Raw genomic sequence first — 144,179 nt, 5'->3', positions numbered from 1 at the left:
CATTTCAACACAACAAAGAGGGGAGGTGAGAAGGGTGAACTGTGTTCCCGCTTGATTTATTGTGCACCAGTTTCATTCTGGGTCTAGTGCTTGAATTTAGCAGCACATTAAATTAAATATCTGCCGAACAGATTCTAATTTGATCACCAAGCTGTTTCAATTTCATTAGCCTAGTCCCTAATGGACTTTCACAGCATATTATTCCATCTAGCACAAATCCCATTCATTTGTTCTTTTTTTTTTTTTCCAAATGAGCTCCTCGGCGTGTGGGGACCATGTGGCCCAACATGGTGCAGTGTGAGGTCACACCAAAGCTGCTTTTTCTTTAATGGATGCTGGTGCAGAGCTACAGCAAGTCAATGAAATCAAATCAGAATGTGAGCAAACACAATCAAACTACAGATTTATTCCCAGCACCTTCTTAACAGCTGTTGCAAAACATCACCCCAAGCAGCGTATTAATGCAATCATGGTGACGTGTGTGTGTGTGTGTGTGTGATATGTTTCATGCTGCGTCGTCATGGTGTAATATTCAGCGTTTATGGAGCAGCAGGCTGAACTTTTCCCTTTGACGTCGGACATGATCTGGAATGAAAATAAAATTCTTGCTTTCACACCGTTATGATTAAGCAAGCTTGTAATTATGCTCTTTGCATTATGATGACTTCAGCTGTGTACTAGTAGTATAATGCCCATTAACACAGACGGAGCAACACCGGACACCTTTAATTGGATCTGCTCTCGAGGAATTCTGCTCCTTTTTTTTCTTTTGGCAATCTGTAATAACATGTTGAACATCTGGTTAGATTTTTTATGGGGTTCTATAATTATAGAGAAAGCAAGAAAAAGATATTCGTAGTATTTTCACCAGCTGTGTTAGTAGTGTCAGAACTTGCGATCGAGTGAATTAATAGCTTGAAAGTTTGACTGATCAAATGCATAATTCTTTCATTTTGGCAAAAATGTATTACTTTAATAAAAACCAAAGAGTAAAATGAACGACCCCAACACAGCAATATTGGAATTAGAAGATCAAGAGTTTTATTAATTGCATGAGCAGGTGTATGCAGGGAAACTTAAATGAATCATATACAAATAAATAAATGCATTATATTAATTTTAATATGTTATTATATTATTAAGAAATAATATAACAGACATCATACATGGCAAGTGAGACTTTTTCTCGTCAATATATGACTTATGATCTCATAAATTTATGACTTATTTCTCATAAATGTGCTACTTTTTTCTCTGAACATTGCCCCCCTTTTTCAGCTCCAACGAGCGTATTTTCCCAAATACATACATTAATAAAAGTACTTAGTGACCATCTGTGTTGTGATGTTCTGCTCACATTAAATTTACTATCTTTATATCCTTCAGAGCAATGCATGATGGTATATAATGCTCAGTAAGTGACTGAGATGCATTGTGGGATACTTTGAGTCCACTATATAGGCTGTAATGATTCTCACCTAACATTCAGACGGAACTACAACGTGGGGAACTCTATAGAGTAGTGAGTGAGCCCCCATGTCATAATGTGTGTAGATGGGAAATGTAGTACATCTGTAAGGCAAACTCTACATTCACCAGCCACAGTAGAGCAGTGCAGTGCAATGGGCTGGTGGAGCATGTCAGGACCCACACCCGGCCAGGACCCAGACCAAGCCAGGACCCAGACCCGGCCAGGACCCACACCCGGCCAGGACCCAGACCTGGCCAGGACCCAGACCCGGGACCCAGACCTGCTCAGGACCAACACCCGGCCAGGACCCAGACCTGGCCAGGACCCAGACCCGGTCAGGACCCAGACCCGGTCAGGACCCACACCCGGCCAGGACCCAGACCTGGCCAGGACCCAGACCCGGTCAGGACCCAGACCTGGTCAGAGCTCACCATCCCGATGGACGGCTGGGAGAAGTTGGTAGTTGTACTGAGTTCCAGAAGAATTGGCGGTACAGGATGCGACCAATCAGAGGTTACTTCAGGGACGGTGGCGTCCCCTCAGACAATGCAGCCAGACTCCTGCAGTAAAGTGTGGTGGGGATGATTAGGATCAGCGCTGTGTCAGTACTCGCAGTTCCAAAAGTGTGAAAGTGATAGTGCGGGAGCAGGAGAGGGCTCGGCGGGAACAGTGATGAATGTTTTCACCGGGCCGTCCACCATTAGTGTCAGGGCAAGTTACAGCCACAAGAGCGGACAAACAGGAAATAGAGAAAGAGCGGGTGTAAATAATTGATAAGGCTGACCCTGCGCGATTCATATTCTGCGGCAGAGGATCAAAGAGCGAGGCTCGGAGTTTGACATTGAGCCCGAGCAGGAGTCAAAGCCATTACCTCCCCCCGAACCACGCCGCTGCTTTGTGTTGCCATTACAAATGCACACTCTTCCTCTCCGGTCTGGACTAACATTAGCTGGCACTCCTACGCATAAACCAACCGGCTAATGGAGCCGCTAGCATTACCCTAGCAATTACCTACAGTGGCTCTACCTTAACACGAGGTGGAAGCCATTTTGTTCCTGTCCACTCGATGAAGCCGTCCTCGCTCTCTCAGGTGTGAAGTGGAGCCAGTGTTAGACCTCTGGGTTCTTTTAGGCGTGATCAATATTTCAGAGGCAGCAGGCTTCTGCGTCTTGTATCCTCTCACAACAGCTCTGCAGCCCATTATGTACGTGTGAATGAACTTTTGAGCCAATTAATGATTAATGGAGTTTCACAGTTTCCAGTGAAATGTTGATTTGAATAGTGCATTAAGACGGGTATAGTACAAAGGCAGGGAGCCGGGACCCTGCAGCCTCGGCTCTAATAGGAGAGAGTAAAACCGTGTCTGCGGTGTTTTATTCAGTCCCACTGCAGAGGAAGTCTCTCCAGAATTAGAGCCTTTTTGTGCTTCTTCTCTGTCAGCAGCACGACGGATGCATCGTTGCTCTCAGCGGCTGAATGTATATACATCATGCTTTTTCATGACGTTAAAATATGTATTTCTTTCTTTTTCAATATCCATTTCAGAATTTTGGATCCCTTTAAGATCAGCCGGAGATGAATATAAATTACACAATAAAACCATCTGTTTACACTCACCACATGACCACAGAGATAGTTTGGTTTGGCTGTTTGATTATGGCAAAAATATATTATTGTTGAGATCACAATTATTTAACATGATGACTGAATAACTTTGCAAACATCACACATTTACAGTTGAAAGGGAAATGTTAAATGCATAAACTGGTGCACGAGAGTTAAGAGGCTAGCTCCATGAGTAACATGTAATCACATCAGTGTGCTCCGGAAAAACCTCACTTCATAAACACCAACTATACTTGATAGACCAGAGTTCACATTAAACCCACCAATCTACACATTCTTGCATTTTCTAACATTTACCTTTATGTCCACTTTGTATATTTGCTTTTATATTACTGATGTAATGTGGAACTAGAGACAGTCTCTCTGTAATTAGGGCTTCTCCGAGAGCGTTACATAATTCCAAGACCAATATGGCGGCCCCCTTTGCCGAGCCCCGAGCCTGTCAAGTTGTCAGTACATTCTGTACATGAAGAAATGACTTGCACTAAAGGCCGGCACACACACGAGCCTCTCCTCAACCGCCTCTAACATCCTACCCTTTAGCAAATTTCAGCCTCTAGAGCCTGACGCGCACAAGAACAGACAGCTACAAATCACTGCACCATCTATGAGTTATCTCTGTCAATTACTGACGATGAATGTCTTTGGCACTGTGAAGGCCAGGTGCATCAATCCAGTGCACCTCACACTGTCCTAGCTCTCCTCTCTATTGATTCTACCTCCGCGGCTGTGTGATCTAGTTTTGATGGCCCCTGACCACAAAAGCCAACTTGAGCACTAATATCAGATGAAAGGCTGGATATGTAACCTAAACTCCCACCCTGGGACATGTTCACGCTGCTGATATCAGATCTTCCTGACTCCCAACTCAGACTTCATATAGATCCACTGGAGCCATCCCGCTACAACTACTCTGTGCCCCGACCAGATTTTAATCAAGGTTTGATTGCAATGCAATATCTTTTGTGTGTGTGTGTGTGTGTGTGTGTGTGTGTGTGTGTGTGTGTAGGGGGGGGACTCCCACTTTAATAACATTCTCCAAACTTAAAGTGCTTTCAGTGCACATCTTCTTATAGGAGATATCTGCCACATAACCACACAGTCTATTTCTCCATTTTTTTCTCTGTCCATATCTCTTTTGTCAGCTATTTCTCCCCAGCGAAGCTAAATGTGCTAATTCTACCACCTCACCTCCACAGAATGGCTTTCAGATGTGTATATCCGTCTGGGGCCTGTGGCTTAGTGAAATGACCATTCAGCAAGCTGGGCCGGGTGTATTGTGTGGGCTTGTGCCCCGTGTCTGTCTGCGAGGACCGTCTGATGGCGGTCTGCAGAATCACCCACCACGGCTTTGAGTGATTCTCTCTGCTTCACTCTGCCCGCGGAGCAGCATGTGTTGGAGGCATTGATCGGCCCAGAATTGGATTGTGGCGGGCCTGATTACTGATGTCAGTGTGTGTTGGGTCACGTGGGACCCCCAGAGGTCCTCGTGCCAAGCCAGGAGGAGGAGGGGGGAGGAGGGGGAGGAGGAGGAGGAGAAGGAGGAGAAGAACAAGGGGGAGGAGGAGGAGGAGGACGAGAAGGAGAAGAACAATGAGGGGGAGGAGGAGAAGGAGTAGAAGGAGGAGAGGGGGCGGATGAGAAGGAGGAGAAGGAGGAGAGGACGAGAAGGAGGGGAGTGGGAGGAGGAGGAGAAGGAGGCGGAGGGGAGGAGGAGGAGGGGATGCTTACGTTGCTCACAGGAATGACACGTATCAGTGAACTGGCCACGCCCACACATACTGTACACACTGCTGCACAAACAATCTGCTGGCATGACCTCATTGAGCATCAACAGGCGTCGAGCAGCGTTAGTGGAGGAGTGGGAGCAGGTCACACTGTGAAGGAGCTTCATCATCCATAGATCACCACCGTTCTCTGTGACGTCACACTTACACAGACTCACAGGAAGTGATGGGGCCTCGTGCTTTTAGTCTGTTTGCCATTTTTACAGATTCTGCAGCACAGGGTTACACTCTATGACTTTCTGTGTGTGTGTGTGTGTGTGTGTGTGTGTGTGTGTGTGTGTGTGTGTGTGTGTGTGTGTGTGTGTGTGTGTGTGTGTGTGCGCGCGCAAGTTTGATAGTGATTCTCCGCATCATTTGTTTACGCCTGGAATAGTGGCCATCATCTTTTCCACTAAGAGAACAATAGCCATTTTTCCCCTTTGCTCAGGAGACAATGAAGTGCCTTCCCACCTCACGGACGACAGGCCAATAAAAAACGTAATTGGATCTGTCAATCAAACACAGCTGCAGTGTGTGTGGGGGGGCGGGGGCAGAGGCGCGAGGGGAGCCGGACAACAGGAGCAGTGCAGAAGGAGGAAGGAGGGAGAACAGTGGTCCAGCGTCCCCTCTGCACAGCGCCCGGAGGCACGCAGCAACAGAGCTGTACAATGGTTGTGTTTGCTGTGTGTTTGTACCGGGGCCAGCAGGGCCACAATCCCTCTTTGTTTGTAGGCATTAGTGGGGCGCTGACGTGGCTTTGATGCGACTACACAGGAGGGCCGGGCTGCCAGAGCCTCTGAAGGTCACCGTGGACGTACTCTTGCTGATGTGTGTGTGTGTGTGTGTGTGTGTGTGTGTGTGTGTGTGTGTGTGTGTTGGATGGGCTCAGGTCGGCAGACATCATGTTTTTTTTTCATACCAGGGAAAGGTCCTGTCATTAGTCAGGAGGGCCAGGATGCTTTAGTAGTATTTTTCACGGTACAACACACACACTGAACATCACCATGTCACATTAAATCATCAGCGTATTCTGGTCTAGGTGCTCGGCTTCCATGCAGATTGCTTTTATTTTATTCATTTGTCTGTTGCTCTAAGTTTTAATGACAACTACTTAATTTAAGAGCCCATTTACAACCTCTCTGACAGAGACATTAAGTGCTCCCACTCTGAGCCCCACCTCGGCTTTTAGGAGATGGCTTTCTCATGTCGGCGGTGACGTTCTTCTTCCATTATTATCTGGAGATTGTTACAGAGGTGCTCGGTCCTTGCATTATAGGCTCCAGCACTGCATTTCTGTGTATGAATAGACAAAGAGTGTTTTAACTGTACAAGGGAGCACAGTGCAGGTCACCACAGGAAACTGTTAGGTAGGTTCTGTGTACATGAAGCCAGTTCACTGCATTGTTAGGAAAACTTTCTACTCACTTAAAAACTTTAAGAATGGTGACCTTTTTGCCTGGATGCACGAAACCTTAAATTCAAATGAGAATAAACTCCTGCTGAGAATTGATCCTGATTTAGATAAATAAACGGAGGGCCGTCTGCTGCCTTCCAAGGTTTTCTAGGTGTTCTACTTCAGAGGTGGAAACGTAGGAACAAACCTGATTTAAAAGTTCATATTCGCTCCTTGTTGGTCTCATCTGCATTTCCTTTTCATGAATGCAGTAAAAATGCCTCAAGAGGAAGGTTACAATAACTCTGAAAATAATGTGTTCACGGAGAATACAAACTGAAGTCTGAGGTCATGCCCACACCAATAAAATTACACACTTAATGTATTACTATACACTGTGATAATCCAGCAGTATGATATTATTATATTTAATGTGGAGTATGTTTAAGAATGCTAAGTATAGGCTGGCCTTATTAAGTGCTCTCCAACAGTTTTAAGTAGTGATCTGCAGGTCAGTGTTGGATCATTGAAGACACCAACCAGCTGTGTTGAATTCAGCCTGGCATCATCAGAGCCAGGTTCAGCTGATCACTTACCAACATGTCTGCCCCCTGCAAGTCTTCTTCTGTTTAGTTTCCTGATGAGAAACCGTCCCTCTGCTCCGGGCTTCTAGAGGAGGTCATTACAGACTCCCTGTGGGGGATTCAAACCAATGACACAGAAAACACAGCCCTTCCCTTCGCCACTCACTCCAAAACCTTCCAACAGCCACATGCCCGTGAATGTGCGAGCAGTCACAATCAGACACACTGGCAGCTCCTGAAAACGACTGGGTGGAGGGGGGAGGAGCCAGCCGATGATGGGGAGGGATGGCGAGTTGCACGGTAAAAGGGCTTTAGCATTAGGAGCTAAACAAAACATATGGCATTCATAGAGTTTGTAAGGAGCGCAGCAGAAAAGGCATCTGTCCTGCCAGCTCCGCAGTGACAGGCTGCAGGGAGCATTACTCATCATTACAATCTCTGCTGGCAGCCTATTTTCATCACATTACAGTGGTATAATGAAGCGTGGCGCTGGCGTCCTCAGGTTCTCTTGAGTAGTTCGCCATTAGCACCAGCCGAGGGCATTCATCCAAGTAGCTTTATTGAACTTTTTACAGTCAGTTTATTGTAGAATGAATTCGTAGCTGCACAACAATCGGTGGATTCTTGGCACGGTGGCCGTTCACCGTTTCAAACGTGTCTAGCGTAGCGACAGATGTGACTTCTTGCCAAGTTCTTCTTGGAAGTTCTTGCCAGTTGGTGAAGTAGTGTGTTTAAATGTTTGTATTCAATCAATGACCGCTAACTCCTGCTGCCCTTCTTCTCTCCGTGTCTCTTCCAGGAACAAGGCAAAGTAGGCGTGACGTTCAACATCGGGACAGTGGACATCAGCGTGAAGGAGACAACCACGGCGGTAAACGACGGCAAATACCATTTGGTCCGGTTCACCAGGAATGGGGGTAACGCCACCTTGCAGGTGGACAACTGGCCAATCAATGAACACTTCCCCACAGGTACTGCCCCTCTTATTCCTTTGTCTGATGGATTCATGCAACAGTTAGAGTAGCATTCTAGTTAAAAAAAACAACTGGACACCACCTATTTGTTTCAGCAAAACTAAAAAGCAAGGTTCTTCCTGTCCTTGTGTAAAACATCTGTGAGGCGTGCAGCAGCATTACCGCTCCTCCACACCGTCCCTCCCCCCACACCTGACTCCAGAGAGGAGCACACTGAGCACATCTTTTGTCTTGCGAAGAGGCCTTAACTGTGCAGCATCTGGCTGCTTCATTTCAGGAGTGGGACTGAGAGGCACCCAGAGGCGTTCGGTGGGTGGGCAGCAGAAAGCGAGGGTGGCCTGCTGGTCAGACAAAGCTGCAGCCTTGCCCGTATCTCTCATTCTGCAGGTCAGCAGCCGCAGCACAGCAGCAGAATACAAATAGGGCCATCAGACACGGCTCACTCTGTGTGGAGGCTTAGAGATGTGCCGCTCAGCTAGCTAGGTGAGGGAGTGAGAGAGGAGGGGGGCGATCATCTCCCGCTTCTTCTTAACAGTCCATTAAATTGAGTTGGCTCTCCTGGTCTTTGTTATCTGTGTCGACATCGGCAGTCAGCTAAGGAGAGCCCCCCCCTTTGTTTCCTTAACCCTATTACCCACTCTTCAGTTTGACGCAGTCTAATGCAGCAGACGCTCAGGGACGCAACATGGGCACCAAGTGGCCATTGAAGGCGTGGAGAAGTTGGGATGACAAAGGATGATATAAACTTCCTTGATCTCCGAGGCACACTCGTGCCATCGCAGCGAGACATAAGTGGACAGAAACACATGTGGAACAATATTCACGTAGGAGTCCAGTTATATTACCAGATGTGGAGCTGATGTGGACAGAAATGAATGTGCTAGTTATTTTCCGAGCTCTGAGCTCCCATTCCCCCCCCCCCCCCCCCCCCCCAATAGGAAGGAGTAAAGCCATAGGAGTTGATCCGTTTCACTGCTCAGCCCGATCTCTCAGCAGCCCTACAGCATGCTGCTAGTCGCATGGCGTCACCGAGGACAGAGCAGCAGCGGCAGCGGCGTCTCCTGCCGTGACCCGGCGCTCTGTTTAGGTCTGGTTCAATGCCAGCGCAGGTGATGCTAATCTCTTCTGTCTCTGGCTTTCTTTTGCCATCGGCTGTCTTTCGCTTTTTGTTTATTTTTTCGACCAGATAAAGTCAGACGGGTTTCATAACCACATTAATACTGGAAAATACCGAGACACTCACAAACATGTGGCGTTCAATATGCACGCAAGTGGCATCTCATACTCATGGAAGGAACTAAAGTAACCGTGTGACTGCACCGTTGCAGGTAGTTGGTGTCTCGGCCCTGTATTACACATTTATTGGCCCGTCGTTTCCAGCGTAGCTGAGTTGTAGTTTCAGTTGAAGCCCAACCACGTTGATATCGATCTAAAAGTGGATTCTCCGTTGTTTTGTCAACCTTCCAACTATCTCGCTGCTAAATATCTCATTTAAGCACCGCATAACAGAGAGAGCTTTGACTTTTGGACCGATTCCGTTGAGGTTTGTTCCCTCCTCTGTCCGCCTGCCGTCGTCGTGGAATGAAGTTGAGGTCGGGGATCGAATGGTAATTTCTTTTTCTCTTCTGCAGGTAATTTGCAGGACACTCGGTGATAGCAATTCAAGGATGATTGATCCCCCCTCCCTAAACCTCTCTTCCTTGTAAAGCGTTGTCATCTCATGAGTAATTACATGTTAGGGTGCAGACTCATTGACTGCTTTCTCACACTCACACTAATGCTTTACTTGAAGGCAGCAGCCGCCACAAGGCTTTCAGGCGGTTCAATAAACAGTTACCGGATCTGGGCATGCCCTCTGCCTGCGAGGGAATAGGGGAGAACGAAGGTGTTGCTGGATTGCTTGTCACTCAAAAGTGCAGAGTCTTAGGCATGTAAATTGGCCATCTCAACAGTGTGTTTGCAAAGTTGGGCCACCAAAGTGTAGAGGCAGGAGGAGGCGTCTTCTTAGGAATGGCTTTTTTAGTTGATCATCAGTTGATCAACAATTTGGGCCTTCCATCAAGTATATACTTATACTTCAGTTAAAGGAGAAATCCGGTCATTTTTGACCCCATTGTCGTTGTCCCCAGGGTCATCCCGACTTATTAGAAGCAAAAAACCCGACAAAAATGTACGTTGCCTAGCCCGAGATCTGTACCTGCCTGGCAGCCTTCCAGACTCGCTCCAATGCTAACCCATTGGGGCAACTTTTATCTGCTTTCCTGGGCCTCAGAAAACAATTCCAAGACCTATGCAACACAGGTTGGGTCCGTACGAGACACCATGGCGCTCGTTTAACTCAAATAGTGTGGCAAAACGACATAAATATGTGTGTTTTAGCATGAAGTTACTCACCTCAAATCACCCCGTAGACATTAGCAGTAGATAGCCGAGCGCCTGTCGTCCCTCCCAGTCACCGCAGAAACGAAAACGTTTTCCTCGTAGATTTTGATTTTGTATCCATAAAGAAACGATCGAGCTGTGCAGTCGTCCTGTCCGTAATAAATCCATGAAGCTGTTATGTCCATATGTATGACTATGTTACAACATAGCAACGACTGCTTACAGCTAAACAGTCGCCGGGAGCCAAAACAATGCAAGTAGGTTCCAGCTTGAGAGATCCAGAGAAGTTGCACCAGTGACCCTTCAGGCAACTTAAGCAACAATACTAAGAACACTGATAGGATTGGACTTTGTTTTCGACTAACTGATCTATGCATCATTTTATCTGAGCCTGAATTTATCTACACTTGGTGGCCACTTTATTAGGTAGCCAGTAAAATTGAAAGCAATCAAACGTATCAGCTCTGCCGTAATTTTGCCTTGACATAGATCATATTAATAATACTAATAATAACTTATTATAATAATAAGTGTAGTAAAACATTGTATTGACACATTTCAGAGGAATGTATATCAAGAGCAATTACTTAAAAGAGGATACTAAAAGCAGTATTATGGTTGAAGAAACTGTTTCTGTGTAAGCCGGGTGAAAGCACTAAAGGCTCCTTTGAAGAGAGAGAGAGGCTGAGGTGTAATCAAAGTCCTTGGCCCTGCCGTCAGGCCACGGAGCCCATCACTACACTCGTTATCACTAACCATCGACTCAACATATGAATTATGAATTTGAATGCTTGTGAAACTGAGGACTAAGATTCCTACACTTGCCACACAGGGACATTCTCCTCTTCAACAATATGGCTGCACTGATCCCATACAGCAGCATCTCCTTCAGCCTTCAGCAGCTTACGTGTAGCGATGGCTTTGTCTCTCCAGCAGTCACCTCTCAGATCTCCCTTCTCTCTTTGTCCTCACATTCCTTTCATCCGCCGTTCCCGTTCGCTGCTCGGCGCATCTCTCTTACAATCCTGGACTTTTGTGACAACCCACATTCCTGCAGGGCCTTGTCTTTGTTTAGGGAGAGGGCTCCAGTTTCCTTATTTAACTTTCAATCCTTGTGTCTGTATTGATTTTGGATTACATGATCTGTTTGCCAAAGTTTGAATCAAAGACTTTCTAGAGCGAGCCAGGCAGAAGTTGTTCATCACATGGTGCTGTTATCTCCGATGAATGATCACTGGCCAAACCAGTGTGTGTGTGTGTGTGTGTGTGCGTGTGCATGTGTGTGGGTGTGTTCCATTGTTTGGATTGGCCATAACCTGAATGGCCTTCATTTCCATACACACATGCGCTCCAGTACACTCAGACTGTTATGCATGCACTGATGCACACACACTGTCACGACTCCCACAACCTGAAACGGCACAAAGACGCGCACCAGTTGGAGATATCTGCCCATCTTTGTCTTGCAATTCAGACAAAACAATTCCTGGGGAACGAGATAAATCCCCACGCGTTCCCGGGGCCAAACATGATTAGCCCTATCCCAGACACAATCTCTGTCGCTCTCAGAACTCCAACTAAGCCCAACGTAGAAGCCACCAGTCTAATTTATCCTTTCAACACCACACACTTTAGAAGGCCCTGGTAAATGATGAGTTTACTCCCTGGCTTTGTCTGATGTCTGACAGAGAATGGAAAGGACGATGGAGGGGAAGCAAGCAGGAGAAACAGAAGGACATGGGTGAAGAGAGGAGGAATGCAGCCGCAGAGGGAACACAGAGGCATTTAATGGAGTAGATGACTGGAATGAGTTGACAGAAGGCAGAAAGAGCTGACGTCTAGACAGATAGATGGGCCGAGAAGAGGAGGATGATTGAAAAAGTAGATTAATGATATGGGAATTGTGGCCACAGCTGAAGAGGTCTGAGAAGAGCAGAGGGTTTGTGAGTGACAGAGAGGAAGGAGGGAGCAGAAGATGGCTGGATGGCTAGAAAGAGAGCCAGAGAGACAGACAGGTGGAGATTAAAAGAAGGTGGGTGGTGCAGAGGCTGCAGCGGCTCGCTGGGAGCAGAGCAGTGGAATGATGCTGTTTCAACACGGCTGCAGTGTATCAAATGTACTCATCATCCCCAGCTGCCTGTCACAGCAGCCATTCCCCCGTCCTGATGGGCTCTCAGCTCCGGCCTGCCACGCAGCCCCGTGAGATTAGTCTGGCAAACACGGAGCACAGCGGCGAGCGACCAGCACTGTCGCCGTGCCAGTGTTTGTGTGGAGTGAAGCCGCCACCAAAGGGGAAACATTTAGACTGTGTTTGGGCTGAGAGGAAACATGGGGAAGGCATGTACTGTACGAGATTCTCCAAAATACAGCCCGTATAGGATGAATAATGTATTTTGTATGTCATGTTTGGTAATTCTCCTCAACATTAAACATTCATAACCAAACAAGGACATTTTGGGGTGGAATCACTGATGTATTATGTATTAATAAGTGAATGTTCAGTCTGTTTCATGATGGCTGTGTATATTAGCCGTCTGATTTTAGAAATGAGAAATTACAGATTCATAACAAAACTATTATCGAAAGCAAAGTTTGTATGTGAAACTCAAATTATTATTATTATTTTCATAAACACCAAACACATGAATTTGTACTTTCCTCTTGGTTCTGAATGGTTGATGAACAAATATTTTAGGAGATACGTGTCCACTCTGCTTTGAGGGAAAATAAACAATAACACGAAAACCTTGAAGGCAGAATTTTTTAATAAATTATAAACAATAGTGCTTTTATTGGCAAGGTCATCCATTCTGGAGTCACCTTTAGACATTGAATATGAAATTGACAAACTAGAGAGATTTTTCTCATTAGTTGGACAATTAGCTTGTGGTGTATTCATTACGGGGGGACTGTCACCTCATTAATCACAGGACACTGAAGTCTCTACCTGAGAGGCCATCAGCAGTGCTAGCTCCTCTCAGTGTGGCTGAGATGCTGCAGCTCCTCCCCCTCCCTCTTCTTCCTCACCTTTCCCTCCGTCCTCTGGTTTCCATGCGACCGTCATGCCTCTCTATGGCCGTGGTCCAGAGGGGAGTGTGTTTGGCTGCCACCCGAAACCTGCTCCAGATCAAAGGGATGGGGCGGGAGCCCTGCTGGTAGCTGATTAACCTGCTGGCACACTGCAGACCCAGGCCTTTAGCTCCTCCAGCTCCCTTGCAGCCTTCCCAGCTGGCTGTAAACGGAGCACTTAGCTGTTCTCTGGAAGGCAGAGCGGAACGACGGAAAGATGGAAGTGAGAGAAGGAAGGAGACGTACGAACAGCAGAAATGCCTTCATGGGATTCTGGCGTTTCTGCACAGTTTTAATAAGCAGATGTTCAAAAGAAAAATGTGGAGGTCAATAAGTGAATGAACACAGATGTATGGGGGTACATATAAACACCTGTATGCAGAGAGGTGATTACCACAACATTCTCTTCCCAGATATTTCCTTCAGCAGAAGATCCTGTAGATGTATAGGGTGGCCTCGGTACCATCATGGACAAGAACCAAGCTAGTGGTGCTTCTTGCTCCCACACTTCATAGCATGATTCAAAACACCTCATATTCAAATATTATTCTGGACTTTTCCTAGAGTGGGGAGGAGCATAATATTGTAGCCAGAAATGCTGTGTGTGTGTGTTTGTGTGTCGATGTCGATATATAAATCAAGAATCCAAGCTGCCAGACAAGATACTGTACATTTCCAGAAGGTCTTTTCTCACAATTAGAAAGCCTTGCCCTTTCACTGGTGTTATGAACGATGTGTCACCGGTGCCTTTTTACCTGCCAGTCCCTGCACACCTGGGTACTGAGTGGTGCACTAATTGTACACGGGCTTCGCAGTCTTATGGCGCCTTCCAAAGGGAAGGCCTCTGTGATCGTCACACAAAATATTGCCTCCACAATGGGAACTGGTATAATGCCAGAAATAATACTCAGCACACTTCCTTCCCTGTTAAAGGAGGCCTATTATCCTTAATTCCCATTTACCTGGGACTCGGTCCCCGCGGTCTCAGAAGGGGGACGTGGCAGCTGTGGTGCAGAGCTTTCTACCCAAAAGGCCTCCCACCATGTCAGTAATGATCTCATTTGAATGCATTGTCCTCCTCAAATCTGTGTCACCGTGGGACTTCACTCCCAGTAGGTCTGCAGTACTTCCAATTACCACTTCCTCCTCGGCGGTTGCCGCCCTGCCGGCACCGCCACACAGCCCCGCCCTGCCCACTGAAGCAGCTCCTCTAGGCCCCTCCCAGGTGAAAGCAGGTGGTGTCCAGTGGGAGAATTAGTGAATGTTAATTACCCCAGTTTGGTTGAGAGAAGGCAGTTAATGCATGTCTACAATCTCAACCACTCTTCTCCTATTATAAGATTCATATTATTATAAGAGCTGTTATGTATTTCCTGTGTTTTGACTCTTTCTTGCAGGCTGTTTGTCTTTTGTGTGTTGTGCTGTTAATCCATGGATATTTCTGCTAAATATTAGCGTGGAGTGTGCTATATAAATCTGAATTTTAAACATTTAAATTAAAGCTACTTGGGAAAAAAATCATCATAAAGCTTTTTATAAATATTTCTAAACAAAGATAAAACTCATTATAAACCACTGTATAAATGTGTGATGTCTGTTGCCGTTGCCGACTGTTTCAAGCTGTTTGTTAAACTTTCAAACTTTAAAGGCAACAGCGACATTGAGCGCTATCAAATGGCAAATAAGAAAATCCCGTTCAAATATACCCGGCCAGTAGAAGATTGGCTTCAGGAGAAAGGTAAATCTCTATCCGACTTCTAGAATGTTTCTCTTTTTATTTCCTGTCATCTCATCGGCTTGTTCCCTTTCAACCTCTGAGAATGAATAAGCACCCCTTAAACTCTTTTAAAAACCAGTCAAACAGCATTTTTGTTACTTTTTTGTTCTTTCCTTTGTTTCCTTTTATTTCCCCTTTTTTGTCTTTATCGTTTTTGGAAGTTTTGTTGAATCATGGTGTCCAGTTAAAGGGACTGGGAAGAGCTTTTATAAACAGTGCAACAGTAACATGTTAAGTATCAAGCAATCCTTTGTGCAAAATTGTCTCGGAGGCGGCTTTATTCATGCTGCACCAGCAGGCCCACTGTTGTGAGAGGAGAATTAGCTCCCTTGGCTCAAATCCTCTGCAATGTTTGAGAACAAACTAATCAGTGGGTGAACCCCCCTGAAAACTTTCCAAACAGCAGGTGCTTTTCCCTGCTGTAATTGATCTGATTGTAGTGAGACACATCACACAGGATAAAACCCTCACTTGTTTGGTGACGGGGAGCTAATTGGAGCTTTTTTGGACGGCAAAGTGTCACCGTGAACCTGCGATGATGTTGTTTCTATCACCGAGACGATCAAGTCAACACCTGCTCTATGTTTAAAACAACTGTGGGGATTTAACAGTATACCCCCCCCCCCCCCCCCCCCCCCCCCCTGCTCAACATAATATCATTATAAACTGCATTTAAAGTTCATTGCACATAAACATGTTAACCTGATTATAAAGTCCCTTTAACAAGCGTTAAAACAGACAGGTCTGGAAAAAATCCCATTACTGCCGCATGCATGACTCCACACGTGCTATTTCATTTTGGCTTCTGTGACATGAACGTCCTCTCCCTGCCATTCCACACCCGGTCTATTATTATGCATTATAATTGTGCAAATGCCGCAAGTATAACAAGCTTGCTGTGTGTTCTGTATGCAAATTATACAAATGAGATTTTTAATTATGATCCCTGTATTGCAAAAGTTTGGTGTATTTTCCTTTTCTAATTAATGCATGAGCAGTGTGTTTTGACAATGATATTTAGGCTTCTCCTGATGAAATGCACCATGACACGTAGTCAGTGTGTATTGCTCATACTTATCATAATATGCCAAACCTGCATACATATTTATTAATCATTTGGCTGCATGTTTTGTCCGGAGAATATTAAGTGAAACTGGTTCCAGCTGCTTGTCCTTTCCCACCCGTGTTGTGATGAAGCTGCTGTAGCCACATCGTGTGTAATGAACAGAACGGTGCCGTTGTTGTTGACAAACGATGCCACGGTGACTTTTTCCAGTGCATAAGCATGTTGCACCGCCATCTTACCTTCATCCAGCTCATTTAATGGAGCAGTAAATCAGTAACAGACATGTTCAGTCTCTGTCCATTACTGTCTGAGTCTAATTCCTCTTGTAAGCATGTCCAAATCAAGCTGCGTGTGTGTGTTAGCTCAGAGTGTTGCATCATCAACATATTAATACTGTGTTCCCTCCCACCTGTGTGTCAGGCCGGCAACTGACCATCTTCAACACCCAGGCCACCATCTCCATCGGCGGAAATGACCGCAAGCGACCCTACCAGGGCCAGCTCTCCGGTCTCTACTACAACGGCCTCAAAGTCCTCAACATGGCCGCCGAGGGCCACGCCAACATCAAGGTGAACGGGAGCGTGCGGCTGGTGGGCGACGTGCCGGTCAGCAGGGGCGCGGCACGCACCACCACCTCGGTGCCGCCGGAGATGTCCACCACCTTTATCGAGACCACCACCACACTCTCCACGACAACCACCCGCAAACAGCGCTCCCCACCCACTATCCAGGTGAGTGTGCATGTGTGTGTGTGTGTGTGTGTGTGTGTGTGTGTGTAGCGTTCCCATTCAGAGCTGAGCGTCAATAATGGGAAGAAACAGTATAACCCCGAGCAGCACCCGTACTGGATCTGGATCCAAGTTAGCTTCATGATTCAAGGTCAACTTTACAGCTAAGTGTTGAAGTCATCTTAGTAGCTAACTAGCATTGGTAACGTGGTAGCGACCTGTCAATCACAAGGTAGCCCCGCCCCCTAAAGCATCCCCTGCTTTCTGGTCTGGTGGACTCTAAATGGACCATAATGTACTAAATGAACATCATGCTGGATTGAAGAAGACTTGAAACTAGAGATTAAGACATAAACTCATGTTCACAATGTTTACTGAGATAATACATCAAGAGAGAAGTAGGACCATTTTCTCATTGTCACAGAGAAAAAATCAATATCTTGCTTTATTTCCACTCGTGAATGAAAGCTGTTCTATTTTGAAAATGAATTATTCTCTTCTGTCATGTCATCTGCTCGCACTTCTTTGCTCAGCGGCTCTCCTTGGTCACATGACACAACAGAACAAACAGGAACACACTTCAGGTGTCATTGTCTCCGATGACACCGAGATGGGAACGTCTCATAGCAGAGAAACAAGCTCAGGGCTAACACTAATGCTGCATTATGTCGGGTTATGTTTTTGATGTATTTTATATTGTAGGATTTACACAGAGAGAGTAGAACTGTTTCCCTCATGTTAGCGCTGTGCTGGGTGGAACACGCACGCTTTGTTAGTATCCTGCAAACTTTCATAGCTCTTCATTAAATAAAACAAGTATTAACTTGTAACAACTTGTTTTTGTTCACAATACATTGAGTTCCACATATCAATCCCGTTTTCTTTATGACATTTTTATCTATAATTAATCGTTTTTGTCATATCTTTGCCTCACACCGTCTGACATGGTACGGTCCGTCTGACATGGTACCGGTCCGTCTGACATGGTACGGTCCATCTGACATGGTACCGGTCCGTCTGACATGGTACCGGCTCGCTGACATGGTACTGGTCCGTCTGACATGGTACCGGCTCGCTGACATGGTACTGGTCCGTCTGACATGGTACCGGCTCGCTGACATGGTACGGTCCGTCTGACATGGTACCGGTCCGTCTGACATGGTACGGTCCATCTGACATGGTACTGGTCCGTCTGACATGGTACCGGCTCGCTGACATGGTACTGGTCCGTCTGACATGGTACCGGCTCGCTGACATGGTACTGGTCCGTCTGACATGGTACCGGCTCGCTGACATGGTACCGGTCCGTCTGACATGGTACCGGTCCGTCTGACATGGTACCGGCTCGCTGACATGGTACTGGTCCGTCTGACATGGTACCGGTCCGTCTGACATGGTACTGGTCCGTTTGCCATGGTACTGGTCCGTGGCATAAAAAAGGTTGCGGACCACTGGTCTATACAATCAGAGAAGAGTCGCCCCCTGATGGCCAGTAGAGAGAATGTAAGTTTAAGGCACTTATCAGAACCGGAGATTGCTGCCTGATCCAGCTTCAGATTTATCACATCAATATGTGAGTGGTATCACCATTCCTATCTAACTCTCAACAAGAAAGCAAATAAGTACATTTCTAAAAATGTCAAACTTCTCCCATGAACTCGTTTACCATTCAGAGTGTGCAGAGTGGCATTTCATCGCATTTTACCTGAGAGGAGATGTAGATCATCCTGAGTTGTGTGGAGTCTGCGAGCCAAATGTTTTATTTCTCTGGTAATCAGGTTTGAAAATGTAGAGAAAGAGTGAAATGTAAAAGAAAATTCCTCTTCTCCCTCCTCGACTATTTGATGTGGTTGTGTGACGTGGGTGGATTGGAGCCATGCTGGTTCTTTCACTGCTTGATCAGTCAAGGTCAGAATACCGTATTACTTCTTCTATGGAGGACTGAAGTGCTGCGGTTCATTGAGGTGTACAAAGCTGCTGCCTTTCTCTACATGTCTCTCTTCCTGCCTCTGTCCATCTGTCTGTCACCCCGATCCAGCCTCACTGAGGCCCTATCCAATACGTCCTGAGTCCACGCCAGTGAATGTCACCGCCGTGCCAAGAAAGTAATCATGCCAAGCAGTCCTCTGACACCCAGAGGACAAATTGAGCCATTTGTTGTTCATATTAAAGCAATAACTCTCCCTCTGGGGGTGAAGCCGGGTTGGGTGGCAGGACAGGCAGGGACCACTGTAATCAGCCTCTTCAGTGCAGTGATGATAGGCCATAATGTCGGTGCTGACACTTGTCCGTCTATGGGGGAGGCCAGAGTGACGGCTGTCTGAAGGCCACTAAATCGCCTGTGATTTGGAAAGAACTGAGGAAGGAGGAGCCAGTGTCAAGCCTTCATATGTGGGGATTTGAAGTTCTGGAGCAAAAGCGAGGCGGTTCGTGTCCAGTCTGTGTATGTGGAGCATCAGTAATGTGTGATGATGATGATGACTGAGCTGAAACACGTTACACCGCCGTCTCCGGCACCATCGACAAGGTCACATCAGAGAAGAAAAAGTGTGGCATCGCTGGGAGAATAGCATTTTGTGTCTTAGGCTATTAATATCAAAGAAAGTCAATAATCTTCGGCGTGCTATGAAAGAGCTTTCACACAGAGCACTCTCCCTCTCAAGGTGAAATGATGAAGCTATACCTCTTTTGTCAATACCCAGAATATGGCTGTTTAGATGTCAGATGAACTTTCACTCTGAGAACTTAACAATGAAAATGTCATTTTTTTGCCCTCCTTAACTTTTTTACTTTTGTATTTCTTCTGAGAACCTCGCCCATTCTTCTTCCACCACCTTCTATTGCTCTGTCGGCTTTGATTCACACCGCTGTGTCACAGAATTTCATTTGCCAAGGCCTTTAATTTTACAGTTCCCTAGTTGGCTGTCAAATACGGTGGTGTGAGAGGACCTGTACCAGTCTGGCAGATTTCTCCACCCCTCAGGGTAGTAGAGGGGAGTTGAGGGAGTCCAGCTATCATTAGTGATGTACTGCGGTGCTGAAGGAGAGCTATAGGAATGTGACATGGAGCCGGACTGTGTGCAGCTCTTTTAGGAGGAGGGTGTGTGTGTAGACTGAAATGTGTGAGTTTTTGTTATCTTCTCACACATCTATTTTTGGTCCCCTTCACCAACACTAGCTGTTTCTTTTTCAGCGGTGAGAGAGCGGTGAATCCCTGGACATCTCAGGATCAACAGAGAGTCGGGGGGAAGTGGAGAGAACCGATCTCACGCTTAATTAATGATAGCTCCGCGGGGACGTAGCGACAGACACGTTTCTCTCTCTCTGTCACTGTGTCACTCGGCCACTCTCTAGGTCAGCTGGTCCAGAGACTAAGGCAGACAGGAAATAGATTGGTATGTGTTTAAGGTGTCACTTCAGCTCAAGTCCAAAGACCAGGTTCAACAAGTTATTTTTATTATTTTTAGTTTAGTTTTTTATTGTTAGAACTTTGTTGCTTACTTTAATGGATCAGCAGCTCACATGTATTTTCTCCTCGTTTTCCTTTCCATGTTTTAGATATTCTAAGATCTTTTGCAAGAGGACAAATCAGAAAGTGTTTTGCTGTCTCAGCAAACACACAACTTTGAATCGGTGGGATTTGAACTCCCCTAGAATGTATGTAAAAGTCAGTCAAAAGGGAAGGTCATGACCCTTCCTAGTCTTCAGCTAGTGGACAGCTTTGGAAACGCAGGCTCGCTCATTTCATGTTGGTATGAAATCCACTCAGGTGCACATACATGGAGACACCATGGGACTGGACGACAGGACGTTGACACAAAATCTCCAGTCGTCATGGCAATCTAAAATCAAATTGTGTTAAATCACACTTGCAGACAGAAGAAAAACAATGTAACTGCACACTGCTCAGGCATAATCAAATCTTTCAGTGTTTATATATAATATTCTAAAAATGTTCAGTAAGCAAAGATTCATTAGCAATACAGACACTTTTGTAATCTATTTCTCTTTAAAGACCAATGCCACCTGAGCATCCTGATAGCAATTTCCTGCCACATCATATCTCTTTGGTATTTGAAATTAACCTGCTATCAGATATGTCGTCTGGTTGTTGGCTTTAGCCGGCTGCCCAGCACTCTTCCACTCACACTGTCTAGTCCTGGTAATGCATGCACACACAACAGGAAGATAATGTCACCACGTGAACATTCAGTTCTGCTCTTCATCATGCAAACGTTAAAGCTCGTCATGAACAAATCTCACACTCAGAAAGCTCTTAACTTTACTCCATTCTGTCGTCATACATTGGTTCTTAAACTTGGCAACAAAAGTAAATATGGTAACATATTTGAACATAATGGAATATATATGGAACATAATTTGTCCTGTCATCAACCTGCTTACCTGAAGCTGGCTTTGAGACACCAGCTCTGTCGGCTGTCGGAGCTCCAGTGTTCATAAGTGCTTTGTGCTGAACTTTAAATGGCATGACAGTTATTTTTAAAGTTACATAACACATAATTATAAGCTTTTGTAGCTTGCAGCTTGAGCAGCCGGTACGGAGGCTGGGAGATGATGTGCCATTAAACGCCGCAGTTTTACACATCAAAGTATGTTTACAAGTCATGTAGAGCACTACTACATATGTGGGGGAAACTTATATGATGCCTTCGTTGGCTCCACAGGGATCAGTGCAACATCTGATATGAATCGCCTCAAGTGACAAGTTTGATAAAATAAGTAATAAATCTGAGGTCAGAAAGAAGTGAGCTTCCCAGACTTCTGTAGCTCCTCATCTCTGCTTCAGGCAGTTGTCCCAAAGCGGCATTAACGTCTACGAGCAGAACACACCGGAACCAACAACTGTCGGCTATCCAGGTGAATTGTGAGTAGGGACCATGTTTTGGACGAGGAGGACCAGGGAGTGTGATAAAGAGACGCCACCTCTGGCATCAGTGAATCATTTTGGAGGAGAGGAAATGTGAGAACATGTAGCACCTCTCAGCATTTATTAGTCAGTAGTCATCATTCTTATCCTGCTCGTCCTCTACTGATGATCTTGTCTTCACGTGGTTTCTCTGGTCGGGAACCACTGATTTAAAGGCCATGGGGGTGTGGAATCATGGAGGCGTGGCATCATGGAGGCATAGCATTATGGAGGCGTGGCATCATGGCGACGTAGTGTCATAGCATCATGGAGGCGTAACATGTAGCATCATGGAGGCATGGTTAGCTCTGCCAGCACTTCTGAGGTAGTGTTAGCTGTAATAAACCTGTGTATCTTACAAACTGACGCTACAGTGAATGACCGTTTTGCTCTTCAGTCCTGCTGATTACCGATCCATGTCTAATTCACATTCACTCATACTGGTCACCTTGCACGTTGCGAAGCATTTCCAAACAACACTGAACTTCATTCAAATACTGAAAAATCAGCCTAACCTGAAAGCGGTTCCAAAGCTTGTTAAGCAGCTCGCTAAGCTCTTCAGGACCGCAGAGTTCCAGTTGAACTGAAGAGAATGGATTACACGCTGGCTGGTTTGATGTGGATAGTCACTTTGGGAATAGTCATTTATGCAAGTCTGTCTATCCCGGCAGATTGACGTGTCTCGTTCTCAATTAACTCGTGCTGCTGGCCTGAGATGTTGGGGAACAATTAGTACAGGAGGCTGCAATCTAGCCTACCGTGGGGGGGCAGCTGAGGGAGAGACACTGAAAGCCATTTGCATGGTTGCCGTGTTAAAGAAATTGCTCACGTCCATCATCTTCAACTGGCCTGGTGCTCAGGAGACAGGAAAATGAGAGGTAAATTGTGTGCAGTTTAATTGGGCTTTTTTTCTACTAAGAAACGCTCGGATACACATTCCATGATGAACAGTTTTGCATTGATTCAACACAGATTCTTCTTTGGCGCAGCGACATCTGGGTTTTAGGGGTTATTTTCGAGTGGAGAGTTACAGGGAAGTTCAGAGAGGAATTGCACAGCAAAGGTCATGACCCAGAATCAACACTCGACCGCTGCTAGATACCATGATACCCTCCTATTCCCCCTCGCTGTCTTCCCAACTCACTTCTCCTTCTCAGTCTATCTGAAGTACATCAGGGATGTTGCTTAACACCCGGGGACGTATGATAATCACTGATTTATTCTCTCTTCAAGAGGTAGTGTGGACGGCGCTGTGCAGCACGCTGGGTTTCTCTATGTGGTAGACTGCTCCATGATGTTTGATGAGTGTGTTCACCTGCACTGTGTGTGTGTGTGTGTGTGTGTGCGCACGTGCATGTGATCCTTCCTCTCACTTTTCCACCAGCTGTCAGCGGTCTCTTCTTTCCAGTTAGTTAGTCTCTGTGATCGCCCTCCCTCACCTCCCTCACACCTGCCAGTCACTGTGCAGAGGTCAAACTAGTAGGCAGGCTCTTCCTTTAATCCCCCGTTCCCCTTCCCTCTTCATCTTCCTACCACTCTGTCCGGGTGCACTGGAAGGCAACTTGCTGCGGGTGAGTTGTGGGAGATGAATGCTTGAGGTCTGCTGGTTGCTCACTAGGTCCAATTAGGAGATGGCAGACTGATGGGGACACCGCTGGTGTGTGTGGCTCATTAAAGGCATACACACACACACATTCATGCATGCAGTTGGTCTTAATCTTCACCGAAGTGGAATATCAGAGGATTGTCACTGTGTGATGCAGGACAAACTCATTCCAGCACTGTGGTGTGTGTGTGTGTCCTCACTGTCAACAGAGTGTGTGTGTCTATACATTGTTCATGCAAGAGGATATGAACAAAGAGCTATTTCCATTAGACGTCTCTCAGTGAACATGTTTGTAGATGTTCTTTGTGTGTGTGTGTGTGTGAGAGAGAGAGATAGAGAGAGAGAGAGAACCAGCAGCTAGCTCCAGGGATATTTGAACTGCAGGGGTTTTTGTAATGGATACCCCCCCCCCCCCCCTTAATGCTTTACAATACAGCTGATAGAGATCCTCCGGGAATGCTCGCCTGTGTATGTGTGTGTAAACCTGCTGTCTTGTCAGCCTCCACTGTCACGACGGGGCTCTCATACACCAAGGGGCAAGCAAACAACTCACATGAGTTACACACACACACACACACACACACACACATGCTGTGCAGCAGTTTGTTTCTGAGCTGACCTCTGGGTGGTGTACAGGCTCACTCCATGCTGGGTTGCCTCCAGAGATGGCTGACTGGTTACAATACCATCCACACCAATAACACACTGTTAGCGGTAATGAATGTCAGTTCCATCGATAGACATGCTTTAATGCATTCAACCATCACCAATGACATCGGTCAAGTGAATGTAAATGCCTACTATGTGTCTTTAAACAGAGCGATCTGAAGAAGCCTCCCGGATGTGATTCAAGGCGTTTCATCTCACATGGAGATGGTTCCTCTTCTCCGGACGTCATCCGTCCTGAACACATCCCAGTGGCCTTGCATGGATCATCAAAGTGGAACACTTGCTATTAAATCTGCTGCCAAACCATTTTAAAAACTTGTGAGGTCGCTGTGAGATCCCACACTCTTGTTGGTGTTTAATTAACTTGTTTCCAGCACAACGCTTCTGGGGGGAAAGAACTGTTAGAAAAGTTCAACTTCTATTGCTAGCATTTTTGTTTGTTAAGTTACTTTAAATCAGTCTGAGGAAGTTACGGCTTTCAGTTCAGAGTTGTCCCTCTGTTTTGGCACGTTGTTCCTCTTATTATTACTATTTTTTTCTCCCCTGGTAGTTCTGCTTTAAATGGATCTCCCATCGTTTGGGGAAATGTGCTTATTGTGGTTGCAAGAGGGGATCAATTTAACAATTGCTGCTTCCAGCAACTCAGTCGTGCTGTCCCCGTGAAGTGGCAGGCTTCATACAGGTGTACTCAAACCCAGCTGATGTGGTTGCATTAGCCTGATAGCTAATACACGTTGTCTTTGTGCCGAGGATAAACACCTGATAGATCTTGTATGTTGAACATGAAGTTGGCTATTTCATCCAGATTTCTATAAGACCACATATATATAAGTTATCACATTTTCAAGTTATTAGCATCCACATCAAATGAAGCAGCCTGAGCTGTGTGGTGAGAAAGTTCTGGTGACTAATTCACCACTTCATCTCTGCACTGTGAATGCTGTATGATCCAGCAGCCTGTGATACCAGTGTGTGAATGTTTGCACATGAGAGAGAAAGAGAGTGAGACCTTGTCTTAACGGAGACGTCGTTCACAGATCTATATACGCATCACTTTCTCTGTGTGTCTACGACAGGCGATGGGATTTTATATGTAACAGCCCTTTAATGTTCCACAGCAATAATGTGTTGTGCTTCTTCACTCAGCTGAGCTGTTAGCGAGGCCCAGTCTTCCTCTCCTCTGGGTGGAGAGCTGCTGCCAGCTACAAAGGAGGCTGGTGTTCTTAGCAGATATAAGTGAAGGATAATGGCATGGCTTCATGTACCTGCGTACGTGGTTAGTCATCCCTGTGTGAGCATGTTGTGTAACGGTGGGGGGGCTCCAATGTACTGCATATTTCAAATCATTTCTCTATTGGTTAGCGATTAACAACTTTCATCTTTTCAAAATAGACTAAATGGAATGCTTGATTTGGTTTGTGCTCATTAGGAACTGAACCCAAATGGGGACCCAGCTAATTTAGGAGACGTAAAGCTGCCAGTATCAGCCATTATATAATGCCTACATTGATTTGGCATTACACTCTTGAAGTCATAATAGCCTTTGACTGTGAGAAATACAGAAATATTGAAATGGATTGAAAAGGGAGCTCAAATTGTCGTCCGCAAGGAAACATGCAAGGTTGGATTTCCGATCCATGTTCCAGACTTCACACATTCTGCAGAGTGAGTGAGTCAGCAGCTGTCCCAGCTGGACATATCCTCTTACTTATTAGTGGTCAACTCAGCTTTATTCATGAAGCCCTGAAGTCCCAAACAACAGTACAAACACAAGCCCTCCGAGATGTCAGGCTAATCAGCAGTCCCAATCACAATGTGGCTCATGTATAAAACAAACGGATCCCTTTAGAACTGTTTTCCATGCATTAATACAGAACTCTGAAAGTGGGGTTTGTGTGCAATGTGAAAGTATTAATAATCTAAAGGATTAAGGACAGCTAAGGAAACCGAATGAAGTGTTTCATGAATCCAACTCGGAAGTAATGTGTTCAGATGAATGCAAGCTGTGATCAGATCTGCATGTCCACGACTTCAGAACACAGATCTCAAGAGGACATCAAGAGTAGATCTCATCATTTCACAATGAAGCCGGAGATCTGTGGTGTTCACAGCCAATATTAAACAGAAAAATACATATGAGGATGAAATAATGAAGAGGGAACAGACCAGATCACCGCCATTAACAAAGAGATCATTTGGCAGCACATGTCCAACAGTGAGTGTTGCTGTTTGCCCCGCCCCCTTGTTGAATTAGCAGGTTGCAGACTCTTGTCATCATATGATGTTGGATTCAAACCCAGTAAGAGTTATATGCACTTTGACTGGTTTCATAATAATTAAAAATACCAAAGATTTATTTGTATGTCTTTTATCATGTTTTGTAATTTGCTAGGGGCCGTTTCTTTGTCTTCAATAACGTATTGATTGATTGATTGATTGATTGATTGAGGTTCTAGCCTCTTAATGTGAATCGTTGAATACAAGCTAATTTTGATCATGATGGGTCATGACGATAGTCATTTTCTTGCTGAATATTATTTATGAAATGAAAAGAATCACTACTTAGAAATAAAACGGCATGTGTAAAATGCACATGTAAGCTACTAAAGTATATGTAATATGTTTGGCTTTGTGATACTAAATTGTGTGAGAATGTCTCATGTAATCTGCTTTCTGTTGCTTTATGAATCAGCCAGCAGGAATACTGTTACCTTGACTTGTTCCGACCACGGTGAAAGGAAGCCCAGGGGTCCGTTTCACAAAGCAGGTTTAGTGAAAACCTTGAGTTAGTTAACCCTGAGATGAGGGAAACTCTGGTTTTTCGGTTTCACAAAGCCAGTTCAGCATAAATCTGAGTCAGTTACCCGGGTAACATACTCCGTGAACCTAACCTGCTCGCTAGCAGGTTTGCTTCAACAAACCCTGAGTTTCTCCCTACATGTCTCCGCCTTTTTCCGGAATCTGAACCAACTCTGAAAAAAATGTGCCGTCCTTTCATACCAACCTAATCGATATGGAAATAAAAGTGATTCTAGCAGCTCTGTGTCGGGAGAGCATTTTGATTACCTTTCCTTTCAATCACATTAGATATTATCTAAACAATATTCTCCGACATTTTCAACATTTCATATCGCGGACATAATCTGCAACCAGATTCTTGAAATGTTTAAGTACATTCCTGTGTTGAAATACCTGCTTATATTTACTGTTTATTATGTGAAATATGATTAAATTCATATGCCTTAGTCAACGTATTTGCGCAATAATTTATTCAGTGCGCTACATTGTGAACTGCGGGAGTTGAACCCCTGTCGCCTGCACCGTGGGCGGCGTTGCAAACCATTACACAACAGTGTCGCTGTGAAAGTTAGAGAATAAAGAGTTATGACCTTTAGATCAATAGACTGTTTCATTCAGTTATACACATTAGATCGGGCAGTAATTGTCTGCCACGCTAACTATCTCTACTTTGCTGCAGTTACGTTGCTCCGCTTTCTCAGGATGAGCTTGTTTTCTACATAAACACTCAGTAATATCTAATGACGCTCTCCCCGTTGCCATGGTGAATCGTAGTATCGGAGCTCCATTGATGATGGCTTTATAGAGTCGGCAGGAATGCGCGTAACTCAGAGTTTACATACTCAGAGTCGACTGAACTAATTCAAAAACGCTGTTCCGAAACTGAAAACTCAGAGTTGCCCATCTCAGCGTTGGTCAACTCAGAGTTCAGGGTTAGGTTCAGAGTTTGTTGAACCTGCTTTGTGAAACGGGCCCCTGATGGTCCTGACGCCCTCCTCATCCTCTCTGGTCACGGCTTTCAGCCAGCTCGCCACCACATCCACATCAATTCCTCACTTCCTCTTTGAAGGGAGAACCACAACCCGTAACTCTGAGCTGTAATCTCTCACCATGTGACCAACCGCCTACACTGCTGCAGTCTTTAGGCTGTTCAGTGTGTGTGTGTGTGTGTGTGTGTGTGTGTGTGTGTGTGTGTGTACATACATACATGTGTGAGTCTGTTTGTCACAGGGCTTCCCTGATGACCTTGTACACTGTGGCAGGGGGGTGATTAAGGATCAGGGCCAGAGACCATTTCCTTTTCCATGGGAAGATGAATGACCCTGTTTGGAAGTGGCTGCCTTTGGCCTCGGGGCAATTAGAGTTTGCTGTGAGCCAGCAACCCTCGCTGCTCTGTTTACAAAAGCAGGTCCTTGAGAAAAGAGCGAAATACTCGGCACATAACCCATTCTGCTGAAGCCAACACGCCGCGGTGATTGGGAAGAAATGAAATGCATTTTTTCTTGTTGTTTTTCTCGCCAAGTTTCATTTCATTCCCGTGGACCTGGAGAGACCCGGGAGAATGTGCTGACTAGGCCGCTAAGAAAGGCCCAGCGAGGGTGCTCATTTGAAATATCAATATTTGATCTCAGAAATCATTTTGCATGTGGCTTTAGCCCCTACAAGTTGATTCAGGAGCTCATATCGTTGTAATTTATCCACTGTGTTGGCGGTGGGGTTAACAGCGGGGCTCGTGGCCTCCTTCCACTACTAATGTTTGCTCGTGTCAATATGAATATCACACATCATGATGAGATGTTCTATGAGAATCACCACTGTCTTATTTTTAACATGCTTCTGCGCTGCCATTTCCATCCCCCACCCCTTCATCCATCCCCCTTTCATTTCTCTGATAAAGCATCTTATCTGTCACCGAGTGGGCAGCAGCAGCAAAATTACTTGTGGCAGCCCACTGATAGGGATATGGCCTAGTGCCATTGAGTCCCCTTGTAATACAAGCTTCTCCCTTGTCGGCCCTATCAAAGCCCAGATCGGACATGATAACACGCATATCAGACAGCCGTCAATAGAGAGGCGAAGCTTCCGCCATCGAGCCGATTATCTCATTTTGATACGAGGGCCGGTGGAGTGGAGGAATGGGAGCGAGTGGGATAGCGAGAAAGAGGAGACGGGAGTCGGCCTGACCTCTACTTTCTGTCGCTTCCGGGGCCACTTCTCAACCGGAACAGTTAGTCTGCAGGATGTATCCCCATCTAACATGTGTGAAATATATATATATATATATATATATATATATATATATATATATATATATATATATATAAGGTGACCAAGGAGCACCTCAGGGAAGAAGAAGTTGCTTTGAATTGTGTGTCTTTGATTTGCCCTTGCCTCGGCGTCGTCACTTTGATCTCTGAACATGCAACCACATTGGATATCCATGGCAACTGACTGCCAGGATGAGGCACTCGGGGGAAATTGATTTGTATGTGGTTTATTCCCATCAGTACAAAAAAAAATATGCTCCAGCCATTGGGCAACCTGGCATTATAAATAAATGAAATTGGGTTTGATATTGGGGATGTGGATCTCTAATGTCTCTTTGAGGCTTCGTCTCTCACTGGTTCCTTCTGGGCACGGGAACATGTGAAGGTCATTTGTTATGATAAGACCATGGTGTGTTCAGGAGCATCCTCTCTTATATGACTCACTGTACTGTACATGTGTGATCAGATTGCTCTGGCCTCTCTGGGACACAGTGGCGTTCACACTCATATCCCATGTCATGTCCATCAGCCCGGGGCCGCGGCGGCGTCTTAGCTGTGACGCTGCTTTTACTGACCCAGAAGGAAAATCAGGACAGTGAGTACATCCCGTCTCTCCTCTCCCTTGAGAGAGCACAAGCCACTGCTTTGATGTAACCGATCAAATCACCGTCATTCTCAGCAGAATATATTTGAGTGCGGCTGCAGATGCAGAAGCTGCTCCTCTTAGCGGCCTCTTATCTGAAGAGTGCCAATGTGGAACAGCCTCTGTATCAAAGGCGATAGCCGTGAGCACACAATTAAATGACATGTATTTCCAAGAAGCACCTGGAGAAAAATAAGTATATCACTTATTATTATCCCACAAGTTGAGAGTGCATGATTTTGTTTGAATTTGACAGCAAAGTCTGCGCGTGTTCACTCACATTTAGAGTCTCAAGACACAGGTGAGAGGAGGAGGTGTGAGTGCACTCTTGCAGAAACATCATTTTGAAAGTGATAAGAAGCACATTGGTGAAACATTACAGACCGAAGTCTTTCTTCCTGGTTTCATGCTTTGACTTTTGGAGCTGCTGGATGGTGGATGATGTTTGGCCAGGCAACTTTCAAAGTGTGAACACAACTGTATTAAATAGTGGATTTGATTTGGCCGTGGAAGGATTGTCAGACGCCGGTTCCACTGATCTGCTTGATGTAGCAGAGAATGCAGCCTGCGGTGCCACTGCTGCTACTAATATGGCTAGAAGGGAGCGAGGCTAGATGTGATGTCTTTCATCAGCGATAGCTTGTGAAGAAACATCTTCAAATATTACAAATATTTTTAAATGAAAAGCTGTTTAATCACCACTCAAACCCACAGCCCGCTTCAGCGTCAGCTCATAGAAGACTTGCCTGCGTTGGTCCAGTTGTGTGGGAACCTTTAGCGAAGGTAAAGCCTTTGGTAGGAGACATCCTCCCTTGTGTTTCCTGGCTGAGTGATAGTGACACAAAGAGGTAACTGTTCCACACGGCTACGCCGTCTGCATAGCAATCGCAGCACGTTAACAGAGAGCAGATTCAGTCCCTGTCACAGAGGCTGCGTTCAGGCGCAGCGCTGAGTGTTGGTGACCCGTGTTGTTTCTGCAGCAGAGGCCATCACACAATCAGAGACCTGAGACACACAAACATGTGAATATGCAACAAACTTGACAGCTTGTTGATGAAAACAAAAGCGTGTCAGAGCACGGTGACTGACTGTGACTCACACATCTGAGTCCCACGTCGAGTTGCAGCCCAACTATGGAATATGTATTTCTGCTAAGAACGAGGATGATGGATGTTGTCTCCTGAGGGGCCTTAATGCACGGGCTTACCTGGGCTTCAGCCAGGGGCCTCGACCAATCAGGGGCCTCTTAATAATAATAATTAATAATAATGATGATAAAACCGAGAGGAGAATCAAGTCCCTTAGATCTTTGAAACGCGGGTCCAATGTTGACTCTGGTTTTATCACGGGCACCGTCGCCATCTTTCTTTTTTTCCTTCTTTTCCACCGGTGTTTTCTTTTCCTTGGTTGTTTTGGACCTCCTCGTTTCGGTTTTTAACCAAGGAATTAGAAGCTTGTTGCTACTTCCCTCCGCCTCCCCCCTGTGATAGTGGTACGACCCGAGGGGGGAGGGGCTCAGTGTCTGCACGAACACAGCCCTGCGTGCTGATTGGACAGGATGATCCGGGCGCTGTCCGATCTTTGCAAACCAAACAACAGGCTCTACGTGCACGTAGAGGAGCACTTTTTTTCTAAAACCGGATGATTTATGTTGTTCTATCGGAGCGTAGGGTCGGCTTCAGTGAATATGATCAAAAACATGTTCCCGACTGGGACTTTAAAGAAGAAACAGAGCATCCATACTTTCATTCACATCAAACGTATGTATTCATAACTAATTATAGTGTAGCCCTCTTCTTTTTTTTAACTTTTTTTTCCTAGAAGCAGTTGAGGTGAAAACAGTTTTTAATAAAAGAAGTGTTTGGTTTCCCAACCTTCAGGTTTAGTGTTAATCAATGGTGCAGCCTTATTGTTCACTGTGAGGTCAGGCCTGACTGCTGATAGCAGGCGCTCTGTTAGGTTGCCGTGGTAATTGCCACTCCGCCTGTTAACGGTCCTCTGCGTGGCTGCCGGTTGGTTCACAGCAGTCAGTCCAGAACTCCTGATGAAACACCGGAGGAGCTTCATGGAGACGGAGATCTTTGCAACTTTTATCCATTGTGTTTGTGTCGGTTGAGAAACTAAAGGCTGTGTGTTTGAAGAGGCCTCTCATGAGGAGGCCGTCTGTCTCCATCGATCATCAGTGTGATCCTTTTAGTTGATGTGCTGAAGTGGTCGGAGGTAAATGCTGTTTTTATGAAGTCTGGCTATTGATTGGGCGTGCTGTTTGTTTGTGGTGTGAGGAATGTAAGCATCACTTGAAGGCTGCGTAATCAGGATAATCTGCCATGATGCACATCGCCTGGGAGGGTTTTATGGAGTGAAATCATCACGTTTTACACGCTTTCTCCACACACAGGAAGTATAAGGCATGAGCATGCATATCAAAGCTTCCCACACACACACACCAGCCTGTAAGCCTCTCCACCCAGACTCCGAAAAAATGACGATTTTGTTGAAAATAATTACACCAAAAGAGAAATCACTTTGCTGCCAAAATATATCCCACTCTATGTTATGGAGATTTAGACAGAGAATTGGATTTCCCCAGCTGTGAAATCAGTTTTTGTTGTCCCGCTGGCCACTGCATCAGTTTGCTCTACCCGCTTGTAAACTCCTCCTTTCTCCGCTCCACCAGCTTGCCTTTGCATTTCCAGCAGCCGGCCTCATGCTATACATTATCATCCACGTCTGTGAGCTGTGTGTCACCTCATTGCTTCCGCATTAGGCCAAATGTGGAAAAATGGCACCCTAAGCCCTTCATCAGAAGCACCTTGGTCTATTGTAACAGACATCTTGTGTTTATGAAAATGAATCGGGTGCAGAGAGGATCTACAAATGTCAAACATCGCACTTCAAAAGCCCTCTTCACTTTCTCCAAGTGGAATCAAAGTTGCTCGGATTCAATGGGCTCTTGAACACGTTGAATGGAGCGTGTCCTTCAACCATTTAAATTCAACCTTTACGATGTCAGACCTCTGAATAGATTGAAGTTCCAAGTGATTTTCTTTGCAGGAGTTGTGCTTGCTGAGCATCACCAGCTTCGTCTGCAACGCTGAGAGAGCACACGGATCAGAGAGCGTCTCCATGCGCTGTGAGACCGTTATTAGACTGTTAGCCCGCCGCACACCTTCTATAAGCTGCAGAGCATCAACAATATCCATATCATTAATAGGAATCACAATCACTTCAAGGAAACACGGGTGCAACATAAAGGGCTAGTTGGCTCACTTGGTACTGAAGACAAAAACTGCTTTTTACGACCTTTTTGTAAAAAAAATCATATTTAGCCTGCACAGTTAATAAAGGCACGTGTGTGATTTATTCCTGTCTGCTCACATGTTGTCAACTGCTGCATGGATACTAGCATTTGGGGAGAATAATGGTCTGATTATGAATATTATAGCGAGGGTTTACAGGGGGAATATATACATATATATATATATATATATATATATATATATATATATATATATGAATGAAGGCTCATTTTACAGACTGATGTGACACAAGTAGATGAACTGTCTCCTTACAGTATTTCATGGTTTATTCAACCTATTTTATGAGGATGGAACGGGATGATTTAATATTTCTCTGCACACTTACTGTATAAACGTGTTGCTGCATCAGTCTTATATAACTCATATGTTATATAACTACGTTACTTGAGTTTTAATCCCTGCTTACAGAACCCAGCTTCTTTGTTTCCACGATGTTAGGCTCCATAAATAACAGTAAGTGCTGGCCTCGTCAGGTAGCCATCGCAAAAGAGTCTGTGGCGTTTGAACAGACATGACATTGTGACATGATATGTCAAATGTACATAATGAAGTGTGTGCAGGTCTGAGAAGGGGCTTAACTCAGAGACCCGCAGGGTGGCCATGAGGAGCCACTAGCCGGCTCCGTGAGAGATCATATGCAACAGCACAACCCATTGAATCCAAGTTTTTTAATTTAACACCATATCTGTGTAATAAACGCCATCAATCCAACAATTGGTGCAACAATGTATGAGGCATAATATAACATACAGATAATAATGCATTTTATTTATGGAGGCCTTTCAGGACACTCAAGGTCACGATCATCATAACCCCCTAAGCCCTTTAACATTTGAATAATACATTTTTATTTTTGATTCACGACTAGAAAACACTGCCGAGCTGCACCTCAAATGAATCTTCCGGGTTCCCAGCGTTCAGATCATGTGTATGGCTTCTGTGTGGCATCTCCTGTTGACCTGCTGTCTCCCCTCAACAAGACGGACCGGGTCTGTGTGGGTCTGCCAGGGTTAACGGCACACAGACGAGGCTGTGGGTGCACCTGACCCACCAGACCTGATGTCTGACCCGGTGGAACGGTCCTTCCAAAATATAATCATTAAAACACACATTCATTCACATGAAAGATAGTTCATTCAGCAGAATGTTGAATTGAAGGATGTAGACTGGTGAGTGTGTGTGTGTGTGTGTGTGTGTGTGTGTGTGTGTGTGTGTGTGTGTGTGTGTGTGTGTGTGTGTGCTGAGATGCTGTCGGCAGCAGATGCAGAGAAATGCTGCGTGACCGGAGGAAGGCCGTGGGTTCTGTGTTCTGGGTTCTGGGTTCTGTGTTCTGGGTTCTGGGTTCTGGGTTCTGTGTTCTGTGTTCTGGGTTCTGGGTTCTGGTCTCAGGCTGGAGCAGACTTTGCAGTGGCTCTGCGTCTGTGTCCCTGCCTCCCACATCTGCCTGCTCTCACAATAACAAGCAATAACCAAGACGTTTACGCCTGTAATGTGGCTTCAATAAATAGTCGTGTTTACTAAGGGGCCATATTTTACACCAATTTGCTTGTTTGTTTGTATGACTGTGTGCTCCTCATGCTGGAGTATGCTACATAATGTGCTGCATTATGCACAGCGGCACAAACACACATTATCAAATGTGGTTATACAGACAAATAGCACAGACGTCATCCCGCCGAGCGTTAGGAATATGCTCTGAAAAGCTCCGTTCTCACTGTGTGGTTTGGTCTCCATGTTGAGCGGCGGTGTGTGTGTGTGTGTGTGTGTGCATGAGGTGGAGGTAGGCAGCTTCCTCCGGCCCGCTGAAAGCAGCAGCACGAGCACGGGGGCGCGTTTCATTAGTCTGTCAAACTCAATGATATTTAGAGCCCACACCCTCGGCCAGGACTGGAAAACTCAATCAGCACTCTGATTTCATAACCCTGCTCGGTGACAGGGCGGCTTATTTTATCGCCCCGCTGATTTATTCTAATAAACGCTGGCTGCCCAGCACACCACACCTGAAATACAACCCCCCCCCCCCCTCTCTGTCCTCCATGGGTCGACCCGAAAGAAGCGAAGGGGGTGGCGGGATAAATCAGAATTGTGGGAACTGGAGAGTGCAGATAATCCATCGCCAGACCGGGTGTAGCTAGCAAGTGTGCCTCCCTCATCCTCCCCCCTCGCCCTCCTCCTGCACCCTTTAGCACAAATCAGGAGCCGGGACAGCGTTGATCTGTGGGGGCTCGGTGGGGCAATTGATTGTGGACGACAGAGGAGGAGAGGGGCGATAAACAACGGCAGACAGAGTGCGGAGGGTGAAGGAAAACAATTATCTGCGGAGGTGGAAAGCACATAAAGTGAGGAATGATAAACACTGTGAAATATGATTGACTCCAAGTGATATATGGAAGCCGAAGGACAGGCGGAGAGGGCTGTGTGTGCAGAGATATCCTTGGATGGAAAGGCTGGGTGAGGCCGAACCACTGCCTCTTATGCATGCGTGTGTCAATGTCTCTCTCTCTCTCTCTCCCCGCAGACAACCGATGACATCGTTTCGTCGGCGGAGTGCTCCAGCGACGACGAGGACCTGGAGGAGTGCGACTCCGGACATGCAGGTGGGATGGGTGTGTGGAGTTGTGCTTGCTCTGAACCTGGTCTTTTTCCTCCTTCTCTTTCTTTGATTTGCTACCGAGGAGCCTCTCCTCTCAGCATCATGTCCCATGGGAGCTTCAAGTGTAACTTTGAAAAAGCCGTGAGAAAATATACACTAGTGCGAGGGGTTTCTTAGTGTATATGTAAAGTGGAAAGAGCTCTTTGGAGACGGATGAAAGCAGTAAGAATGAAGCTCCTCTGTCCTTAGCATGCTGTCTGTCGGAGGTTAACTGTAAATAAGTAGACGCATAGTTACTCTAGTCGATAGCTTTCATCTCTACAACAAGTTACACTTAGCTATGGGGCCACTGGTTGCAGACATGACAACGCATTGATACTAATTTTTTTTCTCTCAGCATTCAGTCGAGAGCAAAACTTTCCTCAACAAAGTATGAAATTAGTATCAAGCCCCATGTCGCCCGCACTGATGCTTCAAAATGTATCTGTCCTGTACGGTTGATCTCCTTGCTGTGCGTGTGTGTGCGTCTCTCTTGACAGAGGATACATTTTGAGATTCTTTCGAGAACAAAGATGCTTCCAGCATAGATACTGTGATATGTAGCAGACTAACTGCAACAGAGCCCCTTCCTCCTCCTCCTCCTCCTTCTTCTTCTTCTTCTTCTTTTTCATCTACTTCTGCCTTTTCTTCTTCTTCTCGTTCGTACCTCTGTTCCCTTCGTCGGAGGCTTGCCTTACCTGAAACATTCTAATAGAGAACAGATATCCTCGAATTTCTGTGCACATTGTCTCGATTCCCTCCTCCCTTGACACACACACACACACACACACACACACACACACACATGCAACAACACACACACTTTATCATTAAATCAAAGTGATAGCAAACACACTCAGTGGAGTTGGAAAATGAAACCAGGGCTGGTGGAGTTGTTATTTTTGAGGCAACTTGGGTTTGGAGGACTTTTGAGGAGCGACTCCCTCTCGTACCCGACCAGCTCGGAGGAAACCAGCGCTCTGCGGCGCCTCCGTGTGCAACGTGTCTCCCCTTTTTAATGAAACAACAACTATCCCATCAAAATGTCCTTCAAAATGCCATCACGGCAGACTAATGGACGCCACATTAATCTGCCTGATATGGCTCATTTTAGCACATGTCCACTTTACACTGCTAATAATAATCAAACAATGCATCGCCCTTCCGCTCTGTTATCTCTGCTACGACGGTGTATTGGGGTCACTGTGGGAAAAAAAAGAGAGAGGGAGGCAATATTAGGAGAAAAAAGTCGCAAATTGTTACTTTAAAACGAGCAAATTTGCGACTTCATGAAGTCGCAAATTACGATGCTAACAACCAACATTTATGCTAGCTAACTTCCCATGAATGTCACATCAATTTGACGCCTCGTTAAGGTCCTCAGGGTGATGATGTTGATGGTTAGTGTTGTTTTTTTTAAATGGGCCAAATTTTCATCTTATGTGTGTTTTGGGGTAAATGCTAGCAGTAGCTTTCACTTGTTGTCATAGCAACAACAAACATCTGGTCAAGCAACGTGTTTACTTCCTGTATAACCTCTATAATAAAGTAGCAGATCGGCTCCGTTTTTGTTTTTTTTTCCTACAGTGGCCCTAATACGCCGTCGTACATGAGAGATAATCGGTCTTGTATTTATTTTGTGAGGAGATGCGGTCTCTCTGAGAACTTTGGTAGATATTCTTCTCTTAGGAATCCATCTACTCTGAAGCCTCATCACGCTGCAGTAGCCATTGTTTGCTCGAAATTATGACCACATGTAGGTCCTCTGGCTTTAATGTGTCGACAGTCTTTTACTCCCTGCAGTGTTTAGATCCTTTGTCTCTCAGAATGAGTTCCTCTCGATAGTCAGAGATGATTGGAAGTGGACACCTTCTTTCCAGCCCTGTGTACTGCTACAGTCCTGTACACTCACACTTCAAACCCAAGTATTCTCAAAAGTGGAGGTGAAGTGTAAGAAGTTGAACCCAAGAGAACATGGTACCCTCCCCTCATATAGTGGCAACATGTAGTCAGACACACTCATACATACCGCACATTTCACCATGTTGACACAGAAATTCATATCCTCATTCCTTGCCCCGCTTCCAGTCGTATGAACAGTTGCATGACATGATTGGTTGGTTTCTTTTCTGTTGCCTTTTGTTTTTTCCTCCTGTGATGCACATATGAACATCTCTCTTCTGTATCGATTTGGACCCAGCTGTTGGGTTGCTTCAGATTTGAGCTTTTTCTTTTGGCTTTTGTTTTGGGGGGCGGGGTGGGTTGAGTGGGCCGCTTTGATTTTCTTGTTTTGTTGTGGTTATTTATTTGTTTTCTTTGGTGTCCTCCTCATCATCCGTCGTCCATCCTCCAAGCAAGGATAAAGCCACTCCTCCCGTTTTTGCCTCATCTTGTGCCGCATGAACTTTTGGTGGTTGGAAAATTCAAAGTTCTCCTCCTCATCAAGTTTGTGTTTATTTTTTGTGCCATATGGCTTTCAAAGAAACCCCCCCCCCCCCCCCCCCCCCCCCCTCCCATTTTCGATACAACATAGGGAAATGAACGGCAACAAAATCTTTTCTTGCCATCATCCTTTTTTTGGCCTTGTGCAGGCAACCCCATTCTGTCTCAAGAAAGTTGTGTGTGAAAGAATGATTCCCTGTCTCCCTTCCCGAGCGTTACCCCCCCCCCCCCCCCATCCATCCCAACTCACCCACCTTCTTTCTTTAGCCTTTCTGCATATACATGTCTGTTTGAATGCAGATGGCATAAAAAGACTTTTATTGCCACAAAGTATATCTGTTTTTCTATTCTATCTGTTGCTCCAAGTAGAAGGCATTTGTGGCATGCACACTGTACCGAGCTCTATAGACTAACTTATAACCCCCCCCCCCCCCCCCCCCTCCCCCCGCTTCTGCATGGACATGAATGGCATCCATTTTGTGTACCACTTTTTCTCCACCCATAAGTCTCAGGCAAACCCCATCTGGCTTCGACTACATGTCGGTGTGTGTGTTGGGGGCTACAGCGGCGGCCCTACAGCGGCAGTCCTGCACCGCCGCCGCTGTTCCCCATCGGAGGCGTGTGGTGTCTGTGCCTGCTGTCTGTGTCAGCGCTCCGTCTGTCTCTGCCAGCCTGTCTGTCGCTGTACGTGGTCGTCTTGTGCTTGTGTTGTCTGTGTGTTTCAAGAAAACTGTTAAACCTTCCCTTCTCCCTCAGTCCCACTGAGTTCCACAAGAGGGCCAATCAGGAGCGAGCAGCGAGATGATTAGCAACACGATCGCTTCTACTAAATGCAGTGGAATTCACTGATCACCGGAAATCACTGCTGATGGAAAATATGCAATGCCCAGTTGAGAGAACAGCAAATTAAATGTAGGATTTAATTTCACAGTGATTAACGGAGTTGCGGCTTGTCATTACCGTGTCATCTGAGCAATTTCTGTGATTAATATGTAATTAAAATTGAATAATTGATGGAAATAATTTCCCTAGATCCACAAGTGCAAATGCATATTGTTTGTACAAACAGCGCCGCAAACGTCATATTAGTTAGACCAGAAAAAGATCAATTTAGACTTCTAACGAGCTCAAAGTAACCAACTCTAACTGTCAGAAAACAGACTGTCCGGTGGTGGGTCAGTGGTGTCTCTCCCTCCCAACCCCTCACACCTTTGAGTCACTGCTGCTTGGTTAGCTTTAGGAAAGATCACGGTTTGGGTGAAAAGAAGTTTGTTAGTTCTGTAGCTATACAGCAGTATTTACCAGAGCTAATAATATGTCCAAGGCCTTTTAATAATGAGCCATTAGTAGATATGGCTTGTTGCACCAAATGGCCAAAACATCAGGTTGTCAGGAAGATCATCTGTTGGTTATAATAACAAACTTTTCCAAACACAAAGATGTTGGTAGGATAATACTCCAGTGGACGGGCTGAGCACAGCCATCCATCACTGCAGCCTCCATGCTGCACTAAAATGATGTTTCTACGAAGCATAGGAAGACAGGTAGGATGTCCCAATGTGTTTAAACAAGCCACACTGTCACTCTTCTAGAGGAGACAGCCTCCCACAAATCAAGCTGCACGCTGCGTGACAGTCAAATAGTTAGTACAAAGATGGTGTATTTAGTAAAAGGGCCTAAATGGTCCAGCATGCACATTTACCCTGTTAGCCTTTGATGAAGTGGAGCGCAGATGAAACAGGTCCAATATATTGATAGCCGTCTCTTCATGTCTTTGGCCTTGGTGGGTAAAGTGGAGAGGCTAAATGAATGTTAGACTGGGAGCGTGGATGTTAGATTGAGTGATTTCTTTATTGCCGTAAGAGCCCTGACACGTGCCGGCGTACAGAATGAACCATCACAGGGATGGATCACTGGCTTTTATCGTGGCGTCGGCTATGGCTTTCGTCAAGCCCCATCAGCCTGGCTGTCACATCAACACAGGCCTCGGATCAGTTTAAAGGTTATTCAGCTGACACATGTCCAACAACGTACAGCTGTACGGCAAATGGAGCGTCTGACAGGGGCGAGTCGCCACGCCTCCTGGAGACGCCAATTTAATACGCCCACCGGTGCCCAGTCGTATGATGACTGATTACGAGCTGTCTGGCTTCAGGAGTCTCCTCCTCCAGCCGCTGATAGTTCATGCATCCTCGCCGCTGCTGGAGTCGTACGAGGAACCTTGTTCAGCTATTAGGATGGAAATGAATTGTCCATCTTAGAGGAATGCCACCTCTGTTGGCAGGGTCAGGTACAGGTAAGATCAAAGAAGTAGCTGTCAGGGCAAAGAGCTGAGCTTCATAGGGTATATGTTTGTAGAAAAGCTCAGGCACAGCACGGGCCAGCAGTGTAATCCCTGGCATGTCCCTTTAAGTGTGTCCACACGGAGAATCTGTGTTCTGCTGGCTCTCTGCTAATCAGCTGCTGCCTGTGGGGGGTGGAGGTGAATGAATCTGCTGCAGCAGGTGTGCAGCCACAATGGGATTTCAGGGCCCCAAACCACTGACTCACCCGCAATTTGCAACGTTGAAATCCCATTGATTCAGTTCATCCGTGATTGGTGCTGGTGTACCGGCTTTCAGCTTTTATGGTGTGGCATCGACAAATCCCTGACGCACCGTCGGGATTCATCTCCATTCGGAAGCCTCAGCAAACGCTGGATGGACACGGGGATCAGGGAGACGGGAGGGAGGGGGAGACGGAGTGGAGGAAGTGAAGAGAAAGTGCTGCTCTGTGATTTTTGCATCTGTAGCCTGCGAGCTGCTGAGGTAGTCAGTCAATCAGCCATTTAGGAATAACTATATTTACTTAATTCCTCTCCAAAAGCCAGCACAGGCATGCCACCGAGTCCCTTTTTTTCTTCACGGACGATGAAAAACAGAAAATTGAGTTTTGTTCCCTACTCTACTTTTGGCTTTCAAAAAAATAGGATCCGGTTTTGTCGTTGATGAAAATGCTACTCAGTAGGCACTGGTGCAAAGAAACACGTATTAATCGGAAGTCCTAACTTTCTTTGAGTTAAAAAAGACAGAGAAAGTGGCTGCAGGTCTAGTGGAGTGGAGAATGATTTGCAGCGAGGCAGAGGCTTAGAATAAAGTCCCATCCATCTTGACGAGTACGGAAAACAAACGCAGCAGTCTGGTTCAGCAAACCCATTAGAAAGCGCCGTGTTTGTCTGCTTCAGGAATGCAGCAAGATGTGCAACGCTCGTGCAAGAGCTTACATGGGATTAAAGTGTTTACCAAAAACATCAAGGTCCTCTGCACTGGCTTCACTGGAGACCCTCCACTTGCAGCGCGTTCCCCCTATCCGAGGGTTGTTGATATAGTGCAAAGCTAACAGTAGCTGAAAGCTGTTAACCGACATCAGAGTGAAAGGATGCAAACAAGGCCGAGACAACAAGGGCAGAGTTGTATAAACAAAGGATGAAATCACTTACTCCGGGCTGCATGAGTGTTTATTTAACAAGGCGAGACGTTGGGCTCCGTTAGTGGAATATTATCACAGCCACGCAACGTGAGCAGTGAGCTGAAGAGTCACCCGACGGAGAGGCGCACTGCATATCATGGCGCTGGTTGGACAAGCTGGCAATCCGCATTTAAGACGTCGCTGTTGATCATTCACAGTCAGGACAGTGTGACGGATTTCCTCAATAATCCTTAACTCATAGAGCCTGCTCGGCGTAATGAATGAGGTTTCTATAAGCAGCCTGCAGAGGAGGAAGCCAACCCTGATAAGTGAAGACAAATGTGCCTCTCACATCTCCTTTAAGTCACCCGAGGCACAAATAAACTCCACCCCGGGCCCTCTCGTGGAACTCCCCTCCCAACACGCTGTTTATCTGTCAACAAGGCTGTTGGTTATGCACAGAACGCAAAGCGTCTGCACATTTAATAAAAACCAGCTCATTAATTATCCCTCCACTTGCCCTCCTGATTAATTAGCAGTGGCTGTGGGCCTAAATGCCACATAATGTTGGTTATATATCACCCATGGTGCACCTCTGTCCCCTGTTAACTGCTGATGAATGGGTCCTTTGCCTGAGAAAATATCCCGCAGCCCTTGGTGGCAGTGATCTTTTACTGACCTCTGACCTCTTCTTAAGCCCCTCCCCTTACCTCTCCCATGGCTTGCTGTATTGTTATTGTATATTACTCTCCCTAAATGCAACTTACTTAAGCATGCATTAACCCAACTCCGTCTAGTGGAACTTAAATCCAAAATCAGAGCGTGTCTGATTGACCTCTCTTTCTCTGACGTACATCCAGACTGCACGCCCTGTCCTGTGTTTAAAATACTAACAAGAGAAATGTATGAGTAACTAATAATAAAGTCTTTATTATTAGTTAATGAAGGTGGTGACACTTTGCCTATAAACTGTCCCCCTCCTCTTTGTCTGCCTCAGTGTGTGCTTTCTGGTTGTTCATCTTTGATAGTGTGAGAAATTTAATGCCTCTCTTTCTTGCTTGCTAATCTGTTTTTGTTTTGTTTTTTTTTGTTTTTTTTTGTCTTTTCGTACATATATGTTAGAACACATATATGTGTATCTATGTTTCTATTCTGAAAATGTTCAAATTTTAACTGCTAATTTGCTAAGAATCACTATTGCCAATGTTTTGATGATTTCTTCCCTAATTAGAACAAACTTCCTCTTTTCTCTATGAATGAACCACAGGTATCAAAAGCACACAGCTGTATTGGGATTTTAAATTCATGACCTCATAGAGAAAAAAGAGAAGCCACCTCCAAAGTAGACCCTGTTGAAAAGTGTTCCAAACTGTTTCTATGCTGATCTCTACTATTTTCCTGTTATCTTGAAAGCTAACTCTGATTTCAAATTTGGATTCAATTAACGAATGAGTCAATTAATTTTGTGCATGGCAAAGAAGTTGCAGCTTAGGGTTTGTAAAACTGTCAGTGTTGAGAGTGCTGTTCTCTTTTGTAGATGGGCATGTATATGCTCATTGTTTGTATATCCCCATCCCTTCCTTACAGCCAAAAGCTCTAATGCCGCCCGACCGCTTCGTGCCGCCTTTACATGGACATGGCAACTGATGTACACGTTCACCCCCATCTATGTCATTTCCTTCCTAGTATGTTCATAGGTCCCACCCCGTCTCACACCCCTCCTCCCAAACCCTTTACTTAGAGACTCTAAGATATGTACAGTCATCCATTTGTTCATTACTGAAGTAAAAAATAAAAAAGAGTCGTCTAATCAGGCTGTAGATATTTATGGAGAGACGTATCTATCAAAGCAGGAGTTATAGATATACAGTTTTCTTTTTCTATAAAAATTGAAATGACTAGAACAAAAAAAGATATGCTGAACAGAATGGTGAAGAATATTTTTCATGTCATGATGTGTGGATGTATGTGTTGTTGCCTCCCTGTACCATCCTGTCGAAAAAGAGAAATATATACTAATTAATCAGAAACTGCTAAAAAAGAAACTAACCTAACTTGTCCAGAGGCATTCTTACACAACTTTCTTTTGTAAATTTTTTTTCTTCCTGCCAAAATCATGCGGGCAATTTGTTGATGTAAGTTGACCAAACTGATGGTATGCTTTATTCCTTTGAAAAGTGTTTATTTTTTTCTTTCTCTCTCTTTTTGTAGGCTTTTATGATTTTCCGATCTGACTTTGTTTTTTCTACCTACGTATTACTAATCCCTTTTCTGGATAGCTCTATCTGTGGCTTTACGTTGTGAATGTTTTTTGACGATGTTTGCCCTAACTCTGAACTCTTTTTGCAATGCCTTAATTATTGTTTTGGTTTCCTTCATTTTTCTGTTTCTGTCTTCTTTTCTTTATTGTTCCGAAAAGGTTTGCATCTCTTTATAGTGCCGTTTGTGAGCCTTTGCAATGTACAAACAAGCCACTTTGGCAAGAGGATAAGCAGCTTCAATAAACATCTGAATGTTTCAAACTCCTTGTAGTGGCAGGTTTACCCAGTGAGGCATGTGATAGATGCGTTCCCAGATGGATTTATTAGAATGAGTGCATGTGGGAATGTTTTGAAACATCGTATTTTATGAACAATCAGCCTTCTCTCCTAAATATTACGTTCCCATATAGTGAAACTGGGATGTTAATCACCTTTCGAGGGGAACACATTTTTGTGTTTGTGTTTGATAAATCACAATTACGTTTCTAATCCTGGTCTTCAGAAGTCCAAGCAATGAGAGGGGGTCAGAGGTCAATACAGGACTTTCACCCAGGACACCGCTGGTCGTGTCTCGCGTGAAAGTCAATGTAGACTTGTTGGTAGGGGTGTGAATCTTTGGCTTCACAGCGTTTCGATTCGATTAACGATACAGTAGTTGGCGATTCAATTCAAGGACGATTTTTCTTTTGTAACGATTCGATTTGATTCTGTAAACCACGATTAGATTCAGTAACTTGTAACCAAAATTCTACATCCATTAAATAAACATGCAATAATGCGAGTGAGACTATTCTGTATTCTTCTGAAAGGTGAAAAAATAACATATTTATTCTATAAAAAAAGTAGTCCTGCATAATAGTTTATGCTGAATACAAAAATGTAATTAAATATTGCTCAGTTATTTTGAATAGGCTACATGCTGGCAGGGGAGAGAGTGTCTAAAACATATTAAAACATTAATCATAAGTAAGAATCACGATTCATCCGATTAAATGCATTAATATCAATTATTGGTGAAGCCAAAACGATTCATTCTATTTATTTATTTTAGCAGACTGATTTAGTCGAATCTATAGGACTGACAATGGATTCATTGATTAATCGAATGAATGGTTACACCTCTACTTGTTTTTATTTACGTCTGTAACATGATGTGACAAACGTACTTACTTTAAGCCGTGATGGTTTCACTAAACCTAACCACGTAGCCTTGGTGCCCAAGCATACAGAGGTTTCTAGCGGTTTTGTTTTGCGACATGTTTTCTTTGTTCTTCGGGTGTTTAAAACCACAACTGTAATCCAGGACAAAATATGTTTCCCTCTAAAGGTAACTGAGGATGCAGATTAGTTGTATGGCAACGTAATTTCAGGTTTGGCATAATATTGTAATGTCACTACAAACTGGAGGACACAAGCTGTCACAAGCAAACGGTGAAATGAGCAGCAAACATTCAGGTGTGGTTGAACTGCCCGGCGACTTTGTGCCATTGTGGTAACTGTAGGGGTCAAAAGGCAAGAGGCTAGGGCCACTAGGGGAGCCCACTCATGCTGTGCCCCACATTTCTCATGAGGTGTGAGCGCTGACTTTTCTTCTGTAGATCCATGTTTGACCCTGATAGACCTAAAGTCCCAGGTTTTTTGAGAGGCTCGGGGTAATGTTGTTGGACTTTGGAGCACTTCCAGACCAAAAACCTTGCCTTTCCACTTTTTAGTTCTTTAGTCATCTTTAGTCAGTATTTGTTCAGCCGTGTAGGTCACCAGGTTTATAAAGCATCTCTCTCAGCAGCGATATCAAACATCTCACAACAGTTTCTCATTTCAGACGTAGTTAACTTGCTTGCAGGCCCGCTGGCTTGTACTTGAATAGCAAACAAATGCTAATAGCCTGTGCTTCTTTTTAACCACAGAGCACATCTTTCAGTGTTGACTTTTCTAACGGACTAAAAAGGATTGACTCTTGAACATGAATCAAACAAGCCGAGTCATTCATGTGGAGAAAACATTATCAGAAAGAAAACTAAATATAGGGCCACAATTTGTGTGGCATTACAGATAAGTCAGACTTTTGTTGTACAGCAACTTCTGAATATTCGTTTTATATTAACACTAATATTATAGTGAAACTGTCGTCCATGCAGGATCTGTAGGAGTTAGTATGTGGAGGCAGTCTGATGTGGCTCACCCTTGTGCATCCCTCAAAGCCTTTTGATGCAATGTAAACTTGATTTATGGCTGTTCCTTTCTGTTTGGGTCTTGTTTGGTTTGAGTTTCATTATTTTGCACTGGTACAGTCTTTTACGTTCTTTCTTTCCTTCTTTATCTTCTGTTCATTTCCATCCTTTGTTGAGCTTTGCTTTGTTTGTTCCTTGGTTAGGAATTCTTTTGGTGTTTTTGGCTGCTTCTTGCTTTCTTGCTTGCGAGGACTTTCTGCCTTCTGACTGCTGTTTCTTTCTCTCTGTCACTTTCCAGGAGGGGAGCTAGTCATCCCCGTGCTAGTCGAGGACCCCATAGACATCCCTTCTGTATCCACCCGTTCTCCCTTCATCCCCCTCCCCCCAACCCTCCGCCCCGTCCTCACCATTATTGAGACCACCAAAGAATCCTTGGCCATGGCCACTGAGGCGGGGGTACCTTGCTTGTCGGACCGAGGCAGCGATGATTGTGATGATGGTGATGGTGGTGATGATGGTGATGATGATGATGATGATGATGGCATGGTGATTTCGGGGTTTGGCTCTGGCGAAGCTTTCGACTCTAGCCTGCCCCCGACTGACGATGAAGATTTTTACACGACCTTCTCCCTGGTAACAGATAAGATCTTGACCACATCGGCCTATGAAGGTGGCTACAAAGCCCTCGCACCCAAGTGGGAGGCCACGGACTTGAGGCCTAGCAAAGCCTCTGAGGCAGGTAGGACTACACCCACCTCGCCTCTGCCCGACCTCCGGGGCACGCCGCCGGCGGCCGTCCCCTCGGACACGCCACCCAAGCTGCCCGCCGGGAAAATGAACAACCGCGAGGTTAAACCCCCGCAGCCAGACATAGTCCTGCTGCCCCTGCCCACGATCGATGTGGACGGCACCAAGCCACGGGGCCCCTTCATCACCTCACCCATGCTGCGCACGGTGCCCGCCGCCTTGCCCACTGTGCCCGGCGTGGTGCAGCGGGTGCCCCCGGGGGCCTCAGAGGTGATCCGGGAATCCAGCAGTACCACGGGCATGGTGGTGGGCATCGTGTCAGCCGCCGCCCTCTGCATCCTCATCCTCCTCTACGCCATGTACAAGTACAGGAACAGAGACGAGGGTTCCTACCAGGTGGACGAGACGCGCAACTACATCAGCAACTCAGCGCAAACCAATGGCGCTGTGGTGAAGGATAAGACACCCAGCGGCAGCGCCAAAGGCAGCGCCAGTAGCAAGAGACCGAAAGACAAGGACAAGGAATATTATGTATAGAAATCAAAAGTCATTTCCCAACACATAGAAAAATAAACTGTTTGGAACACAGTTATAAACATTTTGACAGTACCATATTGGCAACTGTGATTTAAAAAGGATAAAATCTCTTGAGAACTCAAGACTTACTGAGTCACTGAAACATTTACAAAAGAACTTTGGCTTATGGAAGCACACTTACTATTGTAAGCATTACAGAGAGACAACGCAGTACAACTTCACCAGGACTTAGCGTGGATCTTTTTAAGGAGTCCCTGCTGGAGACATTTGGCAGTGTGAATAACATCGCTCCAACATCCACACAATCCTGACTGTCAAGAGTGTCTGATCCTGGGAGTTCTAGCGACCTTGTCCATCGTAACCCTGTAAAATACGATCACTGTCATTTCAGCCATTCTGAGCATGCATGTGAGGTGTATGTGACGTGGTGCTGGCATCTGTGTAAGTGAGGGACCTCAAGAAACTATGATTGTTGGGAAAGTTGGAAGTCAAAACATGATTTCGCATTACAAATGGTTTCATTAAATGTAGCTTTCATCGATGCGATACGAGCTAAAGTATACGTGTACTTAAAGCTGTCTTTTTATTTCCACTTTTTTGGGTTTGTTTTTTATTTTTCATTTAGTAAGTTATTTATTTATTCATTGAAGTTAGGTCCTTTTTTTGAAGGATGATGTCCAGTCAGGGTTGACTAGGCCGTCCTCAGTGACCGCGCAGCAGGTTGGGATACAGTAATGTATCTCAATATTTCTCTCTCCCTCCCTCGTGTCTCGGTTAAGGATTGGGCTGCTATGCATGGAAACCAAATTCTAGACGGCGTTCAAGCGTGTAAGAGTGGATCCACCAGGCAAAATGCACAATACATTGTTATTTCTCTTGAATTTCTAATCTCTGATAGCATTTTTCTTTTCTTTCGTTTCATTTTTTTAGTCCAGTTTTCTATACATTTCCTGAGATGTTGTGGCAAAATGTATTATCATAATATGTGTCCAGCGGAGGTTTAATTGTCGCAATCTTAAAAAAAAAAAAATCCAGGCTAAAGACTTATTCCAGTGTGAACAGGTGAGGTTCTATCTGTTGTCACAGACGACTGTGTCAAAAACAGCAAATATGTTTACATATTTAATTACATCTTAGCCGTTGTGCTTTGCAGGTTAATATTGTATAGAGAATTTAAAGTTTCTGTTGTTTTTTGTTGTTTTTTTAATCCTCTTCTTGTATAGACAGACCATTTGATTTGATTTTACTGTTGGAGCAACATGACAAAGAAATTATTTGTATTCTTTTGCCAGGAAGATTTAAAAAAAAAAAAAGGATGTGCACAGGACCATTTGTTCAGGCGGGGAGCAAATGTTGTTAGATTAGACGTCTAGTCTCTCTGGATGGTGTTCCTCTTCAGTCGCATGCATATTTCACCAGAAGCTGTCAATCAATTAGAAAACAACTCCCTCAGATCTTGTATTAGGGACTCCTCCTTATTCTCAAATTACTTTCATCATGCTATTTCTTTTTATTGGCAATTTAAAAGAAAAAAAACAAACAAGAGAATAAAGACAGATTATGATGGATTTGGAGATCTACTGCTAGCACCTTACGGATTTACAGGTGTGTTATTTTTGTTTCCTTTCCTACGTCAATGTTCTTCTCTGCTCAACTTGTCTTTTTTTCTGTTATTGTGTATTTTAATTTCATTTCTCATTTTTATGACATTCTCCTCCAGCAATATGTTTTTATGTCATTATTTATTGCTGAAGTTATTCTCATTTTCATGCAAAATCCGGTGTGTATGTTCACTTTGATTTTTGTGTTGGTACTTGGCTTCTTCAACCTGTCATTTATTATTGTCTTATGCTCCTTTGACTCCAAACAGTTCCCAGAAATAAAAAATGTTGTTCCCAAACGTTCTGGCTGTTAGACTGTGGGTAGCTGTCACTTTCTCATCCATAGTGTGGTGTTCGGCCAGGAGATAGCTACAGATACCATCTATACTGAAGACTGTTCACCAGAACATCATTTCTCATCCGTTTGCTGTGGCTTCAATGATTTCCTTTCATACCAAAAAGGGGTATCATTTCCATTCAAATGGAGTCCAGAACTGCACTACGCTATAATTTACCTATAGATCATTATGCAAATTCATACACTGCTCAGCCATGCAACAACAGAGAAAAAGGACGGGTGGAGAAAACGGTTATTAGAGGCTGCAAGTCTTCACAACAGCAGAGGAATGGATTTGGGTTTCTTTAGAGACAGGCCTTTATGAGAGTGCACAGCCAAATGAGATTCTCCACCACCGTACGGCTGGTTATGAGCTACTCAACGGCAGCAGCACCTGCTTCCCCAGGTCCTTTTTACACTGTCCATATTTTGTGCAAATGGGCCTTTACATAGCTGGTCATTAACTTGCAATAGCCCATTGACGTAGGACATCAGAGCGGCGTGTGTGAGTATATCTAGCTCGCATAATGACTACATGTGAACTCATTTATCCTGCTATAGGCAGAGAACAAGGAGGCCAACAGGGATTTATTCCATTCAGGGACAGATTTTACATTCTGAGGCACACCCACAGTTCAACATTCATGCCTTCACCAAAAATGTATGGAAATGTGTTGTGTATAAGTAAACACAATAAAACGTTGTGTGTAATGTGTAAGAAAACAGCATTGATGTGAGAAAGCGATGATATTCACCCGTACGTCAGCCCACCTGGAACGTCCTGCCTGACAACGGCAGAGAGCAGTGCAGCTGGCAAACACACATTTAAAGTAGCTGTGATCAACATGTTCATACGAAGGGGTCGCCAGTCTTGAGGAACCTACAGAGAATGATCACTCTGCACTTCCCCTCAGATCTACGGAGCAGTTCAGTGTCTCAGTTCATCTCAGCAGACAGTTGTGTCCCAGGAAGCTCTCAGACCTCCTGCTGCACCAACCAGCTGAAGGACACACTGTGACTGGCTGGTGAACATAATGAGATTCAGTTGCTTAACTTTAGGTCAGTTTTGTTTCCACATGTTTCTTGCTTTACCCCCCAAAATCACTTAATGCAGACTTAAAGTTGATGTCCAATAAAGATAAACATGTTGTAGTGACTTTTTGGTATATTCCTTGTTAGGCAGATCATCTCAAACAACACTACCATTGCTATAAAATGCACTGTTCTCTGGATGATCTTCTCAGAACACATTTACTCTCTCAGTTCTCCCAGAACGGACCAAACAGGGCTTGTGTTGTTGTCACATCCTTTAGGTTTATAGGTTTGTTTTGAAATCATGCAGTCATGTCGTATTAGTGGTTGTGTTCATTTAAAAATCATTAGAGGACTATTTAGAGAACTATGTAAAGGACTGTGTAGAGGACTATGTAAAGGACTATGTAGAGGACTATTTAGAGAACTATGTAGAGAACTATGTAAAGGACTATGTAGAGGACTGTGTAGATAAATATATAGAGGACTATGTAGAGGACTATATAGAGGAATATATAGAGAACTATGTAGAGGACTATATGGAGGACTATATAGAGGACTATGTAGATAAATATATAGAGGACTATGTAGAGGACTATATGGAGGACTATGTAAAGGACTATATAGAGTACTATATAGAGAACTATGTAGAGGACTATATGGAGGACTATGTAGAGGCCTATATAGAGGACTATGTAGATAAATATATAGAGGACTATGTAGAGAACTATGTAGAGGACTATATTGAGGACTATGTAGAGGACTACATAGAGGAATATGTAGAGGACTTTATAGAGGACTGTGTAAAGGACTATGTAGAGGACTATGTAGAAGACTATAGAGGACGATGTAGCGGACTATATAGAGGACTATGTAGAGGGCTATGTAGAGGTTTATTTAGAGGACTATTTAGAGAACTATGTAGATGACTATATAGAAGACTATATAGAGCACACTATAGAGGACTACATAGAGGACTATGTAGAGGACTATGTAGAAGACTATAGAAGACGATGTAGGGGACTATATAGAGGACTATGTAGAGGGCTATGTAGAGGAATATATAGAAGACTATGTAGAGGACTATATCGAGGACTATGTAGAGGCCTACATAGAGGAGTATGTAGAGGCCTTTATAGAGGACTATGTAGAAGACTATAGAAGACGATGTAGCGGACTATATAGAGGACTATGTAGAGGGCTATGTAGAGGAATATATAGAAGACTATGTAGAGGACTATATAGAGGAATATATAGAGAACTATGTAGAGGACTATATGGAGGACTATATAGAGGACTATGTAGATAAATATATAGAGGACTATGTAGAGGACTATATGGAGGACTATGTAAAGGACTATATAGAGTACTATATAGAGAACTATGTAGAGGACTATATAGAGGAATATATAGAGAACTATGTAGATGACTATATAGAGAACTATGTAGAGGACTATATGAAGGACTATGTAGAGGACTATATAGACGACTATGTAGAAGACTATGTAGATAAATATATAGAGGACTATGTAGAGGACTATATAGAGGAATATATAGAGAACTATGTAGAGGACTATATGGAGGACTATATAGAGGACTATGTAGATAAATATATAGAGGACTATGTAGAGGACTATATGGAGGACTATGTAAAGGACTATATAGAGTACTATATAGAGAACTATGTAGAGGACTATATGGAGGACTATGTAGAGGCCTATATAGAGGACTATGTAGATAAATATATAGAGGACTATGTAGAGAACTATGTAGAGGACTATATTGAGGACTATGTAGAGGACTACATAGAGGAATATGTAGAGGACTTTATAGAGGACTATGTAGAGGACTGTGTAAAGGACTATGTAGAGGACTATGTAGAAGACTATAGAGGACGATGTAGCGGACTATATAGAGGACTATGTAGAGGGCTATGTAGAGGATTATTTAGAGGACTATTTAGAGAACTATGTAGATGACTATATAGAAGACTATATAGAGCACACTATAGAGGACTACATAGAGGACTATGTAGAGGACTATGTAGAAGACTATAGAAGACGATGTAGGGGACTATATAGAGGACTATGTAGAGGGCTATGTAGAGGAATATATAGAAGACTATGTAGAGGACTATATCGAGGACTATGTAGAGAACTATTTAGATAACTATGTAGATGACTATACAGAAGACTATATAGAGCACACTATAGAGGACTATGTAGAGGACTTTATAGAGGACTATGTAGAGGACTATGTAGAAGACTATAGAAGACGATGTAGCGGACTATATAGATGACTATGTAGAGGACTTCATAGAGGACTATGTAGAGGACTGTGTAAAGGACTATGTAGAGGACTATGTAGAAGACTATAGAGGACGATGTAGTGGACTATATAGAGGACTATGTAGAGGAATATATAGAAGACTGTAGAGGACTATATCGACGACTATGTAGAGGACTATGTAGAAGACTATAGAAGACGATGTAGCGGACTATATAGATGACTATGTAGAGGACTTCATAGAGGACTATGTAGAGGACTGTGTAAAGGACTATGTAGAGGACTATGTAGAAGACTATAGAGGACGATGTAGCGGACTATATAGAGGACTATGTAGAGGAATATATAGAAGACTGTAGAGGACTATATCGACGACTATGTAGAGGACTACATAGAGGAGTATGTAGAGGACTTTATAGAGGACTGTGTAAAGTACTATGTAGGGGACTATGTAGAAGACTATAGAAGACGATGTAGCGGACTATATAGAGGACTATGTAGAGGGCTATGTAGAGGAATATATAGAAGACTATGTAGAGGACTATATCGAGGACTATGTAGAGGACTATCGAGGACTATGTAGATGACTATATAGACACCGATGTCGAGGACTATATAGAGGCTTATGTAAAGGACTGTAGATGACTATATATAGATGACTATGTAAAGGACTATATAGAAGACTATATAGAGAACTATGTAGAGGACTATATAGCAGACTTTATAGATGACTATGTAAAGAACTATATAGAGGACTATGTAGAGGACTATATAGAGAACTATGTAGAGGACTATATAGCGGACTTTTTAGAGGACTATGTAGAGGGCTATGTAGAGGAATATATGAGGACCATTATAGAGGACTATGTAGAAGACTATAGAGGACTATGTGGAGGACTATGTAGAGGACTTCATAGAGGACTATGTAGAGGACTGTGTAAAGGACTATGTAGAGGACTATGTAGAAGACTATAGAGGACGATGTAGCGGACTATATGGAGAACTCTGTAGAGGACTATATAGAGGGCTATGTAGAGGACTATGTAGAGGAATATATATATAAATGACTATGTAAAGGACTATATAGAGAACTATGCAGAGGACTATGTCGAGACATATGTGGAGGGCTATGTAGAGGACTATATTGAGAAATATATAGACTATGTAGAGGAAGATTCAATCCTATCTTATTCCTAGTTTCATGTCACAGCGAAAGTTATTGCAGGACCCTTTAGACATAGAGCAGGACTAGAACACAGTCAAGATTTTCAAAGACAATGAATTTCAGAATCCCAGCATCACCAGGAGCAAGTGTTACAGCAGGACAGTGCCAGAGCAGACATTTAGGCAGAAATCTGGAGCAGACCAGACCTGGTGTTGGTAGTAATATTAACAATAGTAATAACTAGAAAATTCGATGAGATTCTTCGAGATTTCAAACGAGACGGAGTTGTTTTAGAGGCAAATACAGAGACTGCTTGCTGACTGAGCTGTCAGAGTAGTCCGTTTTGAGTATTGTGATGTACTTCAAAAACTGTCCACCAATCAGTGCACACCACTCGTGTCTCCATTTTAAAGTTTAAATGGAGTTTCTAGGTGAAAGTATGACTGAGCAGAAGACGTTTGACTAAAAAAACTACATTTCCCACTGACTGCTCCTTCCTGTCCACCAATCAGAGCCCACCACTCGTATCTCCATTTTAAAGTTTAAATGGAGTTTCTAGGTGAAAGTATGCCTGAGCAGCAAGCTACGATTTCTGCTTTTTTTTTTTTTCGCTCGTCCCAGTCAAGTCAATGGGAAAATTTACGTCGCGAAAAATTCGTGTTCGGCTAAGAAAAGTAATGGCACGCCGATCCCGATCGAACCACATGTTTTGATATATAATTTGTCCTACAACTCTTAAAGCTGTAGGAGTTTTAGGCAATCGAAATTCGGAGGCAAAATAATAATAAGTAGGAAAAAATCACCCGGTGCAATCACCCGGTGCAATCGCCCCGAGCACTGGTCCCCTCAGCTAGCTGTAGGGGCCAGTGCTCGGTGCGATTGCACCGTGGCCCTAATAATGGATTGGATTTGTATGGCGCTTTTCTAGACCCAAAAGCGCTCTGACAGGGTTCCAGGTTCCATTCATTCACACACAGTCATACCGGTGGTGGTAATCTACGATAGTAGCCACAGCTGCCCTGGGGCAGACTGATGGAAGCGTGGCTGCCATTCTGTGCCTACGGCCCCTCCGACCACCACCTCAAACATACAGCAGTCATACACATTCACACAAGGCAAGCTGGGTGAAGTGTCTTGCCCAAGGACACAACGACCATGACACAGTGACAAGGGCGGGGATCGAACCGCCGACCTTCCGAAATTTGACCAACCCGCTCTCACACCTGAGCCACAGTTGCCCCATGATGTAGTCCATGATGATCACAGCAGCAGGTGGCGCCACAATTTGGTACTTCCATCTTCAAGTCAGGTAGCAGTTGGCGTCAGGCAGGACCACCGTGGACACTGCTGGACACAACCAGATTCCCTTTCCTCTATAAAACCTTGACAGGAGTAGGTAGAGGACTTTATAGTTGACTATGTAGAGGACCATATAAAGGACCAGGTAGAGGATTATATTAAGGGCTATGTAGTTGTGATGCTCAACTCACATTAAAATTGTATTTTCATAGATTTGTCTCAGTCACTCTGCTCTCTCTCCTCTCTCTTCTCTGGTCCAGCTGTTATTTTTCCTTCAGAGCAATGCTCAGTTAGTGACCATCGGTTGAACACTATACTTTTCGAGATGAATTGTGGAAAACTTTCAGTAAACATGCAGACAGGACTAGAACATGGAGAACTCACTATGTAATAGAGTAGTGAGTGCCTTTAATCAGAATCAGAAACAGATTCATTACCAAGAAGGATTTTACACCAACGAGGAATTTGACTTGGTGAATACAGTGCATACATTTTACAGTGACTTTTACAGTGACAGTGACTATAATATATACAATATAAATAAACAATATAAACAAACAGAGACATACATTGTGGAACGATTGATAGAAAGATAGAAATGCTGTACAGGAATGTGCAAAAATAAAAGATAGTTAAAAGTAACAAAGTGGTGGGTTTGAGTGCAAGTGCAAGAGTCAGTGTGGACCTGGGACTTGTTGAGGATCCCGACAGCCAAGGGGAAGAAACTGTTCATGTGGCTGGAGGTTTTGGTCCTGATGGACAGCAGCCTCCTGCCAGGGGGAGCGTGTCAAAAAGTGAGTGACCAGGATGGGAGGGGTCGGCCACAATCCTACCTGCACGCCTCAGAGCCCTGGAGCTCTGCAGGTCCTGAAGGGATGGAAGGTTGCAGCCAATCACCTTCTAAGCAGAGCTGATGAGACGCTGCAGTCTGCTCTTCCTTACCAGACGGTAATGGAGGAGGTGAGGATGGACTCAATGATGGCCGCGTAAAAGTGCACCATCATAGCCTTTGGCAGGTTGACTTTCTTCAGCTGCTGCAGGAAGAACATCGTCTTTTGGTGAGGCATCTGATGTTCTGCTCCCATTTTAGGTCCTGGGTGATGATGGTGCCCAGGAAAGGGCAGGACTCCACGGAGTCAACTGGGGAGCCACACAGGATGATGGGGAAGGGTGGGGCTGGGTTCTTCCTGAAATACACGACTATCTCCATGACTATCTCCACTGTCTTCAGAGCGTTAAGCTCCAGGTTGTTCTGGCTGCACCAGGTGGTCAATCTCCCACCTGAAGGCAGACTCATATTGCCAGAGATGAGCCCAATGAGCGTGGTGTCGTCCTCGAACTTCAGGAGCTTGATGCACTGGTGACTGGAGGTGCAACCGCAGGGAGAAGAGCAGGGGACGTTTCCCCAGCTTCACATGCTGCTTCCTGTCTGACAGGAAGTCTGTTTTCAAATTTCAAGTGGATACATTTTATATGTGATTTAAAGGTAGCTTAACCCGACCAAATAGTATTTTTTTTTCAATCAAAAGCAGTGATGGCAGCTATGATTTGCTTTTCCAGTAAACTAGCAGGAAGTTTCTGCATCTGTTTCTTCATCATTAGATTTAGCTACAGCCTCATTTCAAGTGACTCAGTTCAAATAGACATTTTTTATTTAGAGATAACAGCTAAATAAAGTAAAAAATAGCATGTGAATTTAGCTTCAGCTTTAGCTGAGCTAGCCGTGGCTATTCATCTCACATAATATAGTATTGGCACAATATTTTTATGTGATAAAACAGACGTCAAAAAGTCAGATTCGGGTCGAAACTCAGATTACTGATTTGTGTTTTGACTTGAGGGTGGAATACTGATGCCATGTACTCATCTAAGATGTTTTAGACTTGTAAGAAATGTGAAGCTGTTTGCCATCTCGGGTTAGTTCCTTTCTAAGCGGAGCCCTTTCTGAAATCACTCAATATTTATCTGGTCTTCTGTAAATTGAGCCTTGAGCTGCATCGGACTGTGCACCAGTGTGAGAACCTCTCTGCCTTTATCTCTCTACTGTCACAGCTGATTTATGATCAGGAGCATCTGTCAGAGATACTGGAATTCATTCACAACATCACTCTGGAAAATGAAGTCGGTCTAATTGTGAGATTGTGCATGAAGAAGGGAAGCTCGTCAGACAGCAGCGCAAACCATCTCAAAAACCAGAAATATGACTGAAATTCTATCGTTTTAAATGATAATACTGCAGTAAACATGAAATATAAATGGCCCTTTTTTCATGGTTCACAGGGCAGAGATTAAAATAAAAGGCAAATTCTATGAGGCACTTAACACGACAACAACATCAAGAGAACACAAACAAAAACAAGCACCAGGGAATTCATCACCACAGAAAGAAACCGAAAATACAACACATTTTAGTTGCACCACATATTTCCACAAATAACAAATAAACAATTAGTATTATTATAATGAGTCCCCATATAAGAACAGTATTGATGGTGAAAAAGAGCAGACTACATTTAGCTCCTGGCACGGAGCCTGAAACCGTGAGGTATTTGTGTTTGGACAAGTCACTTCCAGATTTACACCAGCAGGGTGCCAGAGAAGGAACGTTTCCATTTGATATTCACAACCCATTTGCTTACACAGTTGTTGGCTGACAAAGTTTATTGATTGGATTTAATGTGTAGCAACTACTTTTCCTTTTAGTCAAATTAGTAGAAGTAGATTACATCAATCCTGCTGATGTTGGCTGGATAATTCATATCTTAATTGACAGAAAAACAATTTACATTTGCTAATGGCTTTTGCAAATGGATTTCTGTGTGTATTTGACTGCATTAGCTCTGCCTTCTCCCAGTATAGGCACTCTGAAAAGCCCGAGAGGGAGCAGTTCAGCTTCCCTTCACACATTTAAAGGCTGACAGTTGACCTGTCAAGTAATCAACTGGTTAATTCCACCTAAACGCTTTATGGCATGTTTTCCCTTTCAAATGATGCAGCAGTCAGGGATTACAGATGAAATGTGTTTTTGTTGCTTCCTAGAGAAGCAGGCTCTTGTATACATTGTAGACATACAGGTTATTTTGTCCCAGTAAAGACTGAATAGAGAAGCTGGATGCTTGAAGGAGCGAAGCAAAGCTGCTGTGAAGGTGATGGTGATCAGAGCTGACAGGTAAAATATGAGTCCGCTGTCCTTTACTCCAGCATTATGAAGGGCACACACACAAACATTAGTAAACCTCAAATAGAAGTGTGTGTGGAGGCGTGAGTGCACATTGGTCATGGTTAGGCCTCATCAAAGTTCACACACAGAGAAAGAAATGTCTGCTTAAACGTGTGGGTTTGGCATTCATATTGCTGTGTCACAGTGGGTGCACACAATGATACATTAGCAGAATAGTCAGGTGTGTATATATATATATATATATATATATATGCACTTAATTCACTTTTGTGTGTGCCAGCTGGGAGCACACCTCCTCTTATTCTTCTGCTCCATCACTCGGCAGCCAAAGCTTTCAGTTAGCTCCTCAGCCCTAATTAACTGCCAAGATATGAATGCGCTAATCTGGGCTCTAAATCTTCAGTTCCACTGACAAAAGCTTTTACAGGCTGTCACAGCTGCATGATAAACAGCAGGGCTGCTTCCTTGCCTAGAGGATACAGTGCCATCTAGGGACCAGGTCTGGCAGCTCACGTCTTACACTTAAGGGGCATGCATGTATAATAAGTGCACGTGTGGTAAAAGTGTCATTCCTAGAGAAAACAAACAGCAAAGTCTGCTGTAATTTGGCACAATTTGGCAAAGTGCATCTACAAGTTGGTAATTGTAATGATATTTGTGTAATATTACCATAACTTTGAATGCATTATCACTGAAGTGGAACAACATTTGGAAAATTCAAGTGGGAAAAATACAGGAGGGGATGAGAGCACAGGGCCGGAGCTGCAACACTGCAGCATCAACAGGCATGCAAGAGTGTGTGAGGCTGCAGGTGGAGGCTGCAGGTGGTGTACATTTATACTATATGTCTCCGTCTGCATCTGTATGTCTCAGTGAGTGATGTTCAAAAGTGTGAGTGCTGCTGCACCACCGAGGGAGTCAGGCCTCCTATCCAAGCTTGACAGTGTGATTGGATCCAGTGAGAATCCCAATGAAGCAATGAAGCAATGAGCGGCTGCCCCCCCCCTGCCTGTTGAGACCAGATGGAGAGTGGGGTGGGTTGGGATCTGGGAGGCAGAGAAGAGTGAACTTCAAACCGTTTAAGCTGCTGTGAAGGTGACCGCAGTGAAACCAGCTGTAAAATCTGATCAGAAGTGAAGGTGGCAGATCATTGAGGCTGGCTCTCTGACGGGGTTTGTGTGCCACTCAGGTCACATGTGCTGTTTGAATTGATAAAACTCTACCTGGGTTTCAGATGTTTTGGTACATTAGCTGATGAAGACCAATTACAGAACGTCTGAGCAAGAAGTGAAACATTTCCTTTTGAGATTGTCAACAAAAACAATTTAGCTAATTTTCCAACAGCTATAAAGGATCAGTGTTGCCGGTAAAGGTGACTCCTCTCCTGATGACACACTGCATTTCAACAGTGAATCCCACATGAGGCCTTTTGCCACATGTCAGAACGCCTGGTTCTTTCAAACTTTCAGAAACATCAATCTGGTTGATTTGGCTATTCAACAGAATTTAGATCAGGAATCGTGTTTCTCCAGTTAGTGATTTTGGGGCCAAAATATAAATTGAACTTCCTTATAAATGCATTCACATCAAAATATGTTTCAGAGATAGCATTATTGAGATAACTTAAACTCATGTTGACAATGTTTACTGAGAAATACATCAAGAGAGAAGTAGGACCATTTTCTTATAGACTGGTAAACTCTTTTTAACAATGACGTTATAACTAAGCTAAGATGAATTGGTGGAGGTGTCGATAGGAATTACAGGTCCCGGGTGTAGGAGGTGACTCTTGGACCTCTTTCTTTTTGGGCTCCTTCTGTCCTATTTATCATTAGAATATTAACATTGACTTCTTCAAGTGCAACTTAAATTGAAATGAATGAAATGAGTCATGTCTACCACAATAATGTTGCACTATTAAACATATTGTTTTTACCATCTTCCCCACAGCTGTTCCAGTTGCTCACTCGCTTTCATCAGCAGCTGCATCGAGAAATTCAGTATGAAGTCAAAACAATAACAAGCTATTTAGAAATGCACACAGGAGACTCTGTCCAGGACCCTGAGAGGCTAATCATGTGATAAGTAATAAACTATTGACACTTAGCCTCTCACTATTACAGCTATGTCACTCAAGCGCTCGTGTGAATTCACATCTGGGTCATAGCGGTCGCTGTCTGGCAGCAGCAAGGCCATGCGGGCTGCTCCATAACGTTTAGCACCGGTCCTCACAAGTACTGATGACACTCGAGTGTGGCATAACGGAGGCAATGAGCCTCCTGCTCACAGTGCCAGGAGGGCTGGTTTTGGCATCCCGGCTGGGAGGCTGAATGGCTCCTCCACACCTGTCTGAACATGGAAGTCACCCCACTCAGCCGTGACTGTTGCATATTCCATGAGCAAACACAGCACTTCATCTTATTTTCAAATGGCTTATAAATACAAATTGTTGCAAAACAATTGCACAAAAAACATGTTAGTCTTTTTTTTCTCCCCTCGAAGCCCAGGAGAAAATGAGGTTGATACGGAGACTCAGCTGCAATAACCCATTCACTTATTGAACGGCAGCGACCGGATACACTCTCAGCCTCCGGGCTTAAACGAAAAAGCAGAGCATGGCTGCCTGATTGAATGGGTTTGTAATGCAAGCCAAATAGGTTTGTTCTAATGGGAATCAGCCTCGGTGTCTGCTGCAGAGGCTTACGCCAGCACTATAACAGCAGTAAGCAGCGGGGGCAAACTCCCCATCGCTGTCTGATTGGCTGAGAGGCTGAAGCAACACTAAGGGGTTGCTGTGTTTACTAATGTTTCAGTGAGATAACATTAAATGAGCCTTACCTTTAGGAATGCCCGTCTGAGAGGAAATGTATACTGTAGTATGTTAGCATGTTAACTGTGGAGGCTCTGGTGCGTCTCCACGGTGACGGGGCAGAACACCGATTGGCTCCTGAATAGCTGCAGCGAGTTTTGTCTGACCCAGTAATCTTCAGGGTTCCCTGAGGTTCTCCGCGGCTGCAAGGAAGTCGACTTACATTTTTGTTATTAAAACTGAATCCAAACCAGAGAAGCAACAATACACCTCAAGATTTAATATTTTCGAGATTTCGGTGGCACACACAACAAAATGGTGAAAAATGTAAATTTGATCTGTGATGTGTCTTCAGAAACAAAATCTCAGCATGAGGTCCTTTTTATTTGGTATTTCTACAAATCCTTTCCTCACTGGCTCACAGTGTCGACGAGGAAGGAATCAAAGTTACTGGATCAAGGAGGTCACTCACATTCAACAGTGGTAAGGAAGTGACCATTTCACCTTTGAACTTTATGTTTGGGGGATAATGGCGTGTGTAGGAACCATAGACAGCCATAGATGTCAATAAGAAGAAGACGTTGTCATGGTGATGTCCCCCATGGGTTTGTGGACTTTGGTTTTGAAGCCTCGAGTTAAGCATTTTGATGTCACCATCTTGGAGTTTTTGCAAAGAAGGAAGTGACCATACAGAGTGGCGAAGTCCCGCCTTTCTATTCCGGTACATGGGACCTCAATATGAATTTCTGATGCATGTATTCCTTTGGCGAGATTTAAATTATTTTCTGGTCCCGTTTGAATTCTGCCATGAATTTCACATGTTGTTTGTGGTTTTTAAAGATAATTTTTCATGCAAAAAAACCCTACAATTTATGGTGAAGAAGTTTGATAATGGTAGGTTTTGTGTGAGGCCGATTCCTCGTCTTCTCATCGGACGGGAACAGAAAGCATGAACAGCCTCACCTGCTGGAATGGAACATTCAGGAACAAAACACACCGGCATCTTCGTTTGATCAGCACTGAATCGCTGTGAGAAAGGGTGATTAGGGAAGGGTGAAATTGTGTTTTCTATACAGCCTTAAACTGAACAATGGCACAATAAACGGTCAAACTCTTGACGTGAAAAATTGTAATTTAAATCCACAAATAACATATTTCTTATTCGAGGCATAACGACTGGGACCAGCAAATAATTATTTTAGCTGCATTGAGACCCATACATTTTTTACGATCTCAGAGGTCCCATGGGAGTCTAGCAGAAGGGGCGGGACTTCGCCACTCTATTTGGCTGAGAACGAGCGACGGTTGGATCTGAAAACAAGCAGCAGCTGTAGCGACCTGTCAATCAGCAGGTAGCCCCGCCCCCTAAAGCGTCCCCTGCTTTCTGGTCTGGTGGACTCTAAATGGACCATAATGTACTAAATGAACATCATGCTGGATTGAAGAAGACTTGAAACTAGAGATTGAGATATTGACATAAACTCATGTTTACAATGTTTACTGAGATAATAAATCAAGAGAGTAGTAGGACCATTTCTCATAGACTTCTATACAACAAGAGAGGAGTTGCTTTTCAGAAGTTGCTGCCTGGAAGTGACCATTTATTTATCTCAAAGATTGTATTTGTGTGTAATAACAAGTCTTCATGTTTGGTGGATTACGGCGTGCGAGGAACAGATTGGAAGGTCAGAACAGGAGCCAACACACGGGAGCTGTCTGATTAATGATGAGTCACTGATGCAACACACCTGACGGACAGTACAGGTGCACAGGTGGAGCAGAGAGACACCGAGGGCACAAGTGAACAGAAGTTAAGCGTCAGGCTGGGTGGAGACGAGCGGCGTCCCCCGGGACGGTCAGATCAGGAGGTGGAGACAAAGAGCTGCCGCTCAGTCGGACCGTTTCCAGCAGCCTCCAAAGAATGTAGAAGAAAGAGGTTCATCCTGGTCATTCTCTAGGCTCCCTCTTTATTTATTTGTTGGTAAATATTTGTGAAAATGTGTGTATCTCTCATTGACTTCTATCCTTTGTTCTTTCTGTTTGCCCTGTAAGGCACGTTGTAACTGCTCATTTTGAGAAGTGCTATTAATAACCGTTATCATTGTTATTATTGTTATTTTCAACCACTCAATATGTTTGTGAACAGAATAAACCTCCATTGCACAACATGAGACTAACAGCCTCCAATCAGGCGTTAAATATTAGAATTACGCAGAAAATTATGATTTTCAACTAATCATGGTGATTGAGAGCCGATCAGCTGTCTGATCAGACACAGCCAGGCGTTTCCCATCATGCCCTGGGTCTTGCAGTCGCTTGGCTCCAAAAACATCAGAGGAAGTCGGGATCGAGTCGGACACAAATCTACCCAGCATGCATTGTGTGCCGACCAGAGCGGTGGCGTGTCTGAGTAGGTTCTCTGATTGTCGGCTGTGAACATGCATATTCTCACTAATGACCTGACTTCTATCTGTATTCATCCAAACAAAGGCCTTCTGAATAGATCACAATAGTACTGGCACATTCAAAACAGACAGTCATACTAATGCGATGTATTCTGACACACTCTTCTGATACACGTCCCATGCATGTGCAAAAGCAGATTAGGAACTGTTTTACATAGAGGCTGTATTTTCCTCTTCGGGGAAATACAAATCAACATAAAGCAGCAGAGAGCTCTGCATTTATTCATTAGCATCTCTCAAGCTGACAAAGTGGAGTAAAGCTGGACTAATGATGGGGCAGAATGTAAATGGGAACACAGCCGTCTGGGAGCGGCGGGACTGATCTATGAGTCTGCATGCGTTTTGCAACCTAACATAGCTCAGATAAGCGGACACTTTCCGAGGGATGGAGTTACAGTATAAGAAGCATATTAGGGAGCCAGGCTTGTCTGGCTGAACTCAACAATATGAAAATACCAATACTATGAGGAATGAGGGGGGGAGGAGCAAAACTGTGAGATTTCTCATTATCTTCAAATTTAAGTTTGAGCCCTGCAATGAATATTCCTGCTGAAACTCACACTGCTCAACTCAGCAAAGCACTCGCACATCTTCAATCTCACTTCAGTCTCCGGGTACCTTCCAGACTTGCTGGACTCTGTTTAGTCCTCAAACCCTGACTGAAGCAGCCACCACGAGTCACTGGATGGATGTGAAACCTACAGTGTGTTCAGGGAGAAGTATTAGTATTAGTATCAGAGTATTGTTTAATATCTTCTCTGGGCATCGACTTTCCAAATGTACTTTGAAGTTAAAAGAGGAAACGGATTGACCAGAGGCTTAGCTCATTCTGCTCTGAGCCTGGTTGAGCTTTGCTCCTCTGGATGCTGCTTCATAAAACACACACACGTTCTGCACACCGCAATATGTGAAGCCCTTTCCCTTCATAATTAAGTCCAACATAAACTGATGTTAACGTTTCTTCAGAGGATGAGGCGGCCGCACCGCAGTGTCTTCAAAAATACCAAAATGCACATAAGCGTTGACTTTTATTAAGGAGAAAGATGGCTTAGCTGTCAATCAAGTGTTCTTTCTTCTTTTTGAATATTACAGTACAAAAGACACCTGCATAAGCTGTTAAAGGAATTGTGTTGTACAGCTGGCACACACAAAGCTACAAAAAGCCAACAAACTTGGCTTTAGTGAATCAATGGGCCTCATTCATTAATAGCTTTTTGTTTTTTTCCTTAATTTGTTCTAAAGAAAGTTCCTCAGAAAAGTCTACGTCGGAAACATGACTTCTTAAAGTCTTAAAGACTTCTTAAACCAGTGGTTCTGAAGTGGAGGAAACAAGATCAGCAGACGAGCCGTTATATTCTGTAACGTCAGTATGGATCTATAATAACACTCAAACAAGATGCACCGATGTTGTTACTGGTTCAGTGGATGAATGAGAATTATCACTTTAAAACTCTAAGACACTGAAAGAAATGAATACAAATCCTAAAAAATAAAAATGAGCCGAAATCTGTTTGTTAAAGTGATGCGTTTCTTTCTTGAGATTAGTTGTAGGCTTTCATTAATCACACTGTAAGCCTTCATTTACAAACGACCAATTCATTGCTCGAAAACTTGGACCGCAAATCTGTTGTCTGGTCCCAGGAGTGGATCAGGTCTGTTGTGCGGTCCCAGGTTGGGTCAGGACTGTTGTCCGTTCCCAGGAGTGGATCAGGTCTGTTGTCCGGTCCCAGGAGTGGATCAGGTCTGTTGTCCGGTCCCAGGTTGGGTCAGGACTGTTGTCCGGTCCCAGGAGTGTGTTGGGGTAGTAGCAGGAGCAGATTTGGTTATCAACAGCTAATTATTAATGTCAATATGATAATCGATATTAATAATTATATTTAATATATTATCATGATATAATCATGAATAAACGGGGCAACACCCTGGGATCAGGGAAAAGATAACCTAAAACTGTATTCAGTCTCAATATAAAGGTTTTATACTCACATGCCAATCATCGTGATCATTGGCATAGGAGTACAAAACCAATCGAACAATTAAAAAGGCGTGAAATTCAAGCACTAGCCTTCACAACCTGCTGTTATCCAGTGACATATACACAACAAGCACAAGAGACCGCTAGTTATAATATAATAAGATTTATTAAAATCAGTAATAATGATCACAATCAATAACACTGCAATTAACAAAGCCTTATTACCTAACTACCTAACACACAAAACTAAGCTACAGAAGGAGACACACGTGGAGTGTGTGTGTGCGTATGTGTGTGCGTGCGTGCGTGTGCATGTGCGTGTGCATGTGCGTGTGCGTGTCGAGAGAGAGAGAGAGAGAGAGAGAGAGAGGGAGAGATGACCGTATGTAGCCACCAGATGTAGCTATGTCCCTAGCGCCCGCCGGGAACAGCTGGCTTAGGACACGTGTGTGCGGCGTGTATGTGTGTGTGTGTTAGCGGGACACGAACAAAGAGAGAGAGGATGCGCGAGCGATATTCTGAGGCCCAGAAGCCGTGCCGCTATCACACGGGCTCGAGTGAATAAACTGGCGTTTATTCCGCGAGACCGGTCTTTTAACTGATAGTAGAGGCTTTCTGAGCTCGCGAATATGGCGGAGGTTAGTCGAAACACTGTTACAGAAATCAACCCAGCTGCGTGGTACACGATCAGTATTCAAATACAGCAGCACATGAACAAACGGACTCGGCGGTCCGCGATCAAAACTTAAAACACATTAACAAGAATTACAAGCATGTCCTACACTATCACTTGTGTCTCTGCCCAGACTGATAGCCTCTTACTGGTATCGTTGCGTAAGACGATGACGGCGTTCCGTAACGGCGGTAGTTCGTGGGCCCCGGCGTCAGCGGGGGACGTGATGAGTCGGCTTCGTCCAGACGAGAGCGGAGCGGGTTTCCTCTCGTTGATCAAACTCAAATAAAGAAAACAGTTGGTGTTTCCTCCTTCCACGAGCGGCGATATAATCGCGGCTTGGCGATTTAGTCAGCTTACTTCAGACAGCGTCTGGTAGCTGGAAGGCAGGAACCGGCTTGGTTCCTCTTGTTGCAGCGGTGCGCTGCAGGAGGGGGTCGCCTCCCGTTGCAACGTGGTGTTGCGCCGGTTGTAGGAAGAGACGCCAGAGTAGGAGTCAGAGTGAGAGTGAGTAAGAGAGCGTTCTCCAGGCGGCTTCGGTTTATAAAGCTCAGGCCGCTCCAGGGGACCCCCCGGGGTTCCCTGAAGATTGCCAGCCAATAGGGCACTCACCTGGGTGAGATGTGAAACTAAAATGGCGGTGTAGTTTTTAACCCCCTTTGTCCTGTTGTCCTGGCCGCATTGTGTAGTCCTAACGGTTAGGTCCCAACAGTCCCCCTTTTGGTCATGTATTCCTTGAAACACGTGGGAGTCCAAACAGTCTGTATATTCCATGGAAAAGAGGTTAAACAGTCATTCAGGTTAAAGTCCATAACTTGATGGAGGCATTGTCTGGGCAGAGATTGAGGCAAGGTCTGGGCAGAGATTTCTACGGTCTGGGCAGAGATTTCTAACCATCTAACCTATATCAAACATCTGCTAAGACACAATTTTCACAAACATCAACATTGTCATTACACTCAGGTAGTTTCAAACAGGACACCCTCCAACTATGAAAACGGAACGAAGGAGGAAAAGGAAAGCGAGGAAAAGGAGAAGGGGTTAGTGGTCGTTTGGTTTACTCCTGGAGAAGATTTAAGTTAGCCATATTTACTATGTTGTGGCTCAGAGCTGTAACGCTCCATGTAGCCAGAAACAGAGGAAATGTCAGAGGCGCTGTCATTATCTGAGTTGTCATGTTTGTACACTGCTGGTTCACGTGACTGGGACAGAATTTCGGAGTAGGGCTTCCTACTGCTTCTGTGTGAATGCCCATCTCGACGCAGTTGGTGGGCATGTCGGTGATGCTCAGTATCCCCACGCCGTCTCTTACCAGGCTCTGGGGGGAGTTTAGTGATGGTTGGGTCGAGTCACGCCATAGCGCTATCGTTTTTATCAGCTTCTCGATCGGGTCGCACGAATCCCTATCTTCGTCAGTTTGGGAGTTTGTCTGATTCCAGGGGCGTGCTGGCCGCTCACCCCCTTTCGCGCTGTTATGAGGGCTCTGCTTTAAGGCGGCGGATGTTGGGGAGAGTTAGACAGACTCCTGATTGACCTCCCCCATGCCTCCTCACAGGAGAAGCTCAGACTAGTCGGGAAGACCACAACCCCAACAAGTGGATCAGGTCTGTTGTCCGGTCCCAGGTTGGGTCAGGACTGTTGTCCGGTCCCAGGAGTGGATCAGGTCTGTTGTCCGGTCCCAGGAGTGGGTCAGGTCTGTTGTCCGGTCCCAGGAGTGGATCAGGTCTGTTGTCCGGTCCCAGGTTGGGTCAGGACTGTTGTCCGGTCCCAGGAGTGGATCAGGTCTGTTGTCCGGTCCCAGGAGTGGATCAGGTCTGTTGTCCGGTCCCAGGAGTGGGTCAGGTCTGTTGTCCGGTCCCAGGTTGGGTCAGGACTGTTGTCCGGTCCCAGGAGTGGATCAGGTCTGTTGTCCGGTCCCAGGAGTGGGTCAGGTCTGTTGCCCGGTCCCAGGTTGGGTCAGGACTGTTGTCCGGTCCCAGGAGTGGATCGGGACTGTTGTCCGACTGTCTGTTGTCTAGGCTTGAATGTTTTGGCAAGAATAAAACCATGAGAGACCTTCTCCGGTTTGTAAAGCAGAGCGCCACCTGCTGTCTCCCAACCAGGGGGTCAGGGCACATCCTCCATCTCCTAATACAATTATGAGAAGAGCTGTTGCTGGACTCTATCATGATTTACCATTCATTAATATATAGAAATTCATGATGTGTTAGTGTAGCATTTTCTTTTCTTTTAAAAAGCCATAATGGAAACAATCATTGAAAAAGAGGTGTGAAAGTGTAGGATTTGAGGAATAAGATCAGATCGGTTCTACATGTGAATCCATCTAAACGTAGACACATCACACAATTATTCTCTACAAAGCTTTATTCACCAAATATTTCCAGCGATCTCGTCTTCATCACGGTGTCTGAGGTTGTTTCAGGTTCCATACAGTCACTTATTCAAAACAGGTCTGTTGTCCGGTCCCAGGAGTGGATCAGGTCTGTTGTCCGGTCCCAGGAGTGGGTCAGGTCTGTTGTCCGGTCCCAGGAGTGGATCAGGTCTGTTGTCCGGTCCCAGGTTGGGTCAGGACTGTTGTCCGGTCCCAGGAGTGGATCAGGTCTGTTGTCCGGTCCCAGGTTGGGTCAGGACTGTTGTCCGGTCCCAGGAGTGGATCAGGTCTGTTGTCCGGTCCCAGGAGTGGGTCAGGTCTGTTGTCCGGTCCCAGGAGTGGATCAGGTCTGTTGTCCGGCCCCAGGTTGGGTCAGGACTGTTGTCCGGTCCCAGGAGTGGATCGGGACTGTTGTCCGACTGTCTGTTGTCTAGGCTTAAAAGTTTTGGCAAGAATAAAACCATGAGAGACCTTCTCCGGTTTGTAAAGCAGAGCGCCACCTGCTGTCTCCCAACCAGGGGGTCAGGGCACATCCTCCATCTCCTAATACAATTATGAGAAGAGCTGTTGCTGGACTTTATCATGATTTACCATTCATTAATATATAGAAATTCATGTGTTAGTGTAGCATTTTCTTTTCTTTTAAAAAGCCATAATGGAAACAATCATTGAAAAAGAGGTGTGAAAGTGTAGGATTTGAGGAATAAGATCAGATCGGTTCTACATGTGAATCCATCTAAACGTAGACACATCACACAATTATTCTCTACAAAGCTTTATTCACCAAATATTTCCAGCGATCTCGTCTTCATCACGGTGTCTGAGGTTGTTTCAGGTTCCATACAGTCACTTATTCAAAACCACATTAACATTTCTTTACAGAATTGTTTTTTACACAATACACACTTTGCATAAATATGTATTCAAGGGTTTTGTTTCATAGAAATGTTTTGAAAAGATGCAATATTTTATATAGTCAGTATTTAAAGGTCATATTGATAAAAATGATATTTAAAGGAATAACTTAAAAAAAATAATACATCCAGAGCTTTTAGAAAGGTGCAGAATCAAAGTATCACTTCTCGTGAAAAAAAATGTTTGATTGTGAATTAATCATTTTTTAAACAATTGACAGATGAATGTTTTGTTTACCACTGTGTAGATGTGTGATGTGGCTTCTAGCAAAGCTTGTGAGCCAATAGAATAACGACCCGATCACAAGATGTGTTGAAGACAGGAGGAACCTCTGCTGATGGAGAACTGGATCAACATGAACATGTCTACACCTTTCTGACTCATCAGTATGATTCGACTAAACTTGAGCAAAGTTTCAAACTCAGTATGATTTCAAATATTACAGCAAAGGCATCTACAATAAACTTTTCATGATTTCATAAACCATTTCTTCAGTTTTTAGAAGTCTAAATAAGCATTATTAATCTGATCTCAATCTTCTGTAGTATTTTTTCTTAGTTGCTGTAATACTTGAATTGCAAATGAATTATGAATATTGTAATAAGAGCTTCTGTATAAAGTTATATTTTTTTAGCAATGTGTGTGCGTATCATTTGATGCATTACAAGAACATTTGGTTTAAAAACTGTTACTCCAACAGATCCCCGTAAAATAAAGAATGTCTCGGACAACATATTTTCTCACCAACAAAAATAATTGGGATCCTTTGCAAAGCGATGGAGACTTGTGGTTTCTGAGTTCATTTAGTCTTAAACTACGTGTTCTTTAATCCGTCGTCCCGGCTGTTTGTGTACATCCAACATCCCCCTGGAGGCCCGATGTTTGTAATCGTTCAGAAATAAAAGCAATAACCCGATCCACGCCAAAACAGACTTGAATTGAATCTAATTTATACTAGGACCTTCGGCTTTTTAATGATATACTATCCCCCATTTGTTTTTTTACATCCCTTTCTGGAGTCGTGCAACATTCCTCTCCAAAAAAATGATTTACAACGTAAAGAAATGTTTGCACAGCAGGTACTGTGTTTACATCTTTGAAGCTGAGCAGTGAATTAAAAGACGACATTCCCCTCATGTGGCGTTGTACTGTTCTCTCCAACGGAGGATTTTAGCAGAAAGCAAACGATGAAGCAGTGGGAGTCGCTGCTGCGGAAGAGAACACTTAACTCGGAAATGAAGGGGACATCAAGTGTGCTTTGCTTATAAAACCAGACATTTGGATGCGGGGGGATTTATTCACAGTGCATATACTTCCTTCACATAAAAAAGATAGACATCTAGTTGTACTGGTTTCTTTTATATACTGCATGGAACAAAAAAGTAGAAAGTCATAAAAAAATGGCTTAATACATTAAAAGAGTTGGAAAAACAGTGTCAGTAAAAAACAAAAGTACACAATGTTGAGAAGGCACCAGTGTTTTATGAATGTAGTTATACTTATAATAATAAGTGTATGACAAACACATTGGCATATCATTAAAACAGTTGTAGTTAAAATATTTAAACAATGGCAAAAATGAAACTATTTTGATTTAAACATTTTTCAATCCATTAAAACATTCAGTTCTTATAAATAACATTTGAACACTTTACAGGGTCCACGCGTAGATCTCCTCCTTTAAAGGGTTTCTGCTGGAGGTAGTCGAGGAGTGTAAGTGTTGAGTGCAAGGCCTCCATGTCCAGTCCAGTAGTTTCTTGGTTGTGGATGAGCAGCAGGCCGGTGGAATGAGCTGGAAGCTCCGTGGGTTCGGGTTTGCAGACGTGCAGATGAAGGAGCTAATCTGGGAGGAGTTTGGTCCCGTTGACTAGAGACGCCTCCAGGTCTGAAGTGGTCAGGTGTTTGTGAGGAGCTGCAGCAGAGAACACACACACAGACGTGTTGAAAGATACTGCAGATTTTGGCCACCATCATTCCCAAGAACTGAAAAGTCCACCAATCTCTCTCGTCATGTATAATGATGTAGATCACAACTTAAACTTTACAATGATATATATATATATATATATATATATAGTACATATATGTTGTACATGTGACAAATGATCAAGCCACACAGATTATAAAATAAAAACCAACAGGACTACCATGAAAGCAGATAGATAAGCTGTCAGAGTTGAGGGTGCAGCTTCAGTACAGAAATACTCACACAGTGTGTGAGGTGTGAGCGAGCTGCTGAGGACGCTGCCGGGGCCTCTGATGGAGGAAGACAGAGCAGCCAGTCTCAGGCTCCGGGACGTGGCGTCCAGCTTCTCCTCCTGTGATATGGAAATTTTGTACTTCTTGATGAGAGATATCTGAACTGAAGACTTACACATGAGAAGGTTGGGTGAGAATGTAAATGTGTCATGTGACCTGTGACCTGTGGCCTGTGGCCATTTGTGTGTGCCTTGCGACATAGTTGTGGTTTATGACCCAGGTAGGGTTTGAGACCCATGCAAGGTTTAGTTAAACATTTGAGTTTACGACTTCCATCCCTGTGAACTGAGTGAAAACACACCCACAAGAAGATGGATAAATATCATGTTTGTCTCACAATACGTTGAGTCTACACTTTGCAACAGACCAGCATGTTGCTCTGTGGATTCTCCTCTTGATCAAGATTAAATCCCTGTTTGGACCTTGAGCTGACTCCGATCTCCTTCCTCCAGTTCTATACCAACGGGTAATTATTTTAACATCCTGGAAGACAGAAGGACGCAGTGAGGGAGCCGAAGGTCTACCGCCATGCTAGCCTCCCGTCAGGCTGTTATGCATTATGTGCATTACATAACAACCCAAACAACTGTGAGCCGCAATATTATCCCCATAATCATCAAAATATGTTCAAAACTCTGACTTTCCGTCACATTTGATCAAGAGACACATTTTTATTGTATTGAAAATGGAACACGTGTTTAGTGAAGATTAAGGATAAATAAAAATAATCTCTAACATAGAAAACATAGCAACTTTATGTGTTTGTTCTTTCTGGTAATTCCCAGAGGCCTATTCTTTCTAAGCAGGCTCTATTTCTCACTTGTCTGCCATGATAGTGAGCTGGACAGCTTCCTCAAGACAGCATGTGAAGACAAAGGGAATTCACCACACTGACTTGTTGTGACTTATATTGTGAGTTTGTCCCGTCCCTTCAAACGTCTTGGACCTTGTTGACACACCAGCGTGTCATCCTGCCATGCCGGGTCTCTCTGTGGCTACAACATGGGCTACCACCAAAGATCTTCGTTTCATTCAATTTCATTTATAGTGTCTTATCAAATGCTATCTCAGGACACTTAACGCATTGAGCAGGACTAGAACACGCTCAGGATTTTTGAGTCAATTAATGTTCAAAGTCCCAACATCACCAGGAGCAAGAAAAAACTAAATAAAAAAAAGGTTGTTAACATTATCAAGAGAAAGTGAAAGGGTTACAGTGTTGACATTATATCAAAGGTTCAAGGATCATTTATTGTCATTATGCAACACAGGGTTGCACAACGAATTGCAGTTGTTGCCTTGTCCATTTGGGCTACATGAGAAACCATGACAACCAAACAACGACCGCTGTGCATTCCTGTCGTGCTGACTGTGAAAGCAGCACAGACTACGCCGAATCCAATTCAAAAACACTTTCAAATGGGAGTTGTGGGCCAGATTTGGCTTTTTTAGCATCCCAAGAGCTCGACATAATGATACGATATTCTGTTAGGGAAGAGAGCAATTTGAGTCTCTTTATGAACAGTGTGGGGTTCGTGTATGATAAACGTTTCTTTTACAGACGTTTATTTGCCTGTAAACACGCAGGCAAAAGCGTCCCGGCCCGAACAGAGAGCTCTTAATGTTTGATGATTCCGTTTCAAGGCCTGCCATGTCACTATTGTGTCTTGAAGGTTGACATATACTGCAGACTTCATCTATCCTGAGTGTATAAAACATTAACCTTACAGATGTCCTGTAATGACACCGAGCACGGAGCCAAAACCGAATCCTGCCTGAATAAAGCTCCACCAGCTGCTGTTTGAAGCACAGCCACTATTCCATCCAGTGTAGAAGCTGTTCGGTATCGTTGGCAGTGATGACTCTGATCAGGATAGAAGTCTGCTAAAGACACCATCCATCCTTTTTCCTTAAACAAACCCCGGGTGGGCAGCAGCTATCAAGCTAATGCAATCGCCACTTATCACTCAACACAGGAGTCATTTGGCAAACCAACAGGGTAATCTGGCAGATTTAAACCATTTAAAAAGTGACTATACGGCTGTTTAGGGGAGGGTGCAAACTGCCGACGGCAATCAACTGTCAACAGTGATGTCTTGGTGGCTCCCTTGGCTGCTTTATAGCACAGAAGATGACTGTAGCAATTAACAGAGGCTGATCAAATTCAGGTTTTCTTTGTGTGTTCATTTGTGCCACTGCTCGAGCGTGTCCCAATCTGTCCATCTACGATGCATTACCAGCATGTGGAATTATTCATGTATTCAGACCAGTTGCAAATGAGTTGCGGTGCACACATTGGCACTAGTGTGGGCGAGCTAGACTCATAAATGACTCTCAAAGTCAGGCTATCCTAACTCAAACGGCTGCTGTTTAAACAAAGCACCGCAATTAGTGGCTGAAATGGAAAAAGTGTGGGTTGTTGTTTGGGAGAGCAGGCTCTTGAAAGGCATTACCAAGCACATGCTTCTATAGAACAGCGCTGTATCTGTGTGTGTGTCGTACTCTGTACTCCTGGATTCTGCGTTTGGACTCGTCCAGCTGGTGCTGTAGATCCCAGACGATCTCTTTGTATCTGGAGTGGCGCTGCTCCACCGTCTCCCTCTGCCGCTGGGACTCCTGTTGGCACAAAATGGAGGCTGTGTCATTATAAGCAAGCAGACAGAACACAACAGTCTTTAACCAGGCCAAAGGGACAAAGACCCGAGCACCTTAATAGTCATACGCTTTGTACAGTCTGTAGCAGAAGAACAGTGAAATGCATTTACAACGTTGATTCATTGGATGAACGTGATAATGTTGGCTGGAACACAATATTCTGCATGGATTAACCGACACACTAATGACTTTCTTGAGTTGGAGTCTGGTTTCACTACCGAAACTGTAACTGAGGCAACCAACTACCTCACTATTACAATGAACAATAACTTAAAGTCCCAGTCGGCAACATGTTTTTGATCATATTCACTGAAGCCGACACTACGCTCCGATAGAACAACATAAATCATCTGGTTTTAGAAAAGAAAGCGTGCCTCTACGTGCACGTAGAGCCTGTTGTTTGTTTTGCAAAAAATCGACAGCGCCCGGCTCATCCTGTCCAATCAGCATGCAGGGCTGTGTTAGTGCACACACAGAGCCCCTCCCCCCTCGGGTCGTACCACTATCACAGGGGGGAGACGGAGGGAAGTAGAAACAAGCTTCCAATTCCTCGTTAAAAACCGGAACGAGGAGTTCCAAAACAACCAAGGAAAAGAAAACACCGGTGGAAAAGAAGGAAATGGTCGTGGGGGAGGAGCTCGGTGGCCGTGGGGGAGGAGCCTGAGAGTTGTAAACATTCAGAATCTGACAGAGTGCCCTCGATCAGCCGGACTTGCCGACTGGGACTTTAATTAAAGTGCTGCATTGTGGACCGTGACTTTCTCTTACAACACCTTGAGGAGCGTACTGGTCTAAAGGGACCGGACACAAAGTGTTGCATACAAGAATAGCAATACGGTGTTCCACAGGGATCAGCACTCAGTTCCTTAGCGTTACTTGTTACGTTAGGTGACATTGAAAAAAACACACACAATATGAAGTATAACCGCGATGCATATGACACACGTGGACCTTCTGATGCCAGTGGATGGTTCCTCTGAGCTGGAATTAGAGCCATACAGGAATGTCCCGACTCTGAATGCACACGAGACTGAAATGTTGCTTGTTGGTCCTGCTAGATTCACATGGCTTTTTAATTCCTTTTTTCATTAACCTTGATAGCTGCAGAATTTCCCAGACGGTTAAGATTGAGTTATGAATCTCTTCAACATCAACAACAACACAAACTGCGAAGTTGCTGCATCATAAACATGTGGATGCGTATAACGGCGGCCTCGTACGAGAAACTACCAGCGTTTTATCTGCTTTGGATCTAAGCTTTGAGCTCGTTAAATCCATCGGCGGCGTGTCGCCCTGGTTACACGTCTTCACTACGTCACGTCTTTTCCGCCTCAGGTGCTCGGAGAGCTTAGATAGAACGCCTCGCTTCTGATGCGGCTCTGTGACGACCTCCGTTGGCGTCTCAGAGGCGGAATATTCTGTTACGCCTTTCAGCCTCGACGAGCGTTTGGACTGACGATGAGGCGGAATAACGGCGGAATACTCCTGCAACCAAAATGCAGTCACAGAGGGGCTATGACTCTACTTGTAAGGCTGGCTACCCTAATGCTGCCACAGTAATGCTGTATGATTAATAACCTCAACCTTTTAAGCTCAACTATAATGCACCCTAGGTTAGTATTCTGACTGAAAGAAATAACGTTTACAACAAAATGTGTTTGATTATAAAGAAAAAGAATTTAGTGTTCAACCGGACCCACCTCCAAATCTCTGAAGTTCTCCAGCAGACATTGTTTCTCTGGAATTGACTCCAGGTGGTCCAGAGCTACTCTTGTGTTCTGAACACACACACATAAACACACACACAAACACACATCAAATCAGTTCATTTACAAACCATTCCTTTATTGGTTTATTGGTTGAACCCCGACCATTTAAATCTGCAACAACTACAAACATGACTCAGATAAAAAAAGAGATTTAACTGAGAAATCAATGTGGCATCTGCATTTGAGCTAAAACCATAAAAATGATTGAAGAAAAAACACTTCTAAGAAGGACATGGGGGAGACTGTCACAGCCCCGAGACACAGATAGAGTTTGGGTGTAATCATTTGCAATATAAATGTTTTATCATCAAAATCATCAAAAACTACACAGCAAATGGAGAATTCTCCACAGGTTCATACTGGGCTACGTGGGAAATCCCTTCCCTTTCCCTCATGTGTCTTTTCCTCGTTCCTCAGCACTTCTCACTTAAGACCAAGAAAAAGATGAAAGGGAGAGAAGCAAAGCAGGAATAATGGGTGAAATACATATTTAGTGAAATGAGAAGTCATTCCCAGTCATGGGTCACCTGCCGGATGATTACTGTTGACGGCTGCACAGCTGGATCAGCTGGCAGTGGGCTTTAATTGCTCTGTGGCGGCTACTGATGCCTTTGTATTCACAGAGATAATGGGATGTACTACTCAAATAACAGAGTGCGCAGCTGGTACTGTTAGCACTGTTATGTATTATTTATGTCCTCCCATAAGACAAAACAGAATGTGAAATAAAAGCCCAATATTATCCCCTTAGAATAAACTGTATGAGAAGCATTCACACGTACAGTATGCTCAACAAACCTGTATTTAGATTAAGTACATGTGGAAATATATGATTGGATGCTCAGATCCTTATATTGAAATGGTGTCATTTAAAAACTCATGTTCATCACTTTATCCACAACATTTTAAAGCTACCCCGTTGAACCCCAGCGTTGTTATACATGCTGGTTTTTAACCAGTGGGTTCCTGCATCAGGATGCTCATTCCTGCCAGCAAGCATACTGCATGTTACTGTAGCACAATTGGAAATATTTTTTTAATGGCTTTACACATGTACAAGGACGGAAGCTAATTTAACACGTTAGTGGGACCAAGAACCAATGCAGACGATGTAAAAAAAAATAATTTGTTGATAGAAAAGCACCTTTAATTCAGCATGCGACTCCTACCTCCGAAGCATTGCCAGAAGCGGTGTATTTAGCGATGTATTGATGAATTGCAGAGTGATTGGAATATACTGAGGAGATAGATTAACGGTGGAGGAGTGGATTATGCTGCTGAGGTTTGATAGATAAGGTCTGCTGACTGGAACTGAATCAGGCATGTTGTGATGATGAAGTATCCTCTTTAACCTCTTGGCTACCGGGCTGTGAAAGACTATTTAGTGGAGTATTAACTCCTCTGACAGCAGCTGTGGTAACTCTGTACTTGCTTTCTTCCATCTTAAAATACTGGTAGTGGTTGGAATGCAGTTTCTCATTCAAGCCCACGTGGGAACAGACATGATGTCACACTGCCTGGTGAATTGAAGAGGTAATTGAGGACTTTTGCGGCGTGATCTTTGATTAAGTAACTACTCAAGCTGCTCTCCATTCTATTCAACCCGCCACTGTACGGTTCAATAGCCTTTCCATTCTCATTCAAATGAAGCATTTAGGCATCAAAAGAACTGGTTGTTAGAAGGCGTTACGCTTATTGCTGCAATGAATGGCACGCTGACAGCCAAGTGTCACTGGATGCTTGATCCTCACCACTCAGGCTGAATGGAGGCTGGTTGATGCATCCTGCCACTGTCCTGTTGCGGTAAACAGAAATGATTTGACGTAATAGTTTGAGGTGTTGGTGATGGAAGGCTGTGGCCAAGCTTGCCACATAATTGTGATGGATGGACAACTTTATTTATTTTTCCCAAGAGAGTAAAAAGAGCTTTGGTCAATGGAAGCATCCAGTGGTGCTGTAATTGTGGGACTGCATGTAATAGCTGCTGAAGAATGTTAGTGGCGAACGTTAACAGCTTGCAGTGTGATGTCAATGCTGCCGTCATTAAAGCTCGGTTCTAACCCCATCAGCAAGACGCATGATGGTGAACAGAGCTCTGAGCCTTGACTGAAGCAATCATTTCTAACCTACGTCGGCCTCTATGGGTTGCTAAACAAACATGGCCTCGTGTGAACCTACACATCTGCATCGACGCACACTGAGAGGCAACACACGTTCTCAGTCAACAACTTTCTGAACCGGAATTTACAGACCAATTATATTTTGATTAAAGAAGTCAAACCTTACCATTTCCAGATCCAGTACACGGTCCTGTAAAGGCACACAAACAAAGCAGTGCTGTTTATATGCGTATAAAACTTAAGAACCAATCCCACAGTCAGGTCACAAAACGAGCCAGACGGTGAGTTCAGGTAATGGTCAGGTAGCAGACAGAAACTGTGTGTGTGTGTGTGTGTGTACACCAATAGGAAGAGTGTTCCAACAAATAGAGTCTGTAGAATACAACAGACTCGTTATCTCACACACACACACACACACACACACACACACACACACACACACACACACACACACAGCTCCTGACTGATGTTCCCTCTCTAACAATGCATATGTGATGCTATGCCTCTTATCTGCCACTCAAACACACACCTGCTTCCCTCCTCAGCAGCTGCCCCCGCCTCTGCCTGTAAAGTGTTGTTGGTTTGTAACAAGTTCTCTCCCCCCATGTTTATGTTACTCTTCTGCGTCCCATTCTATTTATCTGTCTTTTCTCTCTACATCTCACTCTTCTCATCCTTCATAATTAATAGCTTGGCTGGGTCCGAGCGGGCTGATTAATTGCATGCGAGCTCTGGCAGTTGCCATAATGCATCCACAGATGGGACCCCGAAACAGACACACACACTCACACACACATGTGTTTGGAAAGAACAAATGCTTAGCAGACATTTTAGTGTGTGTTTGCCGTTTAATGGTGAGTAAAGGGTCAGTGAGGCGGTGGGGGCTAGTCCAATCCAGACTAGGTAAATTGGTGACCTGCCAAGCGTAGATGCTGGGGGGTTGAAAGACAGAGACGAGGCCTCTGGTGGCGTTTAAACTCCAAGGCCTCGTGTCTGCAGTAATTAGCTACTTGTCCAAGCAAGGCTGCGAGCAGGCTGGCAGGCCCACGGCTGTGTACCAGTGTTGTAGCGCAGCATCACAGGACTTTGAATAAAGCCCAGCAGTTGCTCGAAAACACCCGACAGAAATGCAAAAAAGAATTTGAAGGCAATATGGAGTATAAATAAAAATAGTACCAGCTGTCTCTTTTCGGCAAAATGAGGCCAGCTGGATATTAAAAATCTAGTGTTCAGGGTTCCGGATTTAAAGATGCGGACAGAGGAACAGATAAGGATTAATAAAGATAGAAAACGCTAACCTGAAGGCTCCTCATTTCTTCCTCCTTCTTGCGACTCCTCTCCAACAGATCTGAAAGACACGTTGCTGTTGATGAGATAGTGTTGATTTCCCTGACTCAGTGTCAACATATTGACACCGGAGTCATTCAAGGCATGTGGTCACTTTATTCTCCATCTGTAGCAGCTGTCACTAACTCTCTATTTAGTCATTTTCACACTTATAAAATACAAAATCATTAAAAGAAAGCTCTAAAGAGTGTTAGATTTGGCAGAAAAGGCTCTACTGAGATTTCTTCCCCTTAATCAATGCATACATTAATCCATACCAAGAGAGAGCTGCAGCAGCAAACACCGTTGCCCTGAGAGTATCAACACACACACACACACACACACACACACACACACACACACACACACACACACACACACACACACACACACAGTTTACGCTGATGACACACACTTACATTAGCTCCTGCCCATCAGGATCTAAATGATCTAACTTATTCACACACATTCATACGTAACAGCCCACATCAATCATGCGATTGGAGGACGACTCGGTCTGCCTCTGAGCCACGACCGCCCCTAATATGATTGGAAGACACTAGTTAGCTGGTAGCCAAGCAGCTGATGAATAGGTCAGTAATTGTGAAGCATGGATGAAACAGCTGAGTCTAAAACGCTAAGTCAAGTCCATGGTGAGTCCCTGCCAGAACCAACGTTGTGCTTCTTCACTGCATGTTCAGCTGACTTGTGGTGCTTGGAGACTAAAAAGGCATTTGGTTGAGCTCAGTGGGAATTTAATTGGAAGTACCAATTAAATGCTGTCTCGATTTTATCTAATGTATAATTTTTTTTTTTTTTTTACCACATAACAGGATTCTTTCCTGGAAACTTCCAATTAAATGAGGAAATTAATGGACCTGAAAAATAAAGCATTTTCCAGGATTTGTCTTAATGCAAAGTAATTTAATTACAATTAAAGTCGAGCAATATCTTACCTAAATGCTGCCACACTTGTAGTTAGTAGGAAATGCTTATGGGATCAGGACTTAGTGTCTGCAGATAGCCAAATATTAAATGACTTGGTCTGTTGTCACATACTGTATCTGGAAACCGTTCATCAGATCTACTTCACATTTTATGGGTGTATTTTCATGGAGGGCTTTGTGAAATTTGGTGCCATTTGATACATTTGATGCCACATTCAATAATAAACTTTGACACAGCGCTCTGTGTAGCAGAGTGGGCGGAGCTTCAGGGCTCTGCATTCCATCATGTTGTCTGCAGCAGGCAGACAGCAGCTTATAGACTGCAGTTCACTTTCGCTGCTGGATGCTAATGCTACATGAATGCTGGATAATGCTACAAAAAGGAACTTTTCTTCACTTCCCTGGAGTCAACAAGCATAAGCGGATAGCCTACAGGAACAGCACCACTCTGCACGTGCAAATCAAATGATTTTGTTTTTGCGATCCTAACATGTAACGTTGCCGCCTGCAAAATATCTCCACTCAGCAATCTACTCCTGCAAAGTAAATTCATGCTCTACCTCATAACGTAGTGGTTATGCCGAAACATGCAGCTAATGCGCCTATTTGGAAATGACCTTCCCAACTGTGTTTCACCGATGTTTTTGGATGCGAGTTAACCCGCCCTGGGGGGGTTGTCAGGGGTGGACTGAGGGATTTTGGGGGGACCAGGCAAATGCTCTTTTGCTTTTCTTATCACCCTTTCTCTCACTGAGAATGTTGGTATTGGCGGTGGTAGAAGAAGGTCTGCGCAAAGCTTGTATTCTTCAAATAAGACTCTAAACAGTAAAACTATTAATACTGCAGAGTAGAAGTTCTGCATTTACATGTGTACATCAAGTAAAGAGTGACAGAGAAATTAACAGCACAGGACTTCAATTAATGTTTAAGATGGTGTTTCAATTCTAATATGATGTTGGACAGTCTAATGAATAATAATCCATCAACATTTCTCTCTCAGGTAAATGTAGTTCGAGAATGTTTTCCTCTCAAGTACACAGTAAGAAGTATACAGTATACATATTTTTAAGCACTTTGGGGGCATTTTCTAAGTTATTTTAAAAGGTATGAGTTAGAAAAGCAACATAATTCAATAATATCTAAACATAATAAATGTATAGATATTTGGTGGCCTCTTCGTTGGGGGTGCCAGACTGTTGCCTACCTTGCCTGAAGTCTGTCCCTGTGCTTTCTTTTCTGACTGCGAGTAGCTGCAACGTGGGTATGGGACGCAACTACTGTTCTTCATGGCAGGTGTTGTGGATCCAAGGAAGGTCCATGTTGAGTGGGCCACAAGGAGCAATTCAGTCTGTTCCACCTCCTCAAGCATGTGTGCATGAAGACAAACATGCATTTGACTTCACTGGCCAACACATGACTAAATACATGGAATACAGTGGGTCCACCTTCTGGTTTTAGCTAGCCTGTGAACATCTACCTGGAAGTGTGCAGAAGAGATGTGCTATGGTTTTGTCTTAAACCACCTCCTCTATTGAGAGATGGTTGACAAAAAATAGCCTCTTTAACGCCTCACTCTCCAACCATCTGTCTGTGTTAGACAGAATGTGTACATTGGTGTCCTCAAAGGAGTGGCCCTTGTCCTTAAGATGCAGATGGACTGCTGAGTCTGGACCTGAGGAACCGGCTCTCCTGTGTTGTCCCATTTACTTGTGCAGCAGTTGTTTCGTTTCCCAGTGTACAGGTCTGCATTCCTCACTGCATTGGACTGCATACACCACATTGTCCAGATGGTTTCTGGGTATTTTGTCCTTGGGGTGGACAAGCTTTTGTCTCAGGGTGTTACTGGGCTTGAAGTGCGCAGGGATGTGGTGTTCCTGCTTATTTCCATATTGAGGCTTCTCTTATCTTGAATGTGCACTGCACAATCCAAAACAGCCAGACTACTTCCTCTGACATCCTTCCAGGTAAACTTGATGGTGTGGTCTATCGCATTGATTTGGTCTGTGAATGCTTTGACCTCCTGTGTTGAGATGTTGACCCATGAGTCGTCCACATATTTGAACCTGTGGCTGGGAGGAGTGCAGGGCTCTGCTCTCTACCTCCGTTATCCAAGGCAATTCAATCTTTGACCATTATTTCATATCATGAATGGCAGAAATATCAGTTGTGATGGAGACAGGTCAACTTAGTTCTAATTTATTTTTGCCACACTGAATAGTGGAGTGTATCGTTTCAAATGTAATTACTGTTCATGGTAATGTACATATTTCTGTGTGAGATATGTGGAAGTATTGCTTTGCTCTGCAATAATACAAGAGAATCACTAACATTACTAAGAAGCCACACTTACAGCACAGTTGGTAAAATATTATTTACACCTTCAACTCAAATAACCAGATCTTGTAGATCTTGTTGTGACACACTCTTAGGACCAACTGCTACAGACACCATGTCAGTGCTTCTGCCTGCAGCGGAGACGGAAAAGACTACTTCTGTTAAATTGCTGATTGGGTCTAAAATACAGTGTTTCCAAAGGGGCCAGAAATGAAGCTTAATCATCAGATGGCTAATCTGAATGGTGCAATGCTACCAATACAGCCAGAAAACAGAATGACATGATAGACGGTATGTAGTCTCACAGTCTTCCATCTCCCTGTCCACGTCTACATATCCCTCTCTCTATTGTCCCACTGTGTCTTTTAACTCTCTTTCTCTCTGTTAATGGAACACAAATTAGGCCAATTTCCCTGCATTGATCAGATGAAGCGCTAAAAACAAGTTGTTCTTCCTCTGGCAGTTACTGCTCATTAGGAGAGATTCAGTCAGAAATGGGACTCGGGACAGGAAAAACAAGTCCATTCCCCACAGTAGTTCTCAGAGTTCACACAAATTAAGACGCTTTCTCAAACATTTGTAATCATAAACAGACAGGCCCGTGTGCATGGTCTAAAACAACTATGCATCAGATACAGAAGAACAGGCACAGACAGCCTCTTTAACAAGTACCCAATACAACACAGAAACCACTCACTGTGACAAAATCCCTTCAGTAATACAACGTCATTTAATTAGTTTGCTTTTAACGATGTGATTAAATCAAATCTAAAAAGATAAACGGGCATTCAGTGGCTGAAGTGTGTCTGACTTCGCCGATCCTCTTTAAAGGTGCTATTGACAACATCGATAACATCCAGCCACTAGATCACACTCGCTCTCCTCCCTTCCATTGCATTCACGTCACAACACAGCTGTTGCTCGAAGCGCCCCCAATGGGTTGCCAGTTTGTTGCACAACCTGTGTTTTCATGGTCGAGTGGAGTGACACTCAGACAGACTCAGTCATATCAAGTGATGAATCTTTCGTGGTATGAACTCATTTTGCAACATGAAGCGATACATTTGGGTTACTTTGAAATGCCGCCCGCTTACCGTCAAACTCAGCCATTTTTTCCGTTAGTTTTATCCACACTAACTGGCCACCCCAAAGACTCTTGACCCCTGACTATGCAGAGATACCACGTGATACCAACGTCGTTATTCTATTGGCTCACAAGCTTTGCTAGAAGCCGCAGCCACACGTCACACATCTACACAGAGGTAAACAAAACATTCCTGTTGGATCCGTCAAAAAAAAATTTCAATGATTAGTTCACAGTCAAAACCTTTTTTTCCACAGAAGTGATACTTTGATTGTGCACCTTTTAAAAGCTCTGTGGTTGTATTTTTTTTTTTTAATATTTGTTTTAATAAAATTGTTATCAATATGACCTTTAACAGTCATTAACAGTTCTCGGACCAGATTGGTGCTGTGGGTGACATGCGAAACAAGCCTTCCAGCTGCGACAATAACGATGCATAAAAAGGTTAAAGCCATCAGTTACCGCCAGTGCTACTGCAGTGTATGCACAAAGCGGGCAACCCGTCCCCCAGGTCAGCATTACGGTAGAGTTAGGATCCACAGAGTTAAAGTGCATCGTCGTGGACACACACATCCACTTCTCCAGTAAGTCTCCTAGTTTAGCTGCGAGTATGTCAGCTGTGTGTCTGCCTGGCACAATCCGTCAGGGTTTCCACCATTGGATCCAAGTCCGGCTTCACGTTAGCGGGTGTCTGCTCACGACAGACAGCTGTGTGGCGATGACGTCCGGCAATGCCGCTGCGTGCATGTGTGTCTATGCATGTGTATAGTCAGTCAGTCATGGCGAAGGGGTAAAACGTTTGAAAAAGTGGGCTCATGTTAGATAAATGCAAAGGGGGGCAACACCAGCAACATAATGAAACATCTAAAGCAGTGCAGTGGGTTGAATACGTTAGCAAAGTGGCTACTGTTAGCAACGCTTCTTCAGTGCAGCCTCCGACTCTGAAAACTCAGCAGTCTCAGGTCAAGGTTACACTTCATTATTAATACAAGTTTAAATATTAGTTATTAAATCTAAAATAACTCTATTTCTGTTTGCTTCTGAGAAACATTGGTCAAAGTTTAGCAGCTGGTTCAGATCAAACACCATATGCATGGCGGTTGTGTGTATGATATTATTGCACTGAATAGTTAGGATAATGGTTAATATAGTGATGAGTGACTCGTAAAAGCTGTCTATCTTGCTATCATGGTCGACAAGTGAAAATAGATTAAAAAAGGATTTATATGTTTGATCATAATTTGATTTGATGTTTACTATAAAAAAAAGAGAGAATATGTGTATATTTGTTTAAGTGTCAGTTTTAGGAGTTTTTGATGATTATCAGGATAATTCATAATCACAATTATTTTGGTCAAAATATGATACATGATTCCATACCTAGTGTACAGTTTGTTGGTAAATGAAATACAATTCATTCAAATATAATTACTACAAGTAAAATTAATACAATTCCTCAAGACCCGAGTCAAGCCCCGGGTCTTGCTCACCACCTCCTGAATCAAGTGAAGGGATACAGCTCAGGCTCTTCTTTTAGCCGTCTAACTGAATGCATTAATTTGTCAAAATTGTTATTCTTGGTTCAAGGTATATTATAAACATCCCTTAGAAGAACTCTTTCACGACTATAAATTCAACAGCCCACATCCGTTCTTGTCCAACGCGTTCTTTAATCAGGTATCAGCAGCCCAACGAAGAACACGTAGCATGATTAGTCTCACATTAAGGTGACTCATCCACTGCATACCCTGTATTTTCTAATAACTATATACGCTTAGTGTACCTCTCTTTTCCGTGCTGAGGGAGTGCAGCAGCTCCTCCTGTTGGTCCAAGCGCTGCAGGAGAGCCATCTGCTCCGAGTCCCGGCTCTGCCTGAGGGCCTTCAACTGATCCCTGGTCTGTTGTTGCTGCTTCCTTAAGCGCTGGTCTCTTGTGTTGCACTCCCGCACCTCCTCACACAGCCAGCGGATCTTGGTCTGGTTGGTCATCCAAATACAAAATCAATGTTGAAGTGAAGGGAAGTTGGATGGACTTCATGGGTTCCAATCGTAAAGTTTTCAATGCAAATTTAAGGGATCATGGCATTCCTTAACCACACATACAGTCACTGTTCCAAGTGACCCTTCACACACTGGCTCCGCCCAGAGTCCGACACATATCCAACTCTGGTCCATAGACTCTAAAGCTTTGTCATTGTTAGAATATGACATAACCATATGAGCAAATTTAAGTAATTCATTTCATATGTAGTAAAATATTTCCCCAGTCATTTGATGGTAGACAACAGATTCTGTTTTTTAGAGCTTAGGGTACACCTGAATGCACCATGAAGTCTCTGTTGGTTGCCACTCAACGCATGCTTTTCCATTCAAAGCGATGTAGACGCATGGTTGATTTTGAGTGGATGTAGCATGGCCGTGGTTGAATTCACAGTTCACTGAGCACTGTTTAACAGCCTGGTTGCTGGACTCTCCAATTCTCCTGCAGCCTAAAACACGTTTATTGTTCATAAAACTCACAGGGAAGGATAAATGTTGCCACATTGATTTCAGGAAAGCCGATTTTACAGTTCTACAGTTTCTGTTATCTCTGACTCATCCAATGGCCTTGGTGTCAGCTGCAGGGCAGCAACAGGTAAGCTAATCTGTGTCCACTGTGAAGTGTTCTTTTTTTCTTCGGACACATTAAGTAAGCAGAGGGAGAGTAAAGAAAATACTAGAAGAATCGCTGATGCAGTTTTTTTACTTTGAAGGTCGAGGTACTTTTGAAGTCAGAAGTTCATTTCAATCCATTTTTTGAGATAGAATCAGAATCATGAGACCCCGACTTAATGCCTCTTCTATCAAAAAGGCGTTTTTGCTCTATTATTGTCGAAGTTGCAAGTTTGGAATTCTTTTGAAATCTCTTTGAATATAGAAATACAGTCCATGATTATTTTTGACTCACGCTCAGAAGAGAATTAGAAAAATGAGTGTGATAAAAGCTCAGTGGCCCAGTCAAAGTTGTTGGCAGCATAAAGTCAATGCAAAAGGTAAACAGATTAACAAAGCGTTGTTATGGCCAAGCAACATGATTGGTTGGATGGGTATTCCAACTGTAGTCTGTGAGGCTTTAAATCATACCTAGATTTTACAAACATAAAAACTGCCAACTAGGGAGCTAATTATCTCTCTTGGTCTCGTCTTTCATTCTTGTAAATGCACAGCGCTCTGAAAGCCGTTCTGACAGGAGACATACATTATGGCAATAAACTGGTGCAAACACATTTTAACACACATTTTTTAGTATCATGCATCTCCGCCAAAGCCATAATTACATGTTTCATTTGTACAGCACTTAATTGCAATACTAAATAGAAACGGATTTGTGTTTGAAAAAAAAAACAAGTGTCAGCTCTCATTGCAAAAGCCAGGAAGACAACAGCAAGAAGGCAACACATTAAAGAAAAACGGCATCTCATAATTTCATCAATTACAAGAGCCTCGCTAAAGGAGATCACACTGGATCACACTGGATATATACTATATATATATATATATATATATATATATATATATATATATATATATATATATATATTTATATATATACATATATATATTCCATGCTGTCATTAATCTTCCATACAGTGCAGGGATACAGAATGAGCATGATGTAAAATGATTAATCTTGTGTTCTCTGAATTATATCAGTGAATATTTAGACAAATCCCTTGTGAGGAAGGCACCATATGTAATAATCCTACCTTTGTCTCAGCTAGCCAACGGTGGGGGTCTTTCACTAATCCAGGTTTCTGGGAGATCGCCTGTAAGAACAGTAGTGAGATTAATGCAAATATGAGCTGCCTTTGATAACATGCATTACACAACATTCTCTTATTTAAAAAGAACAACATCAGAAAGGAGTATCAAATCAAAGAGATTAGACATGGGACTTCATGAAAATGTCAGGTCATGATTAGCCTGGCTAATCTACTTAAAACTCCTTAAATGGCACTAGACCCAATTGGAATCACTTTTCATTCACAAACATTTGTTTAAAGAAATAATTAAAAAACAATCTTAAATAAGGTTATCATAAATCATAAGGTCTCCCTGCATAAATAAATAAATAAATGAATGAATAGTTTGATATTCTAAGGCTGTTTTTATTACATTTTATTTTTAGGCACTATTTTTCAGCTCTCTGCCATGGTAGCAAACTAGACAGTTGCAGTATATATAAATAAATAAATAAATAAATGTATGCGTGTGTGTTATCAGAGTGTTCTGAAAAAACTGTCTAGTTTGTGTGGTACAATGGAAATACACCACGATCAACTTTTTTATCCAGCTCTGTGATAAAATCTTCATGGTCAAATCCCCAGTTAGGATTTTATGAATAATAAGATGTTATGTATAATAGGATGTGTAAATAAGATGTGTAAATTGACACAACATATCTCAAGAAACATCGGAGGAGTGATATAATGTAAAAATACGAAGCAGAAATGTGGATGGTTAAACAGCAGGATAAAAATCAGAAGAGCCTCTTGTCAAAGCCTTCACTTGTACGTAGAACAGCTTCTGCCAGATGCGACTGCCGTGTGTGTTTAACAGCCTACGACACGACTCTACACTTGTGCAAGCACACACAGAGGGTTTGTGTGTCATAAAAACAAGCTCAGGGAGCACGTTCCCTCCCGTCAGCATCAGCAATACAAACCAACTGTCTGCCAACTCCTAATGACTGCTGACACACACACACACACACTAAAGACCAAAAACAAATCCCATACACAGATAAACAGCCACGTAACTAGATGGTATTCAGCTGAGGGCATGCGTCTGCTAAGATTATGCAACTGTTGAGATGTTCCAGCTCCACATGGGGAATTTTCAAAAAGGTTAACAATCTCCTCCTTACATTATCATTAACTGCTCGTCTCTTAAGGACTGAACACTTACCCATGCCAGTACCTAACATGGAATATCAGATAAGCCTGTTCCAATTCTATCCATCCATCGTCTACCGCTTATCCTGGTACAGGTACAGGTAACCAGTCTATCACAGGGCTGACATGTAGAGACAGACAGGTAACCAGTCTATCACAGGGCTGACATGTAGAGACAGACAGGTAACCAGTCTATCACAGGGCTGACATGTAGAGACAGACAGGTAACCAGTCTATCACAGGGCTGACATGTAGAGACAGACAGGTAACCAGTCTATCACAGGGCTGACATGTAGAGACAGACAGGTAACCAGTCTATCACAGGGCTGACATGTAGAGACAGACAGGTAACCAGTCTATCACAGGGCTGACATGTAGAGACAGACAGGTAACCAGTCTATCACAGGGCTGACATGTAGAGACAGACAGGTAACCAGTCTATCACAGGGAGACATGTAGAGACAGACAGGTAACCAGTTTATCACAGGGCTGACATGTAGAGACAGACAGGTAACCAGTCTATCACAGGGCTGACATGTAGAGACAGACAGGTAACCAGTCTATCACAGGTTGACATGTAGAGACAGACAGGTAACCAGTCTATCACAGGGCTGACATGTAGAGACAGACAGGTAACCAGTCTATCACAGGGCTGACATGTAGAGACAGACAGGTAACCAGTCTATCAGAGGGCTGACATGTAGAGACAGACAGGTAACCAGTCTATCACAGGGAGACATGTAGAGACAGACAGGTAACCAGTCTATCACAGGGCTGACATGTAGAGACAGACAGGTAACCAGTCTATCACAGGGCTGACATGTAGAGACAGACAGGTAACCAGTCTATCACAGGGCTGACATGTAGAGACAGACAGGTAACCAGTCTATCACAGGTTGACATGTAGAGACAGACAGGTAACCAGTCTATCACAGGGCTGACATGTAGAGACAGACAGGTAACCAGTCTATCACAGGGCTGACATGTAGAGACAGACAGGTAACCAGTCTATCAGAGGGCTGACATGTAGAGACAGACAGGTAACCAGTCTATCACAGGGAGACATGTAGAGACAGACAGGTAACCAGTCCATCACAGGGAGACATGTAGAGACAGACAGGTAACCAGTCTATCACAGGGCTGACATGTAGAGACAGACAGGTAACCAGTCTATCACAGGGAGACATGTAGAGACAGACAGGTGACCAGTCTATCACAGGGCTGACATGTAGAGACAGACAGGTGACCAGTCTATCACAGGGCTGACATGTAGAGACAGACAGGTAACCAGTCTATCACAGGGAGACATGTAGAGACAGACAGGTGACCAGTCTATCACAGGGAGACATGTAGAGACAGACAGGTAACCAGTCCATCACAGGGAGACATGTAGAGACAGACAGGTAACCAGTCTACCGGTACTTTTATAATAAAAATGCCACTGTGTGCTTTCACTGCCCGCTCGCTCAGCTCCACTCTGAGGCTGTAATTAAGCTGAGCAACGGTTGATGTTCTTCTTGCATGTGATGTTGATACTTCACCTGTGCGGCTCGTGAAGTTGTATTTTGGAAGAATCACAGCAGAGCAGTTGCTCTGATCCACAGACACGGGACGAGCCTACTGTGCGCACTAGGGTGGATGGAAGTCCATAAAAGCCCACCACGCGTCACTAGCGCTGTTTAGACGGGAACTTTGACAGGGGCACAAAGGCCACCCTCGCCGTAAATTTAAAATTTTTTCACAGGGCATCAAGGTCAAAGTGCGGGGCCGACGTGAAATTCCCACCCTGATCATAACCCCATACACAATAAGGTCTGTTCTGGTGCCATAAAGGTTGCACTTTAACCACTGCAACTGGGGATGACATGCAACCAAGATCCGGATCAGTGGGGCTCCAGGTCACAGAAGGTTCTGCTTTCTCCGATTTGGCCAGTAATGGAGGGTTCATCTTTTCGTATGTTTACTAATGGCTCAAACAAGAGTGGTCCCTCCGGAGAGAAAACAGCCCTGTGTTATCACAACAAAAGAGGAGGCATTGACGGCGGTGTGCTGCTTCAGGTACCAATTAAATTAAATAGGTTCCAGGAAGTCCAGTTTGAGGAAAACATTCGTGACTACGAAGACCTGTTAGAAGCCAAAACACTGCACAGCAATTTGTAACGTAACTGTTTTCTTTAGTACATATTATTTCCCCCCATTTAGTGGCTTAAGAGTCTTCAGCCACACTAGTAGCTCTGTAAGATCGTACTCAAGCACAGCTTTAAAGGTTGTATCAGCGATTCTGGGCCGAAACATAAATGATCACATTCATCTGTTTTTACCTCACGATCCGCTAGCTGCCCGCCCCATAAGCAGGCCGTCAAAAGTGAGGGCAACCAGAATCGCTGATACAACCTTTAAGCTACATGTAAACATCAGTTGAGGCTATTATCACGAGAAGTGAAGTGAAAAAGGTTTATACAAGAATGATCACAAATCCTGAATTTGGGGGTACTTAATTTCAGATGGCTGGAAAGTTTGTTTTTCACTAAAACTAAACTAAAAACATTTGTTATGATAACCTGGGAAATATCATGAATCACAATTATTTTGTCCAGGATAATTGTGACTATAAATAGTTACGTCGTCCCATGTGTTAACATGAATCTGTTTGATGGTCTGTTAGATGAAAGTCACACACTCCTGTAAAATATGAAAAGTAAATCATTGTTCTTTGCACCATGATCGACCTTTACAAAAGGTTTTGTGCTCATTTATTTCTCTAGAGACATCCTGCCAACCAGCGAACACTCAAGGAGAGAGCAAAACCATAACTCCCATACATGGGCAAAGACATAGCAACACAAATTCAGACGCAGCAATAAACAAAGCAGTACCACCTTTTTTTCCCCCAAGTTCACCCTTGTGGCAAGGTGTTTACGCCTGATCAACAGACATGGAAAGCACACAGCAGGTTTTTGTGGGGCCCTTTTCCATCACTGCTCAGATGTCAAGCAACTTTTCCAAGCTGTCACTCAAAATCAGATCCAAGCAAAACGAATTTCCCAAGTTGTTGTCACAGCAGCTCAAAGTACGGCAACGGAACACTGCTGTGCGGACGTCCCCGTCTCAGGGAGTGTACCGGCGCATGGCAGAGCGTGACTGTGTGGAAGGATAAAACATGCGTCTATGCCTCTCACGCACTTTACCTGTTTCCCAAACCATCAAAGGTGGCTCTGCGCCGTGGCAGACAAAAAGGAGCTGAAACTGTTGGAAAAATGAACAAGTAGGCTGGGAGTTGAAAGTGCTGTCTGTGGAACCAGCAAAGTGTCTGCTGCTGCAAATTTAAATGCGTGGCGTGTATGTCTCATTCAGAGCACAAGTGCATCTGTGACTGCAGGTCTTTGGTTACAGTTTGTTTGTTTCACCTCCCACTGGTGGAAACGGTAAAGATGGTAAAGTTCAGAGAGAAGCAGTCTAACAGGAAGTGGAAAGGACAAAGCCAGCTGTTGTTATAGAGATTACCACTGTGGCATCTGTCTTCATCAAACAGTTTAAAGTGAAGGGAGGGCGGGACGAGTGCAATTGAAGAACAAACAATTCCAAATGTCTAGGGCTGTACTGAGAGTCAAAGTTTCTATTGAGGTTTTCTCATGAAGCTATGAATGCTATGAAGCTGTATGTCAACATTATGAATGAAGCTTTAAACTATTTGGTACAGGTTGCTGATCTGAGCCTAATAGAAAAGATGATGTAGACAGGAAGCAGGTCAACAGTGAGAGAAGATAGAGAGACACAGGGAAGTAACCCAAGATGAGGTACCCCACAACCATTAGCATTTATGGCAAAAAAAAAACATTTTTGACATTAAAGCGAGTTTCTAGTCTTGTATGACTTGTGTATGTTAAATTGTTGTTTTTGTGTATTTTGTGGCTATAGAAGCAGCTTCAGTATCTAACTTGGTCACTGATTTATCAACCTCCAACTTACAGTGAACTACCACTCTCCCAGGTGACGGTGCATACGTTGTCTTACAAGTTCTTGCATTAGTGCTTCTAAAGAGAAGGTATTATGAGATAAGTGAAATCTAATACACCCTTAACTCTTAATGATTCCCCTCATTAGGCCTATCACTAGCGAGTTTGACTTCTCTTCAACATGACACATTACAGATGGGGGAAGGCATTGGCTAGCATGTCTGGCAGCAGCGCTTCCCGACCAGATTGGGAAATCTATATGAGCAGATAAGAGCTGGCTGGGTTCATTAGTTTGGAGCAGCAGAGGCCAACACAAGTGAAGCATGTAGGAGTACATGTGTGTACCAGGTGGTTATGGGTGATTAAGGCTGTGAGTTTTTCTTCTGGTCAATGTATGTAAAAGATTAGCGCTTGTGTCACCAGTACTGTAGAAACGTTACTGGGCATAAGAAATAAGAAGCTTTAATGTGTCTTGTACATCAGTCATTCCCAGAGACGGGACTGGACTGGGGGAGCCTGAAGGTTGTATTGTTCAGATAGGTGTAGCCTACTTATAACGCTGAATCTACTATAAAAAGCTAGCACCATACGATGATAACTCCACCTAAATGCATTTATTTGGTCTCAGAATTGAACACGCATAAAACAATGTGATTAACTGAATGTAAATCTCTTTGAAATAGCTGGATTACCTATTCAAGTTAATATAAAGGTGATGAAGATTGGGGTACAATAGCTTGTCATTTTTATGGGTACCCAGAAAAAACTACCAGACCTGGGTGTGTGTGGTTGTAGTGTATGTATTGATTCTGAGAATTATACGTTGCTTGAATAATCTGGAAAGCAATTTACAATGAGGACATTTGTCAAAAGAAACAAGTGTTAGGTCCTCGTCTGAGTAAAGTGGTAGCTGTTCATTTGTTTGTGTTTGTTGTGTGTCTAGTTGTTAGCTGATGCTATAGGCTACGACATAGTAATGGAAGGCTACCAAATATAAACCAATATAAACATGGCAACATAAATCACCATCTTGCCGGAGGAGTTATTACTTATGCATGCTCACACATTGAGATATCAACCTCAGCACCTGAAAGAATACTGGTGAAGTGGTATTGGATGACATGTTGTCATAAAGCTTCTTGGCTACCGTGGTTGCATCAATTTAATTAGATTTATACAGCCATATATCCCAACACATCCTGTGTCCCTGGACTCTCACATCAGAGGAAAAGCTCCATCAAATACAAACAGGGAAAATAGTATAGACACCACTCACTATCTCTATAATTGTCATTTTCTTCAATCATAATATTATTTTGCTTGACCCACTTTAAGGCAAGCCAGTACATGTGCTCATGTTTGCACATGATCAGGATGGTATCACCTCTGCCTCATTTTGAACCAGGAAACACCCTGTATGGCATCATGGAAATGACATATAGAATTGAACATTTATATTAGTTTTGTAATAAAGTCCTGCATAATGTGAAAGATAATTAAATAGTACCAAACCCAAATCAAACTGTGGCTCTAAGCAGTTTTTACCTCACTGTTAGATCTCTGGCCCACACGGAGATTGAATGATTGACTTGACAACACCCATGTACTTTAAGAGGTTAACGAGGTGAGTGCATATACTTGCCCACCATGAACTGACAATAAGTTGAGACAAACAAGGAACTAGTTTGGAAAGTGGACCTTTAGAGCTAAACAGTGAGTCAACACTAATATTGGACCGCTCATGTTGATCAGTCTTTGCTGGGTGTGTAAATAGGACAGTTTGTAAAGCAGCTAATGCTATATCAGAATCTAGTGTGAATTGAAACTAAATACCTGCAGTTTGTCTTCACCGTTCCTGGCGAGGCTACGACAGGCTGCATCTAGTTCCTCACCCATAGAGGTCAGGACGGCCTCTTGCTCCGCTTCCATCCGCAACACCTTCTCCTCCAGCTTAACGAGCTCTGACTCTGAAGCCCGTCTCCGCTCACCTGACCTGATCTGTGGAGAACGTGAGAGAGCCGAGCAGGGCATTGTTAATTCAAATAAGCCATCGCTGTCTGGTGTGTTTAGTTATGTCATTTGGATCTTACAAGACAAATCAAAGACTTTGATTACAGCAGGTTTTAAATGAGTAGAGGAATCCTGATTTATTCTAGTAGCTGTTACAGTTTACTCAATAAAACACACTCGAGCCCAACAGCATGATGTGTCCCTGATTTATGGCTCAGATATATCAGTATCAGAGCATATATATGCTAGCCGATATAAAACATTTTTTTTTTTTTCGAAAATATGGTTACAATAATTCAGAAATAGTGTCATTACATAGTTTTCTCAGCAGAGTGTGCTTTTCCTTTCAATAGCCATACAACCTGGTCTAATGTTATACAACACAGGCCCTGACACTGTAGCAAAATACAGCTGGAGTCATGAAATGTAACAGCACGGTTCAGTAGGTTTTTGGTATAATATGGAAAACAAAGAAAATAACTGTTTTTGTTCATTTATTTGATTTGATTTATATAAAATCATTAACATTCAACAATTGCTCATTCACCATAAGTCTTACTGTAACAGTTAAAGTACCAGTCTAATTGTGACTTCTCTCCACGAGCAAATGTTCCACCTGTCTTCAACACATCTTGTCTGCACTGTTACTTTAAGCTCAGCCTCCATGTTTTGACATTGGATCACTGCCATTCATGTAGAAATGGTGAATAAAAACACCCGAGGTACCCTTATGGCTCTGGGGTTACATTTAGGGCATTTAGCAGACGCTTTTATCCAAAGAAAATTACAGTACGCAGTAGTTAAGTACAGTGCATCCGGAAAGTATTCACAGCGCTTCACTTTTTCCACAGTTTCTTATGTCACAGCCTTATTCCAACATTGATTCAATTCCTATTTTTCCTTAAAACTCTACACATAATACCTCATAATGACAAAGTGAAAAAGGTTTGTGTGATTTTTATTGCAAATGTATTAAAAAGAAAAAATGAAAAGAAATCACATGTACATAAGTATTCACAGCCTTTGCCATGACACTCAAAATGGAGCTCAGGTGCAGCCTGTTTCCACTGATCATCCATGAGAACTTTCTACAACTGGATTGGAGTCCACCTGTTAGTTAATTGGACATGATTTGGAAAGGCACTATATAGGGCTATCTATATTAGGTCCCAGTGCATGTGAGAGCACAAACCAAGCCATGAAGTCCAAGGAATTATCTGTAGACCTCTGAGACAGGATTGTATTGAGGCACAGATCTGGGGAAGGTTACAGAAAAACGTCTGGAAAATTGAAGGTCCCAATGAGCACAGTGGCCTACATCATCTGTAAATGGAAGACGTTTGGAACCACCAGGACTCTTCCTAGAACTCAGGGGAGACGGGCCTCAGTCAGGGAGGTGAACAAGAACCTGGTGGTCACTCTGACAGAGCTCCAGTGTTTCTCTGTGGGGAGAGGAGAATCTTCCAGAAGGACAACCACTTCTGCAGCACTCCACCAATCAGGCCTGTGGTAGAGTGGCCAGACAGAAGCCACTCCTCAGTAAAAGGCACATGACAGAATGCCTGGAGTTTGCCAAAAGGCATCTGAAGGACTCTCAGACCATGAGAAACAAAATGCTCTGGTCTGATGGAACAAATATTGACCAGCCAAGCGTCATGTCTGGAGGAAACCAGGCACCGCTCATCACCTCACCAACACCATCCCTACAGTGAAGCATGGTGGGGCAGCATCATGCTGTGGGGGTGCTTTTCAGCTGCAGGAACTGAGAGACTAGTCAGGATTGAGGGAAAGATGAATGAGACCTCAGACTGGGGCGAAGGTGTATCTTCCAAGAGAAAATGCAGACTGTGCAAAGAAGCCCCTGAGACAGTCCAGCACATAGTAGCAGGGTGTAAGATGCTAGCTGGATCAGCGTACATGGAGAGGCACAACCAAGTGGCTGGGATAGTACACAGGAACATCTGCAACCAGGATGGAATAGAAGTACCCAAATCCCAATGGGCCATACCACAGAAGGTGACTGAGAACAACAGGGCCAAGGTTCTGTGGGACTCCAGCTTCCAGACTAACAAACAGCTCCTGGCTAACCAACCAGACATAGTGGTGGTGGACAAAGAGCAGAAGACAGTGGTGGTGATAAATGTGGCGATCCCAGCTGACGCCAACATCAGGAAGAAGGAACACAAGAAAATTGAGAAGTACCAAGGGTTGAAAGAGGGCCCCGTGGTAGTGGGGGCACTCAGGGCAGTAACCCCCAAACTGGGAGAGTTTGAAGCCTCAGTCCAGAAGAGTGCAGTCCTAGGAACAGCCAAGATACTGCACAGAACCCTCAAACTCCCAGGCCTCTGGTAGAGGACCCGAGCTTGAGGATGACACAGATACCACCTCACCAGGGGTGAGAAGAAGATTTTTATATATACAGTATATATATATATATAATATATATATATATATATATAAATATATACACACACACACACACACACACTGTATGAAGCACATGATTTAGAAATGGTATCAAGTAAGACATCAAAGTTTCAATGTGGAACCTGCACATTTAGTGAGGGTGTGGTTCAATTAAACTTGTAAAAGCTGCTGATGGCAATAATTTCTGTTCATTTAGATCTCAATGTCCTTGCACTTCATGTGTCACTGTCAATAATTCAGTGACATCAAATAAGAATAAGAATCAGCAAACATATTTCAAAACCTCTGCAGAGCATTGGTGCTTTTCCCTGATATGACAAAAGTTATTTTTTGCTTATTGGAAGTGTTCAAGTTTCCCCGTCATTCAAAATAAGTCAAATAAACTAAACTAAAACTTGGAAAAGGAGGCAGGGCTTACTTTGTCATCCAGGTCCTGTTTGAGTAGCTGGTACTTTCGGTGGAGAAGTGTGTGTGCCTCGTCTTTTGTGCTCAGCTGTGCTGCCAGCTTATCACACTCATCCTTCATCCTGTCCAACTTGATGCGCAGCACCCCAGACAGCTCCTTGTCTGACGCTGCATCTGCCTATTAGAGAAGAGGTGTGTTTAAGGCAGTGACACATGGGAGATAATAAGCAGTGATGGTTTATCAAATTTGCCAGTGGACCCTAACAATTTGTAAAAAATACTGGGTACTGGAATAATTCATAATAAGGGTAAGATAATAGGTAAAATGACATTCCCTCTGCAGTCTCTGCAGTCATGGTCTAAGTCTTTAATTCATGTCTCAGTCCAGCTGAAGCTTGCAAAGGAAAACCCAGCCTCACATATAAGCTTTCTATCCGCAATGATCACATCATCACATATAGCTGAAGAATTCATAAATTGGAATGAGCAACAATGGCTGAGGACTGGGAGCGACAGGAGTGACACAAACAAAGAAAAAATGGAAAAAAACAGAATTGCTGTAAGTGAGAAGTGAGGAAAAACAGATGGAAAATGCAAAATTAGAACTGGAGGGAGGCAGTAAGAGAGGGATTAAGACACAGTGAGAAGATAGAGTGGAGGAGAAATTAAGAGTGAGAGGACAAGGACAAGAAAATAAGAATATTTTAGGCTTTTCTGACAGTTTACTGTATCAAAATCGGAATACAAGCCTCTGGCTACGCTATGTTAATATTGGGTGGGCTTCTTAGGGACATCAGCAGCACCCGTAGGCTCGTACTTAAAAAACATTCTAGCAAACGCCCTTGTCCTTACCGCACTGGGAAATGACACCATTACAATGAGCTATGTCAGATATTAATGCCATTCAGCATCGGTAATGTGCTAAACTCAACCATATCAGGGAGGACCATGCCCCTTAAGAAACAATATACCCATGAGGGCTCATCATTGGAGATATCGAGGGAGGGGGGTCGGGCACAGGGGGAGGAAGTCAAGTGGAGTCCCCTATCTCCAGCACTGCCTTGATGAGACTTCTGAGGTCTGATATCAGGGTTTTTAAATATTCACGCTTGGAGCTTTGGTATGGCTATGAGGATCCACAGGGCACCACACACCATTAAGAGCTCAGCTATTCTTAATTCACCCGTACTCAGAGGACAGAGCCCCGCCCAATGAAGAAAATGACTCTAAATGAAGATTGTGTCCGTGTCTCGCTGAATCGGAAATATGCCAGATGTTTAGTGGCTGAGGCATGTTACCCTGTGCCGAATGTGAAGTGTGTGCCAATTATACTCTGAATGTCAATTAAAGTGGGGAAATCTGTGATCCATGCCTAGGTGCAAAGAAAATAATCTGTCTTTGGTTGGCTTATGACCTTGACATCGCAAAGGATTTCTCAGATTTTGTCACATCTGATAATAATTAGCAGCTCAGCACTGCATTTAGAGGGGCCTTCAGGTATGTTTGAAGAAGTGGATTTTGGAAATACCAAGAGTACAACTGATTCAACCCTTATGTCTGTTGGACTGTTCATTTAGCTGTGATTTAATATCAATAACCAGATGAAAAAGATGCTGAAATAACTCCTTAATGATGGTGATCAGTAAAATGTGTGAAGTTATGTTTTTTTAGGTCTGTCTGCGAGACGACTCAACTCAACTCAAACTTTATTTATAGAGCACATTTTTCACGACCAATGGTTGACCAAAGTGCTGTACAGTTCAGAAAAAAAAAAATACAATACAATGAGAATAATAAAAATAAATAAATAAATAAAAATATACATAAAATACAGTAGACGGGTGTCATGCTCAGCCTGAATTAAAAGCCATGGAGAACAGGTGGGTCTTCAATAGGGACTTAAAAACCTCTAGGGTCTGGGCTGATCTAATATGCCAAGGCAAGCTATTCCAGAGCCTCGGGGCAGCCGCCGCAAAGGCTCGGTCCCCTCTGGTTTAAAGACTGGTCCTAGGGACTTTCAGGAGCAGTTTATCTGCCGACCTCAGCGCTCTGGCTGGATTGTGACGGTGTAAAAGTTCAGATAATGGAGCACAGAGGGGAGGGGTTACCGCCATACAATTATTGTTGTTGCGGTGGACCATTGACCAATCACATGGCGCATTGAATCGAAGAACGCTTGCGGTGATTGGCTGCGAGCAAAACCATAGAAACAGTCATTTTTTCTTGATCTGGGTACAAAAAGAACCGAATGCAGGTATCGTTTGACAGGCGCAGTTTCAATACTACTTGGTATCAGGTTGTTTCGGTCGATACCTGAAAGGTATTGAGTACCGATACCCAGCCCTAGTGCTATGGTATGCCAACATTGTAGCTGCTCCATCAACACTCCAAAAAAGGTCATCTAGACATAAATACATCAGCAACCTTGTTGATTGGACCACAGACAGTTTCTGGTTTCTCCACATCCTTCATTTTATTGTCAATTTTTGTATTTAGCCTTAGCCCCTTGTCAAATGCACTTTTTCCATCAGGTTGTATTGCATATTTCAGTCAATCTAGTCCACCCAAAACAATAATTTTCTCCATTTTAGTTAAAATTATTTCACAAAAGAAATGATGAAAAAGAAAGGTTAAGAATGCAGCTGCAGGAATGGCCATTTCAACAAAAAAATACTATTTGATATATTCTGCAAAGGGAAGAGAAGGTGGAAGGTGATGAAAATAAAGAGATGTTTTGGTAAAGTTTTTGAATTTTTTAAACACCAGGGGCTTTCAGAGAATGCGAGGGACACTGGAAGCAACATTGTTTTCCAATGATACTATCCCTGCTGAAGACTAAACACCAGGGCTGCGGTGGAATAGTCTATTTTGCTTAGGAAGGTTCCTAACTGAAGAAGTGATCCGGAAGTAAACAAGTGGCCGCCATGATAAGAGCCGTTTAATTCTCTAAATGCAAAGGAAAGGAGCTCCAATGCTTCCTTTCGGATCTCCTTTAGAATCGGATACAACGGACCTTCCTATACCAAAGGAAAGGAGATTACACCGACCCACAATTCTTTGCGAGAGCAACATTTAAAGTGCCGCACACCTCGGCCGTTCATGAAAACAAACCATATGTACATTTGCATATTCAACAATTACTTTCATGCAGACATATAGTAATTGGAATTGTGTTCTCCTTCCAACTTTCCTTAATCCTGTGACATTTTCCCCAGAGGTCAAGGAAAAGGTGTTAGGAATAGAAGTTAAGACCTCATTTTTTGACTATTCAACTGCAACCCTGGACTGGGTATCAGAAAACGGAATTATGACGTGGTAGATTAAACAGTTGCAGATGTACAACAAGCCACACAATGGTGAGATGTACACCTGATGATAAGTCTTATCTGTTAGTCCCATCCCAAATAGGGTTCTGTATCTGTCAGACGGACTGAATAGAATACTAGCATAGCAGCAGAGCAATACAATAATGCACATATTAAAGGGCATGTAGACGTTTTCTGGAATATTAGTATTCTTGTATTAAACCTTTTTCCTGAGAGAAGCAAACTCCGTCATATACATCAAATTTGATAAGAAGAGCTGGTTTCAGGCTGCAGTAAACCGCTTAAGCTTCAATAATCATTGCTCCACCTGGTGAATTGATAAACCATTGCAACTGGTTTACACATATGGCGCAATAGGTGTGAGTCAATTTCATGTTCACTACGTCCTCATAGGCGACCTCCTTTCAGCCAGGGACTCAGCAAGGTCCCAGCACGGATCTGCCACGTGTCCACCTGGCCCCCATCACGGAGGGAGGGCAATTCTCGGTGGCTGCATCTGTAAGCCTTCCCTGGCTCCACCGTAATGCAAACACTGCCAATCATCTAAAGATTCTACTGGAAAATGGTATATCCCATTTGTTAAATCTATACAAAAACTAGGTTGGCTGGTTACTGACTTTGTTCCCTTTTGACAGAGTCGAGCTCACCGTTTCCTGTCTTAATGATGAGCTAAGCTAACCGGATGCTAGCTCTAGCTAAAATTTACTGTTCGGACATGAGTGAATGGTATTATCTGACTAAGTTAGATACACATACTGCCATTCTGAAAGAAAAAGCCAAGTGTAGTTACAAAAATGGCAAACTCTTTCTTTAACTGTACAGAAAAAATATACTTTGAGCATAAAAAGGCTTACCTTAATCTCCTCCAGGTATGCCTGTATTTCATCTCGCTCCTGACAACAAAGCTTGAACTCGTCCTGCACTTTACGACACTTCTTTGTCACGCTGTTCTCCATCATGGCTTTCGTATTGTTCAGTTCCTTCTGATGCACCTCCCTCTCAAGCTGCAGCTGCTGCCTCAGCGCGGCCTGCTCTTCCTGCACTGCAGTCAGCTTGGTCTGTAAGTCCAAGGAGTCTTTCTGGAGGTTCTTCTTGAAGCTCTCCTCCTCACCCAACCGCTGGACCAGCTGTGCATGGGCTGAGGTCATCTGCTTGAGGGTGGCCTGGAGCTCGGCCAGTCTGTCCTGGTCTCTCTGACAACGACGGTCTTGGGTGTCAGCTTGTTCTTCCAGCCTCTGGTTCTCCACCTTCAGTCGTGCCTGGACAGTGGCCAGATGTTGAGTCTCCTCCTCCAGGGCAGCTGAAGCCTCCCTCACCTAGGGTTAGGATCTGATTAAAGCTCTTTTAATGACTTCAGCTGAGGTTTTATTTTTCTCACTTTAACAACACTTCAGACTGAACATGACAAATCTGTCTGCCAACAGAATTAAATCGAAATTGTAGCCGTGTGTGGTTAGATTGGTAATTGTACATTGCTAATGCTCTTATGACCACAAAAAAAGCAGAGGGGAAAACAGAATTGATCGGTCTACCTTCAACTTCAATGCATGCTGACTACTAAAGGTGCCATCATGACATGACACACAAATAGTATACTTAATGTTGGTAGTGTGATGCCGTTTAATTCAACCTCAGTGCTGACTGCTCTCATTTTTGAAAAGAGTTACTTGAGTACAGTAAACTGGTCTTGAATCAATGAATTAGATTAGGACTACTAAATGCACATTGTTGACCCACAGCCTATGGTCCTACAATTAAATAATTAAGTCATTTTGCGTGAGTTGAAAGATGTTTTTGATTTTGTGGAGGGTCAACCCCATACCTCCCGGATTTCCTGCTCCAGTAACAACTGGCGCTGGCGGGTCTCAGAGAGCTCTACGTCCTTGCGGTGGACATCTTCTTCACACTGGGCCAAACGGCCTAGGACCTCAGCAAGCTCCCTGCGGGCTGCCTCAGTCTGCTGGCTCAGCGCCTTCAGCTGGGCCTGAGAGCTCTCCTTTTCCCTGGCTGCCTGGGGGGAGAAAGAGAAGAGAGAGAGAGAGAGAGAGAGAGAGAGAGAGAGAGAGAGAGAGAGAGAGAGAGAGAGAAGGGAAATGAAGAATGACAAATGAAAAGGAGGTGGAAGATGGTGTACAAGAAGGAGCTCTAACAATAATGATGAGAGCCAGAGAAAGAGTGACAGAGAGACAGAAGCAAAGAAACATATGCAGTACCAGCTCCAGCACTGATATGGAAACGCCAACTCTCAGCTCCCTGATAAGGGACAATGGTCAGGTCTGTTCAAGGCAGATTGCTTCTAATACTCTGGCTTTGACTGGAATTTGCAAAGACTTTGCTGGAGCTCAGAACCTAATCATTTAATTGAGCACTTGATTCTCTTCCCTAATTCATTAAGGGGGCAGAAATGATTTTGTAATTAATTCGCATCACGTCAAGTATGCCAGGTGGGAGTCTGTCTTTCTGACTGTGAGGCGGGAGGCTGCTGACTGGGAGTTTGGAGGTGACTCACTTAGTTCAAATGGAATGGAAATCACTGGGAGGTGACTTTCAAACCCATATTAATTGTCAGCCATTAATTATTCAACTAAGCACAACCACTTTAACATACCGTGCAACGATAATCAGACTACTTGACTTCATAGTTAATATATTATATTAATATATCAATACAATACAATATGTTTTACCCCTCTAACACAGGTAAAACAAAGTAGAAATTCAAATGAACAGAAAAAGGCATGCATGCATAATAAACCATTTTGCTTTGTTTGGGTTGAAAAGTAAAATAAATACAATTACGTATTACTTGTATAGGTGTGTTGTAAATAGGACTGGGTATCGCCACTGATTTCCCGAATCCATCTGATTCCGATTCACAAGGTCCAGATTCGATTTAATCCTCCGATTCGATTCGATTCACTATCGATTGATTCCGTTCGGGATATTTCAGTTACAACCTTCAATAGGTCAACAAATCCCATATGTTTGGCCATGTTTTGGTTCACTACTACTAGTAGTTAGGGCCTCATGAAATCCGTTTTGTTTTTTCCCTAATTCCCTGTTTTCCGTTAAAAATGTTCTGAATTCTGTGTATTTTATAGCATTTTTTCCATCAAATGATATCTAATCATGATGAATGAATAAATCCAAATTAAGACATTTACTGAAGAAACATTCTAGTAGTTCTAATTCCTTGTCATTCAGAGACCATACACATATACTGTATATGTAAGTGTATGTGCAATCATTTATGGAATAGTCATAATATACCACCCACTTTTTCATCAATCTGTGTGTGTGTGTGTGTGTGTGTGTGTGTGTGTGTGTGTCAGCCCCGCCCCTCAGTGAAACAAACACTATATTAAAAGATCGATCCTGGGTTTTATTAAACAATATTGGAACATTCAAATGAAGATTAATTTTAATCAGAAAATCCATTATTTGAACCCATCCCTAGTTTTAAAAGGTATTCACTGGTTTGACATTGCATTTTCCTTTCATTCTTTCCTTAAAACATAAAACGTGATGTGACATACATTAGGACTGGGCAATACATTAATATTATATCAACATTATGATATGCCTTTGATTCTGGATGTCATGATATCCTAATATAGTTTAAGTGTTTGAAAAGCTACATTACAGTAAAGTGATGTAAGTCACCACTGATCTAGTTGTGCTATTGTTTGCCTTGTCATTATGTCCACATTACTGATTATTTATAAAAAATGTCATTGTGTAAACATTTAATAAAGCACCAATAGTCAACCTTACAATATTATTGTTATCAAAGTTAGTGATATTAGATTTTCTCCTTATCGCCAACACCATACATACAGATTGCAACAGATATGCATGTATATTTCCTCTATCCAATCATTATACTGAAAAGATAAGAAGTCGCTGCTTTTGCTGATTTTCTCGTTCATTTCTACTATGGATGAATATGAAAGAACTGGTCTAGAAATATACAAATAGTTTAATATCTGTATTTTCCCTGTTACAGGAAGGTGCTTATTTATTTTCTCTAAAATGTTGGGGTCTAAAGTGTAATGTGCTGCTTTGTAATGTAACAAAGGAGGCAGTTGTTGAGAAACACAGAACTTTAAAAATATTTGAAATATAACATGTGAGATTACAGACAAGTCAACGCAAATAGATGTGAATTCTCACCGCAAATGTTTCAACTTGAGGTAATTATCTACGCAACGCTGTCATCTCCTGATATAACACAGAATCACAAGCGGAGGGCGAACTTATTGTGGCGGTCTGTGTGCACCCGGAGCTGTAGGACTCAAAGTCAGTAGTACTACACAGAGACAACAAGCAGGCGGCTTGGAGAAGAGCGCTGTAAACCCAGACACAACTGTGTTTCTGGCAGACTTCCACAGCTTCAAGGTAGCAATGGTGGTTATTTCTATCATAGTTGATGGCAGAAATAAATAGTTCTTAGGTATGCTATATTTATGGAGGTAAGCCCCCTTCCTTTCCGGAAGGAGTACTCCGATTGTCTGTTAGTAGAGGTGTAACAATTCATTTGATTAATCGATGAATCGATTGTTAGTCCTATAGATTCTACTAAATCCATCCATCCATCCATCCATTGTCTACCGCTTATCCTGTATTTAGGGTTATTGGGCGAAGGCAGGGTACACCCGGAGAACCCGGAGAGAACCCACGCTCACACGGGGAGAACATGCAAACTCCACACAGAAGGAACCCAGGGCCGACCCGGGAATCGAACCCAGGACCCTCTTGCTGTGAGGCGAGAGTGCTACCCACTACACCACCGTGCAGTCCTAGATTCTACTAAATCCATCCATCCATCCATTTTCTACCGCTTATCCTGTATTCAGGGTCGCGGGGGGGCTGGAGCCGATCCCAGCTGTCATTGGGCGAAGGCAGGGTACACCCTGGACAGGACGCCAGTCTATATTCTACTAAATCGATCTGCTAAAATAAATAAATGGAATGAATCGTTTTGGCTTCACCAATAATCGATATAAATGCGTTTAATCTGATTTAATTATGATTTATGTTGTAATACGTTTAAGACACTCCCTCCCCTGCCAGCATGTAGTCTATTGAAAAATGTAAAAAAAATGTCATTACATTTTTGTATTCAGCATAAAATATTACACAGGACTAATTTTTTATAGAATAAATGTGCTAAATAACTAATTCTGTGGTCTGTTTATTTTTCATCTTTCAGAAGAATACAGTACACTCACTTAATTCGTTATCAATAAACTATTTTGTTAAAGCTCTCGTCTACTACTATTGGCTAAATGTTCCCATCCAATCCTCGCTCACTCTCCTGCTCACGTCTCGTCCCGACTCACTTCCGCGTTTGAAACTACGAGCGGACAAGACGCTTGTTGCCCTGAGCAGTTCAGGCATGGCGTGATTTTGGCTGAGGCTGCGGCGTCAGCGGGGAGGGGAGGAGGGGGGGGGGGTTCTGGCGAGTGATAGCCGAGCAGTTTGGGATCGGGGACGTACTGCAGGTCGGGGTGACAGAGAAATCCAACCGGCACCCGCTGCATTTACACCGATAATGTTTCATCATTCATGGCCGTAATAGTAATAATAATTACTGCTTTGTACATGTTGTGGAAGTCCCGGACACACCGGGAAACTAAACGGCGTCCTGCCTGAGTTCATAGCGGAGGGAATGTTCCCATTCATTGTCTATGTAAGAAGCCGGCGCAGAGCGGCGAGTTTCCAGAGACGGCACCGCCGCCCGCAAACTCTCGATAATCTTTTAAACTGACTGCTGTCGATCTAAAATAAAGACAGATTCAGCAACTGCATAGCTTATTTCAAGCCTAAAATGTTTTCAGAAACACATTTCGCTGAACTATTTTTGTAAAACAAGAGGGAGATGGGAGGCAGCGAGGGGAGAACGATAGAGCTCGGAGGAGCACAGAGGGGAGGGGTGTGTGTGTGTGTGGGGGGGGATTCTTTTTTCAAACCTTTCAAATCGTAGAATACAGCTTTAAGTAACTGCATTGACTATGACCATTTGGTACTATTAGGCTGTTTTTTAAAGAATGCTTCCATGTGAAATTATGGTGATATTTTGTCCATGTCATGCAGCCCTATTCAGAAGATCATACAAATTATACAGAGTACATCAGTAAAGAATTTCAACGTGATTCATTCCTCAATATCTGATGTGTGATTTAAGTGTGTTTGGAGCAGTGTAGTCGTATCTGAAACATGGCAGATCAGTCCACTACACACAATGATTTGTAAAGATGAACCTGCTTCAATGTGGAAACACAGGCAACATCATGAGGATCAGCAGTTCCTTAGCCACAGCTGCTACTGTAGGCTGTGGTGTCAAAAGTGGTGTCACGAATGCATGTGCCTCAACTGACCTGGGAGGCCTTGTCGGTATGGAAGAGAGCCTGGGCGCTGGCCTCCTGCAGCTCCTTCTGCAGTCTCCTGCACTTTGCCCTCCACTGACGCACAGCCTCTTGAGCCCGGGACTTCAATTCATCTCTGCTCCTTGTTCTCTCCTCGAGTAATGCCTCTGTCTCTCTCCTCTCTGCCTGCCCTCGGCTCTGAAAGCATCAGTGAATTCATACATAAAGTGTATATTAATTCTTCATCATCTGAAGCAAGTGGTGGGTCCTAAAATGTCTAACAGGCCCAATTCTGGAGAATCTCGTTACTGCAGCGATTAAAGCATCTCCACATTGTCATCATGTGGAGCTGTGGGCCAGAATGAGGCACTACACACAGCACGCTTCCAGTTCAAATCAACTCCAACCAAACATCTCTCATTTAAATCACCTTTGCATACCAGCATACAAATACCTGCATCTCCTTCAGCTGTTCCAACATTCGTAGCTGCTGTTGCTCCCGCCGTGCCAGGTCTGATGACAATTCCTGGTAAATAGAAAAGAGAAAGATCAAGGGCGCACATGTGTGATTACTGTTTGTGACTACTACTGCAAATGGGAGGAACGACGGGGAAGGCAGGAGAAAAGTAGAAAAATACTGTTAATGTTTAAAGAAGGGAGCAAAAAAGAAAATAGGCATGAGAGATTTAAAAAAGACAAGATGAACAGTAAATGGAGTGCAAATGTGGGGACAAAAAGCAAAGACAGAAAGGTCAAAGAAGGTTGAGTCTGTCATGCTGCCAACAATCGGATTATCTGCACGGCTGGTCTGAAAGGAGTGTTGCACAGGATTCATTTCATTTCCCACAAGAAAATCACAATCACTTTGAAGTTTGAGTTTGACTGTATTAAGTATTAAGTAAGGGTGAGTAAAGTTAGCCTGCTGCCGTTTAGGTGCTGAATAAGACTTCCAGTTAATTATCCAGTAATTAGTCATGGACTGATCAGTCATAGGCCTATTCGAGTGGAGATTGACTGAGAAATTGCATCTTCCACCCTATTCCCCTCATTATGCTTCATTTTTGCTAATTTACCATTTAAATGAAACATTTCCAACGTCTATTTTGATCTAGACATAAAAACGATAAGAGACGCCCCAGGTGATACATGCAAACACCCACTTCATCTTTTAACACCTACTCTGCAACAGGGGGAGCATGGGAGTTTAAACACAGGTTCAGTGAAAGAAATATCAGAGATTACAGGAAGGTGCCAATGATTTAAGGGACAGCCATTTGTACTAACATGTCATTGGTACCCAGCAGTCTCCACTCTCCCTGCTCAGCAGGGGAATTCTAGATGTTCTCTCTCTTGTTACAGTGATGGAAGTGACACACTCCACCAGTTTGAGTAGGAGAACGACTGCTGGTTGACTTCTGATGTCCTATTCCAAATGTCACTTCATCTGATGATTTTAATTCATTCTTTGTTCTATTCTTAAGGGACTATCGCAAATACAGTCATGTAGATGATGAAGACAGGACATGCAATGCCTTCTCTGAATCACTGGTGTTAGAAGCTATTGTTGTTTTGTATAGATTACCCACGGTCACTCAGTTTCTCCAATACACACCTCCACCTGTAAGCTGAGTTGGACTCTCTCCTTCTCCTTGCTGTCCAGAGTCCTTTTCAGTTCTTCAACGTCACTGAGGACCGAGGCCGTGTGCAGCCGAGCTCGCAGCTCCACCACTTCCTTCTCCAGATTCAAACGATCTGAGCGCACACACACACACGCACACACACACACGCACACACACGCACACACACACACACACACACACACACACACACGCACGCACACACGCACACACGCACACGATCAAAGTGTTGTTAGAAATGTTTCTAATTTTCTTCTACACGTGGAGAAAGGACACACATATATATATATATATACACAGTGACAAATAACTTGCCATATAGAATAGAGAGCACAAAAAATACACTGTCACAAAAAACCTAGGCAACATTTTTCATTGAGATGAATTGAGCACTTATTAAAATTATTTTATTTATTCATTATTTATTAGAATTATTTTTTTTACCTATTTACCTACTATATTGGAGACTCACATGGATGGCTCACATATTAATAACCTTGGTCACTCGGGGCAGACAGAGAGTTGGTAGACATGAACAGAATCCAATGAAGTGATAAGATATGTGAGTGAAGCCGGATTCTCCATAAATAACAAGGATACTGATACTTAATACTACTGGGGATGTCATCATGAAGTATTTCACTATCTTACCCATGTCAAATTCAGATTTAACTGTAAATTAGCCACCAAAAAGAAATATTTTGAATTTATTTTATAAGGATGTCTCTTTCAAGCTTTCACACTTTTCTAAGCTGCTTCGAATTGTCTCCCCTTAGACATGATGTCAGCTACTTCTTACTTGTATCGCTCTGAAATCACGCCACAGAAAACAGCTGCGTTCTGTTTCCTCGGCTGCAGTCCAGGTAGGCTGCATGTCGCTGACCTATATTAACTGTTAATGACTGTTGTTTCCACTGAGTGTTCAGACGTGTTTACCATTGTATAATCCTCCTGATTAATACACTCACATATACTGCCTATATGTTAACATTGGGCCTGCTCACACACATTAAATGCCCATCGACAGACTTAAATTCAGTACCTGCCCCTTGCTGTCCACCTCTACCGTTCCCCCCATCAGTGTGGTTGCCATGTGGCTGAGCAATGGGCTGAGACGTCTCCAGCCGGGCCCTCTGAAGCTCAGTCTTCTCCCTTCTTGTCCTCAGCAGCTCACTGCGCATGTCCTCCACCTGGGGGCGTGGAAGCAGACACAGAGAAACTGACTTTGGGAAAAAAAAAACGGCATGGAAGTACTCAATGGCTTATTGTTTTGTCTCCCGAGGTTTACTGCACATCTGCATGTACAATCAGGTACAGCACACAAAAACACAAACACACCTGTTGAACAAGGGACTCCCTGCTATCCTCAGATTGTTCGAGTTGTCTTCTAGCTCTCTCCAGCTCCTGCTCCATCTGAAGAGAGCGTAACAATAACGATGTCAGGACAATACATAACAATGAGCATCACCTACAGTATATTATTAGGTATGCAGAATCTACAATCTATTCATTTATGAAAGCAATAGGAAGGGGCTCTATTAAATGTTCAGATAAAAGGTTTTAATATATGAGCTGCCTGAGTTAAAATATGAATGCTAACTAGTACTACAGTGAAATGATGCAGCAAAAAGGCAGTAACTTTTATAAGGCAATGTTTCACAGCGCTCAATTCATAATCTTCTACCAAGGGATTTACTTTTTTAATACAAAACATTCCTCAGAGACAATAAATATTCACCTTGGACTTCTCCCGGCCTGTTTTCAGTAGTCCGGCTGTAACAGCCTCCTCTCTTTCCTGGGTTTGGACTTGGCATCTCCCTGGAGTCTTTAACACAATATACAGGCCACAGCGTGTATCATTATAAGAGCACACATATAAGTGGAGTGAAAGAATGCAACACAAGAACTGCTATTGCATCATAGCATCCCCCATCTCATCTTCTTTGAACAAGATACTGGCATCATGGTTGATTTGTACAAGAGCTTAGATCCCACTCAATCCCACTCACTCCAAGCGGGCTGTGCTGATGAATTACCGGCTGCTAGCAATAACATCTACCCAAGTGACTCATCATCTGTTTGATTCACATCACAGCAGGCTCATCGGTGGGGAATTAATGTGCCCTCTGCTCTCCCTCCTCTCCTGCTCTTTAGTAGTAAAATACTTTGTTTTCTCTTCAAGTCCTCATGCTTGTTTATTTACCCTTAATTTTTGGACGAATGCATTATTTGCCATCGCCTGGGCCCTGCTGGTGTCCCATTAGGACACTATGGGAGAAAGGGATGCAAATGAATTAGTAGCTACTTACAAAGTGTGTTGGAAAGTCTAGCTCACAAAGGCTACCAGTCTGATACAGCTACACAGTGCCCCTTTGTGGTGCGCTAATAAACTGCAGGCATGAGAGCCTCAACAAGGAATGATGCTGAGACACTGATCAACTTCAACAAAACACTGTTCTCAAAACCAGGGAGCAAAAAATGTATTGATTGGTTATTTAAAAAATGAACTAACATTCTATACGGTGGCTGTGGGCATCTATTGACTTGCATCCAGCTTGGAGTCTCCATCACTAAAGTACACAGAGCTCTCTCAGCTATTACAGCTTTAAGTCAAATGCAGGAATAAAACCCAACACGATTTGCATGAAACGCGGGAAAGTAGCAATTGCTTGCTTAGCAACCATCTGCACCGCATGGAAGTAATTGCCTAGGTGTGGTTTACAGTCCTGTAAAGCGAGGTGACACCGTGGGAACGCTGCTTTCACAAACAAGGGAGGACTACAGTGCATTAGAGAGAAAACCCTTCAATAACACACACTGACCCATCAAGGGTTTTTACAGTCTCTGTAACATTCAGGTATTTGATAGGTGGGTCACCGTACGGTGCACGTAGCCGCACACAGAATACATAGTATACAGATGGTTGAGCATAATGCAGAACCAAAAGTCACAAGCCCCGAGTTCCTCCTGGAAACTGTTAGCTGTACGCTGTTCACACAGCGAGCTGTTGGTGTGCGAGTCTGCCAGACTATGGCCAGCTGGCCAACAGCAACGAGAGAGTTGTGTATAAGACGAGGACAGTGTGGCAACACATTGCTCCCCCGTTGCATGGGAGAGAAACACATCCAACATGCTAACACACAATCAATGACATCACCCAGATGTGTCGCCCAGCACTCCCCCCGATGCACAACTTTTACTTTCTCATTATTCTATCTATTAAAGTCATTTCACTTTCATAGCAGGAGATGCTTGTCAGTTATAGAGCCTTTTGTGACCTGTTGCCTTTTGGGATAATGCTAAATAATACAAGATTTTGTTTTCGCTCTACTGTTTGCTCAAAATATATGAACTCTTGACGTCTGTGTAGCAAAACAGCCCTCATGCCCTCCTTGTTTGGAGCACCATCAGCTTTAAACTCAACTTACATTGTAATCTCACCTGCCCACCTGAAACGGTGTCTCCAGAACGACACTCTGTCATAATGTGTCACACAGACTCACACAGTGAAAATAATACCAGTGTCTAATCACTAATCACAGCTATTACAGTTTTTGGCTGACAGCTCTGGAAAGGTGAAGAATAATCACTTGTTTTAACAAGTTTGCATTTTAACATATTTGTACCGGAGTAAGCTACCAAAACAGTTTATGGTTTTGTTTAAACTGAGTATTCATAAATTGTGTTGATGTTGGTGGTCTGCATTACTATTCAGGAATAACCAACAAGCAGTTATTGGCAAAGCCGGTCATACGTGGGTAGAACATCCTGCTGAATTGCCAAATCTTTTCTGCAGTAGACACATTTCTCCTGAAAGAAATATAGATTTCATTGAATAGCTGATGGTATTAGTCAAATTATTTATTTATTATTTATTTACTGGCTGTCCATGTAAATCCACCCTCAAGCCTTGTGAGATACAATATACACTGAAGCTACAGTACACTGGAGCTGTCGATAGAGGCGACTGCATCAGCCCAGCAAGGGAAGGCTCATTAAGCCAATCAGCCCTTTCTTCCCAAGCATCACATGACTGGAAGACACCCATTTGAGGGATTTAACAAAAACACAGTGCCAACGTAATATCTGATGTATGTTTTTCCTGTTGTGTCATTTGGTGTCCTACTGTATTTGAAGTCTGCATGTCAGACTTGATTAATTATTGGCTGCTTAATTATGTTTTTGGATGAATGTGTTTAGTTTGGTCTGCTGTAAAAGCTAAGGGTATTTACTAGATCTCCTTTCATTGATGCTGTACCTTCATCATTGTACTTTCACGCCGTTTCTTTTGCTTTTGTGTAACTTGTTCCTTTATTATAACATTAACATAACTAAATGAAAATTAGCCTTTTGATATGAATTGTGTGTCTCTGAATAAAGTTCAAATCAAGTAAATGTATGTTTCTTGTCCACATCTCTTCATTGAATTCTGTGCCTTCGTGTTGTCTCTAGATGATTTTTCAGCGTTCCCTTTGAGTGTGAGAGAACATGAGTGTGTCAGCGGGGGAGGTGTTGGACGGAGGGATGACAGCGGATGAGTGGTGAGGTGCAGTGTCACCTCCTGCAGCTCGTCAGACATGGCCACCCACAGATCAGGCCTTCTCTCTCTCTCCACACTACATTGTTCAGTTTGCATCTCTCTCTCCAGCTCCTGCAGACGCCGCTCCACGCGAGACGACACCTGCAGACAGGGAGACAGGCAGACAGACAGGCAGACAGGAGAGACAGAGGACGTCTGAGGTCAAGCAAACATCACCGATGTACTGATGGCAGGAGGATATGATAAATGAGACAACAGGAAATTAAAATGTGGGTGACAAAAAAAACTCTTTTAAAACTGACGAGAAGACATTCACAATTTAAGTATTTCCTGTCTAATCAGGAAGCATCACACCCACCTGTAAGAGACAGCTATTACCTTTATCTTGACACGTCCGTGGACGCGGAATTATAAAAAAAACATGTTGGAACAGCATATCGTGCCTGGAAATTATAGTGATAACATTAATAATTGCAAAAGTTAGACTTCACTGAAGTTATATTTGAGAAGACCAGATGACTTTGGTGAATCCGAGCTAACATTTTAAAACACCAAAGTCAAGTAACAGAGGGAGGCAGCGGTAGACCAGCAACTCCCATGTTCTGCAAAGTAAAATACTGTTTTTGTCACAGGAGTTTTGTGGCATTGAATTAGGCATGGGACGTTATGAAAATGTCATGTCATGATTATCCTGCCAAAATAAATGCGATTCATGATATTATCCCAACAATCATTCAAATATACTTAAAACTCTTAAAAATACTGGAATCACTTTACATTTTGTTTAGAAATTAATACACAGATAAGACGCCCTTTATTTACTGAACATCCCTTTTCATGAAAGTCAATTAAAAATCTTAAATTAGATGATCATAAATAGTAAAGTATTCCTACATGAGTAAAGGATAAATAAAAACAAATTTGATATTTGTATTTTTTGAATCAATCTATTTTTCCCTTCTCTATCATGGTGGCAAGCTAGACAGCTATTTCAAGTCCCTTGTGACAATTATTATAATCCCAATAATAGAAATTCACCCCGATCACTGTGAGTGTTTTTATCACGTTTTTATCACGATAAAATCCAATATTGTACAATCCCTACTTGAAGAAGAGAGAATGTGAATTGATGATGATTCAGTCCATCACAAAGGGCTGTCTTAAGGCAAGGAAATGTGGTGAAAATAGTCTTAATATTGTGTACATTTAAATGGATTTTTTAGATGTCTTAAATATGTGTTGCCGCTGCTGTACAGCCAGTGAAGCGTTGCTTAGCTTCCGTGCAGGTAGCCTGTCCGTTTCACCAAACTGAGGGTGTGCAGACCGCCATCGACCCCACACAGAATATGGATAACTACCTCATTCAACCCCACTTCAGAAAATCCAAACTATCCCTATAAAACCAAGTCCACCGAGCTGGAAAGCAAACTTGAAGTAGTGATGGTGAAAAGCAGAGCTACAACTCACTGAGGCCTGTCTCTGGGAAGCTGTCATTTGCTCCGTGAGGCTCTCCATCGCTCGCCTGGTGTCAATATCACACCTAAAAAAGCAGAGAAATATTCACACATCAGAGCCCTCTGTCACTTTGTAAAATCCTTTCCTGGGACATCATTGATTAAATTGTGAATGCATAATGTGATGCCACTAAAAATAATTAAGCACCTTTAGATGTTAAAACACAGTGGATCAATTTGGTCAGCAGCACCAGGGAGGTGAGATTTTTAATAACCTGAAAATGTCAAATTCTGATGCATGTTGAAAGGAAGATCTGCTGCCAGGCTTTTGGCTTTCAAGTGATGTGTCATTAAGTTCCCATAGGCATTAATCACTGTCTCATCAAGGAGATTTCAAAGACCCCAAACCATGCATTTGTTTTAAAAGCTCAGGCAAATACATTTATGTACTGTGGATATGAAAAATAAGGATCAATATCCAGTCAGAGCTCACAATATAATGCAGAAAGTCTGTGGTAAACCATAAAAAAGAGACTGCATAACGTCTCCTTGCACTAAGTGTGCATTACTAGATTAGCATGTACTAAATTCCTAAAACCGTATCCAACTATTTAAGCCATTGTTAAAGCAAAAAGTAAATGAATAGATTGTAATGAATAAATTTCATAAGACATGCAGACTTAGGAAACCAAGGTTATTTAGTGTTACATTGTGTGTCAGAAAGAAGTAGCCTTGAAACACAAATGTATATGGTTACTCTGCAAAAAGGGGGGAAAGGCCTGTTCTATTCAGTTTTCATTTCTGACTTCAAGACAACTAAACTAAAATATTTGACAATAACCATAGTTACAGGGCATGCCCATTGTTACCAGTTGTTATCATTTTCAAAGCTTTTCAAATCTGGCAGTGACAAATAAGAAAAATAACAGAATATGGGGGGACCATTTAGCCAAACATTTCTTCTTTTTTAAAATACTAATTTCCTTTGTTCCTTTCCTTGTTTGTCTAATAAAACAATGTCTTATTGTAAACTTTCTATTTCTTTCTTTGTTAAATGGACCTGCATTTACAGCACCTTTCTTGTCTTCCGACCATTTGAACCGCTTTACACTACATTTCCCCATTAACATGCATTCCTACACTGATGACAGCAGCTGCCATACACGTTGCCATCAGGATTTAAACTAACACATTCACACATGAATGGCTCCGCCTTCCGGAGCAACTAAGACTTCACTTTCTTGTCCAAGGACACCTCGACATGAGCCACCGCCCTGAATGCTTTTATTGCATCCTCATTTTATTGGATATGGTTTTTAATTTGCTATTGTGAAGGAATTTGTAGTATGTTTTGAAAGGTGCTAAAAAAAATGCATTATTATTATTATTATTATTATTTATTCCACGTATTATTATGGCAGATTACAAAATAGCATTGGGAGGTTCGACTCCGTCCTAAAAATCCCCTTGTCTTATAAAAAACAACAAGGACTGGTACATTTGGTTTGTATATTAGCCAATGTGCTACATTTCAGTTGACAGTTGTGATGTTTAGACTTTCCCCTCCCCTCAGATACCTATTTCTCCTGAGGATTTCTCTATCCAGGTCATCAGACAGTCTATGCTGGTCACAATGAAGATCCCTCAGGGATTGGTGCACAGTGTGAATCTATGTGAGACGGCCACAGACACAGAATACAAAGCATAAGCAAAGCAAAAAGTGTTGGCTATTATTGGATTTATGGAGATGCAAATGTATTGCAGACAGTGGAGAGCAGACAATATTAACATGAACAATATCCCATTCAATAAAAATCTTATCAAGCTCCTTCAAGATTAGCGTCATATCAATGTTCCTTACTGTGCCCACTTGTGGAGTCTTTCTGACACTACATGACAGTAACAAGTGGCACTGATTGGTAGTTGGTGTATCTCCATTCTTACATTGTCTGTTGTCCGGCTGACATCCTTGAAGCGAACACTGGCAGACTGAGACCTCCGTCTCCTTCCTGGAGCGCCTGTATAGTCCTTCAGTGGAGAAGTAGGATTGAATCGCAGGCCGTCTGAAAATAAAGGTGTAAATGTGTTAGAAAGGGTTAACGCAGGAGCCAGAGGGCCAAACACAAACTGTTACATGCCTTTATGTTTTATCTCTTTGCAAATTAGCCAAAACAAAGACTACATTGAGAGGACAGTTTGCAGTGAACTCCATACCTGATCCTGAACAAGCCTCCAGGTCACTGGTATGCAGGGAGGAGGCCGACGCTGAAGCACTCCGAACCCCGTTGGATCTGCTCACCCTCTGTGTCTGTAACTGATTGATTGACTCCTCCAGGTTCTCCCTGAGCTGGTGTAGGGCATAATCATACAGAAAACAACAAACTGATACATGATGTAATACAATTTAAAAAACAAAAACAGAACTGGTTAAAAAAAAAACAGCAATAACAGATACACAGAAAAATACATAAATGACAAACATAATCAAAACCTTGAACAGATATAGAGGGGAAGAAATAAAGGTGAGTTAAAGGTGAGTATGAAATGATAACTTTAGATATAACTCAGATAACTCAGATTGTTACTGTCCTTGGGTGCACACTGCAGATGTGAGATTTATAAAACGGCTGACAAACAACTCACACTTCCAAAACTATTAAAAAAAAAAAACGACTGTTGAAAACTGACATCAAAACAATGCCATATGTGCAACAGAATAACCAAGGTCAAACCATCAGAATCTTTAGAGCTGAGCTGAAACAGCATTTAGAGCATCTATATTTCCTATGGTGATATATGGGGGAGATAACCTTGGGAGGAACTCAATTTTAATGTTGAAATGAATTGTAGATTGATTGATTGATGGATAAATGTCATATTATTGGTTGAAATTGATTAATTTTAGATATAAGTATGCATCATATTTTGAGGAAATAGTATTGGATTTTGAAAAACAATTTTTTTTAAAAGCATATGGGTCATTCCGTGTCATTTCACCAAATGCCTCCCACCTGACCATCTCAGAATGTCCTGAAAAAATTCAAGTACAAAGACACACTTGTTAATAGGACAAATCCAAAATATTAGGTCTCTACTGTCAACAGTTTTCTCATGAACCATCATTGAATGAAGGGTAGTTTAGGCATCCTGCTCTGAAAAGCCATTTTTAAACAGCAATATCTGGAAAACTATCTCACCTGTGGCCTTCAAAATTTCTACAGTGTATATCTGTTACTAATAGCCTCCAGACATGAAATATCAGGGGTGTAGCTCAATGATAACCTTTTATGGTAGGTACTTAAAATGTGGCTTGTTGAAATAAAGTACATTTGAAGAGTGGCTGAGCTCCCATTTTTACAGATAAAAGACTTCTGCCTCTATCTCTGGTGTTAGCTTAAACATTCTACAAAATATGGTTTCTCTTAGATGATTAGTTTCACAGATATTAAGGCTCAAAAATGGAAGTAAACACATCTTTGCCCAACTTCAGATTCATATTCCAAAAAACTGACAACACGTATCAGGTCCAAACTTACTTTTTTTGAAAGATCATATTCTTGTTAAAGCATATTTAAAAAATCGGGAGGGTGTTTTGCTTCAATTTGTCGCAGTGATTTTTTAAAATCCTGATATTGGTGGGGGTTTTGTGGCCGGTTTTGGTACTGCATGTCCTAACAGCCTAAACATCACAGCAGGGCAATTCAATTGTGTTTTTTACCATTTACCAAAGACTTACATGTGACTAAATGCTACTGATAAATTTAGCCTTACGGAAACATTAAAATGTAGCACATTTGTAGTTACAGAGGCAATAAGTCCTTGGATGTGAGTTAAACATGGTGAAAGCAGCTTGTATTGTCTTAAACCATGAACAAACATAGCATAATATTGAAGACTGTACATTTTGTCATACTTTAAGTATATACATTACACAACCAAATCAAATAATAATCTTAATTTGAGCATAAAGATTTTACATTACAGTACAAAAGTCTCCAAAGTTTGATATTGAATAACAGTTTGTCTCTATGCTCACTATGAGGGATCACACATTTTTCATCTTTTAGATCCAATTCCTTTGTCACCTTCATTAATTTGGCAGTCACTTTACAAATGGTCTAATGTACATCTCTGCTCTGTTGTGCTCATCTTTTTTGATGGCATACATGCACCCAGTTTCTGTAGAGGGAACGTCAAATCCTGCAATTCTATGCTGCAGTGGGACATTGCACATCTTCTCTTCTTGGCCAGTAGAAACTCTTGGCAGGGCCATGTGGGTGCATGAACTGAACCAGTACATCTTCATCTGAAACATCTCTGATACTTCCTATCCACTATTTCTGATCATACACACAACTCACATATTGTCTCATAGTGAGCATAGAGACAAACTGTTATTCAATATCAAACTTTGGAGACTTTTCTACTGTAATGTAAAATCTTTATGCTGCCTTTTGTGAGGCTAAATTTATCAGTAGCATTTAGTCACATGTAAGTCTTTGGTAAATGGTAAAAAACACAATTGAATTGCCCTCCTGTGATGTTTAGGCGGTTAGGACATGCAGTACCAAAACTGGCCACAAAAACCCCACCAATATCAGGATTTTAAAAAATCACTGGGACAAATTGAGGCAAAACACCCTCCCGATTTTTTTATGTGATTTTAACAAGATTATGATCTTTCAAAAAAAGTAAGTTTGGACCTGATACTTGTTGTCCGTTTTTTGGAATATGACTCTGAAGTTGGGCAAAGATGTGTTTACTTCCATTTTTGAGCCTTAATATCTGTGAAACTAATCATCTGAGAGAAACCATATTTTGTAGAATGTTTAAGCTAACACCAGAGATAGAGGCAGAAGTGATAGAAGTATTTTATCTGCAAAAATGGGAGCTCAGCCACTCTTCAAATGTACTACTTTATTTCAACAAGCCACATTTTAAGTACCTACCATAGGTTATCATTGAGCTACACCCCCGATATTCCATGTCTGGAGGCTATTAGTAACAGATATACACTGTAGACATTTTGAAGGCCACAGGGGAGATAGTTTTCCAGATATTGCTGTTTAAAAATGGCTTTTCAGAGTATGATGCCAAAAACCGTCTAAACTACCCTTCATTCAATGATGTTTCATAAGAATACTGTTGATAGTAGAGACCTAATATTTTGGATTTGTCCTACTAACAAGTGTGTCTTTGTACTTGAATTTTTTCAGGACATTCTGAGATGGTCAGGTGGGAATATTTTCAGAAATTTGATGAAATGACACGGAATGACCCATATATTATCAATTAGGTGAACAATTTGAACGTGAAAATAGGCTTTTTTAATTTCATCTTGACTTTAAGGTGTTAGAAGGTTATAATTCAATCCTAATGAATTGAAGAGGTGTCTGACCAGTGCCATGGCTTCAGCCTGATCATCTGTATGCTCCCTGTAATGGCCCAGCATCCGGTCCACTTTGGTCAAATTCCTACTGGTGTCCTGCCGGAGAAAAGGAGATTTTAGTTACGCATATTGAAATACGTTTAGGAACCAATACATGCTATAAGTAAACGTATAGTGTGTATGACATGCTGATGCACTGCTACTGTCAGTTAGATGGCAGAGTACCTGTAAAGTGCTTGCCAGTGTGCTGATCTTCTCGGAGATGTCCGCGGTTCGACCCTCACCTCCACTCCCACGGTCTCTGCCCCTGTCCCGGCCAGGTCTGCGGTGGGCTTCACGCCCCCGGGACCTGTGCACCCGTGAGCTGTTGTATGAATCCGACTCACTGGAGGTCTCCATAGTTTGGGACAGGGGAGGTTCACAGTGGATGCGACAAAAAACGGCTGACTGCGTAAATCTGACGATTAGTGACCAGCACTAGCTTGGTCTGCAAAACGCTGTTTACAAACAAACTAGGTTGGCTTTCAACTTGTTTTACAATATATGTTTTTCATAGTTAGCGGACATGAGCGCTTTGCCATGGTTACCGTAACAACCAGTGGAGGCAGAAAGCTACGTGACCACTTCAATCCAAACTGCCCTCGTCCCCATTATTGTGCTGGGCATTTCTGAGGGGGGGCTCAACTGGTTAGCAACAAGTGGTAACTACTGTGGACGTTAGCTAGCTAACCCAACATTAGCCAACACATTTAGCCCGGTGACAAAACCGTGAGAACTGCAAAACACTGCACACATCACCGGAAACGGAGGATATAAATGCTAGAGTCATAAATACGTTACACAAGATCCGCTGGTTGTTCGCTGAGCGAGTGATAGTAACAGAAGCACAACTCCCAGCGTCACCGAGCACAGCGACTTGAACTAGCCGCGTCTGGGAAGGAAAACAACGGAGCACAGCCGCCCCAAAGGAAGCCGGGAAATGTATGCTGCCCCGATGGAGCAGCATACCGATTTCTTATCTGTGAACTACATTGTCCAAAGGTATGCGTTAGCGCCACTGTTGCCGCTCGTCAGTCAGTTGGAAAATATATGAAAAGGGGAATTAAAAGGGCATTTTTGATTGAATAAGAATATGATATATATATATATATATATATATATATATATATATATATATATATATATATATATATATATATATATATATATATATATAATAACTCTTAATATGAGGGAAATGTAAAAGAAGATATGAAAACGGACAGTTTATGTTGACCGAGTGTGGTATAATATATTAACTGGGCAAACATACTATTGTTTAAAATGTAAGTGAATACAAAAACCTTCAGGGCTCAAGGGGAAAATAAACTATTCTCGAGTCTGACACAAGAGTGTCTCAGAAGTCCACCCTCCCTTCAAGTTGAAGACCACCTCCAAACCCACCACAGAGCTGCTCCCTCTGTCCACAGCATCCCACCTTCACAGCCCCACTCCGACTCCTGGGCCCGCACAGACACCAGGAGACCTCGTACAACACACCGGACTTCTGACATTTAGAATACGTGCTCTTGATCTTCTTGTTAGTGTGGACACTAAGAGGCCTGTCAAGACAAACAGAAGTCAGTGTGGATATCTGGAGGACACTCGGCTCCAGCATGCAGGTGATAACATGCGCGTTGTTGACGCTGGTGTCTCTGCCCATCAGCGCCGCCGAGGCGGAGGCTGCTGCTGCGGACTTCTGCCCTGCGGTCTGCGAGTGCTCCGAGTGGAAGGCGCACACTATCTCCTGCTTTGACATTGATCTTCTCCCCGGGTTTCCAGCCAGCACGGACACACTGTGAGTAGGCGAACTGGAAACATCTGTAAAAATCGGTCTGCTGGGTTTCTTCCATACGTGTGCGAATGTAATGCACTCTTAAATCCCAGGAAAATCATTATAACATCATGAATAATCCTACAAAGTGCCCCCAGAGGGACTCTGTGATGTTATTCCATTTTAAGGTAACCTAGTAGGACGATCAGCGACGTCTCAGAGTTGTTAGTGTGACTTCTTGATTTGAAATGTTGACAATCTTGAATTACATTAATTTAATTAAACTGAGTGGATTTATTCAGCACAATTACAATGCCAAACAGAAACAGAAGAGACGAAACAGAAACAATGCAAGGAAAGGAAAGGCATGAAACCCATAGGGCTTATAATAGTCTCACCTATTATACAATCAATAACAAAACAATAACAAAATAGGGCAAAGAAATATAAGAATAAAATCATAGATGAAACATAGAATAAACTATACTGTGTGTTTAACAATACATTAAGGGGACACTAAACAAATAAATAATTAATACCTCGTTAAAGATCTTTCAATGAGTGTAATTACAAATTAATTTGAACCATACTAAAAAGATCAACACAGCTATTAGTCACCATTATAAGAACCATATAAAATGATAAGCATTTTATATGCTAAATAAAGCATGTGAACAGGTTTAAAAAGAAAAATGATTTCCCCCAATATATAGTTGATTCTCCTTTATTTGTGGCTGGTTGTGGTTTGTGTTTGTGTTTGGTTGTTTTACCCAGAACCCTAAGTTCAGGAGATTTCACAGAAGGCTGTTGGCTATTTAAACATTTAAAGATCCTGCATTTATGTGTCCATACAGCTCTGGAGACATGTTGGACAACAAAGAAAGATGCTTTTCAGTGTTTCATTAAATAATAGTCCTCACTAAATCTCTCTTTTTTATATATATTCTCATATTTATTAATTCAGCTTGTATATTCTCCAGTAGCAAATATTGATACTCCCTCATCTAATTTGCAGCTATCAGTATACACCAATGAAATACTCCAATTTCCGAGAACAAACAGTAACCATAATATGACAGTATAATAATAGCGCCAGAGAGGGCTGCAGTAATCACTTTAATTTGTGATTTTCTGTTGATCAACAGAATCACAGTTTTTCAAATAAATGCTTAAACTTCAAAAAGTCCTCATCACAAACAGCCCCAAATCCAAAGATATTCGATTTACAGTAATGTACGGTGTACGTGGGAGAAAAGTTGTACTCAACTTTACATTTTCCGTCACTCATGTACTCCATAGATCCAAAATAAATAATGCTAGTCATCATTACAGTAGAGTAGACGCTATGTCTGTTATGACTGTTAGCAGTCTGCAATTAAACCAACATTGTGAAAACAGCTGATCTGCTGTTGTCTTGTTATCTCAGACCCCAAAGAATCTGTCAAGAATCTGGGAGCCAACGTGTTTTAATATGTCAGGGTCATCTCACTTCCTAAACTGCAGAAATACAGGGCAAACACGCTTCCCCGTTAGTTGGGGTGATGGAAGCATGCCCTTCAGAGGGACCATGTGTGGAAACAGAACTGGAAGAGTTAGGAGGGCTATTTCCATTTAAATCCACGTTCTTCAGTGATAAATCAGACGGCACTGTTACATTGTATAAAGTGAACTTTTGGTGATAACCAATCTCCCACTCAATGTTTCCCTGAGATAAAATTCCTCAAAAGCACTCACATGAACATCCTTCACTCCCAAACCCCACTTTGCATCGCCTCCACCACACCTATCACATAAAATTATCTCCCAATCACTGCCCCAATTCACTTGACTGCGTGCCTCGATGTCCCCTACGATTTCCTCACATTCCTGCCCAAAGTTTACCCAGAGGCCTCCAGGAGGATCGAGACATGAAAGCATGCCACCAAGCACAGGATCGTCACCCCTCCTGATAAATACATCTGCCAAATGAGTCCAAAATAGACTGTGTATTGAGCGGGATGTTCTGGCAGATGATGCGTGAGAGAGTTTGATTCTGTTTTTGTACACTAGACTGAATGAGGCTGCTGGCCTGGGCAAGCCAGATTTTAGCCACTTGGATAGAGAGATACGTGACTTTGTTCAACTCAAAGGTGAAATGATAAGGACTTTGTCTTGGGTTAACTAGTTCAAGTAGATCTAAAAAGTTCGACATTTTGTTATCTGCTTGCTGTGTTATAAGAGAGTAGCATCAATTTCCTCATCTAATTCTGCCTGAAAAACGTTTCCAACATCGGTGGAGGTTTGTGCTGCAAATTGCTGTTAAAACATACGAATACAGCTTGAAAATGTCGCTATTATCAACAAAATAGTTTGGTTAAGAATATTTTGTGCAGGAAAATGTTCTAATTCACAAAACAAAATGTGAATGCAAAGCATACGCCTGCATGTCTGTACGAGTGTGCATATGTGGATACTTAGAGATTGGAGTCCTTTTTGTGTGTGTGTGTGTGTGTGTGTGTGTCTCACTGGGAGTCAGAGTGGTGGAAAGGAAAGCACAGACGCTTAAAAGCCTGCGTAGCGTGACTCCCGACTGCGTCTGGACGATGCATTCAAATACAATATTTACCTTTTACAGCACATTTCTCAAACACCCGGTGAGTTCCATTTGAGAATAATTAAGGGGGAAAAAGACTTCAAGGGAAACGGGGAAAGAACACAGCAGTTTCAGTCTTTCAAAAACCTCAGAATTTTTGGATTGGAGTTTAAACATGTGATAACTTGTTATATTCGTCGTCCCTCAACCTCTCATCTAATAAAACTGACTGAAAGAGTGAAATCCCAATGCCGTTTCCTGAATGGTAACAGATGAGCACTGGGATTAATTGTAAAATGAGAAGTGGGACGTTGAACATGATTAGCTGTAGCTAAGATTACTGGAAATACTGACAGTTTCCCAGCTATTCCTTTCTACCAAAGGATCATATAATGGAAAGTGTTGCTGTTAGTCTCGCAGTTATTACCTCAAATCATTATAAGAAAACAAATTTAATTTCCCACAACTCATTTAATAGGTAATCAATGTCCACCATCACCTGTCTGAACCACTTTCTTTTTATTTTCACACACAATATAAGAATTAAGTAAAAAGACTAACAATGACTCCATTCAGGATCTATTTTCTTATTTTTACAGAGCATTTCTACGTGGTGGGGCTTTGCACTGAATGACACTGGAGGTTGAATGTGCAGCAGAGTATGTAACTGACCCTCTCAACCACAGACCATTACACATCAAAAAGAGACAGAGCCCATAGTAAACACAGCTATGTTGTCAATCCAATGCTGGCAATATTCTGAAATGTGTGGCTTCTGCCCACTTCAAAATCAATTCCCAACCTGTTTGTTTTCTATCCAAAATGACAAATTGGGGGAGTAATTTTCTCCTCCAGCCTCCGAGATGGGCTCATTGGTGTTCTCCCCACGCTCCGGAGAGAACATGCATGCTGGGTATTTGGGTTTGAGCACAGTGGCGAACCAACGCGGTTCTGACGGGTGTTTGGTGTCAGGGTCTGCTCTGTGTCCCTCTGTTTGTTTGACTTTGTCAAAGCGTGGGCAGGGTGCTGTGCTCCCGTGTCTACTGACTCACTAACCCCCCCACACTCACACACACATCACCACCACACCACCCCCCCATGAAAGTGGCCAAATCTCAGCCTCTGAATTAGTCTTTGTTCTCCTAATGAACCAAAGGTGCATGAAGATGGTGGCTTCGACTGAGTTACCTTTTATAACTGGATGCATACAATGTTTCCAGTTGAGACAGGATGCAGTGACAGTGCAGCCCAACGCATGGTGGCCCTGGAGTACAACACAACACTAAAACATGTGGCTGCCATCTTAATAGATTTCCTCCATGACTGTGTTGTGATTCCTAAATCCACCACAACGACGTCTGTAGCAAGACCACAGGAAAGCAATAACACATTTTTTGAAGGGCTAAAAATGAAAAAGTGCTAACTATAGAAGTTCAACATTTTAGAAGTTCAACTTATTGGCTTTTGTTTCCAGGCGTTCGATGAGAAGATCAATATCACTCTCATTTTTGTAGGCTAATTATGAATCCAGAGCCAGTAGTTGGTTAGCTTAGTAAGCACAAAGACTGAAATGAGGTAACAGCAAGCTTGGTGCTCTGTTCAAAGCATAGACTGTACATAAGAAGTGGAGGTGACCCCTTGGTTGTTTTCGAGAGAAGTAGCGTAATTTTCTCACAGATTTCCGGAGTAGTCGACCCCGGTGGCCAGCAGAGAGAATACAAGTTTAAGGCATTTCAGTGCTGAACTGTCTCAGAACTGGAAGGTGCTGCCTGGTTCAAAGGTAACAACACCCCTCTAATTAATATGTCACAACTATTTGTTTTAATCCGTACTAACCATTGGTTTTACAGCAAGGTTGCACTCATTCCTCCTGAACAATGTGAAGGCTCGTTCTCTGTCCCACCCGGGTCCTAACCTTACCTTCTGAAACATCACCATAAACAGACCCAGACATTGTTTGATTTGGCTGCCAGCTCAGGTCAGATCCAAGTCTTTGTTTTTCCCATGTTTCTAAAAGGGAGTCTGTTCACCGTGTGCTTCAAAGACACCTTTCATCTGATTCTGAAATGCATCGGGCCTTTGTCTGTCTTCTCCTCTCTTACCTTTGTTAAAGATGAACAAATATCTATTTAAAGTTACATTTTGATAACAAAATCACTTTCACTACAAAAAGAACCGTAAGCACTTCTACAAATGCATGATCTAGCTGCATCCATACAGAAAAATACTTTTTTAGTTAGAGGATTGATACCACTCTCAGTTAAATATAAAGCTAGCTAGTTAACTTAGCATAAAGAGTTGAAACAGGTCCACTGGTAACAAAATCCACCTGCCAGCACCTCAGTAGTATACCGATGTTACTGCTCAAAAACAGAAATGTAAAAACAACAATATGTTTTTGTACGAGGAGTTATGGTGATTTCTTAGCCAAGAGCAATGGTACAAATACGTTGTAGTTCCGTCTGACTGTTAGGTAAGGATCATTACAGCCTATAAAATGGACTATCCCATAATGCATCTTGAAAAGTAGTGTTCAACCAATGGTTGACGAAGCATTTTATACCATCGTGCATTCCTCTGAAGAAGAATTCACAGACGGACGGGAATAAAAGAGACAAATCTATGGAAATGGGGCTGCATGTGGTGTAGTGGGTAGCACTGTCGCCTCACAGTGAGAGGGTCCAGGGTTCGATTCCCTCTTCAGGTTCGGGTTCCTTCTGTGTGGAGTTTGCATGTTCTCCCCGTGTCAGCGTTGGTTCTCTCCGGGTTCTCCGGCTTCCTCCCACAGTCCAAAGACATGCAGGATGGACCAGTCTGTCTTTACATGTCAGCCCTGTGATAGACTGGTTACCTGTCTGTCTCTACATGTCAGCCCTGTGATAGACTGGTTACCTGTCTGTCATGTCAGCCTGTGATAGACTGGTTACCTGTCTGTCTCTACATGTCAGCCCTGTGATAGACTGGTTACCTGTCTGTCTCTACATGTCAGCCTGTGATAGACTGGTTACCTGTCTGTCTCTACATGTCAACCCTGTGATAGACTGGTTACCTGTCTGTCTCTACATGTCAACCCTGTGATAGACTGGTTACCTGTCTGTCTCTACATGTCAACCCTGTGATAGACTGGTTGCCTGTCTGTCTCTACATGTCAGCCCTGTGATAGACTGGTTACCTGTCTGTCTACATGTCTCCCTGTGATAGACTGGTTACCTGTCTGTCTCTACATGTCGGCCCTATATAGTCCTCTTTAGTCCTCTATATAGTCCTCCACATAGTCATCTATAGTCCTCGATATAGTCATCTATATAGTCCTCTATATAGTCATCTACGTAGTCCTCTACATAGTCCTCTACGTAATCAGCTATATAGTCCTCTACATAATCCTCTACATAGTCCTCTACATAGTCCTCTACGTAGTCAGCTATATAGTCCTCTACATAATCCTCTACATAGTCCTCTGTATAGCCATGAATGAGGAAACCTAGCTGTTTCCAGTATTCATGTTCAGCTAGACTAACGGGCTGCTGGCACCGTTTGCTCATGAGATCTTATATTTTCCTTACAGATGTGAGAGTGGTCTTCTCATACAACGCTCTGCTAGAAAGGGAATATGTGTATATGCCAACATATCTAGCGTTAGCCCTTCCTTTAAAATGTCAAAGTACACCTTGCTAATGACAAAAAAGCCATTTGAAGACATTAAGAGTGAAATGTGTTTGTGACAACTCAAATGTCTGTCTTTATTTTCCAACCAGGTGGCTCTTTGAGACCCGGCTGTCCTCCGTGCCAGCAGACGCGTTTGCCAACATGGTCAACATCTCAAGGATGTGAGTGGCAATTTATTCAGTGGGATTATTCCATCGGAGGCTCGTACACTCTGCATGACCTGCTATAAAACACAAACCCTTTACAGTTGTCCTCATCCACCTGTCGCCTTTCAACTGCTTTGCTTAAAAAAGTGGGAACCTATCCCTGTTCCAAACTGTCTGCCCTTTTCCTTTCTGTCTCCCACCCAAGCAGATGATATGCTCTCTGGTTAGTATCACCACTGGCTCCTAATCACAGCTGGAAGCGCTAATGCGTTCCTTCAAGAGGAATGTTGGTCCTTCGACCGCAGCAGGGCTTGGACATTGACTCTTCCAGCAGAGCGTTTTGGGTGTGTGGTGATTTTAGACTCCCAGTAGAGGTGTAGTCTCAGTGTAGAGGTAAAATATACACTTGATCCCCAGCCGCCGAGTCCAACATCTGCGTCCAAGTCATGCACGAAGGAGGACGGAGGTGGATGAGAAGTTTCTGCACAACCATAAGTGCTCACGATCCAGATAAAACCCCGTATGATAAAAAACAACAAAATGTCAGTCAGGTTCTCCTACAAGTAAACAGCATATTACTTCTAGTCATCTTTAAGGCTGATCAAGTGCTAAGTTGATGGTTTATTTAAAGAGCATACTTGTTACCCAGTAATAACACAGCAGAGCACAGTGACTGATGACTGGGTAATGTATATGTGCGGTGCATACCTGTAAAATTGCCCGTGACTTTGGAAGCTTTAGGCAAGGTGGGTTGATAACTCCAGGAAAGGGTTCCAGGCTTTCGGATCACACATTCCAACTCATTTGTAAAAGCACGTCTTATTATTTTGCCTGCACACTGGTACACTGCCTTCATTCTTCCAAGTTAGACAAACGGCTAAAAACATCATTGCTTTGATATTATAAAAGACAATTTCTACTTTGGTATTTGGTATAAGCTGTGTATTTCTTTTAGATATATATCCGTGGATGTGACACTGCAGCGGCTGGAAAGGCACTCCTTCTACAGCCTGAGGAAAATCACCCACATGTGAGTAACTAAAGGAACATGGCACGCTCTTTATCGATCTTTATTGATTAAGCTGCTTCATTTGCTCTCTGGAGAGAAGAATGCTTAATTCTGAGCCTCGCCGGCAGCAAATGGAAGCAAAGGAGGAAACACATTAGAGGCGTATTCCTCCCCTGCACACCACTTACTGCTCCTCATCACAGTTTGCCTGCAGCTTTAGCTCGCAATTCAAGAAAGTGAAGAAAAAAATGAGATAAGAAACAATTCAATTTGGTTAAAAGAGTTATTATCTGAGCAATTATTACTGAGCCTGGTCTAAACAGGTAGTCAGCATAAGCATGTTCGGAGGCTGAACAACGGCCAGTATTTGGCTTCTCGCCTCCTCTTCTTCATGCTCCAGCTCTTGTTGAAGAAGCTCAGGGGGAAAAGTCTTGTAAGGTGCACTCTATTCTCAATTATGGGATAGAGATTTATGGCGGAGTCTCCGGGTGGACCGCACACTTCCCAGCAGAACACCTCCTAGCACTTCGTATATTATTGCAGTCTTCCTGCCTGTGAATGATTAGTTCCAAGTTACAGCTTCTTTGTTACACGGCCGTTTGTGTGTACGCAGTTTGTTTCCACTCTTCAATTACTGTGAAAATGTGGGCATGTGCAGCCGCTTGAGACAGTAGCTATGATTAACAGCTACACAGATTCATTTGATATGACTTGGAGTATCGTTTTCATCTTCATCATCCTTCTTTTTTTTGTCTTAACTTATTAGCTGCATAATTCCAGACATTAAAATAGAGACAGAAACAATCATTCAAACCGTGAGCTGAGGGTTGTATCAGTGTTCTGGGGGTGTATTTTGGATCTCCAGGGCCTGTTTGGCCACTGATTGGTGTGGTGTAGTGCAATACATCAGATAATGGCATCGCTCTCAGGTTTTCTTCAGGGCCAGACACAAATTAAAGCTCTGCTTCCTGTTGGTTGCTTGAGGCTGACAGCAGCTGTGGATCTAAGGCTGCAGTCGCAGCTGAGAATTCAGCGGTTGGCTGAAGTTTCTATCATGCCACCATCAAACCAAACCGCCAACTCAAGTATTCTTGGTTTTTACTGGGGAGCAGAAATTGACAGTGTTTTATAGGTACATCTCAGTTTTTATCATCTTATTGGCAAGTGACGTGAGTGCAATAATGGTCAAGTTCTACACACATTTCATGAAAGCTTCTACAGTTTTTTCATTTGTGGGGAAAACCCGTCAAAGGACACGAAGGGAAGTGTGTATTTTATATGCAGCAGCAACAACAGCATGTTTGTTTCATCTACAGCAGACAAAGTGGGTAGTAAAATCTGGATTAATCAAATTAATATATAGCTCTTTAGAACATTATAGCATTTTTAAACTGATTGTTTTGGTTCTATGGCCTGTAACCTAATCTCAACATTCTCATAATGTGTTTTCCAGCCACAGAAGGCAGCTGGTTTCATTGTATGCTACCTGCCCAACACCAAACAGCAGACAGAGACTGTTAGCAACTGGCTGGTGAACTTAGTGGAGCATTACACTGCTAAAGACACAGCTTTTCATCAGGAGTTGAGGTGGTGAAGACCAAAAAGAGCTAAAAAGGAGAGAGAATATCCTTTCTAAGTGGATACTAATGTTACCCCATGTCTGCTGGATGATAGTAGACTAAATATCAACAGTTTGCGAATAAGTTCACCTTAAAACTATAAACTATATAAGAAGTGGACGTGCTCGTGGTCACCCTATGATTTGTGGACTGCACTTTTGAAGCCTGGAGTTCAACATCTTGGAATTTTTGAACCAGTGAAGGAAGTGACCATATTTGGACTGTGGAGGAGCAATGGGTGGATCTGACAAACACAAGCGGCAGAGCAGCAACCTTACTGGATCTATGAGACGGTCTGATACAATATACTTTTTTGCCCTCTTAGGGACACCCAAATGCCCCGGCAGTTACAGTAAAACACCCAACATATAACCAAACAATATAGCACCCACTGCACCTATCACAACAATAATGTGGTACAGCTGGTGCTATATTGTTTCTTTGGTTATATTACTGTAACTGTCGGGCATTTGTGTCTGGATCCATGTGGATTCTGGTGTGAAGCTGCTATCAAAGTTAGCTTCATAATTCAAGGTCAACTTGACAGCTAAGTGTTAAAGTCATCTTAGTAGCTAACTAGCATTGGTAACGTGGTAGCGAGCTGTCAATCAGCAGGTAGCCCCGCCCCCTAAAGCATCTCCTGCTTTCTGGTCTGTTGGACTCTAAATGGACCATAATGTACTAAATGAACATCATGCTGGATTGAAGAAGACTTGAAACTAGAGATTGAGACCTAAAATCTACAAATACAAATACAATCAGACTTAGTTTTTGCTACCAGAGGAGTCGCCCCCTGATGGCCAGTAGAGAGAATTCAAGTTAAATGTTGGCATTGGCTTCATTTTTCCGAACTGGCCATGCTGCTGCCTGCTCAAAACCTTTATAAAGTCATAATATTCATTTTTTTGTGTTTAGAAATTGTTACAGTGCCAAATAGCTTGGTAACATGAAACCAACTTACAGCTGGAATCAGGAGCTTCACCCTTTTCACACTGCTTGCTCAACATGACCAGGCAAAGGCCCCATGGCTTCGGAAAGAAAAAAACCGCCACCCACAGAAAGTCAAACCTCATCAACAGAAAATTGATACAAGTGAAAAGAAATCCGATTCCCACGCTGTATGACTGGAGTTCAAAGAGTTGTGGCAAATATTCATCTCTCTGGTTCTGGTGTTGCCATTCAGAACTGCCCTCAGATGTTTTAGTGAAGCTGGGAGGATGAACCTCTCCCACTCATTGACTTCCACTGACCTGGCCACGTCTGTAAGTGGAGGCTAGTGTGAGAAGGAGTGCCAGGACTCATGTTTATTAGCAGCCCTTGACTTCAGACGGCAGTGGGAGGTGTTGAGTCCAGCGGACCAGAGCCAACACACTAATGAAACACTAATTGGACTGTACTTCCGGGCCTTGCTGTCTGCTCCAGGTCCCCTCTCCTGAACACTGGCATGTACCTCGTTCTGATCTGTCAGCAGGTTTTACGACCGTGCAGTGTGTGTTGTTAAATGTGTGTCCAAATGATTTCTTAGTGGCTACCACACACACTGATGTCATTTACTTATGCTCGGAGTAGGTTTGTTTTGAATTAGATTTTCAGGACATTTGTTTCTCATCTGATCTTTCAGAGAGATTCGGAATGCAAAGAGTCTGACCTACATTGACCCAGAAGCCTTTAAAAATCTCCCAAACCTCAAATACCTGTGAGTATATGCATTTTCTTTTTGTTTCTATTTTTGTCATTAAATTCCACATATTGACAACATTATGGTAATCCAAAAAGATTAGGGGTCTATATTTAAAATACTTACGTCTGGCAATAATTTAGACATTGTGATCTATTTCTAGCACTATGTTTAACAGTGGGCAAGAATGAGTCATGCTTCATTTGAGTTGAAGGCAGTGGTACAGGTCGAGTTCACAAAACTGACTGCACTCTTTAACTTTTAGAAGAACCGATCTCATTAAGTCGTTTCAGAATCCCTCACTTCATAAATACAACAAATAATATATGGCAGTAAATGGCTGGTTATTATTAATTGATGAAACATCAATGTAATTTGTAATTTGCATTACATTGACATAAAATACTGTTTTGTGGTTGTTTTTAGAGGAGCTTGTGTTGTTGTGACTGTTTCTATCCTCTATTCAGGGGGATTTTCAATACGGGCCTTTCTTTCTTCCCTGACTTGAGCAACATCCACTCTAATGACATGCACTTCATACTGTGAGTTACTGTATCTTCACCACTTCTAAATGGATCACACTGATCAATATTCATGCTAGCTAAAACTGCTGGTGGGGATGTCAGCAATTAATTGCCACATTAATTCGGAGCCATTGCTATAGCTGCTATAAACCCACAACTGTCAACAAGAACAGCACACTATATTTTATACCAATTTAGCACTGATGGATGGGTTCATCTCCTAAATGTGTTTCCTCCTTTATAATCCATGTAAGAAGGATCTGTTTGGAACACAACACTGAGGAGATAATGGAATATGTTTTTGAGAAATGCCACCACTTCCCTTCATGAATTTGATTGTGTGTTTTGGGGATACAAAATATTACATAAGCAGAGTTTGTGCTTTCTGCGTTTGTGTGTCAATAATCATCTTTCTTTCCACGTCACCCTGAATGTCGGCATGGAACGAGCATCCATACTCATATCACAACTGCATCTCACTTAACTTTCCTATAATACTTGAGAACATATTTGTCAACTACATTGTCTGCAAAAGGTATTTATTCACTACATCACCTCTTTTCCTCTCTATGCGGGTCCTTCTTTTGCAGGGAAATTGTTGATCATCCCTACATCACTGAGATTCCAGCCAACTCATTCAGTGGCATCACCAGCAATGTGCTGACAGTGTAAGATATGTGCAAGAGCAACTACATGCATGGACATTCTTTACATTTTCCTTCATAACTCACAGATTATTTGAATACACTAGTCATCTTTGATATGAGAAACATATGTCCATTAATTATTGATACAGTTGATATATTTCCACTAAAAAGGACAAGAGTATTATTATTGAATGCAAGAAGTCCCTTGGTGGGGATAGTTGAATAAGTAAATAAGTTATATTTACCTACTGTATTTCAAAATAAGACAAGGTAGAACCTCGCATCTGGCTGGACTGTGTTGGTTGCAGATCAAATGACATGGTTGAGCTACACTTGAAGACTAAATCTTTGTTCTCATATCTTAAGATTTCTAATTTGAAAGAACTTATATTGTAGCAAATTACTCTCATTATATGGTAGAAATACAAAACATATGCTGACTGTTTATTGGTCTCAATTTAAAAACCACCTCACTCTGCACTCATTTGATTCTATCAAAGATAGTACAAATAAATACATAGACACATGTATGTGGTTAGGTCTGGAGCGGGGAGAGAAGAGGAATTGCAATTTTAATCCACAAAACACAATATTACTGAAAACCACAATGGTGAAGAGGGATGAAAACTTCACCACAGAATGTGAAATTAGTCGATCCTCCTTCTTTCTGTCACTGCTGTGCAGAAATGGATAAGGCATCAACACATGGAAATGATTTTCATTCATTACATTAGATTGTTAAATCTAAAGACATATTCTAATCAGTAGAATGATCTTGATTTACTGTATAAACTTCTTCTTTTGTTTCAGGATGATGTATGGAAATGGCTTCAGAGAAATCCAACATCATGCCTTCAATGGGACAAAGCTTGACCAAGTGTAGGTATTTCACATGAAACCTCTCATGTATAGAGAGTTAGAACAAAAGACACCCTTCACCTGGCTGGCTGGACAGCCAGCAATAGTTTAGCTAGGTTAGCTTAAGTGCAGTGTGTTGGGTTTTGCAACATCTAGTGGTGAAGCTGCATATTGCAACCAAGTGAAACTTCCACTCCCGTGTGCCTACCGTGTAGGAGACCAATGACGCAAAAACATGAAAAAGTGAATGGCCCTATGTAGCGCTAGTGTTTGTTTAGTCTGTTCCTGGCTCGTGTAGAGACATGGCGGTAACGAAGACACAACAGTTCTTATTTTCAGGTGAAAACAACCCCCCCAAAAAACACAATTATTAATATTGTACTCCATTTCTGCCAATAGATCCCCCTAAATGCTACACACTGTTCCTTTAAATAATTGTTGCAGCTAGCCTCATGCTGTCCAAAGGTAATGAAAGCACCTCTAGAGCTAATTTAATAACCCACCAAATCTCATTTAATCTGCACCTAAGTCTAACGAGGATTGGTTGTAGTTTTACCAGATGAAATGTGACTATGACTATTTCAGCTGTTTGCAGTCTGTGTGCTAACGTCTAAGTTGAGTAGGAGGCTGCAGCTTCATAGGAATCATACAGAGATGAGACTCTTGGCAAGAAAACAAGCATATCTACCAAAATGTCAAACGATTCCTTTATTTCGTTCAGCAGTTTGAGACGAACAAATACTGATGGACAAACTATCACACTGAATAATCAGAGCAGTGTTATGGTGTTGTTACTTGTGTATTAAGTTCCAGGATTCATTTTTATTCACTTAGTTTTCCACTTTGTTTTTATTAAATTAAGTTCTTAAGTCACATTTGTTTTTTTAATCTGGTACAGTATCTTTCACCATGCCTGGACATCTGGCATGTGTATTCCTTACCAAAACTGCACTACGCAAGCAGCGGGATCACAGCTGGTCTCTACTGGTCTTCTCATATGTACTCTTAAAGGGCCTCAGCGTAGCTCTTGATAATTAAAGGTGCTATTGACAACATTGATAACATTCAGCTACTAGATGTCGCACCCCCCCCCCCCCCTTCCATTGCATTCACGTCACAACAGAGCTGTTGCTCGAAGCACATGCATCCTCAATGGGTTGCCAGTGTTGGTGTTAGCTAAACGCTAGCTTTAACAATATCTTACCGGTCCAGAAGGAAAGTGGCCACCTCGTGGCTTTTCAGTCCTTGAAACTCCTTCAGCTGACTCCGACGATCAAACGCTGAACCAATGTTCACTCTGGTCTCGCTCCTCCTTTTTTCACTCGGGACTGGTACCGAAATGCCGCCCGCTTACCATCAAACTCAGCCATTTTTCCGTTAGTTTTTTTCCACACTAACTGGCAACCCCAAAAACTGTTGACCCCTGACTACGCAGAGATACCACGTGATACCAACGTCATTATTCTATCGGCTAGCTAGCTTTGCTAGAAGCCGCAGCCACACATCTACACAGAGGTAAACAAAACATTCATTACGGACCGACAACATTTTTTAAAATGATTAATTCCCAATCAAAAAAATTATAATTTTGTGATACTTTTGATTCTGCACCTTTCTAAAAGCTCTGTGGATATATTATTTTAATTATTCATTTACATAAAGATGTTATCAATATGACATTTAAGTTCTCATGTACAAATATCCTCATGAAAATATCTTTCCATAAGTGGGTATCAGGAATTCTGAAGAAATCAATTTTACACTTTCATATAAGCCTCAGTAGGATCAATTAGGGTAGAACAGGAAGGCTTTGCTTCCTTTTCTTCTTTTGTCATGTTTTCTTTCTTCTTGTCTGCGATCCTGTATATTCAGGATATAAGGTGGTTCTAACATCTACACACATCCCGGGTCCTTAGACGAGCCTAATTAAGCCGTTGGTCGATGGCTGGTCAGTCTTTGCACATGAGCGTTTGTGTTGGCTCCTGATCTGCTCTAAGGGGAGAACTGATCTCAGCACAGCCTAGACAAACACACCATCACAGGTCTATTATCCTCACTGGATGTAAGGGATTCAGGGTGATGGTGTAGTGATAAGGAGAAGAACACCATCACATCTTCTACTGTGTCATTTGAATCAACAATGGGTTTGTCCATGTTGATCCCTGAAATGAAAGCAAATAAACAGAGAAATGAGCAATGATGAGGCTTGTGAAAATATTATGCCATGCCTGGCTTCTGTCAGTCTGATTGAAATGAGAAGGATAGATTTTCTCCTAATAAACTAACATCTGTGCTTTCCTGTCCAGAGACCTTCACAGGAATAAGTATCTTACCAGGATGGATGAAGGAGCTTTTGCAGGCACCATCAGTGGCCCCATGCTTCTGTAAGTACCTGAAGAGTTGAACATTTGAGCCAATCTTATCTCATTACACACAATTCTTATCTCACATACAAACATTTCCAAGAGGTGAGACACAGTTCTATCCATGTATACAATGTTTTGTGAAAGATCTATGCCAATTTCATCTTTCTGTTATTATAACTGCCACATAAAAGTAATAAGGCCTAAGCTGTTGTCTAAAATAATTTATAATTGACTAACTGCACACTTTGAGCTAAGCTAATTTATATTACTGTACTGTGAAGAAACACATCAATGTTGGTTCAAATGTTGACATTTCTTGCCAAATTTATAAAATATCTGCATTCAATGGTGCATTGGTTGCATAGTAGTAGTTGTGGTGGCACCGCTGTGGTAGCACCGCTGTGGTAGCGCCGCTGCGGTAGCGCCGCTGCGGTAGCACCACTGTGGTAGCACCACTGCTTGCAACTAGCGATTGAGACCATAAACCCATGTTTATAATATTTACTGAGATAATGGCCCCTAGTTTCGTGGGGGTCAGTTTGGCAGTTTGGTGGATCACCTGCGCCAAGATGGGTGTGGCGGCGCAGCAGTGGGAGGCGCACGGATTCAGCTTGGCGTAGCGGAAGTTTCGTGGTAAAAAGCCTTGCCGAGACTTCGCCGAAAGCCCGCCAGCTCCGACCTGGTCTACTCTCGGCGCAAGGCGCAAGGCGCAGATAAAGTCCATTCATTCAAGGTGAATCACAGCTGGCGGAGTGGAAGTTTGGCTGACGGCGTGCAGTGCGTACACGTCACCGCGAGACCTCACAGGCAGGTTTCCACAGTTCCAGGCACATTTAAAAGCAATAAATAATCACAACAAACACTATTTAATGCAACAAACGAAATCAACACGTGAATTTATATCTATATAGATTGTCCCGTCACATCTGACGTCAGATCAAAGGCGGATGGCACGCGTAACGGAAACTCAGCCTCTTGGACCAAAACATCTCCCTCTCTCTCTCCTGTTTTTTATAATATCGGCGTTGTTATTATTATGATACGCACGCACAGCGCGTGATGCGCGTGGTGGGAGCGGCGGCGCTGCTTCTGTCATGTGACGGAACTTGCACTGAACCTCCCCTAACGCATTAAAGGAGAGGAGAGGAGCTCATTTGATTGGTGAAGATCTGAATCGGCTGTATTAATCCCAGTCCACGCCTCGTCTCCTCCTCGTCTCCCACTCACGCCTTCTTCTCCTCCCTCTTTCCCACTTGCGCCGGTGGGCGAGACGGGAGGCGTGCCTGCGCAAGCCTGCGCGGTGCACGAAACTTGCAAAGTCCAGGCGGACACACCCCGTCGTGAACTGTTAGGTGCTAGTATGTTCCTCCCTGCTATATAACTGATCTTCTCATCCAACTCAACAAGAAAAGGAAGATATACTGTTAATAATAATATATTTCAAATGTACATCTCACAAACCATTTTGAAAATGTGTTTATAAATAAATAATGGGCCTAGATTGGTCATTTCATTATTCATACCATGTCAAATTAGATTTTAACAATTTCCTTGTTCATAATGTGCAGACTGGATGATATGCTATCTATTTTGAGTCTGCAATATGGATAGCATATCACATCAAAGAGTAAAATAATGTCCCGGCAGCTGTGTCTTTGACCAGGGAATCTGAAACGCATTGTGTGCAAGCGTGGGAGGGACACGCTTCTGACGTTTCTCTGATACCATCATTGTTTTTGCCATTCACAGGGTTTTTAAAGCTCACTCTCTTGCCAAAACCCTTTACCACGGCTATCTAGTTGCAGCTATGGCTCTGCGGATAGCCAGTAAGTGTCTGGTTAGGTAAATGGGGTTTGTGTGCAGGTCTTCCACCTCTGTTCCACTGAGGAACATGTCCTTAGTGAGGTCACCTCCATGAGATCATGAGCTAAACATCTGGGAATGACAAAATCAGACCCTTTTTTTACAGCCTTACACAATGTGACCCACGAGAGGAAAAAGGAGCAGAGGGCAGGGAAGTGAGGAGAGCAAATGGGACTAAAATGGAACTACGTAAATATGAAATGATTTAGCTAGTGTTTCTTTTATTTAATCCAATTAATCAGAAGATACAATGAATTAGAGGTTTAATGGGTTAGGAAACTAAAGAAAATGTGGCCTCTACTTGCCCCCTGGAAGGGGGAGAGTTGCTGAATAGCTGAATGTCCTGATAATGGGATCACACTGGATGGTGGTGAGATTGTCAGTCCCCTGCATGTCTTTGTCCCAAGGATGTTGAGCTGGCTTTGGCGCACAAGGAATATCACATGTAATAGTTTAAAGATGATGATGGAGAGAGGAGCTCCATGAGATCTCTGGAGTTATCATGTGCTGATTGACTGGTAGTACATTTATCCCAGAGGCTTGAAAGGTACTTGGTAGTAGAAGAAACAGAAGCAAGTTAATTAGCCCCATTTGTGACCTCAGCACTCGTATATCATAGATAAACTTTAGGGGAAAGGTCCACACATTTAAAGGTAACAAAGTATTTACCAGGTGAAACCAATGTTTAAATGCAATATTTCCACAGACTACACAGTGACCTCTACCATGGCCTGTGCAGTGGACTTATAATAGTGAAGAAGATGGAGAGACGAGCAGCGCAGTCATGGAAATATTGGATTTTGTGGATTTTGACCCAGGCAACACCAAATGGGACTAAGGCATTGCCAAGCTTAGTCCCATGCATCAGATATATGATTTATAATCGATGTAAATACATCTAATGTATCATCTTAAATTCTTTCATTCCCTCTCCGTCTTCAAGAGACGTGTCCCTAACAGGAATCACCTCCCTACCGACCACAGGTATGGATTCTCTGCGGGAGCTGAAGGCACGCGATACCTGGGCCCTGAAGAAACTGCCACCCATCAAAACCTTCAAGCACCTCACCAACGCCAGCCTGACCTACCCCAGCCACTGCTGCGGCTTCAAAAACCTCAAAAAGAAACGGGGGTGAGCTTTCAACCACTCTTCTAATTTTGCATTTAAGTCATGCCTTTCAGAAATGTTGAGTGTGTCCGTTAGTGTTTGAAAGACAAACAGCGTCCAGTAGAAATTATCTTGTGTTTATCCTGCATTTGGATGATCAACCACAATGAGGGGGCAGCTGCACTTGTATGGTGTGGATCTTGGCAGAGATTGAAGCAACACTCTGACGTGTCTGACGTTTACCTATAACTTCTTACAGCGCTGTCATTATTAATGTCACTCATTGCTGTTATTGTAGGAAGAAGGTTGATCCAGACTAATGACTCTCAAAACAGGAATCACTTCTCTTCAACCGAATATATAAATGAAATGATTTGCCAGTATGAGTAAGGGTTGAATCCAGGCCTGTGTCCTTTTGTCCAGTATTACTTTATGAACTCAATCTGTTTTTCAGCTTTTTGGAGTACCTCATCTGTAACTTGACTGCTTTCTACGACCAGCATCATAAGCGCTCTGTGGGGCCCCTCGGCATGCCTGCCCTCCAAGGGGGCAGCTTGGTGGAAACAGTCCCAGACCAGGAGCCAAATGACGGAAGCCACAGAGAGTCCCAGCAAGACTGGAGGAGAGGTGACTTCCATGGAAGCCTCCACTACCACGCCTACTTTGGGGGCCAGCCAGATGAGGATGTGGGTTTCGGAGAAACCCTCAAGAACCCCCAGGAGGACACCAGCCAAGACTTTGACAGTCATTATGATTATGTGGTGTGTGAGGAGGGCGAGGAGGTGGCATGTGTACCAGTACCCGATGAGTTCAATCCTTGTGAGGACATAATGGGATTTGGCTTCCTGCGAGTGTCTGTGTGGTTTGTGAGCCTGCTGGCTGTTCTGGGAAATGTGGTGGTCCTCCTGGTGCTGCTCACCAGCCACTACAAGCTCTCGGTCTCCCGCTTCCTTATGTGTCACCTGGCCTTTGCAGATCTATGCATGGGGATTTATCTGCTGCTTATTGCCTCTGTAGACCTCCACACACAAGCCGAGTACTTCAACCACGCCATAGACTGGCAGACGGGTCCTGGCTGTGGACTTGCAGGGTTTTTCACGGTCTTTGCGAGTGAGCTGTCTGTCTACACCTTGACAGTGATCACTCTGGAGAGGTGGTACGCTATCACCTTTGCTATGCGGCTGGATCGTAAGCTGCGTCTGCACCATGCGGCAGCTGTGATGCTAGGTGGCTGGATCTTCTGTCTCGTGTTGGCCCTGCTCCCACTGGTTGGGGTAAGCAGCTACCAGAAGGTCAGCATATGTCTCCCAATGGATACCCAGTCCACAGTGGCTCAGGTCTACATCTTGTCAGTGCTGGTTCTCAACATCCTGGCTTTTCTTGTTATCTGTGCCTGCTACTTCAGGATCTACTGTGCAGTGCACAACCCTCACTACCGCTCTGGATCCAAGGATACTAACATCGCCAAGCGCATGGCAGTCCTCATCTTTACTGACTTCTTGTGCATGGCGCCTATCTCCTTCTATGCCATGTCAGCCGTGCTAGACCGGCCGCTCATCACTGTCTCCAACTCCAAGATTTTGTTGGTGCTCTTCTACCCGCTCAATTCCTGTGCCAATCCGTTTCTCTACGCCATCTTCACGAAAGCCTTCAGGGGGGACGTGTTCATCCTCCTAAGTAAGGTGGGCCTTTGTCAGCAGCGAGCGCAGCTGTTCAGAGGCCAGACGGTCTCGTCAAAAGGCAGCAGCGGGACATCTCAGATCCGTAGAGACAAGGATAAGGTTAGGAACGGTGGAAGCGGAGGCCCGGTTGAGGTGCCCATCCACCTGAAGAAATGCTCCAGACAAACCTACCACCAAACGATCTGCCAGCAGACGAGCCCTGAAGAAAGCCAGAGCCTGAACACGTGAGCCAAACACCAGCTCAAGGTAGTAAAGCAGGGCAGGTTCAGGTGTGAAAGGGGAGGCCTTGAAGTGTTTGTGGACAGATCTGTTTGGATATTTAACAGAAAGTTCCAGTATTCTGTATCTGCTTCAGTTTGTAGGCCAAGTTCAGCTGTTTTCACAATTTCAGCTGTGATGATTTTACGGTTCCAGTTGTTGGAGAATATCAAGTATCACTGAAACGTGAGCCCGAATCCATCCAACTTGTAGTCCTTTGAATGTGGAGGGACCGGCTGGAACAGAACAAAGTTTATTTTGTGGGAAAATAGAAAAGATTAAAAAAAAAAATACATATATGAACTATGAATAAAATCTATTTTTTCAGTATCTTTAATTTAGTTTAGAGTTTAATTTCAAATCTCTGCACAGTCTAACATTAATATTCAAGGAAATATAACAGATTTGAAAAAAAACAATGAATTTTCCTTTGCTAAGAACCTTTGTGAGGCACCCTGTTCATACTTGTTTGTTGTGTTCAAGGACAGCCTGCTGGCTCAGTGCTGTTCACAGTGGAAACTTTATCTGGTTTATGAACATGTAAAAACACTGCATTCTTTATTGTCTTATCAATACCTCTGTATCCTGTAAATAATATATCATGTAAAATGTGATTTATGGGTGAAAATGACATATTATTGGTAGTTTTTTCTTTTCTTTTTTAACGTCAAACTCAGAAAGTAAATATGGATTGGAATAGTATAGTTTTATATTGCTTTGGAATGACTTTCACGTGGCACTTTCTTAGATTCATAAAATACTTGTGTACTTTTGTTCTGTGTGTTGTTGTGAGAGTAACCAAACATTTGTACTTCATCCTGCAAAACAGTTTGCAGAGGCGTCCTCATCTCCCGAGAGCATGTGATCCAATTACAAAAGTAAACACAAGACATATTTTGATTATTAGCAATTTTCTACAAATTACAGGCAGGTATGATAATCACAAATATATACTGTTAAATCCTTGTCCCCCCTTGGAATGTCATGGTTGTTTTTCTTGCATGATCATGGTATTTTTCCACCCTCTTACGGAAACAAGTGACTTATACAATCAGCAGAGATAGCTTTGCCTTCGTCGGGAGAGTTTAAAGCAAATACAGCTGACACTCGTGTGAGCTGCACCGCTGTAACTTGTGTGATATTGAGCCATTATGAGTTAGAGGACACCCTCTGCCAATGGCAGCTTAACATCTGGTTAGCATTTCATCTGCTGGGTGACATTTTTTCAAGGAAATATACAGATGTACAGGGGGGACTTTCCAGGAAAGAGGGATCATTTCAGACCTTTTTTAATTTTGCTTGCAAAGTCGTTGTGAAGATATTTGACCAGACTGCTGCACAATTAGTTTCACTATGGAAAATACAGTCCAACAACTCCATACCACTCGTATACACTCTCCAAGTATCAGTGAGATGAAACCTCAAAACTGGAAGGATTTTGAGGTTTAACGTTGAAATAATTAAGAGTGGCATCTGCTCACTATGTGCCAGACTTGACTCACTGTGAATTCCTAACAGACTAACAGGACATCATTTTCAGCTGAATGTTTTCCAAAGCTCTGGGTCCATCTCCTCCATTAACGACAACCCAGTTTGGACCCTTCAGATGCTAAAGCATGAGGTGCCTGGCTGCGTTTGTGAGTGGCCTCCTCCCTTCCACTAATGTTAACACGCATGTCAGACTTGTTTCACAAGTGTTCGCGTGTCAAGTTTGATAAAAATTGAAATCACTGCACATTTGCGTGGGTGACCATGGAGAGACTGGGTGTGGTGACATACCTGCCCTCTGAAACTACACTTCCACTTAAGATTTGTAAAAAACCTTTGTGTTTTTTTCTTAAAGCCATCAGGATGAATGTACAAGATATGAGAGATCTTATCAGAGAAATCAAGAGACAGAAAGATCCAAACGAACTGATCAAAACCTGGACCGGATTTATTTTGACATTCTTCAAGTGGCTGCTTCTCAGCCTCGGCCTCATCATTCCTCTCCCGGTATTTCAAATAAACCCATCGCC

General features: G+C 43.1%; 3 protein-coding genes across 8 annotated transcripts in view; 2 read left to right on the top strand and 1 right to left on the bottom strand.

Annotated features, from left to right (window-relative positions):
• Positions 1–47,313, top strand: part of nrxn3b (neurexin 3b) — a 278,223-nt gene extending 230,910 nt beyond the window's left edge. For all 6 annotated transcript variants that reach the window (XM_084031039.1, XM_084031042.1, XM_084031041.1 and 3 more), the window contains 5 exons: positions 7,640–7,811; positions 14,914–15,003; positions 16,529–16,839; positions 35,586–35,664; positions 46,319–47,313. In XM_084031039.1, the coding sequence (XP_083887165.1) occupies positions 7,640–7,811; positions 14,914–15,003; positions 16,529–16,839; positions 35,586–35,664; positions 46,319–47,304 (1,638 nt within the window). In that variant the 3' untranslated portion in view covers positions 47,305–47,313. The remainder of the gene's footprint in view (positions 1–7,639; positions 7,812–14,913; positions 15,004–16,528; positions 16,840–35,585; positions 35,665–46,318) is intronic.
• Positions 47,314–70,690: 23,377 nt separating this feature from the next.
• On the bottom strand, positions 70,691–121,279 carry cep128 (centrosomal protein 128). Its single transcript, XM_084031055.1, has 25 exons — positions 120,578–121,279; positions 120,362–120,448; positions 117,178–117,310; positions 116,908–117,026; positions 116,541–116,632; positions 114,977–115,049; positions 113,528–113,650; positions 110,708–110,794; positions 110,308–110,382; positions 110,012–110,159; positions 108,945–109,084; positions 107,787–107,858; positions 107,345–107,530; positions 102,787–102,975; positions 101,819–102,280; positions 97,652–97,816; positions 94,630–94,794; positions 87,653–87,712; positions 85,691–85,883; positions 79,515–79,564; positions 78,383–78,406; positions 76,028–76,105; positions 74,175–74,288; positions 71,623–71,731; positions 70,691–71,325 (listed from the first exon to the last, which is right to left on the bottom strand). Exons 1-25 carry the CDS (start codon positions 120,749–120,751, stop codon positions 71,252–71,254), a joined length of 3,192 nt encoding a protein of 1,063 aa, XP_083887181.1. The 5' UTR covers positions 120,752–121,279; the 3' UTR covers positions 70,691–71,251.
• A 669-nt stretch (positions 121,280–121,948) lies between these two features.
• tshr (thyroid stimulating hormone receptor) lies at positions 121,949–142,785 on the top strand. The gene is made up of 10 exons (XM_084030612.1): positions 121,949–122,189; positions 128,493–128,564; positions 129,505–129,579; positions 132,799–132,873; positions 133,323–133,397; positions 133,970–134,047; positions 134,837–134,905; positions 137,191–137,268; positions 140,057–140,245; positions 140,676–142,785. Exons 1-10 carry the CDS (start codon positions 122,008–122,010, stop codon positions 142,129–142,131), a joined length of 2,349 nt encoding a protein of 782 aa, XP_083886738.1. The 5' UTR covers positions 121,949–122,007; the 3' UTR covers positions 142,132–142,785.
• Positions 142,786–144,179: the final 1,394 nt, after the last annotated feature.

This window comes from Eutrigla gurnardus (genome assembly GCF_963514095.1).
Source record: "Eutrigla gurnardus genome assembly, chromosome: 16".
NCBI lineage: Eukaryota > Metazoa > Chordata > Actinopteri > Perciformes > Triglidae > Eutrigla > Eutrigla gurnardus.
Note: the sequence above shows the minus strand (reverse complement) of the source record. Positions and strands in the feature narration are given on the sequence as shown.

Bases quoted from the DNA above. Each gene is read 5' to 3' on its own strand.
- tshr (XM_084030612.1), top strand. From the start codon at position 122,008: ATGCAGGTGATAACATGCGCGTTGTTGACGCTGGTGTCTCTGCCCATC. The intron at 128,565-129,504 runs GTGAGTGGCAAT...TATTTCTTTTAG, and splicing joins ATGGTCAACATCTCAAGGAT to ATATATATCCGTGGATGTGA. The intron at 137,269-140,056 runs GTAAGTACCTGA...TCCGTCTTCAAG, and splicing joins ATCAGTGGCCCCATGCTTCT to AGACGTGTCCCTAACAGGAA.
- cep128 (XM_084031055.1), bottom strand. From the start codon at position 120,751: ATGGAGACCTCCAGTGAGTCGGATTCATACAACAGCTCACGGGTGCAC. The intron at 107,531-107,786 runs GTATTTGTATGC...TGATGCTTTCAG, and splicing joins AACAGCTGAAGGAGATGCAG to AGCCGAGGGCAGGCAGAGAG. The intron at 71,732-74,174 runs GTACGACACACA...TCCATATCACAG, and splicing joins GCAGAATCCAGGAGTACAGA to GAGGAGAAGCTGGACGCCAC.